The sequence below is a fragment of the Hyperolius riggenbachi genome, chromosome 3 (genome assembly GCF_040937935.1).
Source record: "Hyperolius riggenbachi isolate aHypRig1 chromosome 3, aHypRig1.pri, whole genome shotgun sequence".
Lineage (NCBI taxonomy): Eukaryota > Metazoa > Chordata > Amphibia > Anura > Hyperoliidae > Hyperolius > Hyperolius riggenbachi.
In genome coordinates, this window is record NC_090648.1 from 6,132,705 (window position 1) to 6,276,883 (window position 144,179).

Genomic DNA, 144,179 nt, shown 5'->3' on the forward strand with positions numbered 1-144,179 from the left:
AAGTTCTGCCTCTTAGCGCACGCGCGCATCCTTCTGAACCTGTGTGGACTATCAGTCCCAGCCACACCAGACATGTGTTGCGTACCACCCGCCGCGCTGGACGTGGAACCAGCCGCACCGCTATCAGGGCACGCGGCGGTTTCTCCGCGTTCAGCCATACTGTCAGATGTAGGCCTACGCGTGCAAACCGCCTTGTTCTGAGCACACGCGGCAGCTTTTCCGCGTTTTCTCACAGTACCCCCCCCCCCCCTCTGAGGAGTGGACTCCGGACAGCTCCCACCCGGTTTCTCAGGATGTAGGGCGTGGAACTCCCTCTTTAATTCATCCGCATGCATGCGGCAATCAGGTACCCATATTCTTTCCTCAATGCCATAACCCTTCCAATGAACCAAATACTGTACTGAGTTATGTACAATACGTGAGTCTAAAATCTTTTCCACTTCATACTCAGGTTGGTCATCCACCATCACAGGGGGAGAAGGAGTGGAATCCACATGCACTGCTGGCTTAAGCAGGGATACATGGAACGATCTCACACCACGCATGCTGGCAGGAAGGTCAATGGCAGAAGTAACATTGTTGATTTTCCTGGTTACTGGGAAGGGACCCACAAATCTGGGTCCTAGCTTGGGTGAAGGCTGTTTTAAAGCCAAATGACGAGTGGACACCCAGACCAAGTCTCCTGGCCAGAACTTCCACTCTATGGAACGTTTCTTGTCAGCTTGTCCTTTCTGACTCTGAAAAGCCTTCTCTAGATTCTTTTTCACAATTCCCCAAATGTTTTTAAATGACTTTTGCCAAGCCTCCAAGGCTGGAAACGGAGTAGAGGCCACTGGCAATGGGGAGAACCTAGGCAACTTTCCTGTTACCACCTGGAATGGAGAGAATCCAGAAGAAGAGCTTTTCAAATTATTGTGTGCAAATTCTGCAAACGGCAAGAGCTTGACCCAATCAGTCTGTGCATGCGCAACATAACACCTTAGAAACTGTTCCAGAGATTGATTAATTCTCTCGGGCTGACCATTGGTCTGTGGGTGGTAGCCCGACGAAAATGACAGTTCCATGCCCAGCTGATGACAGAATGCCCTCCAAAATTTAGAAACAAATTGAACTCCCCGATCTGACACTATATTTTCCGTAATACCATGTAGCCGGAAGATATGCAGGATGAAGAGATCGGCCAACTCCTGGGCCGAGGGGAGTTCTTTCAGGGGCACGAAATGGGCCATTTTACCGAATCTGTCGACTACCACCCAAATGACCGACATGCCCTCAGACTTCGGGAGTTCGCCCACAAAATCCATGGACAAATAGGTCCATGGTTCACTCGGGGTGGGTAAAGGCTGCAATGTTCCCACAGGTGCCTGACGGGAGGGTTTACTACTTGCACACACTGCACATTCTCTCACATACTCCTTGCAGTCAGTTGCCAACGAAGGCCACCATGCACACCTAGCAACAAGATCCTGTGTTCTGGTGGCACCAGGATGTCCAGCATTCTTGTGGGAGTGGAACATCTGCAAAATCTGGAGGCGGAATGGCAACAATACAAATATGACCCCTTCAGGCTTTCCTTCAGGGACATCCTGCTGGAAGGGACTTAAAGTTTCAGTCCAGTTCGTCCAGGTCTCTGTGGCTGCCAACACCACTTTCTGTGGGAGAATAGTCTCTGGGTCTGAGGGCTGTGCTGTCTCTGGCTCAAAACATCTGGATAAAGTGTCTGCTTTCATGTTTTTACTATCCGGGGTATACGTAATTACAAATCTGAATCTCGAGAAAAACAGTGACCACTGAGCCTGTCGGGGACTCAATCTTTTAGCCCCCTCGATGTATTCCAAATTTTTGTGATCAGTGTAAACTGTAATCGTATGTTCTGCTCCCTCTAGCCAATGACGCCATTCTTCAAAGGCCAATTTAATGGCTAGAAGTTCCCTATTGCCTATATCATAGTTTTTCTCTGCGGGTGAAAATCTACGAGAGAAATAGGCACACGGGTGTAACTTTCCCTGCAACCCAGAACGCTGAGACAGCACAGCCCCTACCCCTACCTCTGAGGCATCTACCTCCACAATAAAGGGATAGGAGATGTCGACGTGTCTTAAAATGGGTGCAGTACAAAACAATTCCTTCAGGGTGGAGAAAGCAGCAAGAGCTTCGGAGGACCAGTGGTTAGTATCTGCCCCTTTCTTTGTGAGGCTGGTTGTCCCATGAGAAGATATCATACAATATGTACACTGTTATACAAGCTGTACACTGACTGCTTTACAGTGTCACAGTATCACATCTGCAGTGCTGTCCCATGAGAAAATATCATACAATATTACACTGTTATACAAGCTGTACACTGACTGCTTTACATTGTATCACAGCATCACATCTGCAGTGCTGTCCCATGAGAAGATATTATACAATATTTACACTGCTATACAAGCTGCACACTGACTGCTTTACATTGTGTCACAGTGTCACATCTGCAGTGCTGTCCCATGAGAAGATATCATACAATATTTACACTGTTATACAAGCTGTACACTGACTGCTTTACATTGTATCACAGCGTCACATCTGCAGTGTTGTCCCATGAGAATATATCATACAATAATTACACTGTTATACAAGCTGTACTCTGAATGATTTACATTGTATCACAGTGTCACCTCTGCAGTGCTGTCCCATGAGAAGATATTATACAATATTTACACTGCTATACAAGCTGCACACTGACTGCTTTACATTGTGTCACAGTGTCACATCTGCAGTGCTGTCCCATGAGAAGATATCATACAATATTACACTGTTATACAAGCTGTACACTGACTGCTTTACATTGTATCACAGTGTCACATCTGCAGTGCTGTCCCATGAGAAGATATTATACAATATTTACACTGCTATACAAGCTGCACACTGACTGCTTTACATTGTGTCACAGTGTCACATCTGCAGTGCTGTCCCATGAGAAGATATCATACAATATTTACACTGTTATACAAGCTGTACACTGACTGCTTTACATTGTATCACAGCGTCACATCTGCAGTGTTGTCCCATGAGAATATATCATACAATAATTACACTGTTATACAAGCTGTACTCTGAATGATTTACATTGTATCACAGTGTCACATCTGCAGTGCTGTCCCATGAGAAGATATTATACAATATTTACACTGCTATACAAGCTGCACACTGACTGCTTTACATTGTGTCACAGTGTCACATCTGCAGTGCTGTCCCATGAGAAGATATCATACAATATTACACTGTTATACAAGCTGTACACTGACTGCTTTACATTGTATCACAGTGTCACATCTGCAGTGCTGTCCCATGAGAAGATATCGTACAGTATTTACACTGTTATACAAGCTGTACACTGACTGCTTTACATTGTATCACAGTGTCACATCTGCAGTGCTGTCCAATGAGAAGATACCGTACAATATTTACACTGCTTTACAAGCTGTACACTGACTGCTTTACATTGTATCACAGTGTCACATCTGCAGTGTTGTCCCATGAGAAGATATCATACAATATTACACTGTTATACAAGCTGTACACTGACTGCTTTGCATTGTATCACAGTGTCACATCTGCAGTGCTGTCCCATGAGAAGATATCATACAATATTAAACTGTTATATAAGCTGTACACTGACTGCTTTACATTGTATCACAGTGTCACATCTGCAGTGTTTTCCCATGAGAAGATATCATACAATATTACACTGTTATACAAACTGTACACTGACTGCTTTACATTGTATCACAGCATCACATCTGCAGTGCTGTGCCATGAGAAGATATCATACAATATTACACTGTTATACAAACTGTACACTGACTGCTTTACATTGTATCACAGCATCACATCTGCAGTGCTGTGCCATGAGAAGATATCATACAATATTACACTGTTATACAAGCTGTACACTGACTGCTTTACATTGTGTCACAGTGTCACATCTGCAGTGTTGTCCCAAGAGAAGATATCATACAATATTACACTGTTATACAAGCTGCACACTGACTGCTTTACATTGTATCACAGTGTCACATCTGCAGTGCTGTCCCAAGAGAAGATATCATACAATATTTACACTGTTATACAAGCTGTACACTGACTGCTTTACATTGTATCACAGTGTCGCATCTTCAGTGCTGTCCCATGAGAAGATATCATACAATATTTACACTGTTATACAAGCTGTACACTGACTGCTTTACATTGTGTCACAGTGTCACATCTGCAGTGTTGTCCCATGAGAAGATATCATACAATATTACACTGTTATACAAGCTGTACACTGACTGCTTTACACTGTATCACAGTGTCACATCTGCAGTGTTGTCCCATGAGAAGATATCATACAATATTTACACTGTTATACAAGCTGTACGCTGACTGCTTTGCATTGCATCACAGTGTCACATCTGCAGTGCTGTCCCATGAGAAGATATCATATAATATTACACTGTTATACAAGCTGTACGCTGACTGCTTTACACTGTATCACAGTGTCACATCTGCAGTGTTGTCCCATGAGAAGATATCATATAATATTACACTGTTATACAAGCTGTACGCTGACTGCTTTACACTGTATCACAGTGTCACATCTGCAGTGCTGTCCCAAGAGAAGATATCATACAATATTTACACTGTTATACAAGCTGTACACTGACTGCTTTACATTGTATCACAGTGTCACATCTTCAGTGCTGTCCCATGAGAAGATATCATACAATATTTACACTGTTATACAAGCTGTACACTGACTGCTTTACATTGTGTCACAGTGTCACATCTGCAGTGTTGTCCCATGAGAAGATATCATACAATATTACACTGTTATACAAGCTGTACACTGACTGCTTTACACTGTATCACAGTGTCACATCTGCAGTGTTGTCCCATGAGAAGATATCATACAATATTTACACTGTTATACAAGCTGTACGCTGACTGCTTTGCATTGCATCACAGTGTCACATCTGCAGTGCTGTCCCATGAGAAGATATCATATAATATTACACTGTTATACAAGCTGTACGCTGACTGCTTTACACTGTATCACAGTGTCACATCTGCAGTGTTGTCCCATGAGAAGATATCATATAATATTACACTGTTATACAAGCTGTACGCTGACTGCTTTACACTGTATCACAGTGTCACATCTGCAGTGCTGTCCCATGAGAAGATATCATGCAATATTTACACTGTTATACAAGCTGTACACTGACTGCTTTACATTGTATCACAGCGTCACATCTGCAGTGCTGTCCCATGAGAAGATATCATACAATATTACACTGTTATACAAGCTGTACGCTGACTGCTTTACACTGTATCACAGTGTCACATCTGCAGTGCTGTCCCATGAGAAGATATCATATAATATTACACTGTTATACAAGCTGTACGCTGACTGCTTTACACTGTATCACAGTGTCACATCTGCAGTGTTGTCACATGAGAAGATATCATACAATATTACACTGTTATACAAGCTGTACACTGACTGCTTTACATTGTATCACAGCGTCACATCTGCAGTGTTGTCCCATGAGAAGATATCATACATTATTACACTGTTATACAAGCTGTACACTGACTGCTTTACATTGTATCACAGCGTCACATCTGCAGTGCTGTCCCATGAGAAGATGTCATACAATATTACACTGTTATACAAGCTGTACACTGACTGCTTTACATTGTATCACAGTGTCACATCTGCAGTGCTGTCCCATGAGAAGATGTCATACAATATTACACAGTTATACATGCTGTACACTGACTGCTTTACATTGTATCACAGTGCCACATCTGCAGTGCTGTCCCATGAGAAGATATCATACAATATTACACAGTTATACATGCTGTACACTGACTGCTTTACATTGTATCACAGCGTCACATCTGCAGTGTTGTCCCATGAGAAGATATCATACATTATTACACTGTTATACAAGCTGTACACTGACTGCTTTACATTGTATCACAGTGTCACATCTGCAGTGCTGTCCCATGAGAAGATATCATACAATATTACACTGTTATACAAACTGTACACTGACTGCTTTACATTGTATCACAGCATCACATCTGCAGTGCTGTGCCATGAGAAGATATCATACAATATTACACTGTTATACAAGCTGTACACTGACTGCTTTACATTGTGTCACAGTGTCACATCTGCAGTGTTGTCCCAAGAGAAGATATCATACAATATTACACTGTTATACAAGCTGTACACTGACTGCTTTACATTGTATCACAGCGTCACATCTGCAGTGCTGTCCCATGAGAAGATGTCATACAATATTACACTGTTATACAAGCTGTACACTGACTGCTTTACATTGTATCACAGTGTCACATCTGCAGTGCTGTCCCATGAGAAGATATACAATATTTACACTGTTATACATGCTGTACACTGACTGCTTTACATTGTATCACAGTGCTGTTTAATTTCTAAAATTGATAACACCAAAATGTGTGGCATACATCCTACGAAAGCAACCCGTGTACGTCTGCTACACTTTTACCTCCTTGATAAAGTGTTCCTGTCTCCACGAAATGGTAGATTGACTCTTCATGGGTAAAAACTTCACTATAGAAGTGCTAACTGTAGTCCAGAAAACATTTTACCATTAAAGGATACCCGAGGCAACTTGCTTTGTACAAACGGAGGGAGCGGGTACAGTATGTATGTGCAGGAGTCCTCATACCCCCGCTCTCCTCTGCCCCCCCCGTAAGTCATGTTAGGTTGAGCACTACTATGCAAGCATAGCCCTGCAGCGCGCGTCGTTGACAACCTCTCCGCATGCGCCTGCTACCCCCTCTCCGCATGCGCCTGCTACCCCCTCTCCGCATGCGCCTGCTACCCCCTCTCCGCATGCGCCTGCTACCCCCTCTCCGCATGCGCCTGCTACCCCCTCTCCGCATGCTACCCCCTCTCCGCATGCGCCTGCTACCCCCTCTCTGCATGCGCCTGCTACCCCGTCTCTGCATGCGCCTACTACCCCCTCTCTGCATGCGCCTGCTGCCCCCTCTCCGCATGCGCCTGCTACCCCCTCTCTGCATGCGCCTACTACCCCCTCTCTGCATGCGCCTGCTGCCCCCTCTCCGCATGCGCCTGCTACCCCCTCTCTGCATGCTACCCCCTCTCCGCATGCTACCCCCCCTCCGCATGCGCCTGCTACCCCCTCTCCGCATGCTACCCCCCCTCCGCATGCGCCTGCTACCCCCTCTCCGCATGCGCCTGCTACCCCCCCTCCGCATGCGCCTGCTACCCCCTCTCCGCATGCGCCTGCTACCCCCCCTCCGCATGCGCCTGCTACCCCCTCTTCTATGTATTATTTCACTATAGGATTAATAACAGCAGCTCCACACAAGTGTATATTTATTTCAAACACATAAAAGTCTAGAATAGATACATCTGTACAAAATGACCGCTGTAAACTTCGGGGGATATGTTGGGGAGGGGTGGGGGGTAATGAGGGGGGAGGGGCAGGTAATGATGACTGCTGGGAACAGAAGAGGTGGAGATACAGTATTGGGGTGTAAACTGGATCATGTGACGGGGAACGCTATGGCGGGGTCCATCAGCCAATCACGGTGCTGCGCTCGGGCTTGTTTCTCGTTCTCTCGAAAAAGGCGTAATCCTGCAAACAAAGAGATGGACAAGGGATGACTCTATGAATTATCAGTATGATGTCATCAGCGTGCTGCAGAGTGATGAAAAGAATACACAGCACATCCAGACAATACATCCAGGCATGGAGGAGGGAGAGAATTATCACTACACAGTGCTTCTTTCGCTGAGAATGACTCCACCCAGATTTGATAATGCTGCGGTGTTTGCTGGGTGCTGAGGGACTTGTCTGCCAATTTCTCCGTTCCCCACCTGTTACCTGAAGGATCCAGTGTAAACTCGTAACACTTTCATACAAGACTCTATACAAACTGTCACCTCCATACATGTCTTCATTCATCTCCAGATACCTCCCCGCCCAGACCTTCTGTTCCTCATAGGAGACCCTTTTGTCCTCTAGCCTGGTCACCTCCTCTCACGCTCGCATCCAAGACTTCTCACGGGCTGTCCCTTTCCTTTGGAACTCTCTACCTCAGCTGGTTCGCCATCCCGAGTCTGGAAACCTTCAAACACACCTGCTCAGACAAGCCTATAATTTTCCATAGGTAGCATTGGAAGTTCACTGTCCCCTTCCCTGTGTTTTCTTCACTAGTGTTTCCACCCCACCACCCTCTAGACTGTAAGCTGGCAAGGGCAGGGACCTCCTCCTATTGTTTCTTATTCTGCTGTAATGTATTATCTGAACATGTACCAGTACTGGTGATGTCCACATATCAGCTATGGCTGTGTTTGTATTGCTGGATGTCCTGATTATACAGAACTCTGAACATCTCATGCATCTATGCTCCCCACTGTTGGTTGTATACTATGTACAGTACTACAGAAGATGTTGGTGCCATATAAATAATAATACTAATAATATGATCAGAGCTGTGCTATGCCCAGCCTGCAGGGGGAGCTCTGGCACTGAGGGGGACTCACCAGCAGGAAACAGGCGCCTATTAACACTGCTTTCATCTTCACATCCAGATCTTTGGGGAACTGGATCCCAAAGTTGTCGGCATCTGTGAAGATTTCCTTAGCTAGTCCGGTCCACTGCTTGCTGATCCGGCCCACACTGCGCGACTCACACAGCGGCTTCACCTGGGACAGACAGAGGGCGACAGTGAGCACAGACTGCGGGGCGATAGGAGGTGGAGGAGAGAAGGTGGGGGGAGTGGTGGGGGAGAGGGTAAGAAGGGGAGATGGGGGGGGGGGAGGGTAAGGAGGGGGGGAGGGTAAGGAGGGAGAAGATAGAAAAAAAGGAAGGAAGGAGAGGAGGGTAGTGAGGGATGAGAGGATGGAGGGAAAGTAATGAGGGATACAGGACAGACCAAGGAGAGAAGAGATGTGATGAAAATGGGGGGGGGGGGGGGGGGGGTTGGTAAAGAAAGGTGAGACAGAAAGAAAAGAGAGGAGGAAAGAGTGGGAAGTATGAGTTGTGTTGTGGAATATGCTGGGATATGCTGCCAATTTATGTCATTTGGTGGGATATGCCTACTTTATGCTGTCTGGTGGAATATGCTGCCTAGTTATGTTGTTTGGTGGGATATGCTGCCTAGTTATTTTATGTGGTGGGATATGCTGTTTAGTTATGTTATTTGGTGGGATGTGCTGTTTAGTTATGTTGTTTGGTGGGATATGCTGCCTAGTTATTTTGTTTGGTGGGATATGCTGCCTAGTTATGTTATTTGGTGGGATGTGCTGTTTAGTCATGTTGTTTGGTGGGATATGCTGCCTTTCTATGTTGTTTGGTGAGATATGTTGCATATTTATGTTGTTTGGTGATATATACTGCCTAGTTATGTTGTTTAGTGGGATATGCTGCCTAGTTATGTTGTTTGGTGGGATATGCTGCCTAGTTATGTTGTTTAGTGGGATATGCTGCCTAGTTATGCTGTTTGGTGGGATATGCTGCCTAGTTATGTTGTTTGGTGGGATATGCTGCCTTTCTATGTTGTCTGGTAGGATATGTTGCATATTTATGTTGTTTGGTGGGATATGCTGCCTTTCTATGTTGTCTGGTAGGATATGTTGCATATTTATGTTGTTTGGTGATATATACTGCCTAGTTATGTTGTTTAGTGGGATATGCTGCCTAGTTATGTTGTTTGGTGGGATATGCTGCCTTTCTATGTTGTCTGGTAGGATATGTTGCATATTTATGTTGTTTGGTGATATATACTGCCTAGTTATGTTGTTTAGTGGGATATGCTGCCTAGTTATGTTGTTTGGTGGGATATGCTGCCTTTCTATGTTGTCTGGTAGGATATGTTGCATATTTATGTTGTTTGGTGGCATATGCTGCCTAGTTATGTTGTTTAGTGGGATATGCTGCCTAGTTATGTTGTTTGGTGGGATATGCTGCCTAGTTATTTTATGTGGTGGGATATGCTGCCTAGTTATTTTATGTGGTGGGATATGCTGTTTAGTTATGTTATTTGGTGGGATGTGCTGTTTAGTTATGTTATGTGGTGGGATGTGCTGTTTAGTTATGTTGTTTGGTGGGATGTGCTGTTTAGTTATGTTGTTTGGTGGGATATGCTGCCTAGTTATTTTGTTTGGTGGGATATGCTGCCTAGTTATGTTATTTGGTGGGATGTGCTGTTTAGTCATGTTGTTTGGTGGGATATGCTGCCTTTCTATGTTGTTTGGTGAGATATGTTGCATATTTATGTTGTTTGGTGATATATACTGCCTAGTTATGTTGTTTAGTGGGATATGCTGCCTAGTTATGTTGTTTGGTGGGATATGCTGCCTAGTTATGTTGTTTGGTGGGATATGCTGCCTAGTTATGTTGTTTGGTGGGATATGCTGCCTAGTTATGTTGTTTAGTGGGATATGCTGCCTTTCTATGTTGTCTGGTAGGATATGTTGCATATTTATGTTGTTTGGTGGGATATGCTGCCTAGTTATGTTGTTTGGTGGCATATGCTGCCTAGTTATGTTGTTTGGTGGGATATGCTGCCTAGTTATGTTGTTTGGTGGGATATGTTGCCTAGTTATGTTGTTTGGTGGGATATGCTGTGTATTTATATGTTTTGGGGGATATGCTGCCTAGTTATGTTGTTTGGTGGGATATGCTGTCTATTTATATGTTTTGGGGGGATATGCTGCCTAGTTATGTTGTTTGGTGGGATATGCTGCCTAGTTTTGTTGTTTGGTGGGATATTATTATTATTATTATTTATTGTATTTATAAAGCGCCAACATATTACGCAGCGCTGGACAATAAATATATACAATGATACAAGGATGACAGACATAGGGTTATACACATAGAACAAAGTTATACATACAAATTGTACAAAATACATGATCATGCAATATGGGCTGGTTAGGTAGGCCCAGTAATACAAGTACAGGCTGTCATAGGACAGGAGCACATGAGCCTGTAGATTACACTAGGGAGTGGAGGACCCTGCCAGAGGCTTACAATCTAAAGAGAGGGGTGGAAACACTAGGGGGGGCTGTTAAATATTCCTTAGAGAGTTACTGTGTGGTAGGAGGTGGGTAGGCCATCATAAAGAGGTGGGTTTTGAGGGCTTGCTTGAATGTGTTGAAAGAGGCAGCAAGTCTGACGGGTGGTGGAAGGGCATTCCAGAGGGTGGGGGCAGCTCTTGAGAAATCCTGCAGGCGGGCATGGGAGTGTGAAATGCGCGGGGTGGTGAGGCGAAGGTCGTTGGAGGAACGGAGGGGGCGACCTGGTGTATACTTGTGAACAAGCTCCGAGATGTAGGTAGGGCATGTTTTGTGCACAGATTTATACGCCAGGCATAGAATCTTGAAACTTATCCTGAGACGGATAGGGAGCCAGTGCAGGGATTCACAAAGGGGAGATGTGGATGCAGAGCGGTGCGAAGAATGGATGAGTCTTGCAGCCGCGTTCATCACTGATTGAAGGGGGGCAGTGCGTTTCAGGGGGAGGCCAGAAAGGAGTGAGTTACAGTAATCAAGGCGGGAGATGATGAGGGCATGGATGAGCAGTTTGGTCGTGTCCGGGGTTAAGAATGGGCGGATCTTGGAGATATTACGGAGGTGGAAATTACAGGCTCTTGTGATGTTTTGGATGTGTGGGATGAAGGAGAGGTCAGAGTCCAAGGTGACACCCAGGCAGCGGGACTGGGAGGTAGGGAGAATGGTGCCTAGTTATGTTGTTTGGTGGGATATGCTGTCTATTTATATGTTTTGGGGGGATATGCTGCCTAGTTATGTTGTTTGGTGGGATATGCTGTCTATTTATGCTGTTTGGTGGGACACGCTGCCTTAATACATTGACTTACTTGCATCACTTATCACGATTTCTACCACAGAGTCAGTAGTTCTGGCTCTCCAGCTCCAATATACCGATATTTCCACTGTTACAGGGCGGGTCATTTGGCGGGTGACCCTATGAGGGGCGGGGCCATGCACCTCACCCTAGAAGGGGGCACATACGGGATCTGATTTACACTCATCACAAACATATGAGCATTCAGGACCAGCTACAGTGTGACTCAGCAGCCAGAATCCGGCCGTGGCTGATCACTGATGACATGTGTGTCTGGAGGAATGCGGAATACACCGGCGAGGAGGGCCGGCCACATTCCTGCATGCGCTGCGTACATGCCAGCGCCTGCAGGGGGAGGGGGGATGTAAACAAGCTACGAGATGGGCAGAGCGTGCAACAGTCACTACTGAGAGAAAGATTCACCTGTATATCTGATTTATTGTAATAGTGTTTTCTGCATTCTGTGGCTGAGAGTGTTCCTATCTGCAGAGGGGAAAGGAGTTCAAGGACTAAAATACACCAAGGTCCAGATTAACATTAGCCCATGCCCTGTGCAGAAGTAAATGAGGGTTTGTGGCCACTTCTTACACTTAGACCTTGATTCACTAACCAGCGCTTACCATTAGCACCATAGCACTAAGCAGGTTTTCGAGCGTTAAGTGTTGTGCAATCGTTAGTGCGCACAAAATAGTACTGTTCACACGCAGCGAGGTGCGGCGAAAACGTTGTGCGGTATGACGATAAAGTCACACTGGATGCGTCTAAAAAGTGGCATTAGGTGCGCCTAAAACATCCTACTGGGTGCCCTATGTTTTCGGCGCTGCGCGCAAACAGGCAGGTGCAAAGTACCTTGCGTCCTACTTTGCGCCCACAAACTCTTTGGCCGTGCTGACCGGCTTAGCACCGGTTAGTGAATGAAGCCCTAAATCTCTCCAGGGTGAGTGTGGGCCCCCTTGTACAAGCAGTAAATGTGTAAAGAGTATATAAATATTAGGGATAGTGAGTGAGATGCAAATAATTTCTCCTTGCATTCAAATTGAACACAAATTGGCCGGCCTATGACTGGAGGATGCAGAAACGTGGCCGGCCTATGACTGGAGGATGCAGAAACGTGGCCAGTCTATGACTGAAGGATGCAGAAACATGGCCGGCCTATGAATGGAGGATGCAGAAACGTGGCTGGCCTATGGCTGGAGGATGCAGAAACATGGCCGGCCTATGAATGGAGGATGCAGAAACATGGCCAGCCTATGGCTGGAGGATTCAGAAACGTGGCCAGCTTATGACTGGAGGATGCAGAAACATGGCCGGCCTATGACTGGAGGATGCAGAAATGTGGCCATTCTATGACTGGAGGATGCAGAAACATGCCTGGCCTATGGCTGGAGGATGCAGAAACGTGGCCGGCCTATGACTGGAGGATGCAGAAACATGGCCATTCTATGACTGGAGGATGCAGAAACGTGGCTGGCCTATGACTGGAGGATACAGAAATGTGGCCATTCTATGACTGGAGGATGCAGAAACATGCCTGGCCTATGGCTGGAGGATGCAGAAACGTGGCCGGCCTATGACTGGAGGATGCAGAAACATGGCCATTCTATGACTGGAGGATGCAGAAACGTGGCTGGCCTATGACTGGAGGATACAGAAATGTGGCCATTCTATGACTGGAGGATGCAGAAACATGCCTGGCCTATGGCTGGAGGATGCAGAAACATGGCCGGCCTATGACTAGAGGATGCAGAAACATGCCTGGCCTATGACTGGAGGATGCAGAAACATGCCTGGCCTATGACTGGAGGATGCAGAAACGTGGCTGGCCTATGGCTAGAGGATGCAGAAACATGCCTGGCCTATGACTGGAGGATGCATAAACATGGTCGGCCTATGACTGGAGGATGCAGAAATGTGGCCGGCCTATGACTGGAGGATGCAGAAACGTGGCCAGCCTTTGACTGGAGGATGCAGACCCGTGGCCAGCCTATGGCTGGAGGATGTAGAAACGTGGCCAGCCTATGACTGGAGGATGCAGAAACGTGGCCAGCCTATGACTGGAGGACGCAGAAACATGGCCGGCCTATGACTGGAGGATGCAGAAACATGGTCGGCCTATGACTGGAGGATGCAGAAACATGGCCGGCCTATGACTGGAGGATGCAGAAACGTGGCCAGCCTATGACTGGAGGACGCAGAAACATGGCCGGCCTATGACTGGAGGATGCAGAAACATGGTCGGCCTATGACTGGAGGATGCAGAAACATGGCCGGCCTATGACTGGAGGATGCAGAAACGTGGCCAGCCTTTGACTGGAGGATGCAGACCCGTGGCCAGCCTATGGCTGGAGGATGTAGAAACGTGGCCAGCCTATGACTGGAGGATGCAGAAACGTGGCCAGCCTATGACTGGAGGACGCAGAAACATGGCCGGCCTATGACTGGAGGATGCAGAAACATGGTCGGCCTATGACTGGAGGATGCAGAAACATGCCTGGCCCATGGCTGGAGGATGCAGAAACGTGGCTGGCCTATGGCTGGAGGATACAGAAACGTGGCTGGCCTATGGCTGGAGGATGCAGAAATGTGGCCGGCCTATGACTGGAGGATGCAGAAACATGGCTGGCCTATGACTGGAGGATGCAGAAACATGCCTGGCCTATGACTGGAGGATGCAGAAACATGCCTGGCCTATGACTGGAGGATGCAGAAACATGCCTGGCCTATGGCTGGAGGATGCAGAAACGTGGCTGGCCTATGGCTGGAGGATGCAGAAACATGCCTGGTCTATGACTGGAGGATGCAGAAACATGGCTGGCCTATGGCTGGAGGATGCAGAAACGTGGCTGGCCTATGGCTGGAGGATGCAGAAACATGCCTGGTCTATGACTGGAGGATGCAGAAACGTGGCTGGCCTATGGCTGGAGGATGCAGAAACATGCCTGGTCTATGACTGGAGGATGCAGAAACATGGCTGGCCTATGACTGGAAGATGCAGAAATGTGGCCGGCCTATGACTGGAAGATGCAGAAATGAGGCCGGCCTATGGTTGGAGGATGCAGAAACGTGGCCAGCCTTTGACTGGAGGATGCAGACCCGTGGCCAGCCTATGGCTGGAGGATGCAGAAACGTGGCCAGCCTATGACTGGAGGATGCAGAAACGTGGCCAGCCTATGACTGGAGGATGCAGAAACGTGGCCAGTCTATGACTGGAGGATGCAGAAACGTGGCCATTCTATGACTGGAGGATGCAGAAACGTGGCCGACCTATGACTGGAGGATGCAGAAACGTGGCCATTCTATGACTGGAGGATGCAGAAACGTAGCCGGCCTATGACTGGAGGATGCAGAAACGTGGCCAGCCTATGACTGGAGGATGCAGAAACGTGGCCGGCCTATGACTGGAGGATGCAGAAACGTGGCCGGCCTATGACTGGAGGATGCAGAAACGTGGCTGGCCTATGGCTGGAGGATGCAGAAACATGGCCGGCCTATGAATGGAGGATGCAGAAACATGGCCAGCCTATGGCTGGAGGATTCAGAAACGTGGCCAGCTTATGACTGGAGGATGCAGAAACATGGCCGGCCTATGACTGGAGGATGCAGAAATGTGGCCATTCTATGACTGGAGGATGCAGAAACATGCCTGGCCTATGGCTGGAGGATGCAGAAACGTGGCCGGCCTATGACTGGAGGATGCAGAAACATGGCCATTCTATGACTGGAGGATGCAGAAACGTGGCTGGCCTATGACTGGAGGATACAGAAATGTGGCCATTCTATGACTGGAGGATGCAGAAACATGCCTGGCCTATGGCTGGAGGATGCAGAAACGTGGCCGGCCTATGACTGGAGGATGCAGAAACATGGCCATTCTATGACTGGAGGATGCAGAAACGTGGCTGGCCTATGACTGGAGGATACAGAAATGTGGCCATTCTATGACTGGAGGATGCAGAAACATGCCTGGCCTATGGCTGGAGGATGCAGAAACATGGCCGGCCTATGACTGGAGGATGCAGAAACATGCCTGGCCTATGACTGGAGGATGCAGAAACATGCCTGGCCTATGACTGGAGGATGCAGAAACGTGGCTGGCCTATGGCTAGAGGATGCAGAAACATGCCTGGCCTATGACTGGAGGATGCATAAACATGGTCGGCCTATGACTGGAGGATGCAGAAATGTGGCCGGCCTATGACTGGAGGATGCAGAAACGTGGCCAGCCTTTGACTGGAGGATGCAGACCCGTGGCCAGCCTATGGCTGGAGGATGTAGAAACGTGGCCAGCCTATGACTGGAGGATGCAGAAACGTGGCCAGCCTATGACTGGAGGACGCAGAAACATGGCCGGCCTATGACTGGAGGATGCAGAAACATGGTCGGCCTATGACTGGAGGATGCAGAAACATGGCCGGCCTATGACTGGAGGATGCAGAAACGTGGCCAGCCTATGACTGGAGGACGCAGAAACATGGCCGGCCTATGACTGGAGGATGCAGAAACATGGTCGGCCTATGACTGGAGGATGCAGAAACATGGCCGGCCTATGACTGGAGGATGCAGAAACGTGGCCAGCCTTTGACTGGAGGATGCAGACCCGTGGCCAGCCTATGGCTGGAGGATGTAGAAACGTGGCCAGCCTATGACTGGAGGATGCAGAAACGTGGCCAGCCTATGACTGGAGGACGCAGAAACATGGCCGGCCTATGACTGGAGGATGCAGAAACATGGTCGGCCTATGACTGGAGGATGCAGAAACATGCCTGGCCCATGGCTGGAGGATGCAGAAACGTGGCTGGCCTATGGCTGGAGGATACAGAAACGTGGCTGGCCTATGGCTGGAGGATGCAGAAATGTGGCCGGCCTATGACTGGAGGATGCAGAAACATGGCTGGCCTATGACTGGAGGATGCAGAAACATGCCTGGCCTATGACTGGAGGATGCAGAAACATGCCTGGCCTATGACTGGAGGATGCAGAAACATGCCTGGCCTATGGCTGGAGGATGCAGAAACGTGGCTGGCCTATGGCTGGAGGATGCAGAAACATGCCTGGTCTATGACTGGAGGATGCAGAAACATGGCTGGCCTATGGCTGGAGGATGCAGAAACGTGGCTGGCCTATGGCTGGAGGATGCAGAAACATGCCTGGTCTATGACTGGAGGATGCAGAAACGTGGCTGGCCTATGGCTGGAGGATGCAGAAACATGCCTGGTCTATGACTGGAGGATGCAGAAACATGGCTGGCCTATGACTGGAAGATGCAGAAATGTGGCCGGCCTATGACTGGAAGATGCAGAAATGAGGCCGGCCTATGGTTGGAGGATGCAGAAACGTGGCCAGCCTTTGACTGGAGGATGCAGACCCGTGGCCAGCCTATGGCTGGAGGATGCAGAAACGTGGCCAGCCTATGACTGGAGGATGCAGAAACGTGGCCAGCCTATGACTGGAGGATGCAGAAACGTGGCCAGTCTATGACTGGAGGATGCAGAAACGTGGCCATTCTATGACTGGAGGATGCAGAAACGTGGCCGACCTATGACTGGAGGATGCAGAAACGTGGCCATTCTATGACTGGAGGATGCAGAAACGTAGCCGGCCTATGACTGGAGGATGCAGAAACGTGGCCAGCCTATGACTGGAGGATGCAGAAACGTGGCCGGCCTATGACTGGAGGATGCAGAAACGTGGCCGGCCTATGACTGGAGGATGCAGAAACGTGGCTGGCCTATGGCTGGAGGATGCAGAAACATGGCCGGCCTATGAATGGAGGATGCAGAAACATGGCCAGCCTATGGCTGGAGGATTCAGAAACGTGGCCAGCTTATGACTGGAGGATGCAGAAACATGGCCGGCCTATGACTGGAGGATGCAGAAATGTGGCCATTCTATGACTGGAGGATGCAGAAACATGCCTGGCCTATGGCTGGAGGATGCAGAAACGTGGCCGGCCTATGACTGGAGGATGCAGAAACATGGCCATTCTATGACTGGAGGATGCAGAAACGTGGCTGGCCTATGACTGGAGGATACAGAAATGTGGCCATTCTATGACTGGAGGATGCAGAAACATGCCTGGCCTATGGCTGGAGGATGCAGAAACGTGGCCGGCCTATGACTGGAGGATGCAGAAACATGGCCATTCTATGACTGGAGGATGCAGAAACGTGGCTGGCCTATGACTGGAGGATACAGAAATGTGGCCATTCTATGACTGGAGGATGCAGAAACATGCCTGGCCTATGGCTGGAGGATGCAGAAACATGGCCGGCCTATGACTGGAGGATGCAGAAACATGCCTGGCCTATGACTGGAGGATGCAGAAACATGCCTGGCCTATGACTGGAGGATGCAGAAACGTGGCTGGCCTATGGCTAGAGGATGCAGAAACATGCCTGGCCTATGACTGGAGGATGCATAAACATGGTCGGCCTATGACTGGAGGATGCAGAAATGTGGCCGGCCTATGACTGGAGGATGCAGAAACGTGGCCAGCCTTTGACTGGAGGATGCAGACCCGTGGCCAGCCTATGGCTGGAGGATGTAGAAACGTGGCCAGCCTATGACTGGAGGATGCAGAAACGTGGCCAGCCTATGACTGGAGGACGCAGAAACATGGCCGGCCTATGACTGGAGGATGCAGAAACATGGTCGGCCTATGACTGGAGGATGCAGAAACATGGCCGGCCTATGACTGGAGGATGCAGAAACGTGGCCAGCCTATGACTGGAGGACGCAGAAACATGGCCGGCCTATGACTGGAGGATGCAGAAACATGGTCGGCCTATGACTGGAGGATGCAGAAACATGGCCGGCCTATGACTGGAGGATGCAGAAACGTGGCCAGCCTTTGACTGGAGGATGCAGACCCGTGGCCAGCCTATGGCTGGAGGATGTAGAAACGTGGCCAGCCTATGACTGGAGGATGCAGAAACGTGGCCAGCCTATGACTGGAGGACGCAGAAACATGGCCGGCCTATGACTGGAGGATGCAGAAACATGGTCGGCCTATGACTGGAGGATGCAGAAACATGCCTGGCCCATGGCTGGAGGATGCAGAAACGTGGCTGGCCTATGGCTGGAGGATACAGAAACGTGGCTGGCCTATGGCTGGAGGATGCAGAAATGTGGCCGGCCTATGACTGGAGGATGCAGAAACATGGCTGGCCTATGACTGGAGGATGCAGAAACATGCCTGGCCTATGACTGGAGGATGCAGAAACATGCCTGGCCTATGACTGGAGGATGCAGAAACATGCCTGGCCTATGGCTGGAGGATGCAGAAACGTGGCTGGCCTATGGCTGGAGGATGCAGAAACATGCCTGGTCTATGACTGGAGGATGCAGAAACATGGCTGGCCTATGGCTGGAGGATGCAGAAACGTGGCTGGCCTATGGCTGGAGGATGCAGAAACATGCCTGGTCTATGACTGGAGGATGCAGAAACGTGGCTGGCCTATGGCTGGAGGATGCAGAAACATGCCTGGTCTATGACTGGAGGATGCAGAAACATGGCTGGCCTATGACTGGAAGATGCAGAAATGTGGCCGGCCTATGACTGGAAGATGCAGAAATGAGGCCGGCCTATGGTTGGAGGATGCAGAAACGTGGCCAGCCTTTGACTGGAGGATGCAGACCCGTGGCCAGCCTATGGCTGGAGGATGCAGAAACGTGGCCAGCCTATGACTGGAGGATGCAGAAACGTGGCCAGCCTATGACTGGAGGATGCAGAAACGTGGCCAGTCTATGACTGGAGGATGCAGAAACGTGGCCATTCTATGACTGGAGGATGCAGAAACGTGGCCGACCTATGACTGGAGGATGCAGAAACGTGGCCATTCTATGACTGGAGGATGCAGAAACGTAGCCGGCCTATGACTGGAGGATGCAGAAACGTGGCCAGCCTATGACTGGAGGATGCAGAAACGTGGCCGGCCTATGACTGGAGGATGCAGAAACGTGGCCGGCCTATGACTGGAGGATGCAGAAACGTGGCTGGCCTATGGCTGGAGGATGCAGAAACATGGCCGGCCTATGAATGGAGGATGCAGAAACATGGCCAGCCTATGGCTGGAGGATTCAGAAACGTGGCCAGCTTATGACTGGAGGATGCAGAAACATGGCCGGCCTATGACTGGAGGATGCAGAAATGTGGCCATTCTATGACTGGAGGATGCAGAAACATGCCTGGCCTATGGCTGGAGGATGCAGAAACGTGGCCGGCCTATGACTGGAGGATGCAGAAACATGGCCATTCTATGACTGGAGGATGCAGAAACGTGGCTGGCCTATGACTGGAGGATACAGAAATGTGGCCATTCTATGACTGGAGGATGCAGAAACATGCCTGGCCTATGGCTGGAGGATGCAGAAACGTGGCCGGCCTATGACTGGAGGATGCAGAAACATGGCCATTCTATGACTGGAGGATGCAGAAACGTGGCTGGCCTATGACTGGAGGATACAGAAATGTGGCCATTCTATGACTGGAGGATGCAGAAACATGCCTGGCCTATGGCTGGAGGATGCAGAAACGTGGCCGGCCTATGACTGGAGGATGCAGAAACATGGCCATTCTATGACTGGAGGATGCAGAAACGTGGCTGGCCTATGACTGGAGGATACAGAAATGTGGCCATTCTATGACTGGAGGATGCAGAAACATGCCTGGCCTATGGCTGGAGGATGCAGAAACATGGCCGGCCTATGACTGGAGGATGCAGAAACATGCCTGGCCTATGACTGGAGGATGCAGAAACATGCCTGGCCTATGACTGGAGGATGCAGAAACGTGGCTGGCCTATGGCTAGAGGATGCAGAAACATGCCTGGCCTATGACTGGAGGATGCATAAACATGGTCGGCCTATGACTGGAGGATGCAGAAACGTGGCCATTCTATGACTGGAGGATGCAGAAACGTGGCCGACCTATGACTGGAGGATGCAGAAACGTGGCCATTCTATGACTGGAGGATGCAGAAACGTAGCCGGCCTATGACTGGAGGATGCAGAAACGTGGCCAGCCTATGACTGGAGGATGCAGAAACGTGGCCGGCCTATGACTGGAGGATGCAGAAACGTGGCCGGCCTATGACTGGAGGATGCAGAAACGTGGCTGGCCTATGGCTGGAGGATGCAGAAACATGGCCGGCCTATGAATGGAGGATGCAGAAACATGGCCAGCCTATGGCTGGAGGATTCAGAAACGTGGCCAGCTTATGACTGGAGGATGCAGAAACATGGCCGGCCTATGACTGGAGGATGCAGAAATGTGGCCATTCTATGACTGGAGGATGCAGAAACATGCCTGGCCTATGGCTGGAGGATGCAGAAACGTGGCCGGCCTATGACTGGAGGATGCAGAAACATGGCCATTCTATGACTGGAGGATGCAGAAACATGCCTGGCCTATGACTGGAGGATGCAGAAACATGCCTGGCCTATGGCTGGAGGATGCAGAAACGTGGCTGGCCTATGGCTGGAGGATGCAGAAACATGGCCGGCCTATGACTGGAGGATGCAGAAACATGCCTGGCCTATGACTGGAGGATGCAGAAACATGCCTGGCCTATGACTGGAGGATGCAGAAACTTGGCTGGCCTATGGCTAGAGGATGCAGAAACATGCCTGGCCTATGACTGGAGGATGCATAAACATGGTCGGCCTATGACTGGAGGATGCAGAAATGTGGCCGGCCTATGACTGGAGGATGCAGAAACGTGGCCAGCCTTTGACTGGAGGATGCAGACCCGTGGTCAGCCTATGGCTGGAGGATGTAGAAACGTGGCCAGCCTATGACTGGAGGATGCAGAAACGTGGCCAGCCTATGACTGGAGGACGCAGAAACATGGCCGGCCTATGACTGGAGGATGCAGAAACATGGTCGGCCTATGACTGGAGGATGAAGAAACATGCCTGGCCCATGGCTGGAGGATGCAGAAACGTGGCTGGCCTATGGCTGGAGGATACAGAAACGTGGCTGGCCTATGACTGGAGGATGCAGAAACATGGCTGGCCTATGACTGGAGGATGCAGAAACGTGGCTGGCCTATGGCTGGAGGATGCAGAAATATGGCCGGCCTATGACTGGAGGATGCAGAAACATGGCTGGCCTATGACTGGAGGATGCAGAAACATGCCTGGCCTATGACTGGAGGATGCAGAAACATGCCTGGCCTATGACTGGAGGATGCAGAAACATGCCTGGCCTATGGCTGGAGGATGCAGAAACGTGGCTGGCCTATGGCTGGAGGATGCAGAAACATGCCTGGTCTATGACTGGAGGATGCAGAAACATGGCTGGCCTATGGCTGGAGGATGCAGAAACGTGGCTGGCCTATGGCTGGAGGATGCAGAAACATGCCTGGTCTATGACTGGAGGATGCAGAAATGTGGCCGGCCTATGACTAGAAGATGCAGAAATGAGGCCGGCTTATGGTTGGAGGATGCAGAAACGTGGCCAGCCTTTGACTGGAGGATGCAGACCCGTGGCCAGCCTATGGCTGGAGGATGCAGAAACGTGGCCAGCCTATGACTGGAGGATGCAGAAACGTGGCCAGCCTATGACTGGAGGATGCAGAAACGTGGCCAGTCTATGACTGGAGGATGCAGAAACGTGGCCATTCTATGACTGGAGGATGCAGAAACGTGGCCGACCTATGACTGGAGGATGCAGAAACGTGGCCAGCCTATGACTGGAGGATGCAGAAACGTGGCCGGCCTATGACTGGAGGATGCAGAAATGTGGCCGGCCTATGACTGGAGGATGCAGAAACATGCCTGGTGTATGACTGGAGGATGCAGAAACATGGCTGGCCTATGGCTGGAGGATGCAGAAACGTGGCCGGCCTATGACTGGAGGATGCAGAAACATGGCTGGCCTATGACTGGAAGATGCAGAAATGTGGCCGGCCTATGGCTGGAGGATGCAGAAACGTGGCCAGCCTTTGACTGGAGGATGCAGACCCGTGGCCAGCCTATGGCTGGAGGATGCAGAAACGTGGCCAGCCTATGACTGGAGGATGCAGAAACGTGGCCAGCCTATGACTGGAGGATGCAGAAATGTGGCCAGTCTATGACTGGAGGATGCAGAAACGTGGCCATTCTATGACTGGAGGATGCAGAAACGTGGCCGGCCTATGACAGGAGGATGCAGAAACGTGGCCATTCTATGACTGGAGGATGCAGAAACGTGGCCGGCCTATGACTGTAGGATGCAGAAACGTGGCCGGCCTATGACTGGAGGATGCAGAAACGTGGCCATTCTATGACTGGACGATGCAGAAACGTGGCGGGCCTATGACTGGAGGATGCAGAAACGTGGCCAGCCTATGACTGGAGGATGCAGAAACGTGGCCGGCCTATGACTGGAGGATGCAGAAACGTGGCCGGCCTATGACTGTAGGATGCAGAAACGTGGCCGGCCTATGACTGGAGGATGCAGAAACGTGGCCATTCTATGACTGGACGATGCAGAAACGTGGCGGGCCTATGACTGGAGGATGCAGAAACGTGGCCAGCCTATGACTGGAGGATGCAGAAACGTGGCCGGCCTATGACTGGAGGATGCAGAAACGTGGCCGGCCTATGACTGGAGGATGCAGATAACGCCACATTTATGTGAAGCAGGCCTTAGTGAGAGGTTTAGCATTGCTCTGGTTGGTGTGTGAGTAATGACGGAGTGTCAGTGGATCGGGTGCAGCTGGATTTCCAGTTAGGAAATAAGCAGAACAGCAGGTAGGACTGTCTTAGCTCTTCCTGGATAATGCTGGGCAGGTATCTCCCCTGAAGAGGAGGACAGAGATAACATGAACATTGGGGGGCTCACCTGGAAGTTGATATCTCCGCAGCAGCTGGACATCAGGCAGGGCCCCACCACTTTCAGCACCGGCTCCCGGCTCTCCGTCAGGAGGGAGTATTTGGGGACAAAGGGGTGCCACGTCTGAACCACGTACCCCACGGTGTGTCCCGGGGGGCTCTGGACCTCCAGCTGTGTGACATGAGAAAGGAAGGGTCACAGGGGGCGGGTACAGAATATACACCAATCATAACAGAGCTCACTAAGGCAGCCTCCACACTTAGCCCACCCAGGAGGGAGGGGGAGGAGGGGTCACAGGGGGCGGGTACAGAATATACACCAATCATAACAGAGCTCACTAAGGCCGCCTCCACACTTATCCCGCCCAGGAGGGAGGGGGAGGAGGGGTCACAGGGGGCGGGTAAAGAATATACACCAATCATAACAGAGCTCACTAAGGCCGCCTCCACACTTATCCCGCCCAGGAGGGAGGGGGAGGAGGGGTCATAGGGGGCAGGTACAGAGCGCACTCCAATCATATCAGAGCTCAGTAAGACAGCCTCCACGCTGATCCTGCCCATGAGGGGAGAGGGAGGACACAGGGGGGCGGGTACAGAGCGCACACCACCATACACACCAATCATATTAATGTTTGGCTCAGTTCACATCACGTGAATTTAACTGACAGCCTTTTCACAATGCACTGCAATGGAGCACCTGGTGAGTTAAAGGGACCCCGAGCAGACCCTTAAAATGAAAATCTGCTTTTACCTGGCGCTTCCTCCCGCCTCCTGTAGCCCGCGAGGTCCCTTGGTGTCCTCCGGGTCCCCTCCATGGGCCATTCGTGGCCCCGTTAGTGCAGTGACTTTGGCTGAAGTCGTCCACAACTTTGCATGCCCGGCCCCACCACGATCCCAGCTTGATCACATGCGCATCGCCGTAATCCTCCTGTGCATGCGATGTCCTCAAAAGACTGAACCGTGCATGCGCAGGAGGATTACAGCGACGCGTACATGATGGAGCCAGGTGCCCAGCCGGGCCGTGCATGCGCAGGAGGATTACAGCGACACGCACATGATGGAGCTAGGTGCCCAGCCGGGCCGCGCATGCGCAGGAGGATTACAGCGACACACACATGATGGAGCCAGGTGCCCAGCCGGGCCGCGCATGCGCAGGAGGATTACAGCGACACACACATGATGGAGCCAGGTGCCCAGCCGGGCCGCGCATGCGCAGGAGGATTACAGCGACACGCACATGATGGAGCTAGGTGCCCAGCCGGGCCGCGCATGCGCAGGAGGATTGCAGCGACGCGTACATGATGGAGCCAGGTGCCCAGCCGGGCCGCGCATGCGCAGGAGGATTACAGCGACACGCACATGATGAAGCCAGGTGCTCAGCCGGGCCGCGCATGCGCAGGAGGATTACAGCGCCGCGCACATGATGGAGCCAGGTGCCCAGCCGGGCCGCGCATGCGCAGGAGGATTACAGCGACGCGTACATGATGGAGCCAGGTGCCCAGCCGGACCGCGCATACGCAGGAGGATTACAGCGACACGCACATGATGGAGCCAGGTGCTCAGCCGGGCCGCGCATGCGCAGGAGGATTACAGCGACACGCACATGATGGAGCCAGGTGCTCAGCCGGGCCGCGCATGCGCAGGAGGATTACAGCGACACGCACATGATGGAGCCAGGTGCTCAGCCGGGCCACGCATGCGCAGGAGGATTACAGCGACGCGTACATGATGGAGCCAGGTGCCCAGCCGGGCCACGCATGCGCAGGAGGATTACAGCGACGCGTACATGATGGAGCCAGGTGCCCAGCCGGGCCACGCATGCGCAGGAGGATTACAGCAACGCGCACATGATGGAGCCGGGTGCCCAGCCGGGCCGCGCAGGAGGATTACAGCGACGCGCACATGATGGAGCCAGGTGCCCAGCCGGGCCACGCATGCGCAGGAGGATTACAGCGACGCGTACATGATGGAGCCAGGTGCCCAGCCGGGCCACGCATGCGCAGGAGGATTACAGCAACGCGCACATGATGGAGCCGGGTGCTCAGCCGGGCCGCGCAGGAGGATTACAGCGACGCGCACATGATGGAGCCGGGTGCCCAGCCGGGCCACGCATGCGCAGGAGGATTACAGCGGCGCGTACATGATGGAGCCGGGTGCCCAGCCGGGCCACGCATGCGCAGGAGGATTACAGCGACGCGTACATGATGGAGCCGGGGGCTCAGCCGGGCCGCGCATGCGCAGGAGGATTACAGCAACGCGCACATGATGGAGCCAGGTGCCCAGCCGGGCCGCGCAGGAGGATTACAGCGGCGCGCACATGATAGGTGCCCAGCCGGGCAGCACATGCGCAGGAGGATTACAGCGACGCGCAGATGATGGAGCCAGGTGCTCAGCTTAATGTAGCTGCCAGCGGGACCGCAGAGGGGCCCCGGAGGACAGCGAGAGACCTTCCGGTCTATGGGGGGGGCTGGAGGATGCCCCAGGTAAGTGCAGATTTTCATTTCAGTCCTCTGCTCGGGTCCCTGTAAAAGGCCTCAGTTTTTCAGCATTCAGTGTGAAAGAGGCCTCAGGGGTCACACTTGTCTTTCAGTTTTCTGCACTCCATGTGTGTTTGAATGCAGGAAAAATGTGCGTCTTTTCACAGCAGCGAATATAATTGATACAGAATACTGATAAAATGAGCAGAACTGCTGCAGGATGTCATTGTTGTTTCTGCACGCGAAAAACACATTAAGTGTGAAACAGCCCATTGATTGAGTTCTTAGTTTACAAACGTGCACAGAAACAGACAAGTGAGCCCCTTTGTATTGTATAGGACATTCCACACCAGTAAGGGGGGAGCTTTGTGTAAGCCCCTCCACCAGACACATACAGTAAGCCACCCTGATGTTGGGGGAGGGGCCTGACTCCCTTCCTCCCTCTTATGCGCCCCCCTACTCTGCCCAAAGGAGGGGGGCGGGCCATAGGATGGAGGGAGGGAGGAAGTTGGCGCACTCCTCCGCCCCCTCATCTCTACTCTTCGTCCGCATTCCTTCCATACGTCACTTCTGCCCTGCGTTACTGTCACCCTTACTGAGGTGACACCCGGGGCGGCCTGCACCCCCAGCACCCCCCTGGTGACGCCTTTCAGACGGATCACTCTCTCTGCCTCTCTGTGTTAGACAGTCATCAGATTGGCTCGCCCGTCACACCACACACACAGATTGCTGTCCTGTCCGGTGACCCGTCAGGGAATAGAGCAGCCATATTGTCTCACCTCCTGTAGGCAGCAGGGGAAGCAACAGCTGTTACCCCTTCTGAGGTGACACCCAGGGCGGCCTGCACCCCCCTGGTGATGCCTTTCAGACGGATCACTCTCTCTGCCTCTCTGAGTTGGATGCTCATCAGATTGGCTCGCTCGTCACACCACACACACACAGATTGCTGTCCTGTCCAGTGACCCGTCAGGGAATAGAGCAGCCATATTGTCTCACCTCCTGTAGGCAGCAGGGGAAGCAGCAGCTGTTACACTTCAGAGGCCGCACAAAGTGGATGACCTCCCGGCCGGTGTAGTCGCAGAGATGCAGAGTGAGGGGCCGCTGGGAGCCGCAGCAGCAACGCGCACACACCGTGCTCCGCTCCTTCGCTGTGAAGATCCGCTGCCCCATAATATTCCGCAACTCGTACTGATTGCAGGTCTCGAACCCGGTAATGGCTGCGGAGCAAGACGACACACATTATACAACCGGCACGTATTCCTCAATCATCGTTTCTTCAATCTGACCCCTAAGCATGGATATTATACTTCCCAGGGTATAGATGTCATGTGCGTTGTAAAGCCAGTAATCCCACCCACAGGATTGCTGCAGAGGATAGTCCTGGAACGCCTTATCTGTAGTGTTCCTATCCAGGGACCACTATTTCCTTACAGGAGGGTAAGCAAAGGGAACCTAAGCTGACAAGGATATGGATTTTCTTTAGCCCATTCACTATTCGAGCTATTCGAGCAAACGGCGCTATTCGAGCTCGGTACCGAGCTCGAATAGCGTCATAGCCCAGATTGATGTCCTTAGAGCCAATCAGAGGGCTCCCAGGCCCTCTGACGGCAGCCAATCACAGAGGGGGACCCTGGCCAGCCCCTACCCTATAAATAGCGGCCGCCATGTTAGGTTTCTCCGTGCTTGCCTGAGACTTGCATAGAGAGAGAGTTGCTCCTTTGTGCTTTGGCTTAGCAAGAGCTCTATTGTGTTCATTTACCTAGCGTTTTTGCTCACATACACCTCCTATATACACCTATATTGTTGTTAGTTAGATAGACATTGTATTTTAGTTAGTAGCTTTTGTGTTACATAGACAGAGACACAGCTGCTGCAGGCTTACACAGCTTTAGGCCTCAGGGCCTGCCTGTGTGGGCAGCTGTTCTCTCCTGTCCTCTGTTAGTATATTTCTCTCATCTATACCAGTATTTCTGCTGCTGTCCTTTACTACTGATTGATTCTGTATTTAGTATTGTAGTTAGGCTAGGACACTCACTGTCACTGTTCATAGGCTAAGGCTACTAGCTCCTGCGTGTGTGCACTCACTGTCTGTGTACACACTACACACACTCTATTTCCTTCTGATAACTGATTGATTATTGTAATTAGTTAGTTACTTACTGTTACTACTTGTTACTCTTACTGTACTAGGAGTCTAGGACACTCAGTCACTGTTCATCGGCTACTAGCTCCTGCGTGTGTGCACTCACTGTCAGAGTACACACTACACACACTCTATTTCCTTCTGATTACTGATTGATTATTGTAATTAGTTAGTTACTTACTGTTACTACTTGTTACTCTTACTGTACTAGGAGTCTAGGACACTCAGTCACTGTTCATAGGCTACTAGCTCCTGCGTGTGTGCACTCACTGTCTGAGTACACACTACACACACTCTATTTCCTTCTGATTACTGATTGATTATTGTAATTAGTTAGTTACTTACTGTTACTACTTGTTACTCTTACTGTACTAGGAGTCTAGGACACTCAGTCACTGTTCATAGGCTACTAGCTCCTGCGTGTGTGCACTCACTGTCTGAGTACACACTACACACACTCTATTTCCTTCTGATTAGTGATTGATTATTGTAATTAGTTAGTTACTTACTGTTACTACTTGTTACTCTTACTGTACTAGGAGTCTAGGACACTCAGTCACTGTTCATCGGCTACTACTAGCTCCTGCGTGTGTGCACTCACTGTCTTAGTACACACTACACACACTCTATTTCCTTCTGATTACTGATTGATTATTGTAATTAGTTAGTTACTTACTGTTACTACTTGTTACTCTTACTGTACTAGGAGTCTAGGACACTCAGTCACTGTTCATCGGCTACTAGCTCCTGCGTGTGTGCACTCACTGTCTGAGTACACACTACACACACTCTATTTCCTTCTGATTAGTGATTGATTATTGTAATTAGTTAGTTACTTACTGTTACTACTTGTTACTCTTACTGTACTAGGAGTCTAGGACACTCAGTCACTGTTCATAGGCTACTAGCTCCTGCGTGTGTGCACTCACTGTCTGAGTACACACTACACACACTCTATTTCCTTCTGATTACTGATTGATTATTGTAATTAGTTAGTTGTACTTACTGTTACTACTTGTTACTCTTACTGTACTAGGAGTCTAGGACACTCAGTCACTGTTCATAGGCTACTAGCTCCTGCGTGTGTGCACTCACTGTCTGAGTACACACTACACACACTCTATTTCCTTCTGATTACTGATTGATTATTGTAATTAGTTAGTTGTACTTACTGTTACTACTTGTTACTCTTACTGTACTAGGAGTCTAGGACACTCAGTCACTGTTCATAGGCTACTAGCTCCTGCGTGTGTGCACTCACTGTCTGAGTACACACTACACACACTCTATTTCCTTCTGATTACTGATTGATTATTGTAATTAGTTAGTTGTACTTACTGTTACTACTTGTTACTCTTACTGTACTAGGAGTCTAGGACACTCAGTCACTGTTCATAGGCTACTAGCTCCTGCGTGTGTGCACTCACTGTCTGAGTACACACTACACACACTCTATTTCCTTCTGATTAGTGATTGATTATTGTAATTAGTTAGTTACTTACTGTTACTACTTGTTACTCTTACTGTACTAGGAGTCTAGGACACTCAGTCACTGTTCATCGGCTACTAGCTCCTGCGTGTGTGCACTCACTGTCTTAGTACACACTACACACACTCTATTTCCTTCTGATTACTGATTGATTATTGTAATTAGTTAGTTACTTACTGTTACTACTTGTTACTCTTACTGTACTAGGAGTCTAGGACACTCAGTCACTGTTCATAGGCTACTAGCTCCTGCGTGCGGTCACTCACTGTCTTAGTACACACTACACACACTCTATTTCCTTCTGATAACTGATTGATTATTGTAATTAGTTAGTTACTTACTGTTACTACTTGTTACTCTTACTGTACTAGGAGTCTAGGACACTCAGTCACTGTTCATCGGCTACTAGCTCCTGCGTGTGTGCACTCACTGTCAGAGTACACACTACACACACTCTATTTCCTTCTGATTACTGATTGATTATTGTAATTAGTTAGTTACTTACTGTTACTACTTGTTACTCTTACTGTACTAGGAGTCTAGGACACTCAGTCACTGTTCATAGGCTACTAGCTCCTGCGTGTGTGCACTCACTGTCTGAGTACACACTACACACACTCTATTTCCTTCTGATTACTGATTGATTATTGTAATTAGTTAGTTACTTACTGTTACTACTTGTTACTCTTACTGTACTAGGAGTCTAGGACACTCAGTCACTGTTCATAGGCTACTAGCTCCTGCGTGTGTGCACTCACTGTCTGAGTACACACTACACACACTCTATTTCCTTCTGATTAGTGATTGATTATTGTAATTAGTTAGTTACTTACTGTTACTACTTGTTACTCTTACTGTACTAGGAGTCTAGGACACTCAGTCACTGTTCATCGGCTACTACTAGCTCCTGCGTGTGTGCACTCACTGTCTTAGTACACACTACACACACTCTATTTCCTTCTGATTACTGATTGATTATTGTAATTAGTTAGTTACTTACTGTTACTACTTGTTACTCTTACTGTACTAGGAGTCTAGGACACTCAGTCACTGTTCATCGGCTACTAGCTCCTGCGTGTGTGCACTCACTGTCTGAGTACACACTACACACACTCTATTTCCTTCTGATTAGTGATTGATTATTGTAATTAGTTAGTTACTTACTGTTACTACTTGTTACTCTTACTGTACTAGGAGTCTAGGACACTCAGTCACTGTTCATAGGCTACTAGCTCCTGCGTGTGTGCACTCACTGTCTGAGTACACACTACACACACTCTATTTCCTTCTGATTACTGATTGATTATTGTAATTAGTTAGTTGTACTTACTGTTACTACTTGTTACTCTTACTGTACTAGGAGTCTAGGACACTCAGTCACTGTTCATAGGCTACTAGCTCCTGCGTGTGTGCACTCACTGTCTGAGTACACACTACACACACTCTATTTCCTTCTGATTAGTGATTGATTATTGTAATTAGTTAGTTACTTACTGTTACTACTTGTTACTCTTACTGTACTAGGAGTCTAGGACACTCAGTCACTGTTCATCGGCTACTAGCTCCTGCGTGTGTGCACTCACTGTCTGAGTACACACTACACACACTCTATTTCCTTCTGATTACTGATTGATTATTGTAATTAGTTAGTTGTACTTACTGTTACTACTTGTTACTCTTACTGTACTAGGAGTCTAGGACACTCAGTCACTGTTCATAGGCTACTAGCTCCTGCGTGTGTGCACTCACTGTCTGAGTACACACTACACACACTCTATTTCCTTCTGATTACTGATTGATTATTGTAATTAGTTAGTTGTACTTACTGTTACTACTTGTTACTCTTACTGTACTAGGAGTCTAGGACACTCAGTCACTGTTCATAGGCTACTAGCTCCTGCGTGTGTGCACTCACTGTCTGAGTACACACTACACACACTCTATTTCCTTCTGATTAGTGATTGATTATTGTAATTAGTTAGTTACTTACTGTTACTACTTGTTACTCTTACTGTACTAGGAGTCTAGGACACTCAGTCACTGTTCATCGGCTACTAGCTCCTGCGTGTGTGCACTCACTGTCTTAGTACACACTACACACACTCTATTTCCTTCTGATTACTGATTGATTATTGTAATTAGTTAGTTACTTACTGTTACTACGTGTTACTCTTACTGTACTAGGAGTCTAGGACACTCAGTCACTGTTCATATGCTACTAGCTCCTGCGTGTGTGCACTCACTGTCTGAGTACACACTACACACACTCTATTTCCTTCTGATTACTGATTGATTATTGTAATTAGTTAGTTGTACTTACTGTTACTACTTGTTACTCTTACTGTACTAGGAGTCTAGGACACTCAGTCACTGTTCATAGGCTACTAGCTCCTGCGTGTGTGCACTCACTGTCTGAGTACACACTACACACACTCTATTTCCTTCTGATTACTGATTGATTATTGTAATTAGTTAGTTACTTACTGTTACTACTTGTTACTCTTACTGTACTAGGAGTCTAGGACACTCAGTCACTGTTCATCGGCTACTAGCTCCTGCGTGTGTGCACTCACTGTCTGAGTACACACTACACACACTCTATTTCCTTCTGATTACTGATTGATTATTGTAATTAGTTAGTTACTTACTGTTACTACTTGTTACTCTTACTGTACTAGGAGTCTAGGACACTCAGTCACTGTTCATAGGCTACTAGCTCCTGCGTGTGTGCACTCACTGTCTGTGTACACACAACACACACTCTATTTCCTTCTGATTACTGATTGATTATTGTAACTGCTAGTTGTACTTCCTGACTGTTACTACTTACTTACTGTACTAGGGACACTCACTCAGTCACCTCACCCACCAACCCACTCCATTAAAGTACCCCACTTTTCACCCGCCCTTTTAAAAAACTTTTGTCTATACGCCCAAAACATCGAAGATGTCTGGAAGTGGCAGCCAGCGCGGTTTGGGCAAGGGGAAGGGCAGCAAGGGAATCAGGAGGAGAGGGAGCAGCATTGTGGCAAGCCGCGCCACCATGCACAGTTCCGCAGCAGCACCAGCAGCGTCAGTGGCTAACATTCCTCCTATAGCCACTGGCCGTGGACGCCTTGGGCGCCCAGCAGGAGCATCTGCAACTCACGCTGCAGAGACACAGCAGCAGCAGCGTGTAGCACCTGCTCCGATTTTCCTCCAGCCGGGTCGGAAACGTCCCATTGAGGAAAAGCATGCAGACACTGTGGTGCAACTCATGACGGAGGATGAGCAGCCCGCCATCAGCTCTGCATCCGAGGCCTCCACCCTCACCACCACCACCACCGCCACCACCCCTGTTCGCAGCAGCCGCCCAGCAGGGCCTGGAGAGGAGGCCAGTTTACCGTCAGTCGCCGACCTGTCATTCAGCACTCTTTTGACCCCAGGCATGATGAGTCAATTGTCTGCTGTTGTTGGCGATTTGGAGGAGGAGATGCTGATGGGCACTTTGGGGGATGAGGGATTGGACAGCAAGACTGTGGCGACAGTCAAGCAGCCCATCCATGCATCAGGAGAGGAGTTTGGGGGGTCATCATCCCAGCAGGACATGTTTCAGGAGGGGGAGGATGATGGTGATGACCCGGTGACAGACAGAGACTGGGTGCCACCACCTCCAGGGGATGTCGTCCTCAGCAGCTCGGAGGAGGAGGAGGATGCTCTTGTGGGCCTTGCAAGGAGGCGCATCATTGCAAGCATTGGCAGCAGTAGGCAGGTCCCACAGCCTGCTGGTGTCTCAGGCTCAGCAGCAGCAGCAGCAGCATCTGCCAGTACCACCACCAGCCGCACCCAAGCCCCCCCCCCAACCACCACAGGGAGACAGGCAGCAGCGCTTCCATGCCGTAGGGGGATGTTTTTGTCACCAATCTGGCGATTTTTCACGATGCCCACTGTGTACAGCAAGTACGCCACTTGCAACCACTGCCAGCGGAAGTTGAGCAGAGGTGCAGACCCCTTAAAGTTCAGCACCAGCTCGCTCATAAACCACCTTGCTGCGAAACATTTCCACCAGCATGAGGAGTTCCAGAGGCTGAAGGCATCTGGTGCTGGCAGTGGCACCACACCCATCACTGCACAGCCTTCAGCAGCAGCAGCAGCAGCAACAGCAGCCACCCGCCCTCCTGCTCCTCCAGCAGCACCAGCAGGAGTGCGGAAATGCACTGCTCCTCCCCCTCTGCAACTCCAGCCGCCGACACTGAGGCCTGTTCTGGCAGCCAGTCCTCAGTGGCCTCCTCCGCTGTGTCTGCTGATTCCCGTGCCAGCAAAAGGCCACACCAGAGCCTTTTGAGCGAGTCCTTCCAGGGGGTGGTTAGGGCTCTGCCTCCCAGCAGCCGTCGCGTGCGGCAGCTGAACGGCTTGCTGGCACGGGCCATGTGCTCCCAACTCCTGCCGTACACGCTCGTGCAGGAGGGGAGCGACATTCGTGCGCTGCTTGCTTGCGCAGCCCCAGACTGGCAGCTCCCCAGCAGACACTTCTTCGCCCGCAAGGCCATTCCTGCACTGCACCGCTTTGTGATGGCCAATGTGGAGCGAGGGCTGGAGCACGCGGTTGGTGAAAGGGTCCACGTCACCATGGACTCCTGGAGCAGCCGCTTCGGGACAGGCCGCTACCTGTCCTTCACTGTCCACTGGGTCAGCTTGGTGGAAGGGGGTGAGGATGGGAGAGCAGCAGCGGGCACAGCAGCAGCAGCAACACAGTGGGTGGTGCCACCCCGCAGGGTCAGGGGAACTGCAGCAGGTTCCTCCGATCCTCTGCCATCCTCCGGCACACCTGGCCAAACCCCCCGCCTCAGCAGCAGCGTGAAGGCCCGCCACTGCCAAGCGCTGCTGCACTTGGTCAGCCTTGGGAAGACCAAGCTGACGGCAACCCATGTGTTGGCCAAACTCCAGGAGCAGGAGAGGATTTGGCTGACCCCCAGAGGCCTCAGAGTCGGAGAGGTGGTGGCCGACAATGGGGCCAATCTGGTTGCCGCAATAGACAGGGGAAACCTGACCCACATCCCCTGTCTTCCCCACGTGCTGAACCTGGTGGTGCAGAAGTTCCTGCGCACCTACCAGGGGATGGGCGAACTGCTGGAAACGGCAAGGAACGTTGTGCGTCACTTCCGGCGCTCGGCTGCAGCCTGTGCGAGCCTGGAAGACGTGCAAAAGGAGCTGGATCTGCCACGCCATCGGCTGATCATTGACGTTCCGACTCGCTGGAACTCCACCCTGGCGATGTTGGAGCGTCTGGTTGAACAGAAGCACGCTGTCAACCAGTACCTTGCCCTGGCCACTGTTTCCGCCGCTCAGAGAAGGGACAAGACCAGCAACATCCCGTCCATCGTCCCCGATGATGACTGGAGGCACATGCAGCAGGTGTGCTTAGTGCTGGCTCCCTTTCTGCAGGCCACCAACATGGTGAGCAGGGACCATGCTATGGTCTGCGAGTGGGTGCCCCTGGTTTGTCTGCTGAACAGGGCCCTCGATGCTTTGCTGGAACAGGGAGCGGCAGCCTTGGACCAGCAGGAGCGGCAAGCAGCTGCACAGTCCACCTCTGAGGGGGAGGAGGAGGAGGACTTGGTGGAGGTCCCTGACCTTGCTGCTGATGAGGGGGAGCAGCACAGTGCAGCTGAGTTGGTGCGGGGGTGGAGAGAGGATGAGGCTGACGAGGCAGAGGAGGAGGATGAGGACAGCAGCACTGCCGTCGATGTGCCAGCAGACGTGGCCCGCCTCTTCCCAATGGCAGCGCACATGGTGACGTGCCTGCGCAGGGACCCCAGGGTGATCCAGATGAAGCAGAGGGAGGACATCTGGATCAGCATGATGTTGGACCCACGCCTCAAGGGGAAGTTGAGCCAGTTCCTGCCGCCTGCAGGAGGAGACCCAGCGCAACAAATAAGGAGCTTGCAGCAGGCCCTTGTTGAGCGCTTGGAGGAAGCCTTCCCCCTGCCTTCCACCCCCACTGTCCAGCAGCCAGCACAGAGGCAGCAGCAGGTGCCTGCATCCAGCAGCAGCAAGCGCCCCACAGACCTGCTGTCTCTCAGCCATGAGCTCTACAGGACTGTAGAGGCTCCGGCAGCAGTGACTAGAGAGGAGGTGCATGCAGCAGCATCCTCCTCCGGTCACAGCCAGCGCCTGACCCGCATGGTGGCTGACTACATGGGGTCCTACAGCGGGCTTGACAGCGATGCCCCTGTTGATCCCATGGAGTATTGGGTCAAGCGCATGGAGATCTGGAGCGAGCTGGCGCAGTACGCCCTGGAAGTGCTGTCCTGCCCCCCTTCCAGCGTGCTGTCCGAGCGCTGCTTCAGTGCAGCTGGTGGCGTGGTCACCGAGAAACGCTCACGTCTGTCTCACAAGTCTGTGGACAGACTGACGTTTCTCAAGATGAACCAGGCGTGGGTGGAAGGCGAGTTCCTGGCCCCTGTTGTCGGCGAGAGGGGGACATGAACTGGCTAAGAACCATCGTTAATGTGCCTTACCACCCTTTACCACCTCCTGGCTCCTGCTCACTAAGCCAGCCTGGTTCACTCTTTGACTATTACGTCGCCTGCAGCCACACATTTTACACCTACAGTGGGCTGCTGTGTGCTGCTGCTGCTGTCTGTCTGTGTTTCCCACTGCCAGGGTACACAGATTTACCTTCTGCTGCCACTCTGCCACCAGCTATTACGTCAAACAATAGCTATATATCTGTGTAATTTCTTTTACAAACAAAACCAAAAAACCATTAAAAAAAAAAAAGGTTTAATTTTTCTGAGGTGCCCGGGTTGAAAACTGTGTTGTCCCAGTTGTGTATTGGACACAATGTGGGCTGCACGACCGCTGTCTGGGACCTCCTGTTGTGTTTATTTACGGCCTGGTATCACCGCTAGGTACCAGGGCTATTATGTCACGCTGCCTACCTGCTGCCACACTCACACTACTCCTCCATTCCTCCTGCTGCTGCTGTCTGTCTGTGTTTCCCACTGCCAGGGTACACAGAATTACCTTCTGCTGCCACACTGCCACCAGCAATTACGTCAAACAATAGCTGCTCACATAATTACTCCTCCATTCCTCCTCCTGCTGCTGCTGCTGTCTGTCTGTGTTTCCCACCACCAGGGTACACAGATTTACCTTCTGCTGCCACTCTGCCACCAGCTATTACGTCAAACAATAGCTATATATCTGTGTAATTTTTTTTACAAACAAAACCAAAAAACCATTAAAAAAAAAAAGGTTTAATTTTTCTGAGGTGCCCGGGTTGAAAACTGTGTTGTCCCAGTTGTGTATTGGACACAATGTGGGCTGCACGACCGCTGTCTGGGACCTCCTGTTGTGTTTATTTACGCCCTGGTATCACCGCTAGGTACCAGGGCTATTATGTCACGCTGCCTACCTGCTGCCACACTCACACTACTCCTCCATTCCTCCTGCTGCTGCTTTCTGTCTGTGTTTCCCACTGCTAGGGTACACAGAATTACCTTCTGCTGCCACACTGCCACCAGCTATTACGTCAAACAATAGCTGCTCACAATACTCCTCCATTCCTCCTGCTGCTGCTGCTGTCTGTCTGTGTTTTCCACTGCCAGGGTACACAGATTTACCTTCTGCTGCCACTCTGCCACCAGCTATTACGTCAAAAAATAGCTATATATCTGTGTAATTGGTTGTAAAACCAAAACTACAAAACCATTACAAAAAAAGGTTTAATTTTTCTGAGGTGCCCGGGTTGAAAACTGTGTTGTCCCAGTTGTGTATTGGACACAATGTGGGCTGCACGACCGCTGTCTGGGACCTCCTGTTGTGTTTATTTACGGCCTGGTATCACCGCTAGGTACCAGGGCTATTATGTCACGCTGCCTACCTGCTGCCACACTCACACTACTCCTCCATTCCTCCTGCTGCTGCTGTCTGTCTGTGTTTCCCACTGCCAGGGTACACAGAATTACCTTCTGCTGCCACACTGCCACCAGCTATTACGTCAAACAATAGCTGCTCACATAATTACTCCTCTATCCCTCCTCCTGCTGCTGCTGCTGTCTGTCTGTGTTTCCCACCGCCAGGGTACACAGATTTACCTTCTGCTGCCACTCTGCCACCAGCTATTACGTCAAAAAATAGCTATATATCTGTGTAATTGGTTGTAAAACCAAAACTACAAAACCATTACAAAAAAGGTTTAATTTTTCTGAGGTGCCCGGGTTGAAAACTGTGTTGTCCCAGTTGTGTATTGGACACAATGTGGGCTGCACGACCGCTGTCTGGGACCTCCTGTTGTATTTATTTACGGCCTGGTATCACCGCTAGGTACCAGGGCTATTATGTCACGCTGCCTACCTGCTGCCACACTCACACTACTCCTCCATTCCTCCTGCTGCTGCTGTCTGTCTGTGTTTCCCACTGCCAGGGTACACAGAATTACCTTCTGCTGCCACACTGCCACCAGCTATTACGTCAAACAATAGCTGCTCACATAATTACTCCTCCATTCCTCCTCCTGCTGCTGTCTGTCTGTGTTTCCCACCGCCAGGGTACACAGATTTACCTTCTGCTGCCACTCTGCCACCAGCTATTACGTCAAACAATAGCTATATATCTGTGTAATTGGTTGTAAAACCAAAACTACAAAACCATTACAAAAAAGGTTTAATTTTTCTGAGGTGCCCGGGTTGAAAACTGTGTTGTCCCAGTTGTGTATTGGACACAATGTGGGCTGCACGACCGCTGTCTGGGACCTCCTGTTGTATTTATTTACGGCCTGGTATCACCGCTAGGTACCAGGGCTATTATGTCACGCTGCCTACCTGCTGCCACACTCACACTACTCCTCCATTCCTCCTGCTGCTGCTGTCTGTCTGTGTTTCCCACTGCCTTCTGCTGCCACACTGCCACCAGCTATTACGTCAAACAATAGCTGCTCACATAATTACTCCTCCATTCCTCCTCCTGCTGCTGCTGCTGTCTGTCTGTGTTTCCCACCGCCAGGGTACACAGATTTACCTTCTGCTGCCACTCTGCCACCAGCTATTACGTCAAAAAATAGCTATATATCTGTGTAATTGGTTGTAAAACCAAAACTACAAAACCATTACAAAAAAGGTTTAATTTTTCTGAGGTGCCCGGGTTGAAAACTGTGTTGTCCCAGTTGTGTATTGGACACAATGTGGGCTGCACGACCGCTGTCTGGGACCTCCTGTTGTATTTATTTACGGCCTGGTATCACCGCTAGGTACCAGGGCTATTATGTCACGCTGCCTACCTGCTGCCACACTCACACTACTCCTCCATTCCTCCTGCTGCTGCTGTCTGTCTGTGTTTCCCACTGCCAGGGTACACAGAATTACCTTCTGCTGCCACACTGCCACCAGCTATTACGTCAAACAATAGCTGCTCACATAATTACTCCTCCATTCCTCCTCCTGCTGCTGTCTGTCTGTGTTTCCCACCGCCAGGGTACACAGATTTACCTTCTGCTGCCACTCTGCCACCAGCTATTACGTCAAACAATAGCTATATATCTGTGTAATTGGTTGTAAAACCAAAACTACAAAACCATTACAAAAAAGGTTTAATTTTTCTGAGGTGCCCGGGTTGAAAACTGTGTTGTCCCAGTTGTGTATTGGACACAATGTGGGCTGCACGACCGCTGTCTGGGACCTCCTGTTGTATTTATTTACGGCCTGGTATCACCGCTAGGTACCAGGGCTATTATGTCACGCTGCCTACCTGCTGCCACACTCACACTACTCCTCCATTCCTCCTGCTGCTGCTGTCTGTCTGTGTTTCCCACTGCCTTCTGCTGCCACACTGCCACCAGCTATTACGTCAAACAATAGCTGCTCACATAATTACTCCTCCATTCCTCCTCCTGCTGCTGCTGCTGTCTGTCTGTGTTTCCCACCGCCAGGGTACACAGATTTACCTTCTGCTGCCACTCTGCCACCAGCTATTACGTCAAAAAATAGCTATATATCTGTGTAATTGGTTGTAAAACCAAAACTACAAAACCATTACAAAAAAAGGTTTAATTTTTCTGAGGTGCCCGGGTTGAAAACTGTGTTGTCCCAGTTGTGTATTGGACACAATGTGGGCTGCACGACCGCTGTCTGGGACCTCCGGTTGTGTTTATTTACAGCCCTGGTATCACCGCTAGGTACCAGGGCTATTATGTCACGCTGCCTGCCTCATTGACTGCATGCTGCCACACACTCATCCTCCTCCTCCTGCTGCTGAATTTACCTCCTGCTGTCTGTGTGTTTCCACTGCCAGGGAGCACATACAATGGCGCTTCCAACATGCGTGCGCCACCAGCTATTTGTTGTTACGCTCAAAAATAGCTGCATTTCTTTAAAAAAAAAAAATGAAAAGAGAAATAAGTGAAGAAGAAGACGATATAGAAGAAGATGAAGAAGAAGAAGAAGAAGATGAAGAAGAAGAAGAAGAAGAAGAAGAAGAAGAAGAAGAAGAAGATATAGAAGAAGATATAGAAGAAGAAGAAGAAGATATAGAAGATAAAGAAGAAGAAGAAGAAGAAGAAGTATATACAGTACTGAACAAAATTCTGGACACAACTTCTCTTTTCACCTTTTTTTTTTTAAAGGAACATCCCCACATAATCACTTGCTGTTGTTACTTGGAAAAAAAGATGTTTCTTGCATCATTCACCCTCAAAACAAGTGTTGGGAAGCTATTTAAGGCCAATTCGAATAGTCAGCTCGAATAATGAGCTCGAATACCGACTCGAATAGTGAGCTCGAAGTCCGAGGTCGAATCGAATAGTAAAATTTATTCGACTCGAATATTCGACTGACCTCGAATAATTTACTATTCGAATTCGACCAAACTCGAATTTTAAAAAGGGGTATTTGAGCACCACTACATCCAATCTGTGTGTAGTGGAAACAGGCCCTAAACAAAACAAAAAAAAAAAAACGTCTGTTACAGCTGCTAAAAAATCCTGCAATTAATCTGCACTGGTTCTACATCCTAAATCATGGAAGCAGACATATTGTTAACAGCCTGTGCTTTCAAATGAGCCTATCTGCCGTGGCAGTCATGTGGCACAGCTGAGAGATCAGATTCCAACTTGTGATTAGTCACAGATGAGGGGGAATTAGACAGGCTAAACTCTGTAAATACACACAGGGTGCATTCCTCTGTGTTTTCATTCTGTCCTGTGCAAGAGTTTTGGTCCACCTGGTCTCAGACCCGCCCACTGTATGACTGAAGAGCTGCAGAGGGTGATGATGTCACCGTTTAGACCCTCCCACAAGCTGGCTGGAAATTGCCTTTCATGGAGGCAGTGGCATAGTTAGAGATTATTGGGCCCCATAGCTGTCATGGGGCTGTACGATGTAGACATTCTTGAGCAGAGCCACACGCCCCTACTCTATGGATGTGAGTTCATTGGGCCATTTACATTGTCATGTGATCTACACTGCATATAGTCCACGGGCAAATCAAAGGGTGGAAAAACACATAAAGGTAACCGGGAACACATCAAATACCACCCGGGCCCATAGCAGCTGCTATAGCTATTGCATGGAGTCATGGGAGGAGGATCTCAGCATCTAAGGACATTCAAGGTAAAAATAAACTGATTAGATAAACAATTGTATCTATCCTCTTTCTCCTAAAAATGACTTTTTTTGTAGATATCCCACAGTTTGATTTTATACTTAACTCTAGTTTTTACGTTTTTACTGTTTCATTTTCTCTGCTCAATGACACCTTCACTGAAGTATGCCGGAGCTCAAATCTATGAAATATTGTCCCTTTTTATCTCTTTCCTGCTCTCAGAAGCTATTTAGTGACAGGAAAGTGTTGTATGGCTGTAAGGCCTCGTCCACATCATGACGCGCAGATGGCCGTGAGATTGCACGCCATCTGCACCGCTACCGCTGTGGATCTCATGCATTACAGTGAATCGGTCAGCGCTGCGCTTGTGAATAAAACGCATGCAGCAGTACGATAGTGCCTCATAGTGCATCGCACTGCTGCCCAGCGCATATGGGGGTTCATTCACTAAACCGTGATAACTCACAGCACGGCCGCGCTAGCGTTTTTCGTAACGCTTTGAGCGTGTAATGCTGTGTGCGCACAAAACGCTGGCGCGGCCGTGCTATGAGCTACCACGGTCTAGTGATGTGAATGTCAGGAGGGCTGTCTATGCCTTACTGCTATTCTTGCATGTTGCACATCATACCTGCTTCCAAATGTGCATGGGAGCGCGTCATGATGTGAATGAGGCCTAATTCCTTACAATGAGGGTTATGCTATAAACAGACCCGGTCCCGACCCAGACAGAAACTGTCACTTGCATACCTGATATTTAACTCTTTCAGGCAGAGAAAGAAAAAAAGGAACACAGCATAGTTATGTGTGTGCTAGGCACTGTACATACACATGTCTATCTCATCATGTCACATGTCACCTCGGCTGTCCTTTAAAGTGAACCAGAGATGAAGCACCCTCATGTATTTTACCATAGAAATCAGTGGGAACATTAGAGAAAACGTCTGCCCTGCTCCCTGTTTCATCCTCACTGCTAAAAGTGTCTGTTATCTAGCTGAGATAAGAATCCCGGAGTGTGCATTGAGTCTGGCTTTGCTATAATGACTCAGCTATAATGATTCCTGAGCACAGCCAGCAGGGGGCAGGCTTGGACTGGAAAAGACACCAAAGACCACAGTCTCAGCTATAATCATTCTGTAGCAAAGCCAGACCGACTGCTTAGTCGGCATTCTTATCAGAGGTGATTACAGTCAGATTACACAGAGAACAATGAAACAAAGAGCAGATTAGGTGTTTACTGTCATGTTCCCACTGATTTATAAGATAAAATACATGAGGGTGCTTCATCTCTGGTTCTCTTTAAGCAGTGAGGGTACTTGTTAGAGTTAGATGAGCGTTATCAGACCCCGATCTGCACGATTATCTCATGTCTGCACACAGAGATGTGTCGTCTGAACTTTGGACCTATTTTTACTGCAAAATATTTACTAAAATAATGCCGGCAAACTGATTCTGCTGAAACCATTTAAAGGCTTTTTTTTAACAAGGGGATTAATAAGCTGTTTCTGTTACAAAGGTCACCGGCTCACCCTGACATTATTTACTATAAGCTGATTGTAGAGAGGAGCGATGTGAGGCGAGTCTAGACCCGGCGAGACCGGACTGTGCTGACGAGAAATCATTATTATTCCATCACTCACCACAAGGGGGCAGCAATACACCCTCCCTGCAGAGACTGGTCTTATGCTGGGCATACACAGCTCGACTGATGGCTCGATTGCTAATTTCCGCGGGCGGACAATGGGCAAAAACGAAGCACAGGTAAGGGAATGCCCGCGGGGACGAGCGGGAATCGTTCCACGCGGACGAGCAGGGACATGCCGGTGGCTCGATACCGGCGCATTATCGCGCCGTGTATGCCCAGCATAAAGCTACGCACACACGTGAGTTGAAAGTCTTCGGAAAAAATTATCAAAAATCGATTTGCCGATAATCGTTATAAAACAGTTTACAAAAGACCTCCAGAGATACTGACCACAGATCTTTATCTCTCAATTCCATCCCGGCAGATATTGGACGTTTGTTAAACAAGGTGTGTGTGAGAACGCCAGATATTTCTTGACCTTCTAGTGCGCAGCGCATGCGTGAAGAAGATGGAAGTAAATCGATTGTAAGAGCATTTCTCGGATCTGTTGCATGAAACGATCATCTGCATGCGTGCAGCAACCTTCCTGACAACCCCATGCCACAGATTGATTCCTTGGTCGGCAGAGATTTGTATCTGATGTGTGTGCCCAGCTTAGCGTGTATCTGCCCCAGGACTGCAGTGTTTCCTGTAGGGTATATCGGCTGTAGGGACTGCAGTTCCCATATCATGGCCTGCAGTGTGATATGTTGGGGGCAAAGATGCAGAAAACTGCACCCTAACATTTCCCTGGATACCCCTAAACTGTACCCCGAATGAAACCAGGCCATACACCATACAACCTGGATTGTACAATCTTACCCCTTCCAAGCATTGTGGCAGCTTCACTTAGACAAAATGGAATTTATGATCTTCCCACTGCACACACACACACACACTCTGTACACACACACGGTACACACACACGGTACATACACACACACACAGAGCTGGGACAAGGTCCTCCAGCACCCAAGGCTGAGACACCAAAGTGGCTCCATCCCTCCCACCCCAGCTGTCACACACTGATTGCTATTAGACTAAGAGGCGCCACAGGGCCCACAACCACCCCAACACCTTAATATCTAGTTATCTGGCTTGCAGTCACTGCTATGCATCCCCTTTTCTTATTTCTTTCTGCTTCAAACACAATTAGGAATGACAGCTGTATGAATTGTGCGCCCCCTCCTACACTGCGCCCTGAGGCTGGAGCCTCTCCAGCCTATGCCTCGGCCCGGCCCTGCACACACACACTACACACTGTACACACACACACACTGCACATACACACACACACACTACACACTGTACACACACACACACACACACACTACACACTGTACACACACACACACTGCACATACACACACACACACTACACACTGTACACACACACTGTACACACACACACACTGCACATACACACATACACACTACCCACTGTACACACACACACACACTACACACTGTACACACACACACACTGCACATACACACACACACACTACACACTGTATACACACACACACACACACTACACACTGTACACACACACACACACACACACACACTACACACTGTACACACACACACTACACACTGTACACATACACACACTGTACATACACACACACTGTACACACACACACAGTGCACACACACACACCCTGTACACACACACACACTCACACTGTACACACACACACTGTACACACACACACACACACACACACTGTATATATATACACACACACACACTGTACACACACACACTGTACACACACACACTGTACACACATACACACACTGCACATACACACACGCACACACACACTGCACATCCACACACGCACACACACACTACACACACTGTATACACACACAAACTCACACACACACACTGTACACACACACACACACACACACATTGTACACACACACACACACACACACACACACATACACACTGTACACACACACTCACACACTGTACACACACTGTACACACTGCACATACACCCACACTGTTCACACACTACACTACACACACACACACTGCACATATACACACACACACACACAAGGCACATGTATACAAACATACACACACACACACACACACACACAGCAGATACATACACACACACACACACACACACACACACACACACACACACACACACACTGCAGATACACACACACACACGCACACAAGGCACATGTATACACACTACACACTGCACATACACACACACTGCAGATACACACACACACACACACACACACAAGGCACATGTATACACACTACACACTGCACATACACACACACACACAAGGCACATGTATACACACTACACACTGCACATACACACACACTGCAGATACACACACTCACACACACACACACACACACACACACACACAAGGCACATGTATACACACTACACACTGCACATACACACACACTGCAGATACACACACACACACAGCAGATACATACACACACACACACACACACACACACACACACACACACACACTGCAGATACACACACACACACACGCACACAAGGCACATGTATACACACTACACACTGCACATACACACACACTGCAGATACACACACACACACACACACACACACAAGGCACATGTATACACACTACACACTACACACTGCACATACACACACACACACAAGGCACATGTATACACACTACACACTGCACATACACACACACTGCAGATACACACACACACACACACACACACACACACACACACACACACACACACACAAGGCACATGTATACACACTACACACTGCAGATACACACACACTGCAGATACACACACACACACACACACAGAGAGAGAGAGATCTCACACACACACTAAGAAAATAAAAAAACATTTCCCCTATATAGAGAGAACAATCAGATTCTATGCAAACTGTACATACTGCACTTCCTGTCCATTCTGATTGGCTCAAATCCAAAGCTAAGTGTGATTTGCATTAAATTTTCATGCGAGCTGATATTACTGGTATCCTATTGATGATATCTACTCCTACCACTCCAAGAGGAGCTTTAGTGACTTCAGTGAATCCGCCATGATGGCGACGCTGCTGGGACTGCGACATTTCTAGTGGTCTGTGATGGGCGGAACACGGGACCTGCCCACTGCCCTACAGCGAGGGTGACCAGATGTACTCCGAGAGCAGGACATGTCCTCTTTATTCACATGGTTTCCTCCATCCGCCGGCCATTCAAAAACTTTGCTAAAACTCCTTCCTTTCACAGAACCACATACAGAGCTGACTGGTTGTGACTAACAACATATATATAGAGACTGATCAGCCCTCAGCCATTCTCTGCTCATCCCCCAGACATTACATTATCAATAATTATCAGGGCGTGGCAACGCTGCTTCATGTTCTAGCTCCTCCTACCAGCGCAACGGACAGCAGTCAGCAGATGATTGGGGCAGCACTGTGGTGTAGTGGTTAGCGCTCTTGCCTTGCAGCGCTGGGTCCCCAGTTCAAATCCCAGCCAGGTCAACATCTGCAAGGAGTTTGTATGTTCTCCCCGTGTCTGTGTGGGTTTCCTCTGGGTACTCCGGTTTCCTCCCACATCCCAAAAACATACAGATAAGTTAATTGGCTTCCCCCTATATTGCCCTAGACTATGATACCTACACATGATACATACATAGACATAAGGCTATGGTAGGGACTAGATTGTGAGCTCCTCTGAGGGACAGTTAGTGACAAGACAATATACTCTGTACAGCGCTGCGGAAGATGTTGGCACTGTATAAATACTTAAAATAAATTAAAAAGTAGCAACACTTTTTTTTGTATGCCACATTTAAAAGAAAACAAAAAAGTTGAAAACAGAAAAGAGGAACTGCCAGTTTTCTGGTTGTCACAAGATGGAATATCTGCGTTCTGAGTCAGGACGTAATAAACTGTCACGCATGGTAACCATGGAGATGGAGAATGTATCTGGTCATTTCTGTCCTCCTTTATAGCCGAACCCATCAGGTCACCCCACACACAGCAGATTGTTATTGTTCCTTGTCGTTTCTGTCCTGTAGATTGAGGATTTGTGATATTGTCCGAAGCATGAGGCTGGGAACACACTAAGCAAGACGCTAGCGTTGCGAAAAATGCGTTTATGCGTATAATGTTAGTCAATGGGCCGCAAAAAAAAAAAAAAAGCATATAAAAAACGCATATGCATTTTGTAAGCGTTTTTTTTTTTTTATATTTGTATCTATATTTAATGGTTTTGCTGCATATTTTTCAAAAACCTCTAAAACGCACATAATGCAAGTCAATAGTGACGCAGAGGTATTGCGTTTAAGTGCGTTTTTATATGAATTTTTTTTTTATGGTGTATTTCCGCTTCCTGTTGACTTACTAGTAATTTGCATAAAACTCATATAAAAAACGCATACAAAGTGCATACAAAACGCATAGGCGTTTTCTATATACAAACTGCAGACGCGTTAAAATGCAAATAGCAAATGCACAGGAAACACACTTAAAATATAGCAAGGAAATGAGCAGCGCTACTTAAAAACAGACTAGTGCCTACCTGCAAAAGAGTGCAAGCCCCACTTGTGGGGTCGAATACACACCGAGCATACACATGACTTGTCTACCACTGGAGGAGGATGTTGGTTTCCTGTAACAGCTTGCATGCAACCTATTAAGTACTCGTCCCTCCCACTGCGAAGAAGTCTATCCTCCATGGGAGGGGCCTAACACTAACTAAATCCTAACCTATCTCCTAATCCTAAGTCAATGGACCGCAAAAAAAAAAAAAAAAAAAAAAAACATATAAAAAACGCATATGCATTTTGTAAGCGTTTTTTTTTTTATATTTGTATTTATATTTAATGGTTTTGTTGCATATTTTTCAAAAACATCTAAAACGCACATAATGCAAGTCAATAGTGACGCAGAGGTATTGCGTTTAAGTGCGTTTTTATATGAATTTTTTTTTTTATGGTGTATTTCCGCTTCCTGTTGACTTACTAGTGATTTGCATAAAACTCATATAAAAAACGCATACAAAGTGCATACAAAACGCATAGGCGTTTTCTATATACAAACTGCAGACGCGTTAAAATGCAAATAGCAAATGCACAGGAAACACACTTAAAATGCATAAAAAATGCTCAAGGCAGAAAACGCGACCTTTCACGCACTGACAAGTGTGCGCCCAGCCTCAAGCATTTGTGCTCTTCACAGCATGTAGCATTTGCTCTCTTCCTCCAGCAGAGGGAGCTCTGTGCACAGAGAATGCACCATGCAGCATTTGCTCTCTTCCTCCAGCAGAGGGAGCTCTGTGCACAGAGAATGCACCATGCAGCATTTGCTCTCTTCCTCCAGCAGAGGGAGCTCTGTGCACAGAGAATGCACCATGCAGCATTTGCTCTCTTCCTCCAGCAGAGGGAGCTCTGTGCACAGAGAATGCACCATGCAGCATTTGCTCTCTTCCACCAGCAGAGGGAGCTCTGTGCACAGAGAACGTACTTGGTGATCTTTGTCCTCCATTCTCTGCACAACTTCTAGATTACCAAAAACTCCTAAACAGCCCTGAGGCTTCCTTCTCACAGCTGTGTCCCGAAATCGCGCAGAAAAATCGGCGTAAACAGCAGAAACCTGAGGACGGTCGCAGGCAGTGCTCTTGCGGTGTATTTATCAGCTTTTGGCACCAGCTCTCTGCAGACATCCTGCGCCGCGCCGGTACAAACCGATCCTCCAGTCCACCGCTGCGGCTCAGTTTAGTTTTCGGTGACTGAGCCTGTCACAGGACTCACCTGCGTGACACTGGCTGTGTGCGCCCCCCTCCTTCATGTTCACGTCGCCGGGAGGGTCCTGCGCAGGCGCTGTATGAGGTCCAGGCAACAGGCGCACAAATGAGGACGCGCACAGCCAGGGCCGCGAAGGCGCAGTGGCCTACGTCAGACTCTTACGCCGAAAACTAAACTGAGCCGCGGCGGTGGACTGGAGCATCGGTTTGGCAAGGTGCGTGCGCAGGACGTCTGCAGGAAGTCACACGGCGAGCGGTGGAACGCAAGGAAGGTAATCTCTTCCCCACTCGCTGCTCATTACATTACATAGAGCGCAAATAGCTGGAGGGGGAGTGAGAGGACGGGGGACCCAGGTGAGGGGGAGGGGGGGGCGCCCTCCCCGCTGCTGTGCCCACTGCCCCTCCTTCCTAGCTGCTACCCCCTCCAGCTTGGTGCCCCCCCCCCCCCGGGTATACGGTTTTTTAAACGCAAACGGACTGGAAACTTATGCTGCAAAAGGGCAACACGGATCCGTTTGCGTTGCGGTTTGTGAAAAAAACAGAGCCCGGACCACAGATTGCGTTCTGCGACCGGATCTAGTGTGTACCGGGTCTAACTCTAGTGTAATGTCACCGGCAGACATGCCACGGCCAATCATGTGTCAGTCACTCCATGCCAATCTAATGCAAAGGGGGCAAAACACACACACTGCCTACAGAGCTACAGCTGCCTCCCTTCCAGGCTGCAGGCAATGTGCATGATATTTTCATACAAGTCAGAGATACTGATAATCCATCATCACCTATGAAATATTGTTATTAAAATTCATTACCCCCCCCCACACACACACACACACATACACTGTACACACACACACACACATACGGTACACACACACACACACACACAATGTACACACACACACAGTGAACACACACACGCGGTACACACACACACACGCGGTACACACACACACACACTGTACACACACACATACGCTGTACAAACACACATACGCTGTACACACACACACACTCACTGTATACACACCAACACACACTGTATACACACACCACACACACACACACACACTGTATACACACCACACACCTACTCTGTCTACACACCACACACACTCTGTATACACACACACACATACACACACTATACATACCACACACACACGGTACACACACACGGTACATACACACACACACACACACACTACACACACACACACACACGGTACACACACACGGTACATACACACACACACACACACTACACACACACACTACACACACACACACGGTACACACACACGGTACATACACACACACACACACTACACACACAAACGGTACACACACACGCACACTGAATACACACACACACACGGTACACACACACGGTACATACATACACACACACACACTGAATACACACACACACGGTACACACACACGGTACATACACACACACACACACACTGAATACACACACACACACACACACACGGTACACACACACGGTACATACACACACACACACACGGTACACACACATACTGTACACACACATACTGTACACACACACATTGTACACAGACACACTGTACACAGACACACTGTACACAGACACACACACACACACACACACACACTGTACACACACACACACTGTACACAGACACACGGTACACAGACACACACATACACTGTATACACAAACACTCACCTTCGAGGAGCTCGGTCTTCTGGTGGATGAGGATTTGGTCTATCTGTAAGAGAAAAGAGAAGACAGGTGAGAGTCAGGAGGAAACCTCTATGGCGTCCAGGGCTGTGTCAAGGAGTCGGAGCAATTTTGGGTACATGGAGTCAAAGGTTTCATAAACTGAGGAGTTAAATTTTATGATGATTTTTGTACTGACTACTGTAGAGTCAAGAGAAAATGTCTGTGCAGTCTATAGTAAACCTCTGTGGGGTTGGGCGGAAACCTCTGTGAAATTAGGAGAAAACCTCTGTGGGGTCAGAAGAAAACCTCTGTGGAGTTGGGAGGAAACCTCTGTGGAGTTGGGAGGAAACCTCTGTGGAGTTGGGAGGAAAGCTCTGTGGAATGACAAAAGAAAACTTCTGTGCAGCCCACATCTTGTTTTCTCCCACAATCCATAGGGAAGCAATGTGTAGACTTCAGTGCAGGCTCAGCAGAGCAATATACTACATCTATGCACGACTGAGCTGCTCTGCAGGAGATGGGGCTTGGCCATTAGGCAACCTAGGCAGATGCTGAGGGTCTTGCAGGTTGTCTTGCATAGGGTCAATATTTTTCTATAGATTCAGTAGTATAATGTATAAAGGTATTAGTGTGTTTAATGTATTGTGTCAGCGTACAGGAATACAGTGTGAAGAAGGCTGATTAGCAGAAGGTTTACTCTATTTATCTGATAAAGGCCTCATCCTGATCCCACCATTCTCGCTTATGTTTGGTTAATACAACTTCCTGCTAGTTTCACACTTAGGCGGCACATTCCACATCCTGTAACACCTCTACACAGGGAACCAGCTGCACTGTGTGTTACATGTATGTGTGAACACAGGATAAATGCAAAACCGAGCAACATAGATTTATATGTATGAGTGATTTTACCCATAATTTTAAGACACCGGTATATTACCAGCAGTATGTACAGCATAAGTTGTTACTATGTGCCTATACTGATAGTAAACTAGCAGCAGTGTGTACAGTGTGTAAGACACTGGTATATTACCAGCGGTATGTACAGCATAAGCTGTTACTCTGTGCTGGTACTGATAGTAAACTAGCAGCAGTGTGTACAGTGTGTAAGACACTGGTATATTACCAGCAGTATGTACAGCACAAGCTGTTACTCTGTGCCCGTACTGATAGTAAACTAGCAGCAGTGTGTACAGTGTGTAAGACACTGGTATATTACCAGCAGTATGTACAGTATAAGCTGTTACTCTGTGCCGGTACTGATAGTAAACTAGCAGCAGTGTGTACCGTGTGTAAGACACTGGTATATTACCAGCAGTATGTACAGCATAAGCTGTTAAGCTGGCCGTACGTCAGGCGACTTGGCCTATCGACCATCCAATTCGATTATTATAATTGAATTGGATGAAAATTGGTGCTGCCAAGTGAATGCCCAACTGACAAAGCGACCAATGTCGGGATGAAAATTGGTTGCATGGTCGATCGTGCAGGCCGCAAGATGTCGGGCCGAAGTTGGTTGGTCGGTTATGTGGCAGTACGGCGGTGATTTCCGGAACGAGCGACAAGACAACGAAACCCCCGCCGCTGCCCCCAATGTATAAATGTTCCCGGTGTGTGCATTTATACGTTACCTGTCCTGTAGCAGCCTCCGCGCGGTGTCCATAACCACTGGGCATCTCTCCGTACACGCCACTAGCGTGTGTCTGACCTCAGACCCTATGCATACAGTACATACAGTATAAGCTGTTACTGTGTGCCCGTACTGATTACTGATAGTAAACTAGCTGCAGGGTGTGCTGATCTCTGCTGCCTCCAGTATGTACAGTATAAGCTGTTACTCTGTGCCTGTACTGATAGTAAACTAGCTGCAGTGTGTGCTGATCTCTGCTGCCTCCAGTATGTACAGTATAAGCTGTTACTCTGTGCCTGTACTGATAGTAAACTAGCTGCAGTGTGTGCTGATCTCTGCTGCCTCCAGTATGTACAGTATAAGCTGTTACTCTGCACCTGTACTGATAGTAAACTAGCTGCAGGGTGTGCTGATCTCTGCTGCCTTCAGTATGTACAGTATAAGCTGTTACTCTGTGCCTGTACTGATAGTAAACTAGCTGCAGTGTGTGCTGATCTCTGCTGCCTCCAGTATGTACAGTATAAGCTGTTACTCTGTGCCTGTACTGATAGTAAACTAGCTGCAGAGTGTGCTGTTCTCTGCTGCCTCCAGTATGTGACGTATAAGCTGTTACTCTGTGCCTGTACTGATAGTAAACCAGCTGCAGAGTGTGCTGATCTCTGCTGCCTCCAGTATGTACAGTATAAGCTGTTACTCTGAGCCTGTACTGATAGTAAACTAGCTGCAGTGTGAGCTGATCTCTGCTACCTCCAGTATGTACAGAATAAGCTGTTACTCTGTGGCTGTACTGATAGTAAACTAGCTGCAGTGTGTGCTGATCTCTGCTGCCTCCAGTATGTACAGTATAAGCTGTTACTCTGAGCCTGTACTGATAGTAAACTAGCTGCAGTGTGTGCTGATCTCTGCCGCCTCCAGTATGTACAGTATAAGCTGTTACTCTGTGCCTGTGCTGATAGTAAACTAGCTGCAGTGTGTGCTGATCTCTGCTACCTCCAGTATGCACAGTATAAGCTGTTACTCTGTGCCTGTACTGATGGTAAACTAGCTGCAGTGTGTGCTGATCTCTGCTACCTCCAGTATGCACAGTACAAGCTGTTACTCTGTGCCTGTACTGATAGTAAACTAGCTGCACTGTGTGCTGATCTCTGCTGCCTCCAGTATGTACAGTATAAGCTGTCACTCTGTGCCTGTACTGATAGTAAACTAGCTGCAGTGTGTGCTGATCTCTGCTGCCTCCAGTATGTACAGTATAAGCTGTTACTCTGAGCCTGTACTGATAGTAAACTAGCTGCAGTGTGTGCTGATCTCTGCCGCCTCCAGTATGTACAGTATAAGCTGTTACTCTGTGCCTGTACTGATAGTAAACTAGCTGCAGTGTGTGCTGATCTCTGCTACCTCCAGTATGCACAGTACAAGCTGTTACTCTGTGCCCGTACTGATAGTAAACTAGCTGCACTGTGTGCTGATCTCTGCTGCCTCCAGTATGTACAGTATAAGCTGTCACTCTGTGCCTGTACTGATAGTAAACTAGCTGCACTGTGTGCTGATCTCTGCTGCCTCCAGTATGTACAGTATAAGCTGTTACTATGTGCCTGTACTGATAGTAAACTAGCTGCAGTGTGTGCTGATCTCTGCTGCCTCCAGTATGTACAGTATAAGCTGTTACTCTGTGCCTGGACTGATAGTAATGTAGCTGTAGTGTGTGCTGATCCCTGCTGCCTCCAGTATGTACAGTATAAGCTGTTACTCTGTGCCTGTACTGATAGTAAACTAGCTGCAGTGTGTGCTGATCTCTGCTACCTCCAGTATGTACAGTATAAGCTGTTACTCTGTGCCTGGACTGATAGTAATGTAGCTGTAGTGTGTGCTGATCCCTGCTGCCTCCAGTATGTACAGTATAAGCTGTTACTCTGTGCCTGTACTGATAGTAAACTAGCTGCAGTGTGTGCTGATCTCTGCTACCTCCAGTATGTACAGTATAAGCTGTTACTCTGTGCCTGGACTGATAGTAATGTAGCTGTAGTGTGTGCTGATCCCTGCTGCCTCCAGTATGTATAGTATAAGCTGTTACTCTGTGCCTGTACTGATAGTAAACTAGTTGCGGTGTATGCTGATCTCTGCTGCCTCCAGTATGTACAGTATAAGCTGTTACTCTGTGCCTGGACTGATAGTAAACTAGCTGCAGTGTGTGCTGATCTCTGCTATCCCCAGTATGTACAGTATAAGCTGTTACTCTGTGCCTGGACTGATAGTAAACTAGCTGCAGTGTGTGCTGATCTCTGCTGCCTCCAGTATGTACAGTATAAGCTGTTACTCTGAGCCTGTACTGATAGTAAACTAGCTGCAGTGTGTGCTGATCTCTGCTGCCTCCAGTATGTACAGTATAAGCTGTTACTATTTGCCTGGACTGATAGTAAACTAGCTGCAGTGTGTGCTGATCTTTGCTGCCTCCAGTATGTACAGTATAAGCTGTTACTATGTGCCCGTACTGATAGTAAACTAGCTGCAGTGTGTGCTGATCTCTGCTGCCTCCAGTATGTACAGTATAAGCTGTTACTATGTGCCTGTACTGATAGCATCTGTATTTTGAGGCCAGCCTGGGTCATATCAGATCATAGGAGGGGCTCCTGAGCTGTATTTATACAAGAGCTGTATGATTTCAGTTGCAGCGTCTGCCGTTAAAGAACAGCCTGGGTCACACCAGATCATAGTGCAAGGTGCTCAACGTTGCAGAACCTGCAGTGAGGACAGACTGGGTCATATCAGTTCATAGTGGGGGTTGCTGAGAGCTGTGTGATTTCAGTTGCAGTACCCACAGTTAGAGGGCAGCATGGGTCACATCAGATCCTAGTGCAAGGTGCTACGCGTTCCAGCACCTGCGGTTAGAGGACAGACTGGGTCATTCCAGTTCATAGTGGGGGCTGCTGAGAGGTGTATGATTTCAGTTGCAGCACCTGCAGTTAGCGGGTAGCCTGGGTCATATCAGATCATAGTGCAAATTGCTACTCATTTCACCACCTGCGGTTAGAGGACAGACTGGGTCATACCAGTTCATAGTGGGGGTTGCTGAGAGCTGTATGATTTCAGTTGCAGCACCTGCAGTTAGCGGGTAGCCTGGGTCATATCAGATCATAGTGCAAATTGCTACTCATTTCACCACCTGCGGTTAGAGGACAGACTGGGTCATACCAGTTCATAGTGGGGGTTGCTGAGAGCTGTATGATTTGCGTTCCAGCACCCGCAGTTACAGGACAGCCTGGGTCACATCTGATTATAGTGAACGGCGCAGCTGAAGTTTTTTGGTACAGCGTTATCAGTGCAGTGCTTACAGGACTCTGCAATCACACAGCTGCTGCTTTAATCACATTTCAGAGAACCCCGCTGCATTCTGATATGACCCGGGTGAGGGCCGTAGTCTTTCCCCAGCTAGGATATAAATAACACTACAAGCCTGGTGACAGCGGCGAGGGAGGGGCAGGTGGTGACAGCAGCAGGGGAGGGGCGGGGCCTGGTGACAGCGGCGGGGAGGGGCTGGTGGTGACAGCAGCAGGGGAGGGGCGGGGCCTGGCGACAGTAGCGGGGGAGGGGGAATGTCACTCTGTTTGCAGCAGGGGAGGGGCGGGTCCTGGCGACAGTAGCGGGGGAGGGGGAATGTCACTCTGTTTACGCAGAGCAGGAAGCATGCTGGAAATACTTTACTAGCAGATTTATTACTGTTATTGTGCTGTATTTATAGAGCTGCAGGTCTGGCGGTTACATAAGAGGTGGAAGATATCAGCCAATAATGGTTGGAGGGGGGGAGGGGGGGAGGCTGGTGGTGACGGTGGGGGGGGGGGGAAGTGGCCACCCATGCTGGGTATATATACAGTACAGTATATACATGACAGGTGACCTCACAGATCTCCTCCCCCACACACTGTACACAGCACTGTGACATGAGGTCGGAGGAAGTGACATCTGTGTCCACGAATAACAGTCACCCCTCCCCCCCCCTAAAAAAAAATCCTGAACTTCAATAGATTAATTTTTTCTATGCAATCGATCATTTTAATTGGAAAATTGAAAAAAAAAAAACAATCATGAAAATCAAATGTTGATGTTGGATTGTGTGTAGCCAGGTTATAGAATCCGATATTAGATAAGATCTCCCCGCAGACCCTACAAATGACAAAATCACACAGCTACCACCGATCTCACCATCTGACAGCCCGTACTGTGGCCTGATATAACCCAGGTAAAGTGTACCTCCCAGCTGCTAGAGGGCAGTGTGCTCCAGTGCTGAGCCCATCAGTCCCAGAAGCTGCTGGTTAATTAACCAGCTGTCACCCAATCGATCAGCAGCCACTGGGTTTGTCTGGCTCAGCGTTAGTGGAAAGTTAAAGAGGCCCTGTAGTGACGTATCGTGGCATCAGAAACACGTCCTATAGATATATACTGTATACTGCTGTATATTAATATTAAGCCCCACCTCACAGTGATATCACAGTCTAGACTGATTAAATATGTGCAATTCTTCCCCTACCATACCCCCCTTCACAACCCCCCAGAGTATTCTGGGAGATCAGGTATGTTTTACACTGGCTTTAGAACTCTCAGAAACAAACATTCTGCAGAGATCACCTGACAGGACTGAGAAGTCACCACCTGTGATACATTTCAGGATGTAAATTGGAGAGAGGAGTGATTTTACAATGAGCAAACTCTGACTGAATGATTTATAATTATTATTGTAAAAAATAAGCAATTCATTAATCATTCATGAAGTTATTTTGCTACTAAAGAAGCAGCTTTCAACATAACAACCATAAACTGTTCAAGCTCCACCCCACAATGAGAAGCCCCGCCTCCCTCTCTAAGCTTCTCTGTGTAGACAGGAAATGACATCACTACTGAGCTATGTGTGCTGCCCAGGGCTGTGGAGTCTCAGCCTGAGTCGGGGCAATTTTGGGTACCTGGAGTCGGTGATTTCATAAGTCGGGAGTCAGAGTCGGGAGTCAGTTGATTTTTGTACCAAATTCACAATCCTGGTAACTATTAGACTAAGGAGTGGGAGTTGCGGACAGGGCTGTGGAGTCGGAGTCGGAGAGTCGGAGTCGGGGCAATTTTGGGTGCCTGGAGTCGGAGTCGGGAAAAAAATGCACCGACTCCGACTGCTAATGAATTTAAACTGTAATTAAAATAGAAAATATGAAAAAAAAATCTATGTCTCAGATAATATTCATCATAAATAATGTATATATACAGTATATATACAGTAATAGCTGTGCTTAGTCCACACAAATGAAATAAACCAATCAAAATTAGTTACTTGTGCTGCTTCAATAAAGCAGTCCCCGTATTTTTAAAGTCAGATATACACATCTGATTGTGACTGTATATATGATGTGTACACAGGAATCTCTTATATATACTAAATAACATCTATGCTGTAAGAATAAAGCCTGATGTGTAGCTGTGTCACTAATAGAGATGGTCAATGAGATGGAAATATTTCTGCATTGATGCTGATTTATGCAAATGTATGCACTCCCTTTGCTGATGAAATCAAATAATTTGATATGTTGTTAAAATTTGGTTTGGTGACTACAAATTAAAGGGTACCTGAGACTGATGAAAAGTAAAGTTTTATACATACCTGGGGCTTCCTCCAGCCCCCTTCAGGCTAATCAGTCCCTCGCTGTCCTCCACCACCCGGATCTTCTGCTATGAGTCCCGGTAATTCAGCCAGTCAGCGCTGTCCGGCCGCATGCCGCTCCCACAGCCAGGAACATTCTGCACCTGCGCAATAGTGCTGCACAGGTGTAGTATGCTCCTGGCGGCGGAGTGTGTGCATGCGCACTACGCCCGACTGGCTCAAGTACCTGGACTCATAGCAGAAGATCCATGTGGTGGAGGAGGACAACAAGGGACTGATTGTCCTGAAGGGGGCTGGAGGAAGCCCCAGGTATGTATAAAACTTTAATTTCATCTGTCTCAGGTTTACTTTGTTACACAGTAGTACTATACTCTACATATGCACTCCCCACAGAGCTGCAGGGAATCCACTGAGAATGCTGTGCACATTGAACACAGAGGTGTTGTCTATCACCCATAAACCTGGTTCAGATTGTGCATGAAGAATGTGTAATAGAGGAAGAATCCCCTCATTCCCCTGCAGAGTACCTGCACATCACTCTTACATGTACCCACAGTTACATTGCCTAGGGCCTGATCCATGTTCAGATTGTACATGAAGAATGTGTAATAGAGGAAGAATCCCCTCATTCCCCTGCAGAGTACCTGCACATCACTCTTACATGTACCCACAGTTACATTGCCTAGGGCCTGATCCATGTTCAGATTGTACATGAAGAATGTGTAATAGAGGAAGAATCCCCTCATTCCCCTGCAGAGTACCTGCACATCACTCTTACATGTACCCACACTTACATTGCCTAGGACCTGATCCATGTTCAGATTGTACATGAAGAATGTGTAATAGAGGAAGAATCCCCTCATTCCCCTGCAGAGTACCTGCACATCACTCTTACATGTACCCACAGTTACATTGCCTAGGGCCTGATCCATGTTCAGATTGTACATGAAGAATGTGTAATAGAGGAAGAATCCCCTCATTCCCCTGCAGAGTACTTGCACATCACTCTTACATGTACCCACAGTTACATTGCCTAGGGCCTGATCCATGTTCAGATTGTGCATGAAGAATGTGTAATAAAGGAATAATCTCCTTATTCCCCTGCAGAGTACCTGCACATCACTCTTACATGTACCCACAGTTACATTGCCTAGGGCCTGATCCATGTTCAGATTGTGCATGAAGAATGTGTAATAGAGGAAGAATCTCCTTATTCCCCTGCAGAGTACCTGCACATCACTCTTACATGTACCCACAGTCACTGAGGCCTTGCAACCTCTAAGTACCCTGTCTTCCTACACTGACCCTGAGGCAGCATCCAGTTACTTATTTAATGGAGTCTCCTCTGCCATGAATTCAGCCGTTCCACTCACCACCACCCGCCCCCGCCAAACTAACCGGCAGCCCTGGCTCACTGATCAAATCAAACAGATGAAAAGGCGCTCCAGGGTGGCAGAAAGGAGCTGGAGAAAAAGCACTGCTGTAGAGGACTTCAATCACTATAAACAAACTATGCAGGAGCTCAGGGATGCCCTCACCTCTGCTAAGCAGTCTTATTTCTCCTCGCTCATTTCCTCACAGTCTCACAACCCAAAACAATTATTCAACACCTTTAACTCCCTACTTCGTCCCCCACCTCCTCCCCCTACCACATGTCTGTCAGCCGACAACTTTGCATCATACTTTACAAGCAAGATTGATGCAATACGTAATAGCTTTAACGCGCAACCATTTTTACCAGCACAGCCGTCACCTATAAATTCCTTCTGTCCGCCTGCACTCTCACCCACCACTAACTGCCTCCCCCCGATCCACAAGACCAGTCTCCCACTCTAACATCTTTCACCACACTAACTGATCAGTGTCTTTCCTCACTAATCTCCAAAGCGCATCTCACTACCTGTGCCCTGGACCCCATTCCCTCTCATCTAATCCCCCAGCTTTCCTCCTCCTTTAATCCCGCTCTAACAACTCTATTCAACCTGTCTATCTCCACTGGCACTTTTCCTTCCTTATTCAAACAAGCTATCATCACACCACTAATCAAAAAACCCTCTCTTGATCCAACTTCTCTATCCAACTACCGTCCTGTCTCGCTCCTCCCCTTTGCTTCTAAACTGCTGGAACGTCACATCCACTCAGAATTGTCTGCCTTTCTCTCTACCAACTCCTTACTTGACCCCTTTCAATCTGGATTCCGCACACACCATTCCACTGAAACTGCCCTCACGAAAGTTGCTAATGACCTACTGGTAGCTAAATCCAAAGGCCAGTTCTCCATTCTAATACTCCTGGACCTTTCCTCTGCCTTTGACACGGTTGATCATGCTCTGCTTCTGCAGACACTGTCATCTTTAGGGATCAAGGGACAAGCACATTCCTGGATCTCCTCTTATCTCTCTGGACGCTCTTACACTGTCTCCTTCTCTAACACCAAGTCATCTCCACACCCACTGTCTGTTGGTGTACCTCAAGGCTCTGTTCTTGGGCCACTTCTTTTCTCAATCTACACCCGTGGCCTGGGACAACTAATTAACTCTTTTGGCTTCCAGTATCACCTCTATGCGGATGACACCCAAATCTATCTCTCAGCTCCTGACCTGTCCTCACTACTATCCAGAGTCCCCGACTGTCTACGTGCCGTTTCTGCATTCATGTCCTCCCGCTTCCTCAAACTCAACATGACTAAAACGGAAATTGTGATTTTTCCACCATTGCTATCTACACCCCCACCAATTGCAACCATAACGGTAGACAACACCCCAATAACCTCAACCACTAAGGCCCGCTGCTTGGGGGTTATACTTGACTCAGAGCTCTCCTTTAAACCTCACATTGCCTCATTAACCACCACCTGCTATTTCCAGCTCAAAAATATATTCCGTATCCGTCCCTTCCTCACACAAGAGGCCACCAAAATGCTTGTTCATGCCTTAATCATCTCCCGCCTAGACTACTGCAACACCCTGCTCTGTGGCCTACCAAAAAACAGGCTAGCTCCTCTCCAATCCCTTCTAAATGCAGCGGCCCGCATCATTCACCTTTCCACACGCTCTTCTGATGCAGCCCCACTGTGCCATTCTCTCCACTGGTTACCCATTACCCAGAGGATCCAGCTCAAACTCCTGACTCTAACATACAAAGCCCTCCACGAGTTGTCTCCTCCATACATCTCCTCACTAATCTCAAGATATTGTCCCTCCCGCAACCTTCACTCCTCCCAAGAAATTCTCCTGGCCTCTAAGCTGATCACCTCCTCTCATGCTCGCATCCAGGACCAGAGTTGGGCCGAACGGTTCGCCGGCGAACGTGGTTCGCGCGAACTTAGGTGGTTCGCGTGCGGGTACCGCACGCGAACGTTTTGCGGAAGAAGTTCGGTTCGCCCCATAATGCACCTGAGGGTCAACTTTGACCCTCTACATCACAGTCAGCAGGCCCAGTGTAGCCAATGAGGCTACACTAGCCCCTGGAGCCCCACCCCCCTTATATAAGGCAGGCAGCGGCGGCCATTACGGCCACTCGTGTGCCTGCATTAGTGAGAGTAGGGCGAGCTGCTGCAGTCTCTCATATAGGGAAAGATTAGTTAGGCTTAACTTCTTCCTGGCTGCATACCTGTTCTGTTCAGTGAGCCCTCAGCCCACTGCATACCTGTACTGTGATCCTGCCACTGCATACCTGTTCAGTGATCCTGCCACAGCATACCTGTTCTGTTCAGTGAGCCCTCAGCCCACTGCATACCTGTACTGTGATCCTGCCACTGCATACCTGTTCAGTGATCCTGCCACTGCATACCTGTTCTGTTCAGTGAGCCCTCAGCCCACTGCATACCTGTACTGTGATCCTGCCACTGCATACCTGTTCAGTGATCCTGCCACTGTATACCTGTTCTGTTCAGTGAGCCCTCAGCCCACTGCATACCTGTTCAGTGATCCTGCCACTGCATACCTGTTCTGTTCAGTGAGCCCTCAGCCCACTGCATACCTGTACTGTGATCCTGCCACTGCATACCTGTTCAGTGATCCTGCCACTGCATACCTGTTCTGTTCAGTGAGCCCTCAGCCCACTGCATACCTGTTCAGTGATCCTGCCACTGCATACCTGTTCAGTGATCCTGCCACTGCATACCTGTTCTGTGAACCCGCCACTGTATACCTGTTCTGTTCAGTGGACCCGCCACTGTATACCTGTTCTGTGAACCCGCCACTGTATACCTGTTCTGTTGTTCAGTGAACCCGCCACTGCATACCTGTTGTGTTCAGTGAACCTGCCACTGCATACCTGTTCTGTGAACCCGCCACTGTATACCTGTTCTGTTCAGTGGACCCGCCACTGTATACCTGTTCTGTGAACCCGCCACTGTATACCTGTTCTGTTCAGTGGACCCGCCACTGTATACCTGTTCAGTGATCCTGCCACTGCATACCTGTTCTGTGAACGCGCCACTGTATACCTGTTCTGTTCAGTGGACCCGCCACTGTATACCTGTTCTGTTCTGTGGACCCGCCACTGTATACCTGTTCAGTGATCCTGCCACTGCATACCTGTTCTGTGAACCCGCCACTGTATACCTGTTCTGTTCAGTGGACCCGCCACTGTATACCTGTTCAGTGAACCCGCCACTGCATACCTGTTCTGTTCAGTGGACCCGCCACTGTATACCTGTTCAGTGAACCCGCCACTGCATACCTGTTGTGTTCAGTGAACCTGCCACTGCATACCTGTTCTGTGAACCCGCCACTGTATACCTGTTCTGTTCAGTGGACCCGCCACTGTATACCTGTTCTGTGAACCCGCCACTGTATACCTGTTCTGTTCAGTGGACCCGCCACTGTATACCTGTTCTGTGAACCCGCCACTGTATACCTGTTCTGTTCAGTGGACCCGCCACTGTATACCTGTTTAGTGAACACGTCACTGCATACCTGTTGTGTTCAGTGAACCTGCCACTGCATACCTGTTCTGTGAACCCGCCACTGTATACCTGTTCTGTTCAGTGGACCCGCCACTGTATACCTGTTCAGTGATCCTGCCACTGCATACCTGTTCTGTGAACCCGCCACTGTATACCTGTTCTGTTCAGTGGACCCGCCACTGTATACCTGTTCTGTTCAGTGGACCCGCCACTGTATACCTGTTCAGTGAACCCGCCACTGCATACCTGTTGTGTTCAGTGAACCCGCCACTGTATACCTGTACTGTTCAGTGAACCCACCGCATCAGTGCGCATACCTGTGCAGTTAAGTGAACCCACCTACCTACGTGAGTGCACGCAGTGTGATATACCACTCCGTGCATACCCGATATGGACAAAACAGGTAGAGGAAGAGGAAGAGGTAGTGGCAGAGGCAGAGGAAGGCCACCCGGCAGGTCTGCGCGAGGTCGTGTAAATGTAATTTCGTGTGGACCTGGCCCACAGGACAGTGCTCGGAAGAAGGCACGTCCCATCACCTCCCAAGATTGTCAGGACGTGGTTGAGTATTTAGCGACACAGAACACCTCATCTTGCTCAGCCACCAGCGCTACTACTAGCACCACTTCCGCTGCATTTGACACTTCGCAAGAATTATTTAGTGGTGGTGAAATCACTGATGCACAGCCATTGTTACAGCCAGATGAATTTTCACCAGCTCATATGTCTGCGTTACGCGACAACACTATGGATGTAACATGTAAGGAGGATGAAGGACCTACTGATGGTGCATGTTTGGATTTTTCTGAGTCAAGCGAAGCTGGGCAGGATGATTACGATGATGACGATGATAGGGATCCTCTGTATGTTCCCAATAGAGGAGATGAAGAGGAGGACAGTTCAGAGGGGGAGTCAGAGAGTAGTAGGAGGATAGAAGTTGCTGAAAGAAGCTGGGGCAGCTCTTCGTCAGAAACAGCTGGTGGCAGAGTCCGGCACCATGTATCGCCACCTATGTACAGCCAGCCAACTTGCCCTTTATCATCAGCTGCTGAGGTCCCCATAGTGCCCACATCCCAGGGTGGCTCAGCGGTGTGGAAATTTTTTAATGTGTGTGCCTCAGATCGGACCAAAGCCATCTGTTCGCTCTGCCAACAAAAATTGAGCCGTGGAAAGGCCAACACTCACGTAGGGACAAGTGCCTTACGAAGGCACCTGGAGAAAAGGCACAAACAGCAATGGGATGGCCACCTGAGCAAAAGCAGCAGCAGCACACAAAAGAAAAGTCACCCTCCTTCTCCTCTTCCTCCTTCAGGTGCATCATCTGCTTCTGCCGCTTTCTCCCTTGCACCTTCACAGGCACCCTCCTCCACTCCGCCTCTGCCCTTGAGCGGTTCCTGCTCCTCTGCCCACAGCAGCAGTCAGGTGTCCGTGAAGGAAATGTTTGAGCAGAAGAAGCCACTTTTGGCCAGTCACCCCCTTGCCCGGCGTCTGACAGCTGGCGTGGCGGAACTGTTAGCTCGCCAGCTGTTACCATACCGGCTGGTGGACTCTGAGGCCTTCCGTAAATTTGTGGCCATCGGAACACCGCAGTGGAAGATGCCAGGCCGCACTTATTTTTCGAGAAAGGCCATACCCCAACTGCACCGTGAAGTTGAGAGGCAAGTGGTGTCATCTCTTGCGAAGAGCGTTGGGTCAAGGGTACACCTGACCACGGATGCCTGGTCTGCCAAGCACGGGCAGGGCCGCCACATTACCTACACAGCCCATTGGGTGAACCTGGTGGTGAACGATGGCAAGCAGAAAGCGGCGGACCAAATTGTGACACCTCCACGGCTTGCAGGCAGGCCTCCTGCCACCTCCTCTCCTCCTGCTACATGCTCTTCGCTGTCCTCCTCCTCCTCCTCCTTGGCTGAGTGGCAGTTCTCCTCTCCAGCTACACAGCCCCAGCTCCGCAGGGCCTATGATGCATGCCAGGTACGACGGTGTCACGCCATCTTAGACATGGCTTGTCTCAAAGCGGAGAGTCACACTGGAGCAGCTCTCCTGGCTGCTCTTAAGAAACAGGTGGATGAGTGGCTGACCCCGCACCACCTGGAGATAGGCAACGTGGTGTGCGACAACGGCAGCAATCTGCTTGCCGCTTTGCATATGGGGAAGCTGACACACATACCCTGCATGGCACATGTCATGAATCTAGTGGTTCAAAGATTTGTGGCAAAGTACCCTGGCTTAGCGGATGTCCTGAAGCAGGCCAGGAAGTTCTGTGGGCATTTGAGGCGCTCTTACACAGCCATGGCACGCTTTGCGGAAATTCAGCGTAAAAACAACATGCCGGTGAGACGCCTCATTTGCGATAGCCCCACTCGCTGGAACTCGACCCTGCTCATGTTCTCCCGCCTGCTAGAACAGAAGAAAGCCGTCACCCAGTACCTCTACAACTGGAGTAGAACGAAACAGTCTGGGAAGATGGGGATGTTCTGGCCCGACAACTGGACACTGATGAAAAATGCATGCAGGCTCATGCGGCCGTTTGAGGAGGTGACCAACCTGGTGAGCCGCAGTGAGGGCACCATCAGCAACTTAATTCCCTACGCGTACTTCTTGGAGCGTGCTGTGCGTAGAGTGGCGGATGAAGCTGCGAATGAGCGTGACCAGGAACCGTTACGGCAGGAACAGGCATGGGACCAATTTTCATCAGACCCAGCTGTTTCCTCAACACCTGCGGCAGCACAGAGGGGGGAGGAGGAGGAAGAAGAGAGGTCGTGTGCAGAAGACGAGTCAGACTCAGAGGATGATGAGCAAGGTGTTTCTTTGGGGGAGGAGGAGGAGGAGGAGGGGACAGCGGCAGGAGAACAACCGCAGCAGGCGTCGCAGGGGGCTTGTGCTGCTCAACCTTCCCGTGGTATTGTTCGCTGCTGGGGGGAGGAGGTTGACTTACGTGACGTCACTGAGGAAGAGCAAGAGGAGATGGAGGGTACTGGATCCGACTTTGTGCAGATGTCGTCTTTTATGCTGTCCTGCCTGTTGAGGGACCCCCGTATAAAAAACCTCAAGGGGAATGAGCTGTACTGGGTGGCCACACTACTAGACCCTCGGTACAGGCACAAAGTGGCGGACCTGTTACCAACTCACCGGAAGGTGGAAAGGATGCAGCACATGCAGAACCAGCTGTCAACTATGCTTTACAATGCCTTTAAGGGTGATGTGACAGCACAACGCCAGCAAGGTACCACTGCCACTAATCCTCCTCCCGTGTCCACGCAGTCAAAGACAGGACGCTCCAGCGATCTCATGGTGATGTCGGACATGCGGACGTTCTTTAGTCCAACGCCTCGCCGTAGCCCTTCCGGATCCACCCTCCACCAACGCCTCGACCGGCAGGTAGCCGACTACCTGGCCTTAAGTGTGGATGTAGACACTGCTGTGAACAGCGATGAGGAACCCTTGAACTACTGGGTGCGCAGGCTTGACCTGTGGCCAGAGCTGTCCCAATTTGCCATCCAACTTCTCTCCTGCCCTGCCGCAAGCGTCCTCTCAGAAAGGACCTTCAGCGCAGCTGGAGGCATTGTCACAGAGAAGAGAAGTCGCCTAAGTCACAAAAGTGTTAAGTACCTCACCTTTATCAAAATGAATGAGGCATGGATCCCGGAGGGCTGCTGCCCGCCCCAAGACTAAGTCAGTCCCCGCACACACAGCATCTCTGCCTGCACGCCGTGTGACTGGCTGCCTGGCCTGCCCCAAAAAGACTAAGTCGCTCCCAGTCCCTCCACACAGCATGTCTGCCTGCAGGCCGCTTCACTACCTTCTCCGCCACCACCAACAGGGTCCGGGACTCCAGGCGGATTGCTGAATTTTTTAGGCCGCTGCTAGCAGCGGCCGCTGTAATAATTTTTATGGTGCATGTACATGACTGCCTAATTTTTCTGGCTGCACTGCGGGCAGTTGCAACAACAAAAGAAAAGGCATGTACATGCGCCCATTCCCCTTCGTGATCATTACCTTGCCGTGGTGAAGGGGCTTGCGTATCACAATGAAGCAATGACCGGCGCCTAGATGAGTGTCTCGGGGGGCACACCCACGATAATAAGGTTGTTGCTTCATTGTGGTCAGACCAAATTTGATCAGCTGGACAGTCACTGTTCTGTCATTCAGCTACATCAGCCAGGCCGACCATATGGGCTGTAAAGCCACCAAAACCTGCACTCTCGCCATGGTGCGCACCAGTCCAGCACGGCCGTCACTACACAAACAGCTGTTTGCGGTGCGTTACACGGTGAGTTTGGTGTGTCAGTGTGAAGCAGTACCTTAATTACACTACCTGATTGATGTATACACATGCAAGATGTTTTAAAGCACTTTAGGCCTGTCATTTAGCATTCAATGTGATTTCTGCCCTTAAAACGCTGCTTTGCGTCAAATCCAGATTTTTCCCGGGGACTTTTGGCGTGTATCCCACTCCGCCATGCCCCCCTCCAGGTGTTAGACCCCTTGAAACATCTTTTCCATCACTTTTGTGGCCAGCATAATTATTTTTTTTTTCAAAGTTCGCATCCCCATTGAAGTCTATTGCGGTTCGCGAACTTTAACGCGAACCGAACGTTCCGCGAAAGTTCGCGAACCCGGTTCGCGAACCGAAAATCGGAGGTTCGGCCCAACTCTATCCAGGACTTTACACGAGCATCAGCCCTTATCTGGAACTCTCTTCCACAGCCTGTACGTCATGCTCCAAGCCTGGACATCTTCAAACGCACTCTTAAAACACACCTTTTCAGACAAGCTTATAACATTCTATAGCCCTTTATTTACTTATTTGTCACAATGTAATCAGAGGCAAAGAATCACTACCTCATCCATCCTCCACCCCCTTACCTAGTGTGTCCCCCACTACCCATTAGATTGTAAGCTCGCAAGGGCAGGGTCATCCACCTAATGTTTACTGTTTTTGTAACAATATTTGTGCTGCTTGGAACTCTGCTGTATATTTCTTAGTTGTATCTATGTTCCCCTTGTCGTCTTATTGTGCTTTGTAAAGTGCTGCGGAATATGTTGGCGCTATATAAATAAAAAATAATAATAATAATAATAATTGCCTACGGCCTGATAGATGTTCAGATTGTGCATGAAGAATGTGTAATAGAGGAAGAATCCCCTCATTCCCCTGCAGAGTACCTGCACATCACTCTTACATGTACCCATACTTAGGCTCCCTGCACACTGCAAATCCGTTTTCCGATTCCGATTCCGTTTCCGTTTCCGATTCCGTTTCCGATTTTCCCTGAATACATTCAACAGAAAAACGGATCAAAAAACGCAGCATGCAGTAAAGATTAAAAATCTGAATCGGAATCGGATGTAAAAACAGATTAAAAAGCGGAATCGGAATCTGAAATGCATGCAGTGTGCAAGAGGCCTTACATTGCCTAGGGCCTGATCCATGTTCAGATTGTGCATGAAGAATGTGTAATAGAGGAAGAATCCCCTCATTCCCCTGCAGAGTACCTGCACATCATTCTTACATGTACCCACACTTACATTGCCTAGGGCCTGATAGATGTTCTTTGTTCCGGTTTGTACATTTTACAAGTACTCTTACCAAGGACTAGTTTTAGTCTATGACTAAAGGGAATAAATATGGCAGCCTCCATATCCTTCTCACTTCAGTTGTCTTTTAAAATTCCTAAGCGTTGGCAGTTATGAGAGACGAATTTCATGTTACATACTTTCAAGCAACAAGATAGTAATATGCAAATTAAAGGAGTCGGAGTCGAGGAGTCGGAGTCGGAGTTGGTGGATTTTTGTACAGACTCCACAGCCCTGGTTGCGGAGTTGGAGTCATTTTGGTTTCCTGGAGTTGGAGTCGGTGGTTTCATAAACTGAGGAGTCGGAGTCGGATGATTTTTGTACCTTGCTGCCTAGGCACCTTCTCCCCCCCCCCCCTCCTCTCTTAGCTCCCGCCCACTGTGAGCCTGCAGTGGAATTGCAGCTGCTGTAACACAAGACAGACAGACACAGGAAGTAGAGAGAACAGGCAGTTACCTGGCTTAGGTACTCCAAGGCACTTGGGGCGCTCCCGCTGCTGACCGGCATGTAGGGCGCTCCCCCTGGTGGAGGAGGGTCGGCGTGGGGGTGCAGCGGCGGGTGCAGGGGGTGCTGAGGGGGGATGCTGCAGCCCGGTCCGGGGTACTCATGGAATCCAGGGGATGAGGGGAGGGGGGCCGGGGGTGCAGAGGGGGCAGTGGGATAGGGTGGGGAGGGGTACGGGGGATTGGGGTATCCGGGAGCGGGTGACCCATAACCTGGAGAGGAAGGAGAGAGAACCGTTAATGAGGAGAGGACACACAACTGACACAATATAACAATCATATAGCAATGATATAACAGTAATATAACAACAATATAACAATACTATAACAATATAACAATCATATAACAGTAATATAACAATATAACAATACTATAACAATGATATAACAGTAATCCTACTAATATAATAAATGGGAAAGTTCGGATGTTTAGATGTTCGGATGTTTGTTACTCGATCACGCAAAAATGGCTGAACGGATTTGAATGAAATTTGGCACACACATAGTACATTACCTGGAATAAAGTATAGGATACGTTTTATCCCCATAACCAAAAAAGGGGCGGAGACAAATACAAATTTCACTGGAAAATGTAAACTGCAGCCATTCTTACACTGTTAATGGCAGGGTTCTCAAACTTTGCACAGTTGGTCATTGGGTGACTGGGATTAATATTCAGAAAGGTGGGAGGAGTCTATAAAAGCCAATCATAATTCACCTATTGATTTTTAAGGGGAATATTTAATTGCTGCCATTCTTGCACTGTTAATGGCACAAGCCTCAAACCTGGTACAGTTGATCATTGGGTGACTAGGGTTCAATTTCCGAAAGGGGGTGGAGCCACAAACAGCCAATTAGATTTGTTTAACACTGCAAAGATCACAAACTTGGTAATTGATTAATTGTGTGTGAGGGTTAGAAAAGTGGGCACAGCCAACACCAGCCAAATACATAAGCGGGCAACGCTGGGTCATAAGTGGGCGGAGACAAATACAAATTTTACTGGGAAAATGTAAACAGCAGCCATTCTTACACTGTTAATGGTAGGGTTCTCAAACTTTCCACAGTTGGTTACTGGGTGACTGGGATTAATATTTAGAAAAGTGGGTGGAGTCTATAAAAGCCAATCAAAATTAACCTATTGATTTTCAAGGGGAATATTTACATTGCTGCCATTCTTGCACTGTTAATGGCACAAGCCTCAAACCTGGTACAGTTGATCATTGAGTGACTAGGGTTCAATTTCAGAAAGGGGTGGGGCCACAAACGGCCAATCAGATTTGTTTAATCTCAATGCAAATTAATAATGCCAAACACCGCAAAGCTCACAAACTTGGTAATTGAGTAATTGATTAATTGTGCGTTAGGGTTAGAAAAGTGGGCACAGCCAACACCAGCCAAATACATAAGCGGGTCATAAGTGGGCGGAGACAAATACAAATTTTACTGGGAAAATGTAAACAGCAGCCATTCTTACACTGCTAATGGTAGGGTTCTCAAACTTTGCACAGTTGGTCACTGGGTGACTGGGATAATATATTCAGAAAAGTGGGTGGAACCTACAAAAGCCAATTAAAAATTACCTATTGATTTTTCAGGGGAATATTTAATTGCTGCCATTCTTGCACTGTTAATGGCACAAGCCTCAAACCTGGTACAGTTGATCATTGGGTGACTGGGGTTTAAATTTATAAAAGGGGGTGGGGCCACAAACAGCCAATATGATTTGTTTCATTGTAATGCAGGTTATTGATGCCAAAGACCGCAAAGCTCACAAACTTGGTCATTGAGTAATTGAGTAATTGTGTGTTAGGGTTAGGAAAAGTGGGCGCAGCCAGCACCTGCAAAATACATAATCGGGCAATGCCGAGTCATCAGTAGGCGGAGACAAATACAAATTTCACTGAGAAAATGTAAACTGCAGCAATTCTTACACTGTTAATGGTAGGGTTCTCAAACTTTGCACAATTGGTCACTGGATGACTGGGATTAATATTCAGAAAAGTGGGTGGAGCTTATAAAAGCCAATCAAAATTCACCTATTGATTTTCCAGGGGGATATGTAATTACTGCCATTCTTGCACTGTTAATGGCACAAGCCTTAAACCTGGTACAGTTGATCATTGGGTGACTGGGGTTCAAATTCAGAAAAAGGGGTGGAGCCACAAACAGCCAATCAGATTTATTTAATCTCAATGCAAATTATTGCTGCCAAAGACCGCAAAGCTCACAAACTTGGTCATTGAGTAATTGTGTGTTAGGGTTAGAAAAAGTAGGCGGAGCCAAAACCAGCCAAATACATACCCGAACAATGACAGGAAATCAGTGGGTGGAGAAAAATACAAATTTCTTTACGAAAATGTAAACTGCATCCATTCTTACACTGTTAATGGCAGGGTTCTCAAACTTTGCACAGTTGGTCACTGGGTGAATGGGATTAATATTCAGAAAAGTGGGTGCAGCCTACAAAAGCCAATCAAAATCCACCTATTGATTTTTAAGGGGACTAGTTAATTGATGCCATTCTTGCACTGTTAATCACTTGTACCTGGTACAGTTGGCCATTGGGTGATTGGGGTTCAAATTCAGAAAAGGGGTGGAGCTACATCCAATCAGATTAATTTTATTTCAATGCAAATTATTGATGCCAAAGACCGCAAAGCTCACAAACTTGGTCATTAAGTAATTGAGTAATTGTGTGTTAGGGTTAGGAAAAGTGTGTGCAGCCAACACCGGCCAAATACATACCCGGGCAACGCCGGGCGTCCAGCTAGTATAACAATATAACAATACTATAACAATGATATAACAACAATATAACAATGATATAACAATAATATAACAATAATATAACAATGATATAACAATAATATAATGATATAACAATAATATAACAATATAACAATGATATAACAATAATATAATGATATAACAATAATATAACAATATAACAGTAATATAACAATGATATAACAACAATATAACAATGATATAATAATGATATAACAATACTATAACAATAATATAACAGTACCGCTGCGAGGTGACCTCTTACCTGGAGCCGCCATGTTTATCGCCTCGCTCTGCCGCACATCCGCTGCCCTGCAACACACCAGACAGAAGGAGGTGAGAGGATATCGGGTATATAGGAGGGGCATATATAGGCTATCCCTACAGCACAAACCCTCAGTAATAGAACTATATCACATCAGTGACATCATCATTATTATTATATATCAACAGCGTGTCTCTGTACAGAATACACTGAGCTGCTCCGCAGAGCTCACAATCTAATGTCCAAAAGTATCCATTTCTAGAGAGCCAATTTCCTTCCGGTATATTTCCTGGGATGTTGGAGGAAAGTCCTTATAGGGGAACATGTAACCAGGAAGCAGAGAGTACCCAGACTGCTGATTGGTCATCGCTGAGTCCCTCACATCTAACAGTCAGGTGTGGGAGGAGGAGTTACAGCTCTTGGCTGATGACTCTTCTCCTCGGAGGAAGGGACAGGAAGTTGTATGAGCTGCCCCGCCCCTGAGGAGTGTGACTGGACTCTCAACATTGCTGAAGTACAAAATCCACACTTCCTGCAGATTTATGGAAATACACAACTTTCTGCGCATCACCTGAACAGAAGGTGGCTTCCAATATATGAGGAATATTGTGGGAGAGTTTGTTTACATCCCCAATCATCCTCTCCTCTGAAGAACAGACTGCTGGGGTCCGTAGAGGGGCTTGCACCATTATCTGATAGAACCCACGCATCGCTGACATGATAAGCACAAGCTATGTGTCTAATTCCCCCTCATCTGTGAATAAGTACAAGTTGTAATTTGATCTCTCAGATGTGTCAGCCGGCTGCCTTGGCAGAGCCGCTAATTTGTAAGCACAGGATGTTAACAATATGTCTGCTGCCATGAAAGCAGGAAGTAGACACACTGCAGATTTATTGCAGGATTTGTATCGGCTGTAACAAAGACATGTTTTCCTGTAAAGGTTATTATGCTGCTGCTTGTCTTTGATAGCAGAGAGGCGGTTCTGAGTTCAGGTCCGCTGTAGCAGCCTCTCTCCAGTTCCCCTTTCCTCTCTCGCTGTAACAGGAACAGCAGCTAGAAATGAAAGTTCTGGAAAGTTTGGAGACAGTTCAGTCACGGGTCTGGGTGAGCGGAACGAGCGCAGGAAGTCCCCGGTGACATCACAGCGCCCAGCTGGCCGGGGTGACCTCTGCTCCCGCTGGCTGCCTGCAGCACTGTGTCATGGGAGACCAAGCATGGGGAGGGGGGGGGGGGGGGCTGTGTTGGTAACAGAGAGGCACAGATAGCATGCCTAGACATAACCCCACCACCACCATCACATGACCTGAAGCAGCCCAGCTGTAAGGGGGTAATGGCAGGTTCTGTGTCATGGTGTGATTGAGGGGGGGGGGGGGGTGGTAACAGAGAGGCACAGATTACATGCCTAGACATAACCCCACCATAACCATCACATGACCTGAAGCAGCCCAGCTGTAAGGGGGTAATGGCAGGTTCTGTGTCATGGTGTGATGGGTGGGGGGGGGGGGTGCTGGTAACAGGGAGGCACACATAGCATGCCTAGACATAACCCCACCACCACCATCACATGACCTGAAGCAGCCCAGCTGAAGGGAGTAATGGTGGGCCCTGTGGTGTGATTGGGGGGGGGGGGGGGGGCTGTGCTGGTTACAGGGAGGCACAGATTACATGCCTAAACACAATCCCACCATAACCATCACATGACCTGAAGCAGCCCAGCTGAAGGGGGTAATGGCAGGTTCTGTGGCAGTACTTTACTACTCACTACAATCACACACTTACTGATAATGTAATAAGCAGCAATCCTTATCAAGGTGCTGTGATCCCTAAACATATACTGTCCAGTCTGTATACGGAGAACTACGCTCTCATGGGGCTGTGCCATCTCAAACCTCGTCATCTGCCACCGCTATGCCCTGATATGACCCAGGCCATCTCAAACCTCGCATCTACCAGTCATCTGCCACCGCTATGTCCTGATATGACCCAGGCCATCTAAAACCTCGCATCTACCAGTCATCTGCCACCACTATGCGCTGATATGACCCAGGCAATCTCAAACCTTGCATCTACCAGTCATCTGTCACCACTATGCCCTGATATGACCCAGGCCATCTCAAACCTCGCATCTACCAGTCATCTGCCACGCTATGTCCTGATATGATCCAGGCCATCTCCAACCTCGCATCTACCAGTCATCTGCCACCGCTATGCCCTGATATGACCCAGGCCACCTCAAACCTCGCATCCACCAGTCATCTGTCACCGCTATGCCCTAATATAACCCTGCCATTTCACACCATGCATATACCAGTCATTTGCCACCACTATGTCCTAATATGACCCTGCCATCTCAAACCTCGCATCTACCAGTCATCTGCCACCGCTATGTCCTGATATGACCCAGGCCATCTCAAACCTCGCATCCACCAGTCATCTGTCACCGCTATGCCCTGATATGACCCAGGCCATCTCAAACCACACATATACCAGTCATTTGCCACCACTATGTCCTAATATGACCCTGCCATCTCAAACCACGCATCTGCTAGTCATCTGCCACCGATATGCTCTGACATGACCCAGGCCATCTCAAACCACGCATATACCAGGCATCTGTCACCGCTATGCCCTAATATAACCCTGCCATTTCACACTATGCATATACCAGTCATCTGCCACCGCTATGCCCTAATATAACCCTGCCATTTCACACTATGCATATACCAGTCATCTGCCACTGCTATGCCCTAATATAACCCTGCCATTTCACAGCATGCATATACCAGTCATCTGCCACCACTATGCCCTGATATGATCCTGCTATTACACACTACACATCTATCAGTCATCTGCCACCACTATGCCCCGATATGACCCTGCCATCTCATACCACATGTCCACCAGTGATCTTCCACTGCTATATCTTAATATGACCCTGCCATCTCAAATCCTGCATCTATCAGTCATCCTCCACCGCTATGCCCTAATATGATCCTGCCATATCACACCAAGCATCTACCAGTCATCTACCACCGCAATGTCCTGATATGACCCTGCCATTTCGCAGCACGTATCTATCAGTCATCTGCCACCGCTATGCCCTGATATGACCCAGGCCATCTCAAACCACACATATACCAGTAATCTGCCACCACTATGTCCTGATATGACCCTGCCATCTCATACCACACATCCACCAGTCATCTGCCACCACTATGTCCTGATATGACCCTGTCATCTCATACCACACATCAACCGGTCATCATCCACCGCTATGCCCTAATGTGACCCTGCCATATGACACCACGCATCTACCAGTCATCCTCCACCGCTATGCCCTAATATGACCCTGCCATATCACACCATGCATCTACCAGTCATCTACCACCGCTATGCCCCGATATGACCCTGCTATCCCATACCACACATCCACCAGTCATCTTCCACCGCTATGTCCTGATATGACCCTGCCATTTTGCAGCACGCATCGATCAGTCATCTGCCACCGCTATGCCCTGATATGACCCTGCCATCTCAAACCACGCATCTTCTAGTCATCTGCCACCACTATGTTCTGATATGACCCTGACATTTCACACTATGCATATACCAGCCATCTACTACCACTATGTTCTGATATGACCCAGGCCATCTCAAACCACGCATATACCAGTCATCTGCCATCGCTATGCCCTAATATAACCCTGCCATTTCACAGCATGCATATACCAGTCATCTGCCACCACTATGCCCTGATATGATCCTGCTAATACACACTACACATCTATCAGTCATCTGCCACCACTATGCCCCGATATGACCCTGCCATCTCATACCACACGTCCACCAGTGATCTTCCACCGCTATGTCCTGATATGACCCTGCCATATTGCAGCACGCATCTACTAGTCATCTGCCACCGCTATGCCCTGATATGACCCAGGCCATCTCAAACCATACATATACCAGTCATCATCCACCGCTATGCCCTAATATGACCCTGCCATATCACAGCATGCATCTACCAGTCACCTACCACCACTATGTCCTGATATGACCTTGTCACCTCAAATCCTGCATGTACCGTTCCCTTCTTCAGTGACATAAGACACGCCTCTGTATTGAGGATCCCATCGTGATGGGATTATCTGCCACTGATTGGCTGTTCTGTCCCATGAAATGCAATCTCGTGTATGCTTAACTAATTCCGCCGGTTAGATCGATCCAGAGCCGATCCTGTGGATGATCCAATGCTTTGATCGATTTCCTGGAACGGTAATCACTTAGGTAACCAATTGATTTCAATCAATTAGGCATGAATATCGTATTGTACATCAATCAAATATTTGGTTAGTTGAAATTGGGAGCTTGGAACGGTTTTGGTGCGTCGTGCTAATAAAGTGTCCCTGTTTTGAACAGACCGTTTCTTTTTTCTTTTGTTTGGCTGAGATTTTTGTTGCAATCAGTGGATGTGGTGATCAGACTTTGGGATTGTTCTTCCCTCCGCATTCAAAGATTAGGAATATCTTATCAACCTACAAATGAATCCGATGCTTATTCTGCCCAATCGTTCATTTTCCCAAGAAGCCCAGCCTCTGCCCCACAGGTGACTCTCACACCTACAATCATCCGTACCAACCAAACACGTCTGCTCAACAGACTGATCGCCAACTCAGATATCTGCTGTTTCCAAACGGTGTTCAGACAAACCCATCAACAATTCTCAGACAATCCCATCATTTCATTGGACTGTTGATTGGATTGTATCAGCCTGTGTGTAGTAGGCCTCTATTTGGACAGATACCACCAGGTAACACCAACCACATCTCTTATAAATCCCAGGTGGTAGTGGAGCCCTTATGGCTTTTCTCACACATTGGTAAAAGATCATCAGTCCTCAGTTCTGATTTACCCCAAAAGTTCAGAAAAAAACTGTCATTAGTGCCTGATTTTATGACAAAAATGATTCCATACACACAGTTATCTTACGTCAAGCAGTGCTATATATCTCAAGGAACATCGGGAGATATCTGAGGATATCTGACCATGGATGATAAATATCTCAAGGAACATCAGGAGATATCTGAGGATATCTGACCATGGATGATAAATATCTCAAGGAACATCAGGAGATATCTGAGGATATCTGACCATGGATGATAAATATCTCAAGGAACATCAGGAGATATCTGAGGATATCTGACCATGGATGATAAATATCTCAAGGAACATCAGGAGATATCTGAGGATATCTGACCATGGATGATAAATATCTCAAGGAACATCAGGAGATATCTGAGGATATCTGACCATGGATGATAAATATCTCAAGGAACATCAGGAGATATCTGAGGATATCTGAGCAGGGGTGATAAATATCTCAAGGAACATCAGGAGATATCTGAGGATATCTGACCATGGATGATAAATATCTCAAGGAACATCAGGAGATATCTGAGGATATCTGACCATGGGTGATAAATATCTCAAGGAACATCAGGAGATATCTGAGGATATCTGACCATGGATGATAAATATCTCAAGGAACATCAGGAGATATCTGAGGATATCTGACCATGGATGATAAAAATCTCAAGGAACATCAGGAGATATCTGAGGATATCTGAGCAGGGGTGATAAATATCTCAAGGAACATCAGGAGATATCTGAGGATATCTGAGCAGGGGTGATAAATATCTCAAGGAACACTGGGAGATATCTGAGGATATCTGACCATGGGTGATAAATATCTCAAGGAACATCAGGAGATATCTGATTCTGGACATGAGCAAGACCTGGTCTCAAATGGTCAGTCAAAAGGTGTCCATACATCAGGAAGAGGATGAAGTCAGTGGCAGACACCAGTGGCGCCGGGGGTTCCATCGCGTTTGTCGCAATTTGGCTCACCATTACCACCACACACCTGATCGAGCAGGTTAGGCCGACATCTTGCAGCATGTCCGACCGATACCTGTGACCAATTTCAGCCTGAAATTGATTGCATCGTTGATAATAATCAAATCGGATGGTCAATCGGCCTCTATGTTGCTTGATGTATGGCCACCTTATGAATATTTGAAAATATGGGATAAAACGTAGATAAAACCCCTATAGCTGGAAACACAGGTTGACATCTGGAGTTGAGAACATTTCTACAGATGAGCAAGATCTGGACGTGCGACACCTCAAAGCAGAACTACCGTCAGAATACGTAAAGATGTTGTGGAGCCTACAAAGCAGCTTTTAGGACTCTTTGTAACCTCATACCTGCTGCCCGGTAATGGTTCAATACCTGTTACCCCTCACTCCTCCCCATGGTTGTCCCACCTCCTGGCCTCACTGAAGGTATTGCCAGATATAGGATTACAGATATAATGGACAATGACTGGAGAACCTGCTTAACATCTGTAGATATCATTAAACATTTAGAGAGAGGCAGGTCCTGGTCTCGGATGGTCGAATAATGACTCATAGCAGAAATGATATGTAAAGATGTGGGAAAATATTCCGATATAACAAACAATGACTGGAAAAACAGGATAAGATCTGGAGATAGGAGGAATATCTGGAGATGGGCAGGACCTGGATAAACTAGCAATGACTCATGGCGGAGGAGAGAATGTGGAAAAATGGTATAATATGCAGATAGACAGGAAGGTACTTGGGGGGTAACATTTGGGGAAATCTGATGATGTACACACAATAGAGCTGGGCAGGACCAGTTCTTGGATGGCTGGATGATGACTCATGTGGGTGAGGGAGTCATGGAGATATGAGATAATATATGGAAATGCAGAACCTCATCTACAAATACTCCTCCAGGCAAAATGATCGGTGTTTATTAGTATGTCCTCCATACATCACTTGACTTGGCGGCTTGTTGAGCATCTGAGTCAATAATTCTTGTTGAATCCAATGCCATAAGCATGCACGACTGACAATTTAACAAATATGAGCCCAAAATTGGTCAAATGTATGGATTAGACATGCTACAAGATGTCGCCGATTGGGTACACGGTGGTAACGGCTTGCGATATCGGGACAAGCAACGAACACGACGGAACTTCCAGCACTATTTTCCCAAATGTGAATGTGCCTCCCGTCCACACATTTAATACTTTACCTGCCCCCTGTCTCCCGACTTGTTCCCCATGCATTGCCCGTATTGCTGCGATGCATGTAAGACATCGGAAGTCCTTCCACAATGTGGAAGATGAATGGAGACCACGTCAGGAGACAAGTAAAGTATTAAACGCACCAGCGAGGGGCACACTCACATTAGAGGTGCTGCGACAAATGCGGTGTTGTGAGGACTTGAGGTCAGTGTTGGGCTGGGAGCTTGAAAAGCTGAGGAAATCCGCCTGCTGGCCAAGCAGCAGTAATCAGGTGTTGCTGCTCACAATGAAGACTTGCTGCAGGTTTCTATTGGGAGTGATAACACAGGGTTACTGCTGCTTGGCCAGCAGGTGGATTTCCTCAGCTTTTCCCCCTCCCAGTCCGACACTGCTTGGTGTGGTAAGGAGAATATTTGGTGAGATTGGTTATTACACAGGAGAATGTTTGGCGATCGGGGAGGACATCCAGGAACATCTGAGGATAATATCTGCAGAGGGCCATGATGGTCTCGGATGGCTGAGTTTGGGGTGGGATGGAGGTGATGTGAGGTCATATACAAAAGAATGTTTGGCAATCAGGGAGGACATCTAGGAACACCGGAGGATAATGTCTGCAGATGGGCTGGACTTGGGGTAGAATGAAGAATATTTGGAGATGTGAGATAATATACAGGAGAATACTTGGTGATGAGGAATAGAGGCCTGCGCAGGTCTAATTTATTAGGTCTGACACTGGGTTTCATAAACGGTGAGGGTAGTCGGGGGATTAGTTCCCCATCTAACTGTGTAGCTCTAGCGGCATTAGTGGAAGTGTCACCTTGGCCACCACAGTGCAGACTGGGAGATGTAGTACAGTGTGACCACATCTCCCGGCCAGGAGTTTTCAAATGAGTGCTTGAGAGACGGAAGGAGCCTGCTGAGCAGCAGCAAGCAAGTCAGCAGGCTGTGTCGGACTGGGAGCTGGAAAAGCTGAGGAAATCCACTTGCTGGCCAAGCAGCAGTAATCAGGTGTTGCTGCTCACAATGAAGACTTGCTGCAGGTTTCTATTGGGAGTGATAACACAGGGTTACTGCTGCTTGGCCAGCAGGTGGATTTCCTCACAGTGAGGACTTGCTGCAGGTCTCTATTGGGAGAGATAACACAGGGTTACTGCTGCTTGGCCAGCAGGTGGATTTCCTCACAGTGAGGACTTGCTGCAGGTCTCTATTGGGAGTGATAACACAGGGTTACTGCTGCTTGGCCAGCAGGTGGATTTCCCTCACAATGAGGACTTGCTGCAGGTCTCTATTGGGAGTGATAACACAGGGTTACTGCTGCTTGGCCAGCAGGTGGATTTCCCTCACAATGAGGACTTGCTGCAGGTCTCTATTGGGAGTGATAACACAGGGTTACTGCTGCTTGGCCAACAGGTGGATTTCCTCACAGTGAGGACTTGCTGCAGGTCTCTATTTGGAGTGATAACACAGGGTTAGTGCTGCTTGGCTAGCAGGTGGATTTCCTCACAGTGAGGACTTGCTGCAGGTCTCTATTGGGAGTGATAACACAGGGTTACTGCTGCTTGGCCAGCAGGTGGATTTCCTCACAGTGAGGACTTGCTGCAGGTCTCTATTTGGAGTGATAACACAGGGTTACTGCTGCTTGGCTAGCAGGTGGATTTCCTCACAGTGAGGACTTGCTGCAGGTCTCTATTGGAAGTGATAACACAGGTTACTGCTGCTTGGCCAGCAGGTGGATTTCCTCACAGTGGAGACTTGCTGCAGGTCTCTATTGGGAGTGATAACACAGGGTTACTGCTGCTTGGCCAGCAGGTAGATTTCCTCACAGTGAGGACATACTGGAGGTGTCTATTGGGAGTGATAACACAGGGTTACTGCTGCTTGGCCAGCAGGTGCATTTCCTCACAATGGAGACTTGCTGCAGGTTTCTATTGGGAGTGATAACACAGGGTTACTGCTGTTTGGCCAGCAGGTGGATTTCCTCACAGTGAGGACTTGCTGCAGGTCTCTATTGGGAGTGATCACACAGGGTTACTGCTGCTTGGCCAGCAGGTGGATTTCCTCACAATGAGGACTTGCTGCAGGTCTGTATTGGGAGTGATAACACAGGGTTACTGCTGCTTGGCCAGCAGGTGCATTTTCTCACAATGAGGACTTGCTGCAGGTCTCTATTGGCAGTGATAACTCAGGGTTACTGCTGCTTGGCCAGGAGGTGGATTTCCTCAGTTTTTCCACCTCCCAGTCCAGCACCGTCAGCAGGTGAGTGTTCTGCTCCCAGCAGCCACCACACATTTTGGGAAGCAAAACACACAGAATTTTCTTATGTTTGCTTCACTACCCCACCGGCTACCGCAGCCGGATCAATACAGGTATCAGAACCTGACCCGCATTTTGGGTAACAAGTGTGCGACCCAATGCAGGACTCTAATAAGGGGGGCATCTCAGAACATCTGATAATATTGTTGTACCGGCAGGACCTGGTCTCAGATGGCTGGATGATGACTTGGGGTGGGATAGATAATATTAGGAGGTATGAGGTAGGATACAGGTGAGTATTTGGTGATTGGTGTTATTATACAGGAGGATATTTGGCAATCGGGGAGGACATCCAGGAACATCTGATGATACTATCAGCAGATAGGCAGGACTTGGTCTCAGATGTTTGGGCGATGACTCACAGTGGTTTTGGTCTTGGTTGATGGAGGACTAGTCATGGGACATGTGCGGCCAGTGTGGGTGGGTGAGGACAGGCTGGTCGGTTGGGTGAGGAGAGGCTGATTGGGTGTGGTGGAGCTCGTCTTACATAAAACTAATTGTTCAGAACCAGCTGAGGAATTTGAGGTCTGATTCATCGTCTGCAGTGAGGGAGAAGCTGCCGCTGGGAGGGGAGAGACAAACAACAACACACAAAGAACAATGGAGGCTCCAGCAAGGAACTTCATCAGAGACTGAGGTCCCAGAACTGCCCAAGACTGATGCTTCACCCCTGGGGGGCTCCTCGTCTGCCGAGTCATCTACTGGGCCAGCTCTTCAGAACAGGGCAGGTGACATCATCAGGAAGTCAGGTCCTCCCCTTCCCCCAGAGCTGACAGCTGTGCAAAGCTAAGAACTAAGGGACACCAAGATCTCACAACAAAGATCCAGCAAAAGTCAGATGGTGACTGAACTTTCACCTTTTCCATGCCAAAACAAGAAGACATGCCGTGAGCTTTGTGACTTGTTAAGAGACTGAAGTTAGCCATACACTATTCAATTATCACTCAACACTCTTGTGTTTCCTCCATCTTACAATCAAAATTACAATCAATTCTACAGTAAATATTACGATCAATAAAACTTAAAACCGATATTGTGCATCTATATCTTAATCAATATTAGTCCTTAAAGAAGAACTGCAGTGAAAATAGCATAATGAATACAATTGCTTATTGTTTACAATATTAATTTATAGATTATGTAGTCAGTGTTTCCCATTGTAAAGTCTTTCCTCTCCCTGATTTACATTCTGACATTTATCACATGGTGACATCTTTGGGGTGGGTAGACACTAGGCAGAATCACATATGCGTTTTCCACTATGTGCTAAGGGAAATGCGTATGCAATTCTGCCTGGTGTGTTCCTAGCCTTAGTTCTTGCCAGGTGATCTGTACTGAATGTTCATTACTGAGCATTCTATGCACAGAGGAAGATGCTTGCTTGGCAGTTGGAAACAGCTTTTGTTTCCCACAATGCAACAAGGTTCACAGACAGGAAACTATCAGCACCATGGTCCTGACATCACACAATGGGAGGGGTTTCACCACAATATCAGCCATACAGAGCCCCCTGATGATCTATATGAGAAAAGGAATAGATCTCTTATGGGAAAGGGGGTATCAGCTACTGATTGGGATGTAGATCAATCTTAGGTTACAGATCCTCTTTAATATTGATGATAATATCCATCGAAAACAAAATCCGAGCAACAATTGAATAGTGTGTGTGCAGATTTAGGCCTCACGCCACTACAGGCTTGCGCTTTACATGTGAAAATTGGCATGCAAATGTTCACACGAAAAACACAAACATTTCCCACAAATGGTTTTTTTGAGTATTTTTTTTTTTGCATAAGAGAAATCAGCTTAGTAGATAAGACTTCCTCCACTTCCTGTGTAAGACCTACGCAAATCATTGCAGCAGAACATACAGCTTCATATTTCACATACAGAGTTATTCAGAATCATTATGCGTCATTTGGACGCAAAAACACACGGAATGCAAAGAAGGGTTGTCAGTTGTCTTTTTGTATTATTTTGCAGCAGAACACAGAGGAAACCGGACATGCCATGCAAATGAGAGCTGTAAACGTTCACTATGGCCTGGGGCACACCAGAGGAGTTTGTTCTGAGCGTTTTGAGTTTTTAAATCTGCTGCTAATGTTATCCTATGTGTCTGTGCACACTAGAGCAATGAGGTTTTGTAAAAACCCCATAGCATTACATTGGGAAGAGCTTTTAGAGGTTTCAAAAGCTCTTCCCAATGTAATGCTATGGGGTTTTTTACAAAACCTCATTGCTCCAGTGTGCACAGACACATAGGATAACATTAGCAGCAGATTTAAAAACTCAAAACGCTCAGAACAAACTCCTCCGGTGTGCACCAGGCCTAACAGGCTAATGTTCGCTACATGAGAACGCATATATTTGCATGCAGCAGACAGGAAGTCTTACAGACCATAGAAACGAGTTGTCATAGCGACAGCTGCAGCATCCCACATATCGCACATTGGGGTCTGTGCAGATATCCACACTGATTGTATGTCTGGGGCTGAATCACAACGATTGTGTGACGGTGTGCTTACGAGATTTACTGCTGGCTAGACTCCGTACACGGCTGAATGGAGACTGCAGGAGTACCAAGGCCATAAACTGATCCCCCATAGAGGGGCACACACCATAAGATTTAAGGTCTGTACACACACTAGATTTACATTGGAGCACACAAACGAGTGACATAGATTGGCTGCAGTAGAAGCTGAATCACACACCTGCAACAAGCATGCAGCTAATCCTGTCACACTTCAGCCACCTGATCTGCTGCATGCTTGATCAGGAGCTGTGGCTAAAAGTATTAAGCCTGGTACCCACATACAATTTTGATCGGCCAATCACTGACCAATTTTACCTCCTTCATATAGTACAAGAGTTTACCTACACAATCTGTTCACTGAATTCACAATCTGTTGGCCCTCATAATCCATGGAGGTGGTATATTTGGTCAGTGATTGGCCAATCAAAATTGGATGTGTGTATGCACCTTAAAGCCTCATCTACACGGTACAATTTTGCATCATATAGATGGATCTATTAGATAGATCTAATAAGAAATTGCATCGTGTGTAGACGTCCAAATTGTTTCAGATCAGTTTTGCGATAGATTTTGCTTTAATAAGTACCCACAATCTATTGCAAAATCTATCGCAATTTGATTGGACAGGTTAGTAATCCTACTAATATAATAAATGGGAAAGTTCGGATGTTTGGATGTTTGTTACTCGATCACGCAGAAATGGCTGAACGGATTTGAATGAAATTTGGCACACACATAGTACATTACCTGGAATAAAGTATAGGATACTTTTTATTCCCATAACCAAAAAGGGGGCGGAGACAAATACACATTTCACTGGGAAAATGTAAACTGCATCCATTCTTACACTGTTAATTGTAGGGTTCTCAAACTTTGCACAATTGGTCACTGGGTGACTGGGGTTAATATTCAGAAAGGTGGGTGGAGTCTACATAAGCCAATCATAATTCACCTAGTGATTTTCAAGGGGAATATTTACATTGCTGCCATTCTTGCACTGTTAATGGCACAAACCTTAAACCTGGTACAGTTGGTCATTGGGTGACTGGGGTTCAAATTTAGACAAAGGGGTGGAGCCACAAACAGCCAATCAGATTTGTTTAATCTCAATGCAAATGATTGATGCCAAAAACCGCAAAGCGCACAAACTTGGTCATTGAGTAACTGTGTGTTAGGGTTAGAAATAGTAGGCGGAGCCAACACCAGCCAAATACATACCTGAACAATGTCAGGAAATAAGTGGGTGGAGAAAAATACAAATTTCATTGGGAAAATGTAAACTGCAGCCATTCTTACACTGTTAATGGCAGGGTTCTCAAACTTTGCACAGTTGGGTGACTGGGACTAATATTCAGAAAGGTGGGTGGAGCCTATAAAAGCCAATCAAAATCCACCTATTGATTTTTAAGGGGAATTGCTGCCATTCTTGCACTGTTAAGCACCTGTACCTGGTACAGTTGGCCATTGGGTGATGTGGCTTCAAATTCAGAAAAAGGGTGGAGCCACATCCAATCAGATTAATTTTATTTCATTGCAAAGTATTGATGCCAAAGACCGCAAAGCTCACACACTTGGTCAGTAAGTAATTGTGTGTTAGGGTTAGGAAAAGTGGGCAGAGCCAACACCAGCCAAATACATACCCAGGCAACGCCGGGCGTCCAGCTAGTAGGAAATAAACAAGGCAGCCTCCTTATTCCTCTCTCTTTGGGTTCCCATAAAGGATGCTGACTACACACACACCAATTTTCCACACTATTATGCCGTTTGAATAGTGCGTGTGAAAGCAGAAGTAACGTTTCACACAACACAGGCACACATGCTCTGCAATGAAACGTTGTTTGTACAGCATTGTACGCATCATCCCACTGCAAGAGATCTTCCCAGTAATCCTCAGAATCGATCTGCCAGTCGGATCAGATAGAGTACGCAAAATCCGACGCTTGTTGTTGTTTAGCGTCATTTGACTACATTTTTCATACTGATTGTTGACAGACTTTTATCTTATGTGTGTACAAGGATTTTGATTGATCAGTGGAGGAAATATTTACCATAAACTCCTAAAGTGGGGGAACGACTAATCGAGATTGTTTATCTAGTTATGTAAAACAGGTTAGTGGAACTGAGCATCTAAGATCCTAAGCAGACAACACACCTAAAGATCTGATTGTCAAATAGTCACACAATTCTCACATCGTCACAAGATCTGTGTGAAGAGGCAGTTCCGTTTCCATCCAACCAAGCCACACACACAATCATTGGTAAGATTACGCTAAAACGTGCGCAGTCCGAGTAGGAGGAACAACATGGCGGATCCCACATATAACTCTGGCCTTGTCTCTCCTGCCCTGAATGACACAAGAGAAACTCTCTGCATGGAGTTTGTATGTCCCACTGGGGATTCCTCCAGGTGCTCCTGTATCCGCTCACACCCAAGTCCACTGCATTCTAGCCCCGCCTTAGAAGGACCTGCGGAGATCATTCCAGTCATCTTCTCAGTAACACAGGTAGGAGTCTTGAGGGACACAAGGCTGGAGATCATTCTGTCACTCTGACTGAGCTACACTAGCAGACTCCAGTAAATAGCAAACACGCAGGAAAGGGGGTGCCACAGACTTGGGGATGCTTTAACTAGCTAAGGGCCGCGTCACACCAACGGGCGTCACCGCAGCGGCAGCCCCAGAACCGCCTAACGCGTGAAGTCCTGGGGCTGGCTTTTGCAGGAGATCGCGCGCACATCTCCGCTTGGTAGGCAAAGCTCCGCTCCGAGACTGTTAGATGGCGAAAAACCACTGTCTACTTACTACGTACAGCGCTGTACAGGAGACAACCGTGTGACACGGCGGTCCCCTGCAGAGCCTATCACAGCCGATTGCGCTGATTGGCTGGGAGATGGAGGGAGGGTGGGGGGGAAGAGGAAATATAAAAAAAAATTTTACAAATATTTAAAAAAATTATAGAATAAATATTTATAAAAATAAATAAATAAACAGGGGGAGCGATCAGACTCCACCAACAGAGAGCTCTGTTAGTGGGGAGAAAAGGGGTGGGGGGAATCATTTGTGTACTGAGCTGTGTGGCCCTGCAGCAAGGCTTAAAGCTGCAGTGGCCATTTTTGTGAAAAATATCCTGGTCTTTAGGGGGGTAAAGCCTGTGGTCCTTAAAGGACTTCCGAGGCCAAAATGAAGAAAATGACACTATACCTTTTTATTAGCAGAATCCACGGAGGACGTCCTGCGTGTCCCCCGCTCCGTTCCGCTGTCAATGCAGGCCTTACCGTTCCCCCAGGGCATGGCCTGACCCCACTGAACGGGTCGCATCGATTCCACCTCTAAGATGGCCGCCGCCTTGATCCAAAGCTGCGCAGTACGCTTTGCCGCAAGTGCGACTGCGCAGCCTTTAGTCCGCCTCCCACTGCGTAGTGGGTCCCGGCATGCTTCCCAAGTGTACGTCGGGCGTGCTCACATCACTGCGCAGTCGCACTCGTGGCAAAGCAGGACGTCCTCTGTGGATTCTGCTAATAAAAAGGTATAGTGTCATTTTCTTCATTTTGGCCTCGGAAGTCCTTTAAGTGGTTAAAAGGAGGGTGATGTTCGAAATCATTGTTCTCCTACTGTTAGGCCCGGTTACCTGCAAGGGAACACCTGCGGTCCTCCAGGATATTGCTGCGACTAAGATTGCACCTAAATCAACCATTTATTGGATCATCAAGAACTTCAAGGAGAAGTTCAGTTGTCATGAAGAAGGCTTCAGGGCATCTATGAAAGTCCAGCAAGCTCCAGGACCGTCTCCTACAGAGGATTCAGCTACGGGGTTGGGGGGCCACCAGGGCAGAGCTTGCTCATGTGGCAGGCAGGTGTGAGGGCATCTGTACGCACGGTGAGGAGAAGACTTTTGCAGGTTGGCCTGGTGTCAAGAAGGGCAGCAAAGAAGCCGTCCTCCAAGACAAACATCAGGAACAGGCTGATCTTCTGCAACATGTACAGGGACTGGACTGCTGAGGACTGGGGGTAAAGTCATCTGCTCTGATGAAGGCCCTTTGTAAATGTATGGGGAATCCGGCAAAATGATTGTCCGGAGAAGTGAAGGTGAGTGTTACCATCAGTCCTGTCTCATGCCAACAGTAAAGCATCCCGACACCATTCATATATGGAGCTGAATAAAGAATGGTACCAAAACATCCTCTGACAGGAACTTCTTCCAACCATCCAAGAACAGTTTGGTGAAGAGCAATGCCTCCTCCAGCATGATGGAGCACCGTGCCATAAGGCAAAAGTCATAACTAAGTGGCTCAGGGGGTGGGACTGACATTTTGGGTTAACGGCCAGGAAACTCCCCAGACCTTAATCCAACTGTGATCTTGTTGTAGTCAATCCTCAAGAGGGGGGTGGCCAAACACACCCCACAAATTCTGACAAACACCAAACGTTGATTATGAGAGAATGGGTTGCCATCAGTCAGGTTTTGGCCCAGAAGTTGCGTGACAGCATTCTAGGGTGATATGCAGAGATAAAGGACCAACACTGCGAATATTGGCTCTGCATAAACTTGGTGTGATTGTCAATAAAAGCCTTTGAAACTTTTGAAACGTTTGTTATTATACTTCCAATACCCCACAGACACAGCTGACAAAAAGATCCGCAGACACTGCAGCAGCAAACTTTGTGCCAGTCTTAACACTTTGGCCAGAACTGCACAGTGAGGCCGGTTTCACACTGCATATTGGCGGTAACGACCACACCGATGAAAACAGGCCTTCGGTGGCAGCTGGCCATACAGGAAGTGATGTTCTGCAGTGTTCACTTCCTGTTGCTGTATCAATGACATGCGCAAAAGTGTATTGACAAAATAAGCTTCTTGCAGTGGTAGTTTCAAAACACGCATGTCACCATATACCACCTTGACTTCCGGTCCACCGCACATCGGCGCAGGGTAACGTAGGTACGCCCTCGCGTTAGTTCCGGCACAGCCTACCGCAGGCAATGTGAACTACCCCATAGGCTTTCATTGCCCTAGCGGTAGGCTGCGGTTAATGCCACACAACGCCAGTGTGAAAGGGCCCTGATGCTTATCAGTGTCTGCTCAGATTGGGCCTAGACAGTGTATCGACGACATTAGAGTGTGAGCTCCTTTGGACAGGATGTGGACAATTGCTTTATAGAGCTCTGCATTAGCTGTTGGGGTTATACATTATTTACATCGGTGAATAGATAAATAATAATAGTTCTCTTGTATGGCGCATCACCTGCCGGGGCCAGGAAGGCCGCAGTGATGACAGACGGGAGGAGGTATCACCCACAGACATCACGTCTCGTACAGACAAAGAGCGTAAAACACACCGACAGCGATAAACACAGGAAGTGTGACTGAGCCAAGAGAACAAACAAAGAAACACCAAACTTCCTACAGCGACTTCATCTACTGACTGGGGGGAGATAAGGGGGGGGGGGGAGGGAGAGAAATATGAGGGGGGAGATGAGAGGGTGTAGGAGATGAGGGGGAGAGGTAAGGGGGGATGAGGAGGGTAAGAGGGGGGAGGAGAAATGCAGGGGGGGATGAGAGGGGGTAAGAGGGGGGGGGATGAGAGGGGGAGAGGTAATGGGGGAGAGAGGAGAAATGCAGGCGGGGGGGGGGGGAGGTAAGGAGGGGGAGAGAAATATTGGGGGAGGTTAAGGGGCGACAGTCAGAGTACAGTGTCCTATTGGGCATTTATTGTCCTGTGTATGTCTGGCCTGAGATTTGGGAAGATAGGAAAATATAGCTGGGAGAGATAAGATGCCGCAGAGGGGGGGGGGGGGGGGAATACAAGGGGGAGGGGATGAGAGGGGGGGGGGTGAGGGGTGGTAAGAGGGGGAAAGGTAGGGGGGGGGGGGTAAGAGTGTATGTCTGGCCTGAGATTTGGGAAGATGTAACTGGGAGACATGAGATGCAGCAGACTCAGGACGAGGAGTAGTTGGAAAGTGATGAACTGAAATATTGTACAATGTTTTGACAAAGTGCTGTGTTTACAGTGTGTGTGTCAGTGTGAAATGTGTGTCAGTATGCATTGTGCGTCAGTTTACAGTGTATAGTGTGTCAGTGTACAGGGTATATAGCGTGTGTCAGTTTACAATTTTCGTATAATGTGTACAATGTGTAGTGTGTGACTGTGCAGTGTGTATGGTAGGAGACCTTGGGCAAGTCTCCCTAACACTGCTACTGCCTATAGAGCTCCCCTAGTGGCTGCAGCTCTGGTGCTTTGAGTCCACCAGGAGAAAAGCATGATATACATTTTATTTGTCTTGTATGTACTGGGTGTGTATGTGTTCAGTGTGTATTTGTGCGGTGCATGGTTGTATATCTACAGTGTGTGTGTGTGTTATGTATCTGTACACTGTGTATGTGTGTTTTTGTATGTGTATACAGTATATGTGTGTGGATGTGCAATGTGTTTTTGTATACGGTGTGTATGTACATTGTGTATATATGTAAAATGTGTGTATAGATGTGCAGTGAATATATGTGTATTTGTGCAGTGTGTTTGTGTATACGGTGTGTATGTAAATTTTGTATATGTGTAAAGTGTGTGTGTGTATATATGTATGTGTATATGTGCATTGAGTATATGTGCAGTGTGTTTGTGTATACTGTGTGTGTGTGTGTAATTGCTGTGGGTGTGTGTAGTGTGTTTGTGTGTGTGTGTATAATATGTGCAGTGTGTATACTGTATGTGTTTGTATAATATGTGCAGTGTGCTTGTGTATTGTGTGTGTATGTGCAGTGTGTTTGTGTATACTGTGTATGTGGCGTGTATATATGTGCAGTGTGTGTGTGTGTGTGTGTGCATACTGTGTGTCTGTGTATACTGTGTGTTTGTGTATACTGTGAGTGTGGTGTGTATATTTGTGCAGTGTGTGTATACAGTGTGTTTGTGTATACTGTGTGTGTGCAGTGTGTTTGTGTATACTGTGTATGTGGTGTGTGTGTATATATATATATATATATATATATATATATATATATATATATATATATATATATATATATATATATATATATACAGAGAGTGTGTGTATACTGTGTGTGTGTGTGGAGTGTGTTTCTGTATACTGTGTTTGTGTATAGTGTGTGTGTATGTGCAGTGTGTTTGTGCATAGTGTGAGTGTGGTGTGTATATATGTGCAGTGTGTGTATGTACAGTGTGTGTGTGTGTGTACAGTGTGTGTATATGTTTCTGTATACTGTGTGTGTGTAGTGTGTATACTGTGAGTGTGGTGTGTATATATGTGCAGTGTGTGCGTGTGTGTACAGTGTGTGTGTATACTGTGTGTGTGTGCTTAGTGTGAGTGTGGTGTGTGTATATGTTTCTGTATACTGTGTGTGTATACTGTGTGTGTGTGTATAGTGTGAGTGTGGTGTGTATTTTGTGCAGTGTGTGTAAAGTGTGTGTGTGTGTGTGTGTACAGTTTGTGTTTGTACGGTGTGTGTGTGTACAGTGTGTGTGTGTACGGTGTGTGTGTGTGTGTGTATACAGTGTGTGTGTCTGTACGGTGTGTGTGTGTACAGTGTGTGTGTACAGTGTGTATATATACAGTGTGTGTGTACAGTGTGTATACAGTGTGTGTGTGTGTGTGTATAGTGTGAGTGTGGTGTGTATATTTGTGCAGTGTGTGTGTGTACGGTGTGTGTGTGTGTGTGTATACAGTGTGTGTGTCTGTACGGTGTGTGTGTGTACAGTGTGTGTGTACAGTGTGTATATATACAGTGTGTGTGTACAGTGTGTATACAGTGTGTGTGTGTGTGTGTATAGTGTGAGTGTGGTGTGTATATTTGTGCAGTGTGTGTGTGTATACAGTGTGTGTGTGTGTGTGTATAGTGTGAGTGTGGTGTGTATGTACAGCACAGTTCTAGTTCCCAGCTGCGGAGTTAGCGCAGACAATGATGGGTGGCTGGGAGTGGAGGGGGTACCACAGATACTCAGTAAAGGGGGTGCCACAGACTTGGGGTCCCCCCTGTCTCCGCAGACATCAGCCCTCCCTCTCTGCAGCACAAAGTGGAGTCTGGTTTCAGGAAACAAACATGTCCAGACAAAAGACGAGAGGCTTGCGGGGGCCGGGGGGAGATGTTGGGGTGCGATTCCTGTATATGGGGGTGAGTTCCGTGCAGGAGGCACACAGGGGGGTGCAGGGGGTCCCCTCCAGGGTGAGAAGTTATGAAGAAGGGGTGAGAAGAGAAAGTTGGGGAAGGAGGAAAGTTTGGGGTGGGACAGAAAGTTTTGGGGTGCTGAGAAGTCCCATAGCAGCTGTTTGGGGGGGTCCTACCTGCTGCCCTGCCCCCGCTGTGCAGACTCTGGGGGTCGCCCCCTCTCCCAGGCTCTGGCTGCAGCTCTGTTCTTACAGATGAGCTATTTTCTGTCTGGAGAGAGGAGGAGAGCAGAGCTGGGGGAGGAGAAGGGTGGAGATTCCCCTGGGGCAGAAGGAGGGGGAGGCATCAGGTATGACTGGCCAGCTGACATAGGAGGAGGAGGAAGTCACTCCAGTGATATAGAGGGGGGCAGGTGTGAATTCATGCTCTGTACACAGGCTCCCCCTGGTGTCCGCCTACCGGCACTGCAGCCTCCACTTTCCATGCTGGATTCTTTCCATCTTATTGTATGAAGGAGTCATTGTTTCCATATGAGGGGGAAGGGAGCGGCTACACTGTATCCAGCTGCTGCATCAGCTCTTTTCCTTAAAGGGGCAGCGCACAGCAGCTGTAACCGGATCGTGAGACCTGCACAGGGGGGCAGCGAGGTCCCCTAATCACCCGGGAACAGGTTAAAGTGACACTCCGGCTGAAGCGTTGTCATTGTGGGTACACGGTGTGCTGCTTTCTGTGTTATTATTATGTTATGTAGCGCTGTCGTCTGCTGTGGCGCTGTACAGACGACCCCCCCCTTAGTGAGTGGTGGTGTAGTGGTTAGCGCTCTCGCCTTGCAGCGCTGGGTCCCCGGTCCAAAACACAGCAAGAGCACTATCTGCAAGGAGTTTGTATGTTCTCCCCATGTCTGTGTGGGTTTCCTCCCGGCACTCTGGTTTCCTCCCACATCCCAGAGCAGGATCATCCACCAGGCAACCTAGGGAGGTGCCTGGGGCCCAGTAGGTGACATGGGGCCCACCAACCCCCTTCACTGACCTCTCTGCACTTCAGCTTACCAAAAGGACCACAAGAGGGCCCTAAATGTAGTACCTTGCCTGGGGCTCATTACATTTTAATCCTTCTCTGCCTATAGGTACAGATGTTGTTTCATGCGGAGTTCCTCTCCAGTGTCACATCTACAAGTAATTGCTTCCCGATAAATCCCTATATGATCTGCCTGTGTGTGGGGTCTGAGGCAGGACAGGAGGATCTCCTGCAGGACTTTACCCCAAAACCTGATCCCTTATAGACTGCAGTGCGATGTATGGGGGATCCACCAAGAGATAGACCTCTCTGTGATCGATAGAAAGACCTGTTGGCTGCCCATACACCAGCAGACCAATTCCCCATCGATTTCAGGAAGAAATCTACCAGGAATTGGCCTAGCAAAGCTGCCTCCACCCCCTGCCTGGCCTAAGTGGGAATGTCTTCCCCTCCTCCGCAAAATCTTACCTGTCCCCTTGCCATGACTCCCTACCCAATCAACACAGGTAACTGATATTGGGCGGAAATCTGGCATGCTTGTTGTGGCATCAATCTTCATCAGATGCGGGCGTGGGTAGTGCTTATGTACAGCTCATTCACCACGGAACAAGAAGGCAGAGCACACAGAACGCTCTTTGCGGCGGGAGCGTGATCATAACAGGCGCACTGCGCACCCACGCATGCACAGAAGACCGCAGCCGCTGGTCGCCATCTTACAGAGGGGAGAGCGGAGGCCTGGCTCAGAGCGGAACTGTTCCGTGGGACCTGACAGTCTTCTAGGGCCTAGGGCCCCAACGAGAGGTACACGTACCCCGGGGGGGGGGGGGGTGACTGCTGATGGTTCCAGTGGGTACTCGGGCTTAATATACTTAACCAAGCATAACATTTAGAGTTTTATAAAATGATTAATCTTATTTAAACAGTACTAAATTAGTGTTTTAGGTAATTGAAAGCAATCATAAATGCTTGGGAATTGCTTAGAACCAATTATCATGCACTACGAGTAAACATATATTTGTCAAGGGGTACCTGTGATAATGTTTCCTATGCCAGGGGGTACTTGGTGAGTACAGGGTTTTACAAGGGGTACATACCAATACAATGTTGAGAAACACTGCTCTAGGGGCTGGAAGGAGCTCAGGTGAGTAAAACATTATTATTATTTTTTTTAAATTCCGTGATGTATCCTTTAAAGAGACTCTGAAGTGAGATTAAAAACAGCTTTTTAGCTTATATTCTACATGGGCATGTTTGCCCCTGCTAAAACGCCGATATCTCGCGGCAGAACGAGGGGTCTTTACCCCCAAATCCCCTCCGTGGTGTCCGGGGAGCGCTTCCTGTTGAGGCAGAGCTAATGGCTGTAGCTCTGCCTCTCAGCGCTGATCGCCGCCTCTCCCCGCCCCTCTCAGTCTTCCTTTACTGAGAGGGGCGGGGAGAGGCGGAGATCTGCCGGCTGATAGACGCGCATGGAGGCAGAGCTACAGCAGAAAGCTCTGCCTCCATGAGCAACAAGATCCACGACCAAGAAAGTCGTGGATTTTGCAGGGGGGATTTGGGGGTTAAAGACCCCTCGTTCTGCCGCGGGATAGCGGCGGTTAGCAGGGGCATACATGCCCATGTGGAATATAAGGTAAAAAGCGATTTTTAATCTCGCTTCAGAGTCTCTTTAAGGCTAGGTCTACACTAGGCACGGTTGCAGGACGGAGCCCGCGGTCCATGATCCTAGCCAAGGGAACACAAACGGATCAATGCTGCCTTTTTTGCAGCATACATTTTCGATTCATTTTTCTTTTTTTTTGGGCTGAGGGGGTAGCAGCTAGGACGGGGGTGGCAGCGGGGAGGGAGGACGTCCCCCCCTCCCTCACCTGGGACCCCGTCCCTGCTACCCCCTCCAGCTACATGCCGCAAAAATGTAATGTACAGCAGCAGTGAGCAGGGAGGTTACTTCCTTCTCCTACGACTTCCTCCGCTCGCCGCATCACTGCCTGCAATGTCGCCCTCTATACTTCGGAGGAAAAGAAGGTCAGCTCGCCGCTGCTATACATTACATTTTTGCGGCATGTAGCTGGAGGGGGTAGCAGCTAGGACGGGGGTGGCAGCGGTTAGTGGGGATGTTCCCCCCTCCCTCACCTGGGACCACGTCCCTGCTACCCCCTCCAGCTACATGCCACAAAAATGTAATGTACAGCAGCAGTGAGCAGGGAGGTTACTTCCTTCTCCTACGACTTCCTCTGCTCGCCGCATCACTGCCTGCAATGTCGCCCTCTATACTTCGGAGGAAAAGAAGGTCAGCTCGCCGCTGCTATACATTACATTTTTGCGGCATGTAGCTGGAGGGGGTAGCGGAGACGGGGGACCCAGGTGAGGGAGGGGACGTCCCCCCTGTCCTGCCTGCTATCACCCTCCAGCATGGCGGCCCCCCTCTCTCCTCACAGGCTGGGACACAGAAACGGATCCGTGTAGGGGGAGGATCCATTTTTCCATTACCTGCCACTATCCCTGCATGTATCCGGATCCAGATCCGTTGCGGGATAATGCAGCAGATCCGGACCTTCCCTTCAGGTTTTGTAAAAACAGGTCCCCCAAACGCAGACAGATTCGTTTTTTGTTTGGGGGTGCAGACAGCTGCTATTTTATACATTGCTATCCGTGGCTCCGGTTTTGATCAGAATGAAGCCACGGATACGTTTCCGGGCCTAGTGGGAACCTACTCTAAGCAGGGAGAAGAAATATACATGCAATCTTATTTAGGATTTCCCCATCTGAATCACTGACACACATTTATGGAAAGAAAAAGAGCAGCACAATCAGTTCTTTCACTTTTGCAATAGATTTCCCTCCATGTTGCCGGCGTTTGTGCTGATAAATCTGCCCCATTGTCTTCTACCTGTCTGATGATAACAGCCTGTCTGTCACATGCAGCAAACACTTACTTGTGTGCTGGATGGCTGTGGATGCAGCTACACTGTCAGCAGGTCTGTATGAGACACGTGCTTCTCTGCCTGCCTGTCTGTCACGTGCTCCTGAGGCTCCTCCCACTATGCCAGAACATTCTCTAGCTCTTGTCCAATCACATGTGCCCAGTCACTAACAGACAGTGCTTTCCCTCCCACCCCTCCCTTCTAACAGAGCACGCCCTGGTGATTTCTGGATATCTATGAAATCTTCCACCTCACACTGACATGTTCCCAGTTAAATGGGGGGAGGGGAGGGTTCAGCTTGAGCAGGAAGGAGTCTGCTGGCATTAAAGAGGAACTCCAGTGAAAATAATGTAGTAAAAAAGTGCTTCATTTTTTACCATAATTATGGATAAATGATTTAGTCAGTGCTTGCTCATTGTAAAATCTTTCCTCTCCCCGATTTACATTCTGACATGTATTACATGGTGACATTGTTACTGTGGGCAGGTGATGTAGCTGCTCCTAGCTGTTTTGGCTGTTAGAGACAGCTGTAAACAGCTAATTCCTGTCTGTGAACATTGTTACATTGTGGCAGTTTGCCCAGAGTACCGCGGTACCAGAGTTTCTTGTGGGAGGGGTTTCAGCACAAAATCAGTCATACAGCACCCCCTGATGGTCTGTTTGTGAAAAGCATCATATTTCTCATGTAAAAAGGGGGTATCAGCTACTGATTGGGATAAAGTTCAATTCTAGGTTGGAGTTTCTCTTTAAAAGATACCTGAGTTGAAACAAAAAATGGATGCTATATTATTGTGTGGGGAGGTGAGCAGACTCTCACCGCACCGCCCTTGTGCCAGCGCCTCCGTCTGTTCAGCAGTAGCCTCCGTCCTCTGCACTTGGGCAGCGTGTCGGGTTGGCTCCTTCTGACAGCGCTTTCCGATTGTGCTGACCTGCGGGCAGAGAACTGAGGCTATTACCGCTTAACAGAGGGGGACGCGGGCACACGGGCGGTATGGTGAGAGTCTGCCCACCTCCCCACACTCTAATACAGTGTCCTATTTTTATTTCAACTCAGGTATAGAGATGGCTCGAACCTCCGATTTTGGGTTTGTGAACCTCGATCGCGAACTTCCGCAAAAATTTGCTTTCGCCAGCGAACCGGCAAACCGCATTAGACTTCAATGGGGAGGCGAACTTGAAAAACTACAAACACTGTTTCTGGCCACAAAAGTGGTGGAAAAGATGTTTCAAGGGGTCTAACACCTGGGGGCATGGTGGAGTGGGATACATGCTAAAAGTCCCGGGGAAAATTACGGATTTGACACACAGCAGGGTTATAATCCCTAAAGGGCAGAAACCACATTGCATTCCTAAATTGGAGGCATAAAGTGCTTGAAAACATCTTGCATGGGTATACATCAATTAGGGAGTGTAATTAGAGTACTGCTTCACACCAACAGACCAAACTCACTGTGTAACGCACCGCAAACAGCTGTTTGCGTAGTGACGGCCGTGCTGGACTGGTGCGCACCGTAGCCAGAGTGTAGGCCGTGGCGGTTTAAGCCCATATGGTCGCCGGGCTGTGGTAGCTCAATGATAGAACAGCAGTGACTGTCCAGCTGATCAAATTTGGTTTGACCACAATGAAGCAACGACCTTATTATCTTTGGTGTGCCACCCCCACCCGAGACACTCATATAGCCGGCAGTCATTACTTCATTGTGATACGCAAGCCCCTTCACCGCGGCAAGGTAACGATCACGAAGGGGAATTGACACATGTACATGCCTTTTGTTTTGTTGTTGCAGCCACAGTGCAGCCAGAAAAATTAGGCAGACATGTACACACACCAGAAAAATTATTCTTGTAGTTAGCGGCTGCTGCTAGCAGCGGCCTTAAAAATTCAGGAATTCGCCTGGAGTCCTGGACCCTGTTGGTGGTGGCGGAGAAGGCAAGCGGCGTGCAGGCAGAGATGCTGTGTGGGGACTAAAGGCTCATACACACGGGGCACAACTGTTGCTACAAACATGTGCCATGCGCATGTTTGGGCGACAGTTGCCCAGTGTGTATGAGGCGCGCACCCCGAACTGTCGCCGGAGACAGCAGTTGCCGTGCGATTGAAAAGTTCAGTCGCCTGCAACTTCTGTCTCCACAACTGTCGCTAGTCAGCCACGCGTACTGCGTGTGTATGTGCGGACTAGCGACAGCTACCCACAGCCAGAAGGGAGCTTCCGGCGGGGGGACGAAACTTTCAGCGACAGCTTCCGCCGCATCTCTGTCCCTCTGTGCAACGTGTGTACGGCTGCCGCACAGAGGGACCTGGCGACGACATGTCGCTGCTTTTTTTTTGTCTCTTGTCTGCTTCCAACTGCAGACATTTGTGCCTCATGTGTATGAGGCTTTAGTCTTCAGGGCGTGCAGTAGCCCTCTGGGATCCATGCCTCATTCATTTTGATAAAGGTGAGGTACTGAACAGGTCGCTGATGACGCCTTCGCTGCGACTCACCAGGTTTGTCACCTCCTCAAACGGTCGCATGAAGCTAATTACACCAAAAATACAACACTGTAATTAATTAAAAATATATCAATATAATCAATTATACCCAAGTCCAAGATCAGTATGATCAATATTGTCCACATTCCTATTATGTGGAAAAAACTATAACAATTTATAGTCCTGGTGCGCCTCTGCTTCAAAAGCTGAGCGACTTCATCTATCCAAAAACGTATACACCTCCAGATAGGGCTCCAAGGACAAACTCCAAGCTAAGTCCACTGTTATCACCTCCACCAGTGACACCCTGTGTAGTTCGCACTCACCAGCAGCGGTGGGCCAGTATCACAGTGGCCTTACAGCACTTTTGGGGCATTTCCAGGTACCCCACACCTTATGGCAAGAATTTTTCCACTTGTGTTCTTTCCTTGGGGCATTCAGTTTGATATCACCACACACACACACACGTTATTTCCACGATGTACCTCAATGTTAATAGAAAGACTTTCATTGCGCAGCGTTCATAAAAACATATTGGCTTTATTAAAGGTTCAGAAGAAAATAACAACCTGTGGCGTTTTGCAAGGAAACGGGCTCCACCCCGTGCGGTCTCCCGGGCTGACCGCCGTGTGAATGTGTTTATTCCAGGCCACAAATCCCGCTGTAGCCACCGCTACACCTTCCTCCTCTCCACACTTGCCGACTTCCAGGTATGGCTCCTTACGGGTATGGAGGAGCCATACCCGGAAGTCGGCGAGCGTGGAGAGGAGGAAGGTGTAGCGGTGGCTACGGCGGGATTCGTGGCCTAGAATAAACACTTTCGCCTTGTGAAGAAACGCGGAAAAGCCGCCGCAAGTGTTCAGGGTGAGACGGCTGTTTCCGCATCCAACATGGCGGCACAACGCGAAGAAACCGCCGCATGCCGCATAGGCAGAGTGGTGGAGTCCGCGTTGGATGCGGCGGTTTGTACGCATAGCGATACCACTGACATGGTGGTTGGACGCGGGGAATCCGCCGCTTGCTTGGAGAGCGCTGTGACGGCCCCCGCGCCCGAATCAGCAGATACATTGCAAAACATGTCTGGTGTGACTGGGACTGCTAGTCCACACAGGTTCAGAAGGACGCGCGCGCGCGCGCTGAGAGGCAGAGCTTATATGACAGCCAGAGAAGAGTCAGCTGACCAAGCTGGTCAGCTGACATTTTTACCATCCTCCATTGGTCCAGCACTTAGGGGTGGCGCTAGAGAGCGCTGTGGTATATATACTGGGTGCTGGTCATTTCTCTGGTGTCTGGCGTTGCGATCACTACGTGGTAGCACTCAGGCCTTGTCTGTATCTGTGTTCTAGCATAGTTTCCAAAGGTGTTGACGATCACGGACCTCACACCTTAGCGTTAGGAATATTGAACTGTATTATTTGTTATGACCTTCTGCCTGCCTGACTTATCCTCCTGAACTCTGATTCTGTACCTTGCTATTTCTGATATCCTGTTGCCAAACTCTGCTCGTTCCTGGACTCTGTATTTGCCTTCTGATTCTGTACCTGTCTCCTGAATCTGTACCGTATCTGTCTGTGTGTTAACGACCTGGATTGCCCGACCTCGAGAACTGACCTTACTGTTAGAGGCAGTTCCCAGACCTGTTAGTGACACCCTCTCACTGGTGTCACTCACAGTCTGTCCTTCCTACTCCCAGCCTAGCTCCTCCCCCGGGAGAGTCTAGGCCTACGGAAGGAACGTACTTCTGTGCTATACTCAGAATATTACTGTTGCACTTAACACTCACTTGCTATCTCAGGTGTCCAGAGGTTAGTAGATATATCTGATTATCGGTGATACTGCAGATCATCAATAATCGGGTATATTCTGTATTCTCGGTGATACTGCAGTTCACCGGTAATCAGATCCTCTCTGTGTTACACCGATCGTTACAAGAGTGTTATCTTACTTTGAGTTGAAACCCCGATCTTCTGGAACTATGGCCCAAAGGGTCACATTCATTAAGAATTTGTTATCGGGCGATTCTCAGACGTGGGCGTACAGTTTGCCCACCGGAGACTCCCACTCCTCCTCTTCCCGTGATGATAGATGACCAACCTGAGTACGAAGTAGAGAACATTTTAGACTCACGTATAGTTCAGAACTCAGTGCAGTATCTGGTTCATTGGAAGGGGTATGGTATTGAGGAGAGATCATGGGTACCTGAATGTCGCATGCATGCTGACAAATTAAAAAGGGAGTTCCACGCGTTGCATCCTGAGAAGCCTGGTAGGAGCTGTCCGGAGTCCACTCCTCAGGGAAGGGGGGGGGGGGGGGGGTACTGTGAGGAAACGCGGAAAAGCCGCCGCAAGTGTTCAGGGTGAGACGGCTGTTTCCGCGTCCAACATGGCGGCACAACGCGAAGAAACCGCCGCATGCCGCATAGGCAGAGCGGTGGAGTCCGCGTTGGATGTGGCGGTTTGTACGCATAGCGATACCACTGACATGGCTTGCTTGGAGAGCGCTGCGACGGCCCCCGCGCCCGAATCAGCAGATACATTGCAAAACATGGCTGGTGTGGCTGGGACTGCTAGTCCACACAGGTTCAGAAGGACGCGCGCGCGCGCTGAGAGGCAGAGCTTATATGACAGCCAGAGAAGAGTCAGCTGACCAAGCTGGTCAGCTGACATTTTTACCATCCTCCATTGGTCCAGCACTTAGGGGTGGCGATAGGGAGCGCTGTGGTATATATACTGAGTACATAGCAAGGAAATGAGCAGCGCTACTTAAAACCAGACTAGTGCCTACCTGCAAAAGAGTGCAAGCCCCACTTGTGGGGTCGAATACACACCGAGCATACACATGACCTGTCTACCACTGGAGGAGGATGTTGGTTTCCTGTAACAGCTTGCATGCAACCTATTAAGTACTCGTCCCTCCCACTGCGAAGAAGTCAATCCTCCATGGGAGGGGCCTAACACTAACTAAATCCTAACCTATGTATATGCATAGCCTGGGTGCGGCTAATCAAATAAAATCGAAAATTGAAAATTGCGCAAAAGGTGGATCAGCGCAACACCAGGCCGCCTCCGAATGGCCTTCATCAGAGATGCGCTGAGCCCCCCCAGGAACTACAAACGCACCTTGAACCCAAACAGAAGCTCTGCATATACACCAAAAGCATGGCTGTTAAGTGGGAGCAGCTGACCAAAAACGAATTACATTAGTACATAGCAAGGAAATGAGCAGCGCTACTTAAAAACAGACTAGTGCCTACCTGTTTTTTTTTTTGCTTTTGGTGTATATGCAGAGCTTCTGTTTGGGTTCAAGGTGCGTTTGTAGTTCCTGGGGGGGCTCAGCGCATCTCTGATGGAGGCCATTCGGAGGCGGCCTGGTGTTGCGCTGATCCACCTTTTGCACAATTTTAAATTTTCGATTTTATTTGATTAGCCGCACCCAGGCTATGCATATACATAGGTTAGGATTTAGTTAGTGTTAGGCCCCTCCCATGGAGGATTGACTTCTTCGCAGTGGGAGGGACGAGTACTTAATAGGTTGCATGCAAGCTGTTAATGGAAACCAACATCCTCCTCTAGTGGTAGACAGGTCATGTGTATGCTCGGTGTGTATTCGACCCTACAAGTGGGGCTTGCACTCTTTTGCAGGTAGGCACTAGTCTGGTTTTAAGTAGCGCTGCTCATTTCCTTGCTATGTACTAATGTAATTCGTTTTTGGTCAGCTGCTCCCACTTAACAGCCATGCTTTTGGTGTATATGCAGAGCTTCTGTTTGGTAGAGTTGGGCCGAACGGTTCGCCTGCGAACGGTTCCATGCGAACTTCCGTGGTTCGCGTTCGCGTCCCGCAGGCGAACTTTTGCGGAAGTTCGGTTCGCCCCATAATGCACCATGAGGGTCAACTTTGACCCTCTACATCACAGTCAGCAGGCCCAGTGTAGCCAATTAGGCTACACTAGACCCTGGAGCGCCACCCCCCTTATATAAGGCAGGCAGCGGCGGCCATTACGGTCACTCGTGTGCCACTGCCTGCCTGCATTAGTGAGAGTAGGGCGAGCTGCTGCACACTCTCTCTCATAGGGAAAGATTAGTTAGGCTTAGCTTGTCCCTGACTGCATACCTGTTCTGTGAACCCACCACTGCATACCTGTACTGTGAACCCACCACTGCATACCTGTACTGTGAACCCACCACTGCATACCTGTTCTGTGAACCCACCACTGCATACCTGTTCTGTGAACCCACCACTGCATACCTGTTCTGTGAACCCACCACTGCATACCTGTTCAGTGAACCCACCACTGCATACCTGTTCTGTGAACCCACCACTGCATACCTGTTCTGTGAACCCACCACTGCATACCTGTTCTGTGAACCCACCACTGCATACCTGTTCTGTGAACCCACCACTGCATACCTGTACTGTGAACCCACCACTGCATACCTGTTCTGTGAACCCGCCACTGCATACCTGTTCAGTGAACCTGCCACTGCATACCTGTACTGTTCAGTGAACCCGCCACTGCATACCTGTTCTGTTCAGTGAACCCGCCACTGTATACCTGTTCTGTTCAGTGAACCCGACACTGTATACCTGTTCTGTTCAGTGAACCCGCCACTGTATACCTGTTCTGTTCAGTGAACCCGCCACTGTATACCTGTTCTGTTCAGTGAACCCGCCACTGTATACCTGTTCTGTTCAGTGAACCCGCCACTGTATACCTGTTCTGTTCAGTAAACCCGCCACTGCATACCTGTTCTGTTCAGTGAACCCGCCACTGTATACCTGTTCTGTTCAGTGAACCCGCCACTGTATACCTGTTCTGTTCAGTGAACCCGCCACTGCATACCTGTTCTGTTCAGTGAACCCGCCACTGCATACCTGTTCTGTTCAGTGAACAGTTTGGTGTGTCAGTGTGAAGCAGTACCTTAATTACACTACCTGATTGATGTATCCACATGCAAGATGTTTTAAAGCACTTTAGGCCTGTCATTTAGCATTCAATATGATTTCTGCCCTTAAAACGCTGCTTTGCGTCAAATCCAGATTTTTCCCGGGGACTTTTGGCGTGTATCCCACTCCGCCATGCCCCCCTCCAGGTGTTAGACCCCTTGAAACATCTTTTCCATCACTTTTGTGGCCAGCATACATTTTTTTTTTCAAAGTTCGCATCCCCATTGAAGTCTATTGCGGTTCGCGAACTTTAACGCGAACCGAACCTTCCGCGGAAGTTCGCGAACCCGGTTCGCGAACCTAAAATCGGAGGTTCGGTCCAACTCTACTGTTTGGGTTGGGCGTTTGTAGTTCCTGGGGGGGCTCAGCGCATCTCTGATGGAGGCCATTCGGAGGCGGCCTGGTGTTGCGCTGATCCACCTTTTGCGCAATTTTATATATACTGGGTGCTGGTCATTTCTCTGGTGTCTGGCGTTGCGATCACTACGTGGTAGCACTCAGACCTTGTCTGTATCTGTGTTCTAGCATAGTTTCCAAAGGTGTTGACGATCAAGGAACTCACACCTTAGCGTCAGGAATATTGAACTGTATTGTTTGTTATGACCTTCTGCCTGCCTGACTATCCTCCTGAACTCTGATTCTGTACCTTGCTATTTCTGATATCCTGTTGCCAAACTCTGCTCGTTCCTGGACTCTGTATGTGCATCCTGATTCTGTACTTTGTTATTCTGATACTCCGTTGCCAAACCCTGCCTGTTCATTGGATTCCGTATCAGTCTCCTGAATCTGTACCTTTTCTGTCTGTGTGTTACGACCTGGCTTGCCCGACCTCGAGAACTGACCTTACTGTTAGAGGCAGTTCCCAGACCTGTTAGTGACACCCTCTCACTGGTGTCACTCACACTCTGTCCTTCCTACTCTCAGTCTAGCTCCTCCCCCGGGAGAGTCTAGGGCTAGGCCTACGGAAGGAACGTACTTCTGTGCAGTACTCAAAGTATTGCTGTTGCACTTAACACTCACTTGTTATATCAGGTGTCCAGAGGTTAGTAGATATATCTGATTATCGGTGATACTGCAGATCATCGATAATCGGGTATATTCTGTATTCTCGGTGATACTGCAGATCACCGGTAATCAGACCCTCTCTGTGTTACACCGATCGTTACACGCCTGTTGTAGCAGGCGGTCAAACATGAGGAGCGTTGAATTCCAGCGAGTCAGGCTATTGCAAATCAAACACCTCACCAGCAAGTTGTTTCTCTGCTGAATATCGGCCAGGCGTGCCATGGGCGTGTAGGACCACTTGAAATGCCCACACAACTTCCTGGTCTGCTTCAGGACGTCCTCTAAGCCTGGGTACTTGGACACAAATCTTTGCACGACCAGATTCAGCACATGTGCCATGCAGGGTACATGTGTCAACTTTCTCAAATTCAAAGCGGAAAGAAGATTGCTGCCGTTGTCACACACCACGTTGCCGATCTCCAGCTGGTGCGGGGTCAGCCACTGATCCACCTGTTTGTTCAGAGCAGCCAGGAGAGCTGGTCCAGTGTAACTCTCCACTTTGAGGCAATATATGTCCAAGATGGTGTGACACCGTCGTACCTGGCATGCAGCGTAGGGATGAGCAGAAACTACGCCAGTGCGAATTTATGCATCATATTTCGCATATACACATTGTAGTTCGTAGATGAAGTTTAAAAACTATGCTTACAAATTTACGCGTAGTGAAGTACCGCTATGCGTAGCTTACGCCCACCATGCGCAGTTAACATGTGTATTGCGTAGTGAACTACGAATGCTTTCCACGTGCGATTGTATGTTTATAAATTTACGCATTGGAAAGGGAAATGTACGCATAGAAGAGTTCCCAGAATAAGCATTTAAAGAGGAATTAACCACTTAAGCCCGAAGGGTTGAAATTTTTTACATCCGAGCAACTTTCATCCCCCATTCATTTGCCAATAACTTTATCACTACTCATCGCAATTAATTGATCTATATCTTGTTTTTTCCGCCACCAATTAGGCTTTCTGTGGGTGGTATATTTTGCTAAGAGCCACTTTACTGTAAATGCATTTTAACAGGAAGAATAAGAAAAAAATGGAAAAAATTCATTATTTCTCAGTTTTCAGCCATTATAGTTTTAAAATAATACATGCCTCCATAATTAAAACTCACGTATTGTATTTGCCCATATGCCCCGGGTATTTCACCGTTAAAATTATGTCCCTATCACAATGTATGGCGACAATATTTTATTTGGAAATAAAGGTGCATTTTTTCCGTTTTGCGTCCATCACTGTTTAGAAGCCCATAATTTATTAAATCATATTGATATACTCCTTTGACATGAATATTTAAAAAGTTCAGACCCTTAGGTAACTATTTATGGTTTTTTTTTTTTTTTTTTATTGTCATTTTTTTTTTTTTTTAAATTTAAACTTGTATGTGGGTATTTTTTGGTGTGGGAGGTAAACAGGGTTTTTTTTTATATATATAGGTTTATTCTTAAAACTTTTTTTTTTAAGGTGTAATTTGCTATTTGGCCACAAGATGGCCAGAATCAAAAAGTCCTGGGAGCGATCAATCTCGCTCCCAGGCAGAAGAAAGGAGACCAGAGCTCAGAAAAGCCGCAGCGTCTGAAGAGACGCTGTCGGCTTTTCTCCGGGGGGGTCCGATCAGCGAAAGGGATTTATAATCCCTTTCACTGATCGGTGGGCTAGCGGCCAGCAGCGGGGGCGCGCACGGGGAAGGCCGCGGGCGCGCGCGCGACCCGCGGGAGTGCGCGCAGCCCAACTGGACGAGAAATCTCGTCCAGTTGGGCTTAAGTGGTTAATGCGTACAATTTTCTGCATGCGGGCATAAGCATCCGCATAAACTACGCTTTGCACTACGCGTAATTGCGTATTTTAACGCGTAGTCTACAAAATGCATATGAAGCGAATATTTGATTTGGAAGCCGTAGATTGGCGAAGCGTAATTGCGTAAAACTATGCATAGTTCCAGCGTAGTGAAGTTGGCTGACTACGACCATCCCTGATGCAGCATAGGCCCTGGGGAGCTGGGGGTGTGTAGCTAGAGAGGAGGAGATGGCAGCACCACTAGAGTTGAACTGCCACTCGGCCGAAGAGGAGGAGGAGGACAACCGCAAAGAGGATGTAGCAGGCGGAGAGGAGGTGGCAGGAGGCCTGCCTGCAAGCCGTGGAGGTGTCACAACAAGTTGGTCCGCTGCACAGCCACGTACTCCCTGCTTGCCATCGTTCACCAGGTTGACCCAATGGGCTGTGTAAGTAATGTACCTGCCCTGACCGTGCTTGGCAGACCAGGCATACGTGGTCAGGTGGACCCTTGGCCCAACGCTGTGTGCCAGAGATGACACCACTTGCCTTTCAACATCACGGTACAGTTTTGTATGGCCTTTTTAGAAAAATAATTGCGACCTGGTATCTTCCACTGTGGTGCCCCAATTGCCACAAATTTTGGGAAGGCTTCGGAGTCCACCAGCTGGTATGGTAACAGCTGGTGAGTAGTGTTGGGCCGAACGGTTCCATGCGAACCTCAGTGGTTCGCGTTCGCGTCCCGCAGGCGAACGTTTGCGGAAGTTCGGTTCGCCCCATAATGCACCATGGAGGGTCAACGTTGACCCTCTACATCACAGTCAGCAGGCCCAGTGTAGCCAATTAGGCTACACTAGCCCCTGGAGCCACTCCCCCCCTAATAAAAGGCAGGCAGCGGCGGCCATTACGGTCACTCGTGTGCCTGCATTAGTGAGAGTAGGGCGAGCTGCTGCAGACTGTCTCTCATAGGGAAAGATTAGTTAGGCTTAGCTTGTTCCTTCCTGGCTGCATACCTGTTCTGTTCAGTGAGCCCACTGCATACCTGTTCAGTGAACCTGCCACTGCATACCTGTTCTGTGGACCCACCACTGCATACCTGTTCAGTGAACCCACCACTGCATACCTGTTCAGTGAACCCACCACTGCATACCTGTTCTGTGAAACCACCACTACATACCTGTTCAGTGAACCCACCACTGCATACCTGTTCAGTGAACCCACCACTGCATACCTGTTCAGTGAACCCACCACTGCATACCTGTTCAGTGAACCTGCCACTGCATACCTGTTCAGTGAACCTGCCACTGCATACCTGTACTGTTCAGTGAACCTGCCACTGCATACCTGTTCTGTTCAGTGAACCCGCCACTGTATTCCTGTTCAGTGAACCTGCCACTGCATACCTGTTCTGTGAACCCGTCACTGTATACCTGTTCTGTTCAGTGAACCTGCCACTGCATACCTGTTCTGTGAACCCACCACTGCATACCTGTTCAGTGAACCCACCACTGCATACCTGTTCTGTGAACCCACCACTGCATACCTGTTCAGTGAACCCACCACTGCATACCTGTTCAGTGAACCTGCCACTGCATACCTGTTCAGTGAACCTGCCACTGCATACCTGTACTGTTCAGTGAACCCGCCACTGCATACCTGTTCTGTTCAGTGTACCCGCCACTGTATTCCTGTTCAGTGAACCTGCCACTGCATACCTGTTCTGTGAACCCACCACTGCATACCTGTTGTGTTCAGTGAACCCGCCACTGTATACCTGTTCTGTTCAGTGAACCCGCCACTGTATACCTGTTCAGTGAACCCGCCACTGCATACCTGTTGTGTTCAGTGAACCCGCCACTGCATACCTGTTCTGTTCAGTGAACCCGCCACTGTATACCTGTTCAGTTAACCCGCCACTGCATACCTGTTGTGTTCAGTGAACCCGCCACTGTATACCTGTTCTGTTCAGTGAACCTGTCACTGTATACCTGTTCTGTTCAGTGAACCCGCCACTGCATACCTGTTCTGTTCAGTGAACCCGCCACTGCAAAGCACTTTAGGCCTGTCATTTAGCATTCAATGTGATTTCTGCCCTTAAAACGCTGCTTTGCGTCAAATCCAGATTTTTCCCGGGGACTTTTGGCGTGTATCCCACTCCGCCATGCCCCCCTCCAGGTGTTAGACCCCTTGAAACATCTTTTCCATCACTTTTGTGGCCAGCATAATTTTTTTTTTTTCAAAGTTCGCATCCCCATTGAAGTCTATTGCGGTTCGCGAACTTTACCGCGAACCGAACCTTCCGCGGAAGTTCGCGAACCCGGTTCGCGAGCCTAAAATCAGAGGTTTGGCCCAACTCTACTGGTGAGCTAACAGCTCTACCAAGCCAGCTGTCAGACGCCGGGGAAAGGGGGTTTCTGTGCTGCTTTTCCTCAGGTGGTCATCCCATTGCTGTTTGTGCTTTCTCATCGTGTGCCTTTGTAAGGCAGTTGTCCCTACGTGGGTCTTGGTCTTTCCAGTTTCCACGACTCAATTTTCGGTGGCAAATAGTGCAGATGGCATCGCTCTCATCTGAGGAAGACACACACAAAAATTCCACACCGCTGAAGCCTGGGATGATGGCACTTTGGTGGTGGCGGTAGCAGCTGACCTTGAAGAGCATGTTGGCTGGCTGTACGTAGGTGGCGATACATGCCGCCGGACACTGCCACCAGCTGTTTCTGACAACGAGCTCCCTCTGCTTCTTTCAGCCACTTGTCTTGTCCTACTCCTCTCTGACTGCCCCTCTGAACTGTCTCCCTGTTCATCTTGTCTATTGGGAACCCACGTGACATCCATGGCAGGATCATCATCATCAGTATCATCATCATAATTATCCTCCACAACTTCGCTTGTATCAGACACCTCCAAAACTGCACCAACAACAGGTACTTCATCATCCTAACACTGTATGTCCATACTGACGCCTAACTCAGACATATTAGGTGGTTTTACATCCTTAGCGCCTTCATCTTGTAACAATACTGGCTGTGAATCAGCTAATTCCCCACCAAATAACTCCTGCAAACTGCCTTATATAAGGGGGGGGGGTTTCCAGGAGGGGGTGCAGCCTGATTGGCTGTCATGTGTCTGCTGACTGTGATGTAGAGGGTCAAAGTTTAGCCGTTTAGCCCAATGATGTAGTATAGGGGGCAGTCAAACTCACTAAGTGTTCGCGGTTCGACGCAAACGCAAATCCGTGGATGTGGTGCTAGTAGTAGTAGTGATGGCTGCCAGCTGAGAGTTAAGTGGGGTGCCATAATCAGAGTAGGAGGAGAAAGATATGTCACGGTTCCGTGCAGAAGCTGAGGAAGATGAGGTGTTCTGTGTTAAATAGTCAGCTACGTCCTGACAATCTTGGCAATTGATGGCACGTGCCTTCTGAACACTGTATTTTGGTCGAGGGCCGCACAAAATCACGTCAGCACAACCTCAAACAGACCTGCCGGGTGGCCTGCCTCTGGCTCTGCCCCTGCCTGTTGTTTTGTCCATATTGGAGGGGGATGAAGTGAAAGGTATGCACTGACTTGACTAATACAATGTGCAGTCACACAGATGCAGTGAAAGGTATGCACTGACTGTTGGTATAATACAGTGTGCAGTTACACAGATGTGAAAGGTATACACTGACTGCTGGTATAATACAATGTACAGTCAAACAGAAGCAGTGAAAGGTATGCACTGACTGCTGGTATAATAAAATGTGCAGTCACAGAGATGCAGTGAAAAGGTATGCACTGACTGTTGGTATATTACAATGTGCAATCACACAGGTGCAGTGAAAAGGTATGCACTGACTGGTATATAAAACAGTGTGCAATCACACAGATGCAGTGAAAGGTACTGACTGCTGGTATAATACGATGTGCAGTCACACAGATGCAGTGAAAGGTACTGACTGCTGGTATAATACAATGTGCAGTCACAGAGATGCAGTGAAATGTGTACACTGACTGCTGTATAATGATGAGACGATTACACTTGAAATCCTATAATGACTCTGCCATCCATTCAAGTGAAAGGTATGCACTGACTGGTCTATAAAACAGTGTGCAGTCACACAGATGCAGTGAAAGGTATGTAGTGTTTGGTGGTATAATGCAATGTGCAGTCACACAGGAGTAGTGAAAAGGCAGGCACTGAATGTGCTGGGCCCTGGCACAGTACAGCAATTAGCAAGGGCCAGCTGCGACAGACAGGGCTGTATATGTAGTGGCAGCGGCAGACACAAAAAAAAAAAAAAAAATATCACAAGAACATTAGCTCTCAAAAGAGCTGTTTTGGTGGTGCTTTTCAGCAACAAATATCAGCGATGAGCAACCTAACAGACCTCCTAACTATCGCTTTCCCTATCTCTCCAACAATGTATCTTCCTTCTCTCAGTGAGAACATGGCCGACGTTGCTGCCTTATATAGGGGGGGGGGGGGGGGTGTTCCAGGAGGGTGTGCAGCCTGATTGGCTGTCATGTGTCTGCTGACTGTGATGTAGAGGGTCAAAGTTTAGCCGTTTAGCCGTTTAGCCCAATGATGTAGTATAGGGGGCGGGTCAAACTCACTAAGTGTTCGCGGTTCGCCGCAAACGCAAATCCGTTCAGGCCATCGCTATACCTTACTAGCTTACTACCTGCAACCCAACCCGCAACTTTCTACTACCTTACTAGCTTACTACCAGCAACTCAAACTGCAGCTTACTACTACCTTACTAGCTTACTACCTGCAACCCAACCCGCAGCTTTCTACTACCTTACTAGCTTACTACCAGCAACCCAACCCGCAGCTTACTACTACCTTAGTAGCTTACTACCAGCAACCCAACCTGCAGCTTACTAGCTTACTGCCAGCAAACCAACCCACAGCTTACTACTACCTTACTAGTTTACTACCAGCAACCCAACTCACAGCTTTCTACTACCTTACTAGCTTACTACCAGCAACCCAACCCACAGCTTACTACTACCTTACTAGCTTACTACCTGCAACCCAACCCACAGCTTACTACTACCTTACTAGCTTACTACCAGCAACCCAACCCGCAGCTTACTACTACCTAACTAGCTTACTACCAGCAACCCAACCCGCAGCTTACTACTACCTTACTACCAGCAACCCAACCCGCAGCTTACTACTACCTTACTAGCTTACTACCTGCAACCCAACCCGAAGCTTTCTACTACCTTACTAGCTTACTACCAGCAACCCAACCCGCAGCTTACTACTACCTTACTAGCTTACTACCTGCAACCCAACCCACAGCTTACTACTACCTTACTAGCTTACTACCAGCAACCCAACCCGCAGCTTACTACTACCTAACTAGCTTACTACCAGCAACCCAACCTGCAGCTTACTACTACCTTACTAGCTTACTACCTGCAACCCAACCCGCAGCTTTCTACTACCTTACTAGCTTACTACCAGCAACCCAACCCGCAGCTTACTACTACCTTACTAGCTTACTACCAGCAACCCAACCCGCAGCTTACTACTACCTTACTAGCTTACTACCTGCAACCCAACCCAAAGCTTTCTACTACCTTACTAGCTTACTACCAGCAACCCAACCCGCAGCTTACTACCTTACTAGCTTACTACCAGCAACCCAACCCGCAGCTTACTACTACCTTACTAGCTTACTACCTGCAACCCAACCCGCAGCTTTCTACTACCTTACTAGCTTACTACCAGCAACCCAACCCGCAGCTTACTACTACCTTACTAGCTTACTACCAGCAACCCAACCCGCAGCTTACTACTACCTTACTAGCTTACTACCAGCAACCCAACCCGCAGCTTACTACTACCTTACTAGCTTACTACCTGCGACCCAACCCGCAGCTTACTACTACCTTACTAGCTTACTGCCTACAACTCAACCCGCAGCTTGCTACTACCTTACTAGCTTACTACCAGCAACCCAACCCGCAGCTTACTACTACCTTACTAGCTTACTGCCTACAACTCAACCCGCAGCTTTCTACTACCTTACTAGCTTACTACCTGCAACCCAACCCGCAGCTTTCTACTACCTTACTAGCTTACTACCAGCAACCCAACCCGCAGCTTACTACTACCTTACTAGCTTACTACCTGCAACCCAACCCGCAGCTTACTACTACCTTACTAGCTTACTACCTGCAACCCAACCCGCAGCTTTCTACTACCTTACTAGTTTACTACCAGCAACCCAACCCGCAGCTTACTAGCTTACTGCCAGCAAACCAACCCACAGCTTACTACTACTTTACTAGCTTACTACCTGCAACCCAACCCGCAGCTTACTACTACCTTACTAGCTTACTACCAGCAACCCAACCCGCAGCTTACTAGCTTACTACCTGCAACCCAACCCGCAGCTTACTACTACCTTACTAGCTTACTACCAGCAACCCAACCCGCAGCTTACTAGCTTACTACCTGAAACCCAACCCGCAGCTTACTACTACCTTACTAGCTTACTACCTGCAACCCAACCCGCAGCTTACTACTACCTTACTAGCTTACTACCAGCAACCCAACCCGCAGCTTACTAGCTTACTACCTGAAACCCAACCCGCAGCTTACTACTACCTTACTAGCTTACTACCTGAAACCCAACTCGCAGCTTACTACTACCTTACTAAGATATTGCACTACCGAATAAATTGTACTAGGTAAACAGACACTGAAGCACTTTGCCTATAGAGGCCTAACCACATATGTACATTATGTATACACAGAGATATATATCAGTCTCCTTGTTCCCCTTTATGATTAAAAACACTGTATGTATTCACAATTCATAAGAGGGTTTGCTTTAAAGTAAAGTGTGTCCAATACAACAGTCATGGGTTTGTTAAAGTTAACAGCAAAGTGTATCATCAGTTGACTGCAAAACCAGTGGTGCTCAGCAGAGCTCGAATATTCGAGTAGCTCGAATATTCGAGCTCTTTTTCAGCTATTCGAGCTCGGTATTCGAGCTCCGAATAGCTGGAGCTATTCGAATGGGCTATTCGAGTGAACTCGAATAGCCCATTCACTATTCGCGCTATTCGAGCTAACAGCGCTATTCGAGCTCGAATACCGAGCTCGAATAGCGTCATAGCCCAGATTGATGTCCTCAGAGCCAATCAGAGGGCTCCCAGGCCCTCTGACGGCAGCCAGTCACAGAGGGGGACCCTGGCCAGCCCCTACCCTATAAATAGCGGCCGCCATGTTAGGTTTTTCCGTCCTTGCCTGACTTTGCACAGAGAGAGATCTGCTCCTTTGTGCTTTGGCTTAGCAAGAGCTTTATTGTGGTCAATCACCTAGCGTTTTTGCTCACATACACCTCCTATATACACCTATATTGTTGTTAGTTAGATAGACATTGTATTTTAGTTAGTAGCTTTTGTGTTACATAGAGAGAGACAGCTGCTGCAGGCTTACAGCTTTAGGCCTCAGGGCCTGCCTGTGTGGGCAGCTGTTCTCTCCTGTCCTCTGTTTATTTCTCATCTATACCAGTATTTCTGCTGTCCTTTACTACTGATTGATTGTATTTTGTATTGTAGTTATATACTGTAACTGTACTAGGACACTCACTGTCACTGTTCATAGGCTAGCTCCTGCGCGTGCGTGCACTCACTGTCTGTGTACACACATTCTATTTCCTTCTGATTACTACTGATTATTGTAACTGCTAGTTGTACTTCCTGACTGTTACTACTTACTTACTGTACTAGGGACACTCACTCAGTCAGTGTTCATAGGCTAGCTCCTGCGCGTGTTTGCGCGTGCGTGCACTCACTGTCTGTAGTGTACACACACTCTATTTCCTTGTGATTACTACTTATTATTGTAACTTCTAGTAGTACTTCCTGACTGTTACTACTTACTTACTGTACTAGGGACACTCACTCAGTCTCTGTTCATAGGCTAGCTCCTGCGCGTGTTTGCGCGTGCGTGCACTCACTGTCTGTAGTGTACACACACTCTATTTCCTTGTGATTACTACTGATTATTGTAACTGCTAGTTGTACTTCCTGACTGTTACTACTTACTTACTGTACTAGGGACACTCACTCAGTCAGTGTTCATAGGCTAGCTCCTGCGCGTGTTTGCGCGTGCGTGCACTCACTGTCTGTAGTGTACACACACTCTATTTCCTTGTGATTACTACTTATTATTGTAACTTCTAGTTGTACTTCCTGACTGTTACTACTTACTTACTGTACTAGGGACACTCACTCAGTCTCTGTTCATAGGCTAGCTCCTGCGCGTGTTTGCGCGTGCGTGCACTCACTGTCTGTAGTGTACACACACTCTATTTCCTTGTGATTACTACTGATTATTGTAATTGCTAGTTGTACTTCCTGACTGTTACTACTTACTTACTGTACTAGACACTCACTCAGTCACCTCGCCCACCAACCCACTCCATTAAAGTACCCCACTTTTCACCCGCCCTTTTAAAAAACTTTTGTGTTTACGCCCAAAACATCGAAGATGTCTGGAAGTGGCAGCCAGCGCGGTTTGGGCAAGGGGAAGGGCAGCAAGGGAATCAGGAGGAGAGGGAGCAGCATTGTGGCAAGCCGCGGGCGCGGCCGCGCCACCATGCACAGTTCCGCAGCAGCAGCGTCAGTGGCTAACATTCCTCCTATAGCCACTGGCCGTGGACGCCTTGGGCGCCGCCCAGCAGGAGCATCTGCAACTCACGCTGCAGAGACACAGCAGCAGCAGCGTGTAGCACCTGCTCCGATTTTCCTCCAGCCGGGTCGGAAACGTCCCATTGAGGAAAAGGATGCAGACACTGTGGAGCAACTGATGACGGAGGATGAGCAGCCCGCCATCAGCTCTGCATCCGAGGCCTCCACCCTCACCACCACCACCACCACCCCTGTTCGCAGCAGCCGCCCAGCAGGGCCTGGGGAGGAGGCCAGTTCACCGTCAGTCGCCGACCTGTCACTCAGCAGTCTTTTTACCCCAGGCACCATCAGGGTATTGTCTGCTGTTGTTGGCGATTTTGAGGAGGAGATGCTGATGGGCACTTTGGGGGAGGAGGGATTGGACAGCAAGACTGTGGCGACAGTCAAGCAGCCCATCCATGCATCAGGAGAGGAGTTTGGGGGGTCATCATCCCAGCAGGACATGTTTCAGGAGGGGGAGGATGATGATGACACGGTGACAGACAGAAACTGGGTGCCACCAGCTCCAGGGGATGTCGTCATCAGCAGCTCTGAGGAGGAGGAGGAGGATGCGCTTGTGGGCCTTGCAAGGAGGCGCATCATTGCAAGCATTGGCAGCAGTAGGCAGGTCCCACAGCCTGCTGGTGTCTCAGGCTCAGCAGCAGCAGCAGCAGCATCTGCCAGTACCACCACCAGCCGCACCCAAGCCCCCCCCCCCCCAACCACCACAGGGAGACAGGCAGCAGCGGTTCCATGCCGTAGGGGGTTGTTTTTGTCACCAATCTGGCGATTTTTCACCATGCCCACAGTGTACAGCAAGTACGCCACTTGCAACCACTGTCAGCGGAAGTTGAGCAGAGGTGCAGACCCCTTAAAGTTCAGCACCAGCTCGCTCATCAACCACCTTGCTGCGAAACATTTCCACCAGCATGAGGAGTTCCAGAGGCTGAAGGCATCTGGTGCTGGCAGTGGCACCACACCCATCACTGCACAGCCTTCAGCAGCAGCAGCAGCAGCAACAGCAGCCACCCGCCCTCCTGCTCCTCCAGCAGCACCAGCAGGAGTGCGGAAACGCACTGCTCCTCCCCCCTCTGCAACTCCTGCCGCCGACACTGAGGCCTGTTCTGGCAGCCAGTCCTCAGTGGCCTCCTCTGCTGTGTCCGCTGATTCCCGTGCCAGCAAAAGGCCACGCCAGAGCCTTTTGAGCGAGTCCTTCCAGGGGGTGGTTAGGGCTCTGCCTCCCAGCAGCCGTCGCGTGCGGCAGCTGAACGGCTTGCTGGCACGGGCCATGTGCTCCCAACTCCTGCCGTACACGCTCGTGCAGGAGGGGAGCGACATGCGTGCGCTGCTTGCTTGTGCAGCCCCAGACTGGCAGCTCCCCAGCAGACACTTCTTCGCCCGCAAGGCCATTCCTGCACTGCACCGCTTTGTGATGGCCAATGTGGAGCGAGGGCTGGAGCACGCAGTTGGTGAAAGGGTCCACGTCACCATGGACTCCTGGAGCAGCCGCTTCGGGACAGGCCGCTACCTGTCCTTCACTGTCCACTGGGTCAGCTTGGTGGAAGGGGGTGAGGATGGGAGAGCAGCAGCGGGCACAGCAGCAGCAGCAACACAGTGGGTGGTGCCACCCCGCAGGGTCAGGGGAACTGCAGCAGGTTCCTCCGATCCTCTGCCATCCTCCGGCACACCTGGCCAAACCCCCCGCCTCAGCAGCAGCGTGAAGGCCCGCCACTGCCAAGCGCTGCTGCACTTGGTCAGCCTTGGGAAGACCAAGCTGACGGCAACCCATGTGTTGGCCAAACTCCAGGAGCAGGAGAGGATTTGGCTGACCCCCAGAGGCCTCAGAGTCGGAGAGGTGGTGGCCGACAATGGGGCCAATCTGGTTGCCGCAATAGACAGGGGAAACCTGACCCACATCCCCTGTCTTGCCCACGTGCTGAACCTGGTGGTGCAGAAGTTCCTGCGCACCTACCAGGGGATGGGCGAACTGCTGGAAACGGCAAGGAACGTTGTGCGTCACTTCCGGCGCTCGGCTGCAGCCTGTGCGAGCCTGGAAGACGTGCAAAAGGAGCTGGAGCTGCCACACCATCGGCTGATCCTTGACGTTCCGACTCGCTGGAACTCCACCCTGGCGATGTTGGAGCGTCTGGTTGAACAGAAGCACGCTGTCAACCAGTACCTTGCCCTGGCCACTGTTTCCGCCGCTCAGAGAAGGGACAAGACCAGCAACATCCCGTCCATCGTCCCCGATGATGACTGGAGGCACATGCAGCAGGTGTGCTTAGTGCTGGCTCCCTTTCTGCAGGCCACTAACATGGTGAGCAGGGACCATGCTATGGTCTGTGAGTGGGTGCCCCTGGTTTGTCTGCTGAACAGGGCCCTCGATGCTTTGCTGGAACAGGGAGCGGCAGCCTTGGACCAGCAGGAGTGGCAAGCAGCTGCACAGTCCACCTCTGAGGGGGAGGAGGAGGAGGACTTGGTGGAGGTCCCTGACCTTGCTGCTGATGAGGGGGATCAGCACAGCGCAGCTGAGTTGGTGCGGGGGTGGAGAGAGGATGAGGCGGCAGAGGAGGAGGATGAGGACAGCAGCACTGCCATCGATGTGCCAGCACACGTGGCCCGCCTCTTCCCAATGGCAGCGCACATGCTGGCGTGCCTGCGCAGGGACCCCAGAGTGATCCAGATGAAGCAGAGGGAGGAGATCTGGATCAGCATGATGTTGGACCCACGCCTCAAGGGGAAGTTGAGCCAGTTCCTGCCGCCTGCAGGAGGAGACCCAGCGCAACAAATAAGGAGCTTGCAGCAGGCCCTTGTTGAGCGCTTGGAGGAAGCCTTCCCCCAGCCTTCCACCCCCACTGTTCAGCCAGCACAGAGGCAGCAGCAGGTGCCTGCATCCAGCAGCAAGCGCCCCACAGACCTGCTGTCTCTCAGCAACGAGCTCTACAGGACTGTAGAGGCTCCGGCAGCAGTGACTAGAGAGGAGGTGCATGCAGCAGCATCCTCCTCCGGTCACAGCCAGCGCCTGACCCGCATGGTGGCTGACTACATGGGGTCCTACAGCGGGCTTGACAGCGATGCCCCTGTTGATCCCATGGAGTATTGGGTCAAGCACCTGGAGATCTGGAGCGAGCTGGCGCAGTACGCCCTGGAAGTGCTGTCCTGTCCCCCTTCCAGCGTGCTGTCCGAGCGCTGCTTCAGTGCAGCTGGTGGCGTGGTCACCGAGAAACGCTCACGTCTGTCTCACAAGTCTGTGGACAGACTGACGTTTCTCAAGATGAACCAGGCGTGGGTGGAAGGCGAGTTCCTGGCCCCTGTTGTCGGCGAGAGGGGGACATGAACTGAAGAACCATCGTTAATGTGCCTTACCACCCTTTACCACCTCCTGGCTCCTGCTCACTAAGCCAGCCTGGTTCACTTTGACTATTACGTCGCCTGCAGCCACACATTTTACACCTACAGTGGGCTGCTGTGTACTGCCCTTCTGCTGTCTGTCTGTGTTTCCCACTGTCAGGGTACACAGATTTACCTTCTGCTGCCACTCTGCCACCAGCTATTACGTCAAACAATAGCTGCTCACATAATTACTCCTCCATTCCTCCTGCTGCTGCTGCTGTCTGTCTGTGTTTCCCAACGCCAGGGTACACAGATTTACCTTCTGCTGCCACTATGCCACCAGCTATTACGTCAAACAATAGCTATATATCTGTGTAATTTGTTTTACAAACAAAACCAAAAAACCATAAAAAAAAAAAGGTTTAATTTTTCTGAGGTGCCCGGGTTGAAAACTGTGTTGTCCCAGTTGTGTATTGGACACAATGTGGGCTGCACGACCGCTGTCTGGGACCTCCTGTTGTGTTTATTTACGCCCTGGTATCACCGCTAGGTACCAGGGCTATTATGTCACGCTGCCTGCCTGCTGCCACACTCACAATACTCCTCCATTCCTCCTGCTGCTGCTGCTGTCTGTCTGTGTTTCCCACTGCCAGGGTACACAGAATTACCTTCTGCTGCCACTCTGCCACCAGCTATTACGTCAAACAATAGCTGCTCACATAATTACTCCTCCATTCCTCCTGCTGCTGCTGCTGCTGTCTGTCTGTGTTTCCCAACGCCAGGGTACACAGATTTACCTTCTGCTGCCACTATGCCACCAGCTATTACGTCAAACAATAGCTATGTATCTGTGTAATTTGTTTTACAAACAAAACCAAAAAACCATAAAAAAAAAAAGGTTTAATTTTTCTGAGGTGCCCGGGTTGAAAACTGTGTTGTCCCAGTTGTGTATTGGACACAATGTGGGCTGCACGACCGCTGTCTGGGACCTCCTGTTGTGTTTATTTACGCCCTGGTATCACCGCTAGGTACCAGGGCTATTATGTCACGCTGCCTGCCTGCTGCCACACTCACAATACTCCTCCATTCCTCCTGCTGCTGCTGCTGTCTGTCTGTGTTTCCCACTGCCAGGGTACACAGAATTACCTTCTGCTGCCACTCTGCCACCAGCTATTACGTCAAACAATAGCTGCTCACATAATTACTCCTCCATTCCTCCTGCTGCTGCTGCTGTCTGTCTGTGTTTCCCAACGCCAGGGTACACAGATTTACCTTCTGCTGCCACTATGCCACCAGCTATTACGTCAAACAATAGCTATATATCTGTGTAATTTGTTTTACAAACAAAACCAAAAAACCATAAAAAAAAAAAGGTTTAATTTTTCTGAGGTGCCCGGGTTGAAAACTGTGTTGTCCCAGTTGTGTATTGGACACAATGTGGGCTGCACGACCGCTGTCTGGGACCTCCTGTTGTGTTTATTTACGCCCTGGTATCACCGCTAGGTACCAGGGCTATTATGTCACGCTGCCTGCCTCATTGACTGCCTGCTGCCACACACTCATCCTCCTCCTCCTGCTGCTGAATTTACCTCCTGCTGTCTGTGTGTTTCCACTGCCAGGGAGCACATACAATGGCGCTTCCAACATGCGTGCGCCACCAGCTATTTGTTACGCTCAAAAATAGCTGCATTTCTTTAAAAAAACAAAAAAATTATATATACTTTTTATTAATACTGTGTGATATTATTTTTAGAGGTGTCCGGGTTGAAAACTGTGTTGTCCCAGTTGTGTATTGGACATGATGTGGGCTTCACGACCGCTGTCTGGAACCTCATGCTGTGTATTTACGGCCTGGTACCACCGCTAGGTACCACACAGCCTATTATGTCTCGCTGCCTGCCTCATTGACTGCCTGCTGCCACACAATCATCCGCCTCCTCCTGCTGCTGCTGCTGAATTTACCTCCTGCTGTCTGTGTGTTTCCACTGCCAGGTAGCACATACAATGGCGCTTCCAACATGCGTGCGCCACCAGCTATTTATTACGCTCAAAAATAGCTGCATTTCTTTAAAAAAAAAAATATAAAAGAGAAATAATTGAAGAAGAAGAAGACGATATAGAAAAAGGAGAAGAAGAAGAAGAAGAAGGAGAAGAAGATGAAGAAGAAGAAGATGAAGAAGATGAAGAAGAAGAAGATGAAGAAGATGAAGAAGATGAAGAAGAAGAAGATGAAGAAGATGAAGAAGAAGATGAAGAAGATGAAGAAGATGAAGAAGAAGAAGAAGATGAAGAAGATGTAGAAGAAGAAGATGAAGAAGATGAAGAAGAAGAAGATGAAGAAGAAGATGAAGAAGATGAAGAAGATGAAGAAGATGAAGAAGAAGAAGATGAAGAAGATGAAGAAGAAGAAAAAGAAGATGAAGATGAAGAAGAAGAAGATGAAGAAGATGAAGAAGAAGATGAAGAAGATGAAGAAGAAGAAAAAGAAGATGAAGATGAAGAAGATGAAGAAGAAGATGAAGAAGAAGATGGAGAAGAAGATGAAGAAGAAGATGATGATGAAGAAGATGATGAAGAAGAAGAAGATGAAGAAGAAGAAGAAGAAGAAGACAATATAGAAGAAGAAGAAGAAGATATAGAAGAAGATATAGAAGAAGAAGATATAGAAGAAGAAGATATAGAAGAAGAAGAAGAAGATATAGAAGATAAAAAAGAGGAAGAAGAAGAAGAAGAAGAAGAAGTATATACAGTACTGAACAAAATTCTGGACACAACTTCTCTTTCCACCTTTTTTTTTTTAAAGGAACATCCCCACATAATCACTTGCTGTTGTTACTTGGAAAAAAAGATGTTTCTTGCATCATTCACCCTCAAAACAAGTGTTGGAAGCTATTTAAGGCCAATTCGAATAGTCAGCTCGAATAATGAGCTCGAATACCGACTCGAATAGTGAGCTCGAAGTCCGAGGTCGAATCGAATAGTAAAAAATATTCGACTCAAATATTCGACTGAATTCGAATAATTTACTATTCGAATTCGACCAAACTCGAATAATAAAAAGGGGTATCCGAGCATCACTATGCAAAACTTTAGCAAGGGTCTTTGCTGATCCCCCCCCATTAATTTCCATGGGGTGTAGCTATCTTGCAAGCGTTTGCGTCAAAACAGACCAGATGAACTATTGCTTAACCCAAATTGATTGGTAACTGTAGATTGTAGAGGACACACCTGCCTGTTGGAAGGACTTAAACCATGGAAAAACCCTGCCTCTGATATTGGTAAATCAGAACAAACAAGACCCCATAGGGGTCAACAATAACTCTTCATAGAAGGTAGCTGGGTGGTGTACCATATCTGCATTGTGTACAGTGAGACAAAAGTGGTGAACAAATAGAGTGCCAACTGGTACTACTACCTTACTAGCTTACTACCTGCAACCCAACCCGCAGCTTACTAGCTTACTGCCAGCAACTCAACCCACAGCTTACTACTACCTTACTAGCTTACTACCTGCAACCCAACCCGCAGCTTACTACTACCTTACTAGCTTACTACCAGCAACCCAACCGCAGATTACTAGCTTACTACCTGCAACCCAACCCGCAGCTTACTACTACCTTACTAGCTTACTACCTGCAACCCAACCCGCAGCTTACTACTACCTTACTAGCTTACTACCAGCAACCCAACCCGCAGCTTACTAGCTTACTACCTGCAACTCAACCCGCAGCTTACTACTACCTTACTAGCTTACTACCTGCAACCCAACCCGCAGCTTACTACTACCTTACTAGCTTACTACCAGCAACCCAACCCGCAGCTTACTAGCTTACTACCTGCAACCCAACCCGCAGCTTACTACTACCTTACTAGCTTACTACCTGCAACCCAACCCGCAGCTTACTACTACCTTACTAGCTTACTACCTGTAACCCAACCCGCAGCTTACTAGCTTACTGCCAGCAACTCAACCCGCAGCTTACTACTACCTTACTAGCTTACTACCTGAAACCCAACCCGCAGCTTACTACTACCTTACTAGCTTACTACCAGCAACCTAACCCGCAGCTTACTAGCTTACTACCTGCAACCCAACCCGCAGCTTACTACTACCTTACTAGCTTACTACCTGCAACCCAACCTGAAGCTTACTACTACCTTACTAGCTTTCTACCAGCAACCCAACCCGCAGCTTACTAGCTTACTACCTGCAACCCAACCCGCAGCTTACTACTACCTTACTAGCTTACTACCAGCAACCCAACCCGCAGCTTACTAGCTTACTACCTGCAACCCAACCCGCAGCTTACTACTACCTTACTAGCTTACTACCTGCAACCCAACCCGCAGCTTTCTACTACCTTACTAGCTTACTACCTGCAACCCAACCCGCAGCTTACTACTACCTTACTAGCTTACTACCTACAACTCAACCTGCAGCTTACTACTAGTACTACCTTACTAGCTTACTACCTACAACCCAACCCGCAGCTTACTACTACCTTACTAGCTTACTACCTGCAACCCAACCCGCAGCTTTCTACTACCTTACTCGCTTACTACCTGCAACCCAACCCGCAGCTTACTACTACCTTACTAGCTTACTACCTACAACTCAACCTGCAGCTTACTACTAGTACTACCTTACTAGCTTACTACCTGCAACCCAACCCGCAGCTTACTACCTTACTGCCAGCAACCCAACCCGCAGCTTACTACTACCTTACTAGCTTACTACCTGCAACCCAACCCGCAGCTTAATACTACCTTACTAGCTTACCCCCAGCAACCCAACCCGCAGTTTACTACTACCTTACTAGCTTACTACGAGCAACCCAACCCACAGCTTACTACTACCTTACTAGCTTACAGTGATGCTCAAATACCCCTTTTTAAAATTCGAGTTTGGTCGAATTCGAATAGTAAATTATTCGAGGTCAGTCGAATATTCGAGTCGAATAAATTTTACTATTCGATTCGACCTCGGACTTCGAGCTCACTATTCGAGTCGGTATTCGAGCTCATTATTCGAGCTGACTATTCGAATTGGCCTTAAATAGCTTCCCAACACTTGTTTTGAGGGTGAATGATGCAAGAAACATATTTTTTTCCAAGTAACAACAGCAAGTGATTATGTGGGGATGTTCCTTTAAAAAAAAAAAAGGTGAAAAGAGAAGTTGTGTCCAGAATTTTGTTCAGTACTGTATATACTACTTCTTCTTCTTCTTCTTCTTCTTTATCTTCTATATCTTCTTCTTCTTCTTCATCTTCTTCTTCTTCATCTTCTTCTTCTTCTTCTTCATCTTCTTCATCTTCTTCTTCTTCATCTTCTTCTTCTTCTTCTTCATCTTCATCTTCTTCATCTTCATCTTCTTCATCTTCATCTTCTTCATCTTCATCTTCTTCATCTTCATCTTCTTCATCTTCATCTTCTTCATCTTCTTCTTCATCTTCATCTTCTTCTTCATCTTCATCTTCTTCTTCATCTTCATCTTCTTCATCTTCTTCATCTTCTTCATCTTCTTCTTCTTCTTCTTCTTCTTCATCATCTTCTTCATCTTCTTCATCTTCATCTTCTTCTTCTTCTTCTTCATCTTCTTCTTCATCTTCTTCATCTTCTTCTTCTTCTTCTTCATCTTCATCTTCTTCATCTTCATCTTCTTCATCTTCTTCATCTTCTTCATCTTCATCTTCTTCATCTTCATCTTCTTCATCTTCTTCTTCATCTTCTTCATCTTCTTCTTCATCTTCTTCATCTTCTTCATCTTCTTCTTCATCTTCTTCATCTTCTTCTTCATCTTCTTCATCTTCTTCTTCATCTTCTTCATCTTCTTCATCTTCTTCTTCATCTTCATCTTCTTCATCTTCTTCTTCATCTTCTTCATCTTCATCTTCTTCATCTTCTTCATCTTCTTCATCTTCTTCTTCTTCTTCTTCATCTTCTTCTTCTTCATCTTCTTCTATATCGTCTTCTTCTTCACTTATTTCTCTTTTCATTTTTTTTTTTTAAAGAAATGCAGCTATTTTTGAGCGTAACAACAAATAGCTGGTGGCGCACGCATGTTGGAAGCGCCATTGTATGTGCTCCCTGGCAGTGGAAACACACAGACAGCAGGAGGTAAATTCAGCAGCAGGAGGAGGAGGATGAGTGTGTGGCAGCATGCAGTCAATGAGGCAGGCAGCGTGACATAATAGCCCTGGTACCTAGCGGTGATACCAGGGCTGTAAATAAACACAACAGGAGGTCCCAGACAGCGGTCGTGCAGCCCACATTGTGTCCAATACACAACTGGGACAACACAGTTTTCAACCCGGGCACCTCAGAAAAATTAAACCTTTTTTTTTTTATGGTTTTTTGGTTTTTGGTTTTACAACCAATTACACAGATATATAGCTATTGTTTGACGTAATAGCTGGTGGCAGAGTGGCAGCAGAAGGTAAATCTGTGTACCCTGGCGGTGGGAAACACAGACAGACAGCAGCAGCAGCAGGAGGAGGAATGGAGGAGTAATTATGTGAGCAGCTATTGTTTGACGTAATAGCTGGTGGCAGTGTGGCAGCAGAAGGTAATTCTGTGTACCCTGGCAGTGGGAAACACAGACAGACAGCAGCAGCAGGAGGAATGGAGGAGTAGTGTGAGTGTGGCAGCAGGTAGGCAGCGTGACATAATAGCCCTGGTACCTAGCGGTGATACCAGGGCTGTAAATAAACACAACAGGAGGTCCCAGACAGCGGTCGTGCAGCCCACATTGTGTCCAATACACAACTGGGACAACACAGTTTTCAACCCGGGCACCTCAGAAAAATTAAACCTTTTTTTTTTATGGTTTTTTGGTTTTTGGTTTTACAACCAATTACACAGATATATAGCTATTGTTTGACGTAATAGCTGGTGGCAGAGTGGCAGCAGAAGGTAAATCTGTGTACCCTGGCGGTGGGAAACACAGACAGACAGCAGCAGCAGCAGGAGGAGGAATGGAGGAGTAATTATGTGAGCAGCTATTGTTTGACGTAATAGCTGGTGGCAGTGTGGCAGCAGAAGGTAATTCTGTGTACCCTGGCAGTGGGAAACACAGACAGACAGCAGCAGCAGGAGGAATGGAGGAGTAGTGTGAGTGTGGCAGCAGGTAGGCAGCGTGACATAATAGCCCTGGTACCTAGCGGTGATACCAGGCCGTAAATAAATACAACAGGAGGTCCCAGACAGCGGTCGTGCAGCCCACATTGTGTCCAATACACAACTGGGACAACACAGTTTTCAACCCGGGCACCTCAGAAAAATTAAACCTTTTTTTGTAATGGTTTCGTAGTTTTGGTTTTACAACCAATTACACAGATATATAGCTATTTTTTGACGTAATAGCTGGTGGCAGAGTGGCAGCAGAAGGTAAATCTGTGTACCCTGGCGGTGGGAAACACAGACAGACAGCAGCAGCAGCAGGAGGAGGAATGGAGGAGTAATTATGTGAGCAGCTATTTTTTGATGTAATAGCTGGTGGCAGTGTGGCAGCAGAAGGTAATTCTGTGTACCCTGGCAGTGGGAAACACAGACAGACAGCAGCAGCAGGAGGAGGAATGCAGCAGTAGGCGAGCAGCTATTGTTTGACGTAATAGCTGGTGGCAGAGTGGCAGCAGAAGGTAAATCATCTGTGTACCCTGGCAGTGGGAAACACAGACAGACAGCAGCAGCAGCAGCAGGAGGAGGTATGGAGGAGCAGTGTGAGTGTGGCAGCAGGTAGGCAGCGTGACATAATAGCCCTGGTACCTAGCGGTGATACCAGGGCTGTAAATAAACACAACAGGAGGTCCCAGACAGCGGTCGTGCAGCCCACATTGTGTCCAATACACAACTGGAACAACACAGTTTTCAACCCGGGCACCTCAGAAAAATTAAACCTTTTTTTTTTTTAATGGTTTGTTTGGTTTTGGTTTTGCAACCAATATAGCTATTGTTTGACGTAATAGCTGGTGGCAGAGTGGCAGCAGAAGAAGGTAATTCTGTGTACCCTGGCAGTGGGAAACACAGACAGACAGCAGAAGGGCAGTACACAGCAGCCCACTGTAGGTGTAAAATGTGTGGCTGCAGGCGACGTAATAGTCAAAGTGAACCAGGCTGGCTTAGTAAGCAGGAGCCAGGAGGTGGTAAAGGGTGGTAAGGCACATTAACGATGGTTCCGGCAGCCAGTTCATGTCCCCCTCTCGCCGACAACAGGGGCCAGGAACTCGCCTTCCACCCACGCCTGGTTCATCTTCAGAAACGTCAGTCTGTCCACAGACTTGTGAGACAGACGTGAGCGTTTCTCGGTGACCACGCCACCAGCTGCACTGAAGCAGCGCTCGGACAGCACGCTGGAAGGGGGGCAGGACAGCACTTCCAGGGCGTACTGCGCTAGCTCGCTCCAGATCTCCATGCGCTTGACCCAATACTCCATGGGATCAACAGGGGCATCGCTGTCAAGCCCGCTGTACGACCCCATGTAGTCAGCCACCATGCGGGTCAGGCGCTGGCTGTGACCGGAGGAGGATGCTGCTGCATGCATCTCCTCTCTAGTCACTGCTGCCGGAGCCTCTACAGTCCTGTAGAGCTCGTGGCTGAGAGACAGCAGGTCTGTGGGGCGCTTGCTGCTGCTGGATGCAGGCACCTGCTGCTGCCTCTGTGCTGGCTGCTGGACAGTGGGGGTGGAAGGCTGGGGGAAGGCTTCCTCCAAGCGCTCAACAAGGGCCTGCTGCAAGCTCCTTATTTGTTGCGCTGGGTCTCCTCCTGCAGGCGGCAGGAACTGGCTCAACTTCCCCTTGAGGCGTGGGTCCAACATCATGCTGATCCAGATGTCCTCCCTCTGCTTCATCTGGATCACCCTGGGGTCCTTGCGCAGGCACGCCAGCATGTGCGCTGCCATTGGGAAGAGGCGGGCCACGTGTGCTGGCACATTGATGGCAGTGCTGTCCTCATCCTCCTCCTCTGCCTCGTCAGCCTCATCCTCTCTCCACCCCCGCACCAACTCAGCTGCACTGTGCTGCTCCCCCTCATCAGCAGCCAGGTCAGGGACCTCCACCAAGTCCTCCTCCTCCTCCCCCTCAGAGGTGGACTGCGCAGCTGGTTGCCGCTCCTGCTGGTCCAAGGCTGCCGCTCCCTGTTCCAGCAAAGCATCGAGGGCCCTGTTCAGCAGAGAAACCAGGGGCACCCACTCGCAGACCATAGCATGGTCCCTGCTCACCATGTTTGTGGCCTGCAGGAAGGGAGCCAGCACAAAGCACACCTGCTGCATGTGCCTCCAGTCATCATCGGGGACGATGGACGGGATGTTGCTGGTCTTGTCCCTTCTCTGAGCTGCGGAAACAGTGGCCAGGGCAAGGTACTGGTTGACAGCGTGCCTCTGTTCAACCAGACGCTCCAACATCGCCAGGGTGGAGTTCCAGCGAGTCGGAACGTCAATGATCAGCCGATGGCGTGGCAGATCCAGCTCCTTTTGCACGTCTTCCAGGCTCGCACAGGCTGCAGCCGAGCGCCGGAAGTGACGCACAACATTCCTTGCCGTTTCCAGCAGTTCGCCCATCCCCTGGTAGGTGCGCAGGAACTTCTGCACCACCAGGTTCAGCACGTGGGCAAGACAGGGGATGTGGGTCAGGTTTCCCCTGTCTATGGCAGCAACCAGATTGGCCCCATTGTCGGACACCACCTCTCCGACTCTGAGGCCTCTGGGGGTCAGCCAAATCCTCTCCTGCTCCTGGAGTTTGGCCAACACGTGGGCTGCCGTCAGCTTGGTCTTGCCAAGGCTGACCAAGTGCAGCAGCGCTTGGCAGTGGCGGGCCTTCACGCTGCTGCTGAGGCGGGGGGTTTGGCCAGGTGTGGCGGAGGATGGCAGAGGATCGGAGGAACCCGCTGCAGTTCCCCTGAACCTGCGGGGTGGCACCACCCACTGTGTTGCTGCTGCTGCTGCTGTGCCCGCTGCTGCTCTCCCATCCTCACCCCCTTCCACCAAGCTGACCCAGTGGACAGTGAAGGACAGGTAGCGGCCTGTCCCGAAGCGGCTGCTCCAGGAGTCCATGGTGACGTGGACCCTTTCACCAACCGCGTGCTCCAGCCCTCGCTCCACATTGGCCATCACAAAGCGGTGCAGTGCAGGAATGGCCTTGCGGGCGAAGAAGTGTCTGCTGGGGAGCTGCCAGTCTGGGGCTGCGCAAGCAAGCAGCGCCCGCATGTCGCTCCCCTCCTGCACGAGCGTGTACGGCAGGAGTTGGGAGCACATGGCCCGTGCCAGCAAGCCGTTCAGCTGCCGCACGCGACGGCTGCTGGGAGGCAGAGCCCTAACCACCCCCTGGAAGGACTCGCTCAAAAGGCTCTGGCGTGGCCTTTTGCTGACACGGGAATCAGCAGACACAGCGGAGGAGGCCACTGAGGACTGGCTGCCAGAACAGGCCTCAGTGTCGGCGGCAGGAGTTGCAGAGGGGGGAGGAGCAGTGCGTTTCCGCACTCCTGCTGGTGCTGCTGGAGGAGCAGGAGGGCGGGTGGCTGCTGTTGCTGCTGCTGCTGCTGAAGGCTGTGCAGTGATGGGTGTGGTGCCACTGCCAGCACCAGATGCCTTCAGCCTCTGGAACTCCTCATGCTGGTGGAAATGTTTAGCCGCAAGGTGGTTGATGAGCGAGCTGGTGCTGAACTTTAAGGGGTCTGCACCTCTGCTCAACTTCCGCTGACAGTGGTTGCAAGTGGCGTACTTGCTGTACACAGTGGGCATGGTGAAAAAGCGCCAGATTGGTGACAGAAACATCCCCCTACGGCATGGAAGCGCTGCTGCCTGTCTCCCTGTGGTGGTTGGGGGGGGGGGCTTGGGTGCGGCTGGTGGTGGTACTGGCTGATGCTGCTGCTGCTGCTGCTGAGCCTGAGACACCAGCAGGCTGTGGGACGCTGCCAATGCTTGCAATGATGCGCCTCCTTGCAAGGCCCACAAGCGCATCCTCCTCCTCCTCCGAGCTGCTGAGGACGACATCCCCTGGAGGTGGTGGCACCCAGTCTCTGTCTGTCACCGGGTCATCACCATCATCCTCCCCCTCCTGAAACATGTCCTGCTGGGATGATGACCCCCCAAACTCCTCTCCTGATGCATGGATGGGCTGCTTGACTGTCGCCACAGTCTTGCTGTCCAATCCCTCATCCCCCAAAGTGCCCATCAGCATCTCCTCCTCAAAATCGCCAACAACAGCAGACAATTGACTCATCATGCCTGGGGTCAAAAGAGTGCTGAATGACAGGTCGGCGACTGACGGTGAACTGGCCTCCTCCCCAGACCCTGCTGGGCGGCTGCTGCGAACAGGGGTGGTGGTGGTGGTGGTGAGGGTGGAGGCCTCGGATGCAGAGCTGATGGCGGGCTGCTCATCCTCCGTCATGAGTTGCCCCACAGTGTCTGCATCCTTTTCCTCAATGGGACGTTTCCGACCCGGCTGGAGGAAAATCGGAGCAGGTGCTACACGCTGCTGCTGCTGTGTCTCTGCAGCGTGAGTTGCAGATGCTCCTGCTGGGCGGCGCCCAAGGCGTCCACGGCCAGTGGCTATGGGAGGAATGTTAGCCACTGACGCTGCTGCTGCTGCTGCTGCGGAACTGTGCATGGTGGCGCGCCCGCGGCCGCGGCTTGCCACAATGCTGCTCCCTCTCCTCCTGATTCCCTTGCTGCCCTTCCCCTTGCCCAAACCGCGCTGTCTGCCACTTCCAGACATCTTCAATGTTTTGGGCGTATAGACAAAAGTTTTTTAAAAGGGCGGGTGAAAAGTGGGGTACTTTAATGGAGTGGGTTGGTTGGTGAGGTGACTGAGTGAGTGTCCCCTAGTACAGTAAGTAAGTAGTAACAGTCAGGAAGTACAACTAGCAGTTACAATAATCAGTAGTAATCACAAGTAAATTTAGTGTGTGTACACTCAGACAGTGAGTGCACGCAGGCAGGAGCTAGTAGCCTATGAACACAGTGACTGAGTGTCCTAGACTCCTAGTACAGTAAGAGTAAGTAGTAACACCAGTAAGTAGAACTAACTAATTACAATAATCAATCAGCGATCAGAAGGAAATGGAGTGTGGGTGTGTGTACACTCAGACAGTGAGTGCACGCAGGCAGGAGCTAGTAGCCTATGAACACAGTGACTGAGTGTCCTAGACTCCTAGTACAGTAAGAGTAAGTAGTAACAGTAAGTAGAACTAACTAATTACAATAATCAATCAGCGATCAGAAGGAAATGGAGTGTGGGTGTGTGTACACTCAGACAGTGAGTGCACGCAGGCAGGAGCTAGTAGCCTATGAACACAGTGACTGAGTGTCCTAGACTCCTAGTACAGTAAGAGTAAGTAGTAACAGTAAGTAGAACTAACTAATTACAATAATCAATCAGCGATCAGAAGGAAATGGAGTGTGGGTGTGTGTACACTCAGACAGTGAGTGCACGCAGGCAGGAGCTAGTAGCCTATGAACACAGTGACTGAGTGTCCTAGACTCCTAGTACAGTAAGAGTAAGTAATAACAGTAAGTAGAACTAACTAATTACAATAATCAATCAGCGATCAGAAGGAAATGGAGTGTGGGTGTGTGTACACTCAGACAGTGAGTGCACGCAGGCAGGAGCTAGTAGCCTATGAACACAGTGACTGAGTGTCCTAGACTCCTAGTACAGTAAGAGTAAGTAGTAACAGTAAGTAGAACTAACTAATTACAATAATCAATCAGCGATCAGAAGGAAATGGAGTGTGGGTGTGTGTACACTCAGACAGTGAGTGCACGCAGGCAGGAGCTAGTAGCCTATGAACACAGTGACTGAGTGTCCTAGACTCCTAGTACAGTAAGAGTAAGTAGTAACAGTAAGTAGAACTAACTAATTACAATAATCAATCAGCGATCAGAAGGAAATGGAGTGTGGGTGTGTGTACACTCAGACAGTGAGTGCACGCACGCAGGAGCTAGTAGCCTTACCTATGAACACAGTGACTGAGTGTCCTAGACTCCTAGTACAGTAAGAGTAAGTAGTAACACCAGTAAGTAGAACTAACTAATTACAATAATCAATCAGCGATCAGAAGGAAATGGAGTGTGGGTGTGTGTACACTCAGACAGTGAGTGCACGCACGCAGGAGCTAGTAGCCTATGAACACAGTGACTGAGTGTCCTAGACTCCTAGTACAGTAAGAGTAAGTAATAACAGTAAGTAGAACTAACTAATTACAATAATCAATCAGCGATCAGAAGGAAATGGAGTGTGGGTGTGTGTACACTCAGACAGTGAGTGCACGCAGGCAGGAGCTAGTAGCCTATGAACACAGTGACTGAGTGTCCTAGACTCCTAGTACAGTAAGAGTAAGTAGTAACACCAGTAAGTAGAACTAACTAATTACAATAATCAATCAGCGATCAGAAGGAAATGGAGTGTGGGTGTGTGTACACTCAGACAGTGAGTGCACGCACGCAGAAGCTAGTAGCCTATGAACACAGTGACTGAGTGTCCTAGACTCCTAGTACAGTAAGAGTAAGTAGTAACACCAGTAAGTAGAACTAACTAATTACAATAATCAATCAGCGATCAGAAGGAAATGGAGTGTGGGTGTGTGTACACTCAGACAGTAAGTGCACGCACGCAGGAGCTAGTAGCCTATGAACACAGTGACTGAGTGTCCTAGACTCCTAGTACAGTAAGAGTAAGTAGTAACAGTAAGTAGAACTAACTAATTACAATAATCAATCAGCGATCAGAAGGAAATGGAGTGTGGGTGTGTGTACACTCAGACAGTGAGTGCACGCACGCAGGAGCTAGTAGCCTTACCTATGAACACAGTGACTGAGTGTCCTAGACTCCTAGTACAGTAAGAGTAAGTAGTAACACCAGTAAGTAGAACTAACTAATTACAATAATCAATCAGCGATCAGAAGGAAATGGAGTGTGGGTGTGTGTACACTCAGACAGTGAGTGCACGCACGCAGGAGCTAGTAGCCTATGAATACAGTGACTGAGTGTCCTAGACTCCTAGTACAGTAAGAGTAAGTAATAACAGTAAGTAGAACTAACTAATTACAATAATCAATCAGCGATCAGAAGGAAATGGAGTGTGGGTGTGTGTACACTCAGACAGTGAGTGCACGCAGGCAGGAGCTAGTAGCCTATGAACACAGTGACTGAGTGTCCTAGACTCCTAGTACAGTAAGAGTAAGTAGTAACACCAGTAAGTAGAACTAACTAATTACAATAATCAATCAGCGATCAGAAGGAAATGGAGTGTGGGTGTGTGTACACTCAGACAGTGAGTGCACGCACGCAGAAGCTAGTAGCCTATGAACACAGTGACTGAGTGTCCTAGACTCCTAGTACAGTAAGAGTAAGTAGTAACACCAGTAAGTAGAACTAACTAATTACAATAATCAATCAGCGATCAGAAGGAAATGGAGTGTGGGTGTGTGTACACTCAGACAGTAAGTGCACGCACGCAGGAGCTAGTAGCCTATGAACACAGTGACTGAGTGTCCTAGACTCCTAGTACAGTAAGAGTAAGTAATAACAGTAAGTAGAACTAACTAATTACAATAATCAATCAGCGATCAGAAGGAAATGGAGTGTGGGTGTGTGTACACTCAGACAGTAAGTGCACGCACGCAGGAGCTAGTAGCCTATGAACACAGTGACTGAGTGTCCTAGACTCCTAGTACAGTAAGAGTAAGTAATAACAGTAAGTAGAACTAACTAATTACAATAATCAATCAGCGATCAGAAGGAAATGGAGTGTGGGTGTGTGTACACTCAGACAGTGAGTGCACGCACGCAGGAGCTAGTTGCCTATGAACACAGTGACTGAGTGTCCTAGACTCCTAGTACAGTAAGAGTAAGTAATAACAGTAAGTAGAACTAACTAATTACAATAATCAATCAGCGATCAGAAGGAAATAGAGTGTGTGTTGTGTGTGTACACTCAGACAGTGAGTGCGCACACGCAGGAGCTAGTAGCCTATATGAACAGTGACAGTGAGTGTCCCTACGGGTACAGTAAGAGTAAGTAGTAAGTAAGTACAACTAACAATAATCAATCAGTAATCAGAAGGAAATAGAGTGTGTGTACACACAGACAGTGAGTGAGTGCACACACGCAGGAGCTAGCTAGTAGCCTATAAACAGTGACAGTCAGTGAGTGTCCTACTCCTAGTACAGTATAACTACAATACTATTAGTAAAGGACAGCAGAAATACTGGTATAGATGAGAGAAATAAACAGAGGACAGCTGCCCACAGAGGCAAGGCCCCCCTGAGGCCTAAACCTGTAAGCTTGCAGCAGCTGCCTGCAGTTCTCTAATGTAACACACAAGCTACTAACTAAAATACAATGTCTATCTAACTAACAACAATATAGGTGTATATGGCAGGTGTAGGTGAGCAAAAACGCTAGGTAAATGACCACAATAGAGCACTTGCTAAGCCAAAGCACAAAGGAGCAACTCTCTCTCTGTACAAGTCTCAGGCAAGCATGGAAAAACCTAAAATGGCGGCCGCTATTTATAGGGTAGGGGCTGGCCAGGGTCCCCCTCTGTGATTGGCTGCCGTCAGAGGGCCTGGGAGCCCTCTAATTGGCTCTAAGGACATCAATCTGGGCTATGACGCTATTCGAGCTCGGTACCGAGCTCGAATAGCGCCGGGTTGCTCGAATAGCTCGAATAGTGAATGGGCTATTCGAGTGTACTCGGATAGCCCATTCGAATAGCTCCAGCTATTCGGAGCTCGAATACCGAGCTCGAATCGCTGAAAAGGAGCTCGAATATTCGAGCTACTCGAATATTCGAGCTCTGCTGAGCACCACTACTAGCTTACTTCCTATAACCCAACCCGCAGCTTGCTACCAGCAACTCAACCCACAACTTACTACTTCCTTACTAGCTTACTACCTGCAACCCAACCAGCAGCTTACTACTACCTTACTACCTGCAACCCACTGCGCAGCTTACTACTACCTTAGTAGCTTACTACCTGGAACCCAACCAGCAGCTTACTACTACCTTACTAGCTTACTACCTGCAACCCAACCCGCAGCTTACTACTACCTTACTGGCTTACTACCTGCAACCCAACCAGCAGCTTACTACTACCTTAAAGGCTTACTACCTGCAACCAAACCCGCAGCATACTACTACCTTACTAGCTTACTACCTGCAACCCAACCCGCAGCTTACTACTACCTTACTAGCTTACTACCTGCAACCCAACCCGCAGCTTTCTACTACCTTACTAGATTACTACCAGCAACCCAACCCGCAGCTTACTACTACCTTACTAGCTTACTACCTGCAACCCAACCTGCAGCTTACTACTACCTTACTACCAGCAACCCAACCCACAGCTTACTAGCTTGCTTCCAGCAACCCAACCCGCAGCTTACTACTACCTTACTAGCTTACTACCTGCAACCCAACCCGCAGCTTACTACTACCTTACTAGCTTACTCCCAGCAACCTAACCCGCAGCTTACTACTACCTTACTAGCTTACTACCAGCAACCCAACCCGCAGCTTACTAGCTTACTACCTGCAACCCAACCCGCAACTTACTACTACCTTACTAGCTTACTACCTGCAACCCAACCCGCAGCTTACTACTACCTTACTAGCTTACTACCAGCAACCCAACCCGCAGCTTACTACTACCTTACTAGCTTACTACCTGCAACCCAACCCGCAGCTTACTACTACCGAACTAGCTTACTACCTGCAACCCAACCTGCAGCTTACTACTACCTTACTACCTGCAACCCAACCCGCAGCTTACTACTACCTTACTAGCTTACTACCTGCAACCCAACCCGCAGCTTACTACTACCTTACTAGCTAACTACCTGCAACCCAACCCGCAGTTTACTACTACCTTACTGGCTTACTACCTGCAACCCAACCCGCAGCTTACTACTACCTTACTACCTGCAACCCAACCCGAGCTTACTACTACCTTACTAGCTTACTACCTGCAACCCAACCCGCAGCTTACTACTACCTTACTAGCTTACTACCTGCAACCCAACCTGCAGCTTACTACTACCTTACTAGCTTACTACCTGCAACCCAACCAGCAGCTTACTACTACCTTACTAGCTTACTACCTGCAACCCAACCCGCAGCTTACTACTACCTTACTAGCTTACTAACTGCAACCTAACCCGCAGCTTACTACTACCTTACTAGCTTACTACCTGCAACCCAACCCACAGCTTCCTAGCTTACTTCCAGCAACCCAACCCACAGCTTACCACTACCTTACTAGCTTACTACCAGCAACACAACCCGCAGCTTAGTACTACCTTACTAGCTTACTACCTACAACCCAACCCGCAGCTTACTACTACCTTACTAGCTTACTACCAGCAACATAACCCGCAGCTTGCTACCAGCAACCTAACCCGCAGCTTACTACTACCTTACTAGCTTACTACCTGCAACCCAGCCAGCAGCTCACTACCAGCAACTCAACCCACAGCTTACTACTACCTTACTAGCTTACTCTCTGCAACCCAACCCACAGCTTACTACTACCTTACTAGATTACTACCAGCAACCCAACTCGCAGCTTACTACTACCTTACTGCCTACAACTCAACCCGCAGCTTGCTACTTCCTTACTAGCTTACTACCTGCAACCCAACCAGCAGCTTACTACTACCTTACTAGCTTACTACCTGCAACTCAACCTGCAGCTTACCACTACCACCTTACTAGCTTACTACCTGCAACCCAACCCGCAGCTTACTACTACCTTACTAGCTTACTACCAGCAACCCAACCCGCAGCTTACTACCTGCAACCCAACCCGCAGCTTAGTACTACCTTACTAGCTTACTACCTGCAACCCAACCCGCAGCTTACTACTACCTTACTAGCTTACTACCAGCAACCCAACCCGTAGCTTACTAGCTTACTACCTGCAACCCAACCCACAGCTTACTACTACCTTACTACCTGCAACCCAACCCGCAGCTTACTACTACCTTACTAGCTTACTACCTGCAACCCAACCCGCAGCTTACTAGCTTACTACCTGCAACCCAACCCGCAGCTTACTACTACCTTACTAGCTTACTACCTGCAACCCAACCCGCAGCTTATACTACCTTACTAGCTTACTACCTGCAACCCAACCCGCAGCTTACTAGCTTACTACCTGCAACCCAACCCGCAGCTTACTACTACCTTACTAGCTTACTACCTGCAACGCAACCCGCAGCTTACTACAACCTTACTAGCTTACTACCTGCAACCCAACCCGCAGCTTACTAGCTTACTACCTGCAACCCAACCCACAGCTTACCACTACCTTACCAGCTTACTACCTGCAACCCAACCCGCAGCTTGCTAACAGCCACTTAACCTGCAGCTTACTACTACCTTAATAGCTTACTACCTGTAACCCAACCCGCAGCTCACTACTAGCAATTCAACCCGCAGCTTACTACTACCTTACTAGCTTACTATCTGCAACCCAACCCGCAGCTTACTACTACCTTACTAGCTTACTACCTGCAACCCAACCCGCAGCTTACTACTACCTTACTAGCTTACTACCTGCAACCCAACCCGCAGCTTACTACTACCTTACTAGCTTACTACCAGCAACCCAACCCGCAGCTTACTACTACCTTACTGCCTACAACTCAACCCGCAGCTTGCTACTTCCTTACTAGCTTACTACCTGCAACCCAACCAGCAGCTTACTACTACCTTACTAGCTCACTAACTGCAACTCAACCTGCAGCTTACTACTACCACCTTACTAGCTTACTACCTGCAACCCAACCCGCAGCTTACTACTACCTTACTAGCTTACTACCTGCAACCCAACCCGCAGCTTACCACTACCTTACTAGCTTACTACCTGCAACGCAACCCGCAGCTTACTACAACCTTACTAGCTTACTACCTGCAACCCAACCCACAGCTTACCACTACCTTACCAGCTTACTACCTGCAACCCAACCCGCAGCTTGCTAACAGCAACTTCACCTGCAGCTTACTACTACCTTAATAGCTTACTACCTGCAACCCAACCCGCAGCTCACTAATAGCAATTCAACCCGCAGCTTACTACTACCTTACTAGCTTGCTGTCTGCAACCCAACCCGCAGCTTACTACTACCTTACTAGCTTACTACCTGCAACCCAACCCGCAGCTTACTACTACCTTACTACCTGCAACCCAACTCACAGCTTTCTACTACCATACTAGCTTACTACCTGCAACCCAACTCACAGCTTACTACTACCTTACTAGATTACTACCAGCAACCCAGCCTGCAGCTTACCACTACCTTACTACCTTACTACCGGCAACCCAACCCGCAGCTTACTACTACCTTACTAGCTTACTACCTGCAACCCAACCGCACCTTACTACTACCTTACTACCTTACTACCTGCAACTCAACCCGCAGCTTATTACTACCTTAGTACCTTACTACCTGCAACCCAACCCGCAGCTTACTACTAGCTTACTACCAGCAACTCAACCTGCAGCTTACCACTACCTTACTACCTTACTACCTGCAACCCAACCCGCAGCTTACTACTACCTTACTACCTTACTACCTGCAACCTAACCCGCAGCTTACTACTACCTTACTAGCTTACTACCTGCAACCCAACCCGCAGCTTTCTACTACCTTACTAGCTTACTACCTGCAACCTAACCCGCAGCTTACTACTACCTTACTAGCTTACTACCTGCAACCTAACCCGCAGCTTACTACTACCTTACTAGCTTACTACCAGCAACCCAACCCGCAGCTTACTACTACCTTACTAGCTTACTACCTGCAACCCAACCCGCAGCTTACTATTACCTTACTAGCTTACTACCTGCAACCCAACCCGCAGTTAACTACTACCTTACTAGCTTACTACCTGCAACCCAACCCGCAGCTTACTACTACCTTACTAGTTTACTACCTGCAACCTAACCCGCAGCTTACTACTACCTTACTAGCTTACTACCAGCAACCCAACCCGCAGCTTACTACTACCTTACTAGCTTACTACCTGCAACCCAACCCGCAGCTTACTACTACCTTACTAGCTTACTACCTGCAACCCAACCCGCAGCTTACTACTACCTTACTAGCTTACTACCTGCAACCCAACCCGCAGCTTACTACTACCTTACTAGCTTACTACCAGCAACCCAACCCGCAGCTTACTACTACCTTACTAGCTTACTACCTGCAACCCAACCCGAAGCTTACTAGCTTACTGCCAGCAACTCAACCCGCAGCTTACTACTACCTTACTAGCTTACTACCTGCAACCCAACCCGCAGCTTACTACTACCTTACTAGCTTACTACCAGCAACCCAACCCGCAGCTTACTAGCTTACTACCTGCAACTCAACCCGCAGCTTACTACTACCTTACTAGCTTACTACCTGCAACCCAACCCGCAGCTTACTACCACCTTACTAGCTTACTGCCTACAACCCAACCCGCAGCTTACTACTACCTTACTAGCTTACTACCAGCAACCCAACCCGCAGCTTACTAGCTTACTACCTGCAACTCAACCCGCAGCTTACTACTACCTTACTAGCTTACTACCAGCAACCCAACCCGCAGCTTACTACTACTTTACTAGCTTACTACCTGCAACCCGAAGCTTACTAGCTTACTGCCAGCAACTCAACCCGCAGCTTACTACTACCTTACTAGCTTACTACCTGCAACCCAACCCGCAGCTTACTACTACCTTACTAGCTTACTACCAGCAACCCAACCCGCAGCTTACTAGCGTACTACCTGCAACTCAACCCACAGCTTACTACTACCTTACTAGCTTACTACCTGCAACCTAACCCGCAGCTTACTACCACCTTACTAACTTACTGCCTACAACCCAACCCGCAGCTTACTACTACCTTACTAGCTTACTACCAGCAACCCAACCCGCAGCTTACTAGCTTACTACCTGCAACTCAACCCGCAGCTTACTACTACCTTACCAGCTTACTACCAGCAACCCAACCAGCAGCTTACTACCACCTTACTAGCTTACTACCTGCAACCCAACCCGCAGCTTACTACTACCTTACTAGCTTACTACCAGCAACCCAACCTGCAGCTTACTACTACCTTACTACCTGCAACCCAACCCGCAGCTTACTACTACCTTACTAGCTTACTACCTGCAACCCAACCCGCAGCTTACTACTACCTTACTAGCTTACTACCTGCAACCCAACCCGCAGCTTACTACTACCTTACTAGCTTACTACCTGCAACCCAACCTGCAGCTTACTACTACCTTACTAGCTTACTACCTGCAACGCAACCCGCAGCTTACTACTACCTTACTAGCTTACTGCCTGCAACCCAACCCGCAGCTTACTACTACCTTACTAGCTTACTACCTGCAACCCAACCTGCAGCTTACTACTACCTTACTAGCTTACTACCTACAACTCAACCCGCAGCTTACTACTACCTTACTAGCTTACTACCTACAACTCAACCCGCAGCTTACTACTACCTTACTAGCTTACTACCTGCAACCCAACCTGCAGCTTACTACTACCTTACTAGCTTACTACCTGCAACGCAACCCGCAGCTTACTACTACCTTACTAGCTTACTGCCTGCAACCCAACCCGCAGCTTACTACTACCTTACTAGCTTACTACCTGCAACCCAACCTGCAGCTTACTACTACCTTACTAGCTTACTACCTGCAACGCAACCCGCAGCTTACTACTACCTTACTAGCTTACTACCTGCAACGCAACCCGCAGCTTACTACTACCTTACTAGCTTACTACCTGCAACCCAACCTGCAGCTTACTACTACCTTACTAGCTTACTACCTACAACTCAACCCGCAGCTTACTACTACCTTACTAGCTTACTACCTGCAACCCAACCCGCAGCTTACTACCACCTTACTAGCTTACTGCCTGCAACCCAACCCGCAGCTTACCACTACCTTACTAGCTTACTACCAGCAACCCAACCCGCAGCTTACTACTACCTTACTAGCTTACTACCTGCAACCCAACCCGCAGCTTACTACTACCTTACTAGCTTACTACCTGCAACCTAACCCGCAGCTTACTACTACCTTACTAGCTTACTACCTGCAACCCAACCCACAGCTTACTACTACCTTACTAGCTTACTGCCTGCAACCCAACCCGCAGCTTACTACTACCTTACTAGCTTACTACCTGCAACCCAACCTGCAGCTTACTACTTCCTTACTAGCTTACTACCTACAACTCAACCCGCAGCTTACTACTACCTTACTAGCTTACTACCTGCAACCCAACCCGCAGCTTACTACCACCTTACTAGCTTACTGCCTGCAACCCAACCCGCAGCTTACTACTACCTTACTAGCTTACTACCTGCAACCCAACCCGCAGCTTACTACCACCTTACTAGCTTACTACCAGCAACCCAACCCGCAGCTTACTACTACCTTACTAGCTTACTACCTGCAACCCAACCCGCAGCTTACTACTACCTTACTAGCTTACTACCTGCAACCCAACCCGCAGCTTACTACTACCTTACTAGCTTACTACCTGCAACCTAACCCGCAGCTTACCACTACCTTACTAGCTTACTACCAGCAACCCAACCCGCAGCTTACTACTACCTTACTAGCTTACTACCTGCAACCCAACCGCACCTTACTACTACCTTACTAGCTTACTACCTGCAACGCAACCCGCAGCTTACTACCACCTTACTAGCTTACTACCAGCAACCCAACCCGCAGCTTACTACTACCTTACTAGCTTACTACCTGCAACCCAACCCGCAGCTTACTACTACCTTACTAGCTTACTACCTGCAACCCAACCCGCAGCTTACTACTACCTTACTAGCTTACTACCTGCAACCTAACCCGCAGCTTACCACTACCTTACTAGCTTACTACCAGCAACCCAACCCGCAGCTTACTACTACCTTACTAGCTTACTACCTGCAACCCAACCGCACCTTAGTACTACCTTACTAGCTTACTACCAGCAACCCAACCCGCAGCTTACTACTACCTTATTACTAGCTTACTGCCTGAAACCCAACCCGCACACCCGCAGCTCTCTACCTGCTCGATCTCTTCTCAGATGAGCGAGAAGCCAAAATGCAAAAACAACCTCAGTTTATAATCCTCAATATCAGAATTAAACAAAGATAAATACTATATCTCTGTGTAATAATCATAAAATAAAGCAAATAAAGATAAGAAACAAGAGTTATCTAATGTGTTACTGTGCCATCTAGTGGACAAAATACAAACATGCAATAAGAAACAGATATGGGCACAGTACGCGGGATTTTGGCTACTCTGTGAGTGGGAATACCCATAATGCACCACATAGGGACAGCGCCGGTATAAATATGCAAATCCCTAATTTGCATGGAGGTGAAAATGCAGATTCCTTCTAGGAGAGGAGGATGGTGTTTTTCCCTTCCGTCCTCTGCAATGATTGGGGCAGATTCTCCATGAGATGACTGCAGGCTGTGTGCTCTGCTTCTCCATCACAATTCTGCTGAATATCAGTGTAAAGTACAGGACATATTTAACAGGCCAATAGCAATCCTCCCTGACTGCATCTGTCTTCTGCCAGCAGCTGCCACCCTCCCTCCCCCCACCTGGCACCCCTAGCACCCTACAACAGCACCCCGGGCACCTCCCGCTAGCACCCCAGACACCCGCCAGCCCCGTCGCACATGCCACTCTGCCGACGCCCACACTCACTGCTGACACGCCTCCTCTGAACTACTGGGGAAGCCCGGGAAAAGCATGTATGAATTTGTCACCGGGGTTTTCTATGTGTTATCGCCCTAACCAATGGGATCCATTAAAACGTAGGTTAGTGTAATTACTAATGGAGTCCCTACATTTTAAAGGACACCTGAAGTGATAGGGATATGGAGGCTGCCTTATTTATTTTCTTATAAGCAATACCAGTTGCCTGGCTGTCCTGCTGATCCTCTGCCTCTAATACTATTAGCCACAGCCTCTGAACAAGCATGCAGCAGATCAGGTGTTTGTCAGATCTGACAAGATTAGCTGCATGTTTGTTTTAGGTGTGTGATTCAGACACTACAGCAGCCAAATAGACCAGCAGGGCTACCAGGCAACTGGTATTATTTAAAAGGAAATACATATGGCAGCCTCCATAGTCTTCTTACTTCAGTTGTCCTTTAAGGACTTTTTTTTTGCTTTTTCCAGGGTTACTCTGTAGTTTAGAGGAGGCTAGTCGGCAGAGAGCGCGGGTTTAGGCGCTGCGGTGTGGGTGTGGGAGGTGCTATGGGTGTTGGCGGGGAAAGGTGCTGGGGGTGCTGTGGGTGCCAAGGGGGGAGGGTGGGTGTCGTGGGTGCTGGTGTAGGGTGCTATGAATGTCAGTGGGGGGAGGGCGGTGGGTGCTGGCAGCAGTGAGTGCGGGTATTGACGCTGCAGTGTGAGGGACCGGAAGGTGTTGGGGGTGCTATGGGTGCCGGCGGGGGAAGGTGCTGGGGGTGATGTGCATGCCAGGGAAGGGTGGGTGTCGTGGGTGCTGGTGTAGGGTGCTATGAATGTCAGTGGGGGGAGGGCGGTGGGTGCTGGCAGCAGTGAGTGCGGGTATTGACGCTGCAGTGTGAGGGACCGGAAGGTGTTGGGGGTGCTATGGATGCCGGCGGGGGAAGGTGTGAGGGGTGCTGTGAGTGCTGGGGAAGGGTGGGTGTCGTGGGTGCTGGTGTAGGGTGCTATGAATGTCAGTGGGGGGAGGGCGGTGGGTGCTGGCAGCAGTGAGTGCGGGTATTGACGCTGCAGTGTGAGGGACCGGAAGGTGTTGGGGGTGCTATGGGTGCCGGCGGGGGAAGGTGCTGGGGGTGATGTGCATGCCAGGGAAGGGTGGGTGTCATGTGTGCTGGTGTAGGGTGATATGAATGTCAGTGGGGGGAGGGCGGTGGGTGCTGGCAGCAGTGAGTGCGGGTATTGTCGCTGCAGTGTGAGGGACCGGAAGGTGTTGGGGGTGCTATGGATGCCGGCGGGGGAAGGTGTGAGGGGTGCTGTGAGTGCTGGGGAAGGGTGGGTGTCGTGGGTGCTGGTGTAGGGTGCTATGAATGTCAGTGGGGGGAGGGCGGTGGGTGCTGGCAGCAGTGAGTGCGGGTATTGACGCTGCAGTGTGAGGGACCGGAAGGTGTTGGGGGTGCTATGGGTGCCGGCGGGGGAAGGTGCTGGGGGTGATGTGCATGCCAGGGAAGGGTGGGTGTCATGTGTGCTGGTGTAGGGTGATATGAATGTCAGTGGGGGGAGGGCGGTGGGTGCTGGCAGCAGTGAGTGCGGGTATTGTCGCTGCAGTGTGAGGGACCGGAAGGTGTTGGGGGTGCTATGGATGCCGGCGGGGGAAGGTGTGAGGGGTGCTGTGAGTGCTGGGGAAGGGTGGGTGTCGTGGGTGCTGGTGTAGGGTGCTATGAATGTCAGTGGGGGGAGGGCGGTGGGTGCTGGCAGCAGTGAGTGCGGGTATTGACGCTGCAGTGTGAGGGACCGGAAGGTGTTGGGGGTGCTATGGATGCCGGCGGGGGAAGGTGTGAGGGGTGCTGTGAGTGCTGGGGAAGGGTGGGTGTCGTGGGTGCTGGTGTAGGGTGCTATGAATGTCAGTGGGGGGAGGGCGGTGGGTGCTGGCAGCAGTGAGTGCGGGTATTGACGCTGCAGTGTGAGGGACCGGAAGGTGTTGGGGGTGCTATGGGTGCCGGCGGGGGAAGGTGCTGGGGGTGATGTGCATGCCAGGGAAGGGTGGGTGTCATGTGTGCTGGTGTAGGGTGATATGAATGTCAGTGGGGAGAGGGCGGAGGGTGCTGGCAGCAGTCACACAGAGCTGCGGAGCATTCCCATTGGTCTGTTACATTTTCGTGTAGTGATTGTTGGCGGTGGGAAGTGACGTGTGGAGGGGATCTTCTTGAATCAATACATCGAGAAGGTATTGGTGAGGGACCATTCTAGAGGATCTTGGCGTGGGATCATT

General features: G+C 48.9%; 1 protein-coding gene across 1 annotated transcript; it reads right to left on the reverse strand.

Moving 5' to 3' along the window:
* Positions 1-7,403: 7,403 nt before the first annotated feature.
* On the reverse strand, positions 7,404-92,258 carry LOC137560829 (phospholipid scramblase 1-like). Its single transcript, XM_068271965.1, has 8 exons — positions 92,160-92,258; positions 71,901-71,947; positions 68,799-69,058; positions 50,592-50,634; positions 27,212-27,432; positions 23,749-23,910; positions 8,594-8,755; positions 7,404-7,682 (listed from the first exon to the last, which is right to left on the reverse strand). Exons 2-8 carry the CDS (start codon positions 71,911-71,913, stop codon positions 7,623-7,625), a joined length of 921 nt encoding a protein of 306 aa, XP_068128066.1. The 5' UTR covers positions 71,914-71,947; positions 92,160-92,258; the 3' UTR covers positions 7,404-7,622.
* Between the last annotated feature and the right edge of the window lie 51,921 nt (positions 92,259-144,179).

Coding starts and splice junctions, on each gene's coding strand:
- LOC137560829 (XM_068271965.1), bottom strand. Junction 50,635..68,798: donor CCTTGGAGTACCTAAGCCAG/GTAACTGCCTGT, acceptor TTTCTCTTACAG/ATAGACCAAATCCTCATCCA. Junction 7,683..8,593: donor TAGGCGCCTGTTTCCTGCTG/GTGAGTCCCCCT, acceptor CTTTGTTTGCAG/GATTACGCCTTTTTCGAGAG.